The sequence below is a fragment of the Neovison vison genome, chromosome 9 (assembly GCF_020171115.1).
Source record: "Neovison vison isolate M4711 chromosome 9, ASM_NN_V1, whole genome shotgun sequence".
In the NCBI taxonomy this organism is placed as follows: domain Eukaryota; kingdom Metazoa; phylum Chordata; class Mammalia; order Carnivora; family Mustelidae; genus Neogale; species Neogale vison.
This window is the reverse complement of record NC_058099.1, coordinates 35,348,832-35,478,212: the sequence shown is the minus strand read 5'-3', so window position 1 is coordinate 35,478,212 and position 129,381 is coordinate 35,348,832. Positions and strand designations below refer to the sequence as shown.

General features: G+C 43.4%; 3 protein-coding genes across 3 annotated transcripts; all 3 read left to right on the top strand.

The window, feature by feature from the left end:
- Positions 1 to 1,895: 1,895 nt before the first annotated feature.
- On the top strand, positions 1,896 to 2,840 carry LOC122916895 (olfactory receptor 13C7-like). Its single transcript, XM_044264281.1, has one exon. The coding sequence runs from the start codon at positions 1,896 to 1,898 to the stop codon at positions 2,838 to 2,840; it is 945 nt and encodes a 314-aa protein (XP_044120216.1).
- Positions 2,841 to 18,792: 15,952 nt separating this feature from the next.
- Positions 18,793 to 94,736, top strand: RECK (reversion inducing cysteine rich protein with kazal motifs). The gene is made up of 21 exons (XM_044265369.1): positions 18,793 to 18,924; positions 31,438 to 31,496; positions 35,478 to 35,552; positions 36,508 to 36,544; positions 38,013 to 38,098; positions 39,516 to 39,563; positions 53,477 to 53,510; positions 55,559 to 55,756; positions 58,150 to 58,417; positions 60,567 to 60,746; positions 64,439 to 64,651; positions 66,281 to 66,417; positions 68,451 to 68,591; positions 69,684 to 69,872; positions 71,715 to 71,837; positions 73,763 to 73,934; positions 87,294 to 87,486; positions 88,633 to 88,843; positions 91,269 to 91,342; positions 92,194 to 92,349; positions 93,182 to 94,736. The coding sequence occupies exons 1-21, from the start codon at positions 18,825 to 18,827 to the stop codon at positions 93,401 to 93,403; spliced, it is 2,916 nt and encodes a 971-aa protein (XP_044121304.1). The 5' UTR covers positions 18,793 to 18,824; the 3' UTR covers positions 93,404 to 94,736.
- Positions 94,737 to 109,281: 14,545 nt separating this feature from the next.
- Positions 109,282 to 128,625, top strand: GLIPR2 (GLI pathogenesis related 2). The gene is made up of 5 exons (XM_044265368.1): positions 109,282 to 109,388; positions 116,739 to 116,847; positions 117,197 to 117,300; positions 119,263 to 119,340; positions 127,096 to 128,625. The coding sequence occupies exons 1-5, from the start codon at positions 109,376 to 109,378 to the stop codon at positions 127,254 to 127,256; spliced, it is 465 nt and encodes a 154-aa protein (XP_044121303.1). The 5' UTR covers positions 109,282 to 109,375; the 3' UTR covers positions 127,257 to 128,625.
- Positions 128,626 to 129,381: the final 756 nt, after the last annotated feature.

The window sequence follows — 129,381 nt, the reverse complement described above, 5'->3', positions numbered from 1 at the left end:
GTAGTCAATTCCTGAATGGTCTGTTTGCCTCAAAGAGATATATCAATTTTTTAAGATGCTGGGAGAAAAGGGGAGATGGACTCTTGTTTATCGTTATGCTGAAACCAAGAGATCTGTAGCTATTTGGAGGCCTGGCATTTGGAAGAGGGATTAAAGTTGCAAAGGAGCAAATTTCAGCTCAGTCCAGGGTGAAGCTGCTTCAGAGTGAAGTGCAGTGTCCCACGTCACTCCGGGACCCAAGTGCAAGCTGGAGGGCCAGGAGGAAGGAAGGAGGAGCTGTCTGCATTGGAAAGGGAGCACATTGCTAACTAAATCCTAAGGTCCATTGTCAGTAGCATTGACATGATTCTTGTGGTTGCTGTTGCCACGGATTCAATCACTTGTTGGCATGGCCATTTGCCTGACAATTTTCCCCACTAGATTTTGAGCTCTTCAAGGTCATGGGCTATGCCTTTCATTGCTGGGCTCCCACCACTGGGAGTGATGCCTGACCCAGAGCAGATGCTCCATCAGTGTCTGTCAACCTGAACTGACTTATGATGGCACATACTTGGTCACAGCTACAATGTGACCAGGTGTGTCTCTGAGCTCCCCAGACATAACCAAGGAAGCAGTTGGAGATCTGAGGGCACTTGGTGAGCTGGATGGAAAGTTTATGAATCTTTTAGAGACAGAGCAGGTAAATCTGAATGCCCAACACCCTCAGTGTGGCCTACAAGGTTTTGTTGTTTTGTTTTTTTTTAATTGATCCAGAATAAACCCCAGTTTGGGGAGCTCTTAGTCTGAGGAGACATTCAAGTTTTCTAGAAAGAAATACTGACAGAGTGAGTCTCAGGGCTTTGTGAACAGTCTCAGGGAAAAGCCAGGGCCTCTGATGCAGGGAGATGGAGAATGAAGAAAAGAAGGGAGATTTGGTCAGAATTCTCTGTGGTGTGGCCACAGTGCGCAGGAGGCCCCTTTGCTGCTCCAAACGTACCAAAGGATCAACAGATGTTAAGACCTTGGCACCATGGCCTGAGCTGATTCTCTCAACAGGTGACACCGGGGCAGGGGATCTATTGGCTCCCATCTGTCCCAAGAAAAGTGATGCTTGATTTTCTGATGGTTTTCATTTAGGCGGTCTTGTCTCCTGCATGCCTTACTCTTTTTTAAATGTGTGCCAGATGTTGTATTTGCAAAATTCTTTATGGAAGTGATTTGGAAGACTGGGACAATGCTGCTTTCCTTCAGCATAGATTTACATTTGCTTCTGATTTTGGAAGCACCACCACCAAGAATGAATCTCAGGGGTTGAGAAGAGCTGAAGCTGAGCTACGGCACCTGTAAACAAAGTTTCCTTCAGTTTCTCTCCTACTCTTGTGGTGCTGCCCTTTGCGATGCCCTACTAAAGGGAGGAAGTGTAGTTAGAGGCCCTTCATGGTGAGCCTCGCACCTCAAAACCTGTCTCCTACCCTCAGGATCCTGTTCCTCGCACTGCTTAGCCTCTCAGCAGCCACTCCCAGATTCTATAAATGCCTCAGTTAACTCACAGCCTCCAATGCTACATTTCTCTGAATTCCACGATTCCCAGAATCATGACCTTATGGTTCTTAAGGTTGTACAACCTCACCAATGCTTTATGCAGATGTTCATGTCATGGTCTAGTTTTTGTTTTTAATTGTCATATGCAGGAGAGTTTGTCCAATTTAACTCTTCATTCTTACTGGAAGCAGAAGTTAAATATTTTTCTCTACTACATTTTTCCTAGAGTCCTATAAGATGACCAAATTATCAGAGTTATTCCCCAACGGCTCCGCAGGGTGGGGATCTTTCCCCTGCTGCCCAGGCACTTTTGGAGTCAGAGAGTGCTGAAACTGACTGCAGAGAGCTTCCACAGGTGACAGAGCAGATGCGTCATGGACAGGTCCAATCAGACCTCCCCTGGGGCGGGGTTCATCCTCCTGGGCCTCTCAGCCCACCCAAGACTGGAGAAAATGTTCTTTGTGCTCATCCTGCTGATGTACCTGGTCATCCTACTGGGAAACGGGGTCCTCATCCTGGTGACCGTCCTTGACTCCCGCCTGCACACGCCCATGTACTTCTTCCTGGGGAACCTCTCCTTCCTGGACATCTGCTACACAACCTCCTCAGTCCCCCTTATTCTCGACAGCTTCTTGACCCCCAGAAAAACCATTCCCTTCTCAGCTTGTGCCGTGCAGATGTTTCTCTCCTTTGCCATGGGAGCCACAGAGTGTGTGCTTCTGGGCATGATGGCATTTGATCGCTATGTGGCCATCTGTAACCCCCTTAGGTATCCCGTGGTCATGAGCAAGGCTGCCTATGTGCCCATGGCTGTCAGCTCCTGGGCAGCTGGTATCACCAACTCTGTAGTTCAGACATCCCAGGCTATGAGACTGCCTTTCTGTGGGGACAATGTCATCAATCACTTCACTTGCGAGATCCTGGCTGTCCTGAAGTTAGCTTGTGCTGACATCTCCATCAATGTGATCAGCATGGTCGTGGCTAATGTGATTTTTCTGGGGGTCCCAGTTATGTTCATTTTTGTCTCCTATGTGTTCATCATTGCTACCATCCTGAGGATCCCCTCAGCTGAGGGGAGGAGAAAGGCCTTCTCTACCTGCTCTGCCCACCTCACTGTGGTGGTCGTCTTCTATGGGACCATCCTCTTCATGTACGGGAAACCCAAATCCAAGGACCCCTTGGGGGCAGACAAGCAGGACCTTTCAGACAAGCTTACCTCCCTCTTCTATGGGGTGGTGACCCCCATGCTCAACCCCATCATCTACAGCCTCAGGAACAAGGATGTAAAGACTGCTGTGAGGAACCTGGTACATCAATAACACCTAACTGAGTGACTCTCAGTGATTTCCAAGATACCAGAATGCAAGACCTCCAAACTCCTTATTGTTTTCATGGGGAAATGGTAACCCAAAGTAGAGAAGGGAGCTTCCTAAGGTCCCTGCTGTAGACCCTGTGACTAAGACTAAGTAAACTGGTTCTCTATCTATTATCTATTCACCCACTCATTGTTCCAAGTTAATGGAGCTTTTGTCTATGACCCTAGAAGGGAGGAGCCTTCACATTTCTAGAAATGTTGGCTAGTTGTTGGCTTTGTGCACAACCACAGTGACATCGTATCTTATCTATTTTATGCTAGTGAAGTCTTAGATTCTCTGCCACCAGAAGTTGGTGTGTGTCCGTGAAGCCTTATCTGTGTGTGCAAAATTAAGAAACAACCACAGAATCTGGTTTTAGTAGAACTGGGCTCTTGGAATGTACTATGAGGCCCTGTGTAGAATTGTTAATCACTATACAAGCTTTGGTATTATCCTAGAGGCCTGTGTTCAGTAAGAATAACAAAAGGTATCATCTATATCATCATAGCATATTGGCTGATAGCACCATGGCAAGAATTTACCTTATGTCTTAGCACCAGGAAAAGAGGGCTCTTACCTGGATTGTGTAGCTGTCTGAGGAAGCTCAGAGAGATGTTTGGCCTCTCCTCCCCATGTCCCAGCTCCAATCATGCACTGATACAGTACTGCATAGCTGGGAGAGAGCAGCTGTCCAACTCTTTTCCCCACACAAATTACATGTGTGTTTGTATCATAGCAACAAACAGTCCCATGCAGGTGCCCAGACAATAAGGAAGTCCAAAACATGTTTTGGGGAAAGCAAAGGGTTACAATAATCCTCAGTTGCAGAGCTATCATCAGCCATTAGTAAGAGTTGGTTATGGCACGGGTGTGATGTGTGATGGGCTGGGGGGCTGTAGGTTTGGACTTTTGGGTAGCAGCCATAACAGCTTGGAGGATGGAGGTCATACTGGGTGAGAGACCTTCGACTGCACAGAAGAGAGAATTCTACTCAGCCTGGTTTCAGAATAATGTGGATTTTTCTAAAAGTAGGATCAACCTCAGACAAAGTTAATCAGGCTCTAGTTCCTTTGCTCTGAGATTCTCTTGACTCCTTACTCTTCTAAGTGTCAGGTTTGTTTTCAGGCTGACTTGTCTCATCGTCACAAGATGGCTGCCATTGCTCTGGACCCACAATTTTCCCATTCACTTATGGAATAGGAACCACTGGTTCCTACAACCAGAGAACAAATATCCTGAGGTTTGCTCTGACTGTACCCATCAGTGCAAACTGCAAACAAATCACAGTGGCAGGTGAGATCAGATTATGCAGATTGACTTAAAGTAGCGGGACCCTACTATAAAACAGAAGGTGGGGTCAGTCTAACCTAAGTCTACAGCTGCTATATCCAGAGGAACATCTGGTGTTATGAGTAAGAAAGTGATAGAAGGTCAATGGACCCTGGAAGACCAGCAAACAAATGTCCACCATTTTCTGGGTGCCACGTGAGGCTTCCTGACTCTGGGAAATCCCTAAGAAGGGAGAGGGCTGCTTCTTTTTCTTCTTCTTCTCCTTCTTTCTTCTCCTTCTTCTCCTCCTTCTCCTCCTTCTCCTTCTCCTTCTCCTTATCTTGAAGAGTGAAAGAGTGCGTGAACCGGGGGAGGAGTAGAGGGAAAGAGAGAGGGGAAGCATACTCCCCGCTGAGCTCAGAGCCGAAGGAGAGGTTGGATCTCATGACCCCTGAGATCTCCTCCTGAGCTGAAACCAAGAGTTGGACGCTTCACCGACTAAGCCACCCACGTGCTCCCAGAATGTCCCTCATTGGATATGGAGGCAGCATATTCCCAGCCTGGTCAAATGGTGACTCAATGCCAGATTTAATCTGATTAAAGAAAACAAATACAAGAATATTCCTTGTACATCTGAGTTGTTCTAGATTCAAAACTGTTCCCGGTGTGCTTGTATCATGTCTCAACCCTGCACTGAGAAGTCCTCTTGACGGTTTGCCTTCCAAGGTGAATCTTACTCCTCCTTGGCTTTTTAATTTTATATTTTTTCTACTTTTAGTTTTCCTTTGCCCCATTTGCTCACCTGTCTATTTTTATTTTTTTTGGCCTTGGATGTAGTTTTGGTTTATCTCAGCCCTTTGGGGGATGATACCAGGCATATGTTATAAGACCAACCAGTGAACAAAGCCACAAGTAAGCAAGCAAATGAATAAACAAATAAAACCCAAGGGAACTAATGACAAAACACAGCAGTGGGGGAGGTAGTGGTGGGGCTGTTGGAGACACAGCTCACAGCTCCTTCTCTGGGCCTTGCTGTCTCTCTTCCCTGCTGTACCTTAGTTTGGGATTGGATGCCCTCGAGGTCCTTTCAAGGCTGACCTTCCAAGGTGATGACTCTAACCCCAGGCCATAGGCATGAGACTAGGGATGGTGAAATGAGACTGTAAAAGTCAGCTTCCAGTATCATGGTCCCTAGGGCATCCTTGTCCTGTGCCGCTCCCTCACCTCCCAGTCCCCTGGATTTATTGTGTGTGTTACATGACACAGGAGATGGTGATTATATTTCCACATATGTACTTATATTTACCTGAACACAAGGCTCTATGAACAGATACCAGGTCCTTTGTCATGGACACCCCCGAAGGTATATCAGTGCTATCTGGCAATTGTACTTGAAAGATTCTGCTCACTGCCACATTCTGGGTAGTGGTAGAGTTCCATTCATGTAGGATTGCATATAAAATACCAAAACTACCTTCAAAGATTAGGACTTCTTGTGGTCTTTCCAGCAGGAGAGAAAAAAGAATACACCAATCTCTACTGAACTTCTCTTTGGGCTTGAGGACAGTGAAAGGAGGTCAGTTAGAACCTCCCTCCTTGGAAATCTGTAAACTGAGGCTCTTACTCTTGTTGATTTGACCACAGTCTGACCCTCCTCACCACCAGGGGTGAGCCAGGCTACAGGCAATAAGAGGAAAGTGGGTTACCCCGGAGAAGGCAGGTGAGGGGACACAGGACAATCTGGGGCTCTCTGCTGCTGTCTCTGTATTTTCCTTTGTGTCATGATCTCTTCATCTGTCTTGCTGTGTTACCAGTGAGCTTAGAGCAAGTCTTACCAACAGTGAATAAGGGGAGGGGGAGGGAGATGAGCTTTATTACAGCCCTTTGCTCCCCTGCTCCGTTTGAAAATTTTCCGTAGACTCTGGGAACACCAATATTTGGGCTCCATCAGCCTCGGCTTTACTAAAACTTCTGCTCACAAATTTTAGGTGATTTCCCTAACCAACCCAAATGAATTCTCAGGGGAAAAAAAATAAAGAAATTTACTCAAGCCTACGCATTTAAGTCTTTGTTCTTCTAACTAAAAGAGCAAAACTAAACAGATTTAGATGAAAGTTCACTGAAGAGACAGTGGCTTGCATCTGGCACTGGCCACAGACTCAGGAACCATTAGGATTCCCAGGAGATCCTTTGAGGACCATGGCTGGTTCTATTTGCTCCCAATTAAGACTGATGGCATCGTTCCCCTGGGGGTTAAGTCCGGGAACCTGAGTATTGTAGAAAGTCCATTAGTATTCCAAATTGAATTATTACAACAGCTGCTTCTAGCACTCCTCAAGAAAACAAGAGAGCAGTTCAAAGAGCAGCTGGGTAGGGAGAATGGGAGGTGGGCATGCAGGTTGCCCTATCACCACAGACTGGGGCTGAGCCATTCTGCCACGTCTCTTCAGAGGTACTGTGAGTCCAGGGCCAGGGAGCCAGAGACCTGCCTTCTGATTCTGCTTCCAATGCTGTTTGCCACTGTAGATTCTTTCCCTCTCTGAGTCTCCATTTCTTTGTCTGTGAAATGTGAGTGTAGCCCCCTTCTTGCATCCCTCTCAATAAATAATGCATGGGAAAACACCTAGGGAGAACCTAGCGGGAAGGAATTCATGGCTCACACCCCACAACCTGTCACTCTTTGATTAGGGGTCCCCTCTGGATTCTCCCCTCCACAGTTCATGAGCTATGGCTCCAAATTGCTAAAGCCACTTGGGGCATGATTTGAAGGAGCCTTGGAGGGCCCGTTTGTGGCTCTGGTTACCTCTGCCTGCTGCACACCCGCCATCTGGTGGCTACTTCTGCAAGCCTCCGTGATCAGGGCTTCTCAAATCTCAATGTGCTCAAGAGTCCCCTGGGGATGTTGTGAAAATGCAGATTTGGATTCAGTGAGTCAGAGGTGGGACTCGGGGCCCGTGTCTCTGACAAGTTCCTAGGGGATGCCTATGCTGCTGCTCTGCGGGCCACACTTCCAGCAGCAAGCCCTAGAAGACTGGGGACTGAGGGATGGAAGGAAGAGGCAGGGAAGCAACTCCCGTGTGGAAGGCTCCTGCCACGTGCCAGGTCAGTTGATGTCAGCCATCTGCTCTGGTCTCTCTAGTTTCCAGGGCAACGGTTTGCCCTGTGACCTCACTTCTTTATGGACCTAAGGATTGTTGATTACTTAATTAAGGATTGTTGATTAAAAAAAAAAAAGGATTGTTGATTAATCAGTTTGTTCAGCTTCTTACTTGTTAGTGGATTGACTACCAAGCTTCTTACACTTTAGACCAGAAACTAGCCATTCCCATCTCAAATAGCTCTAGAGAGCAATCAAGTGCAAATACAAAATGTGGTGAGGGACACCCGGGAGGCTCCGTCAGTTAAGCCTCTGCCTTCAGTTCAGGTCATGATCCCAGGATCCTGGGATCGAGGCCCAAGTTGGGCTTCCATGCTCAGCAGGGAGTCTACTTCTCTCTCTGCTTCTCCTCCCTGCTCATGCTCTCTCTCTCTCTCTCTCTCTCTCTCAAATAAATAAGAAATCTTTTTTAAAAATAAAAGAAATTGTGGTCAGGTAAGAGTCATAAGTATATCAGAGAAGGAAATACATACCAAATTTTATAGAAAACACAATTATTATATTTCTGAAAATTAACCAGAAAGCTATTAGCAGTAGTATGAGTTCAGAAAAGTTAAGGAGATGGAAATAACTTCTCAAAAATCGATTGTATTCCTACATACCATCAGTATACAAAAGGAAAAAAAAAGCAGGAACAATACTCTATTTACAGTGGCAACAAGTATCCAATAACTGGAAACAAACATCATTCTAGGCATGACAGAGTTAAGGGGAAAAAAAATTGTGGAAGTGTTTTGGGAGTACAAGAGATGGCAGAGTGATTGACCAGGAATCACTCTTGGGAGAACCAGGGAGAAGAACAATAAAAATGACATTAATTTCTAGGCTGGAAGCTCTCCAATTGTATCAAACAGAAGACGTTCTGTAATATGGGCTCTACCTCCAAATATTTCCATTTCCCTATGTCAGAGGTAAGGCCAATAAGAAAGCTGGGCTCAGGGCTCAGAAACATAGTTATTTAGTGTTTTTAAATCCCTCCAAGACTCCACTGAGCTACATAAATTGCTAGTGAAGAACAATTGAACAATACAAAGATCTCTTCAAGGGAACAATGTTAGATTCTTCCTACAAGATTTGAACTTACTACAAGGTAGCAATTGCTGAACTACATCATTGCTCTTTTTTTTTTTAAGATTTTATTTATTCATTTGACACACAGAGAAAGATCACAAGTACGCAGAGAGGCAGCCAGAAAGGGTGGGGGGGAAGCAGGCTCCCTGCTGAGCAGAAAGCCCGATGCTGAGCTCAATCCCAAGACCCTGGGATCATGACCTGACCCGAAGGCAGAGGCTTTAACCCACTGAGCCACCCAGAAACATCAGCAGCATCAGAGGTACTGGAAAACTATAAGAGTTAAATATGTATATGTCAGGTCAAAATTCATAGTGTGAAGGAAAAAAATCACTTTTTAATAGTGGACAGCCACAGCTTTCAACTGAATAAAGGTTTCCCTCTGATCCACCCAAAACACCGAACGTTGCCACACTCTTCTGATGGATTAGAATTAAACATAAAATACCCTCGTGATGACAAAAAGCCAAAAAAGAACAGAATAACATATTTGTCCCAGCTGTAGAAGGAGATGTGATTCATTATTTTGAAAGCGAGAAGGTATCGGCACTACAATAGACAAGTTCAAACACACATTGGACAAAACTCCTGCATAATAAAGTTTGATCAAACAATTACCAAACCACTCCCAAATGGAAGTTTGTCAGACTCCACAAGTACTTCTTTAAATATACATATACCCCAAATAACTTTTAATAGGTAGTGAAACAATGGACATGCGCAAACTTGCAATGTTTTGATTTTTTTTTAACACACCAGGGGCCACTGTCACATTAGCACGTGTGCCATTGAGTTGACTTCCTTTTGCAGAGACCTCAGAACAAATCTCTTCCTGCCGTCTCTGTGCATTTATTTTATCTTCTTTAAATGTGTCCTTGATTAGAATAAGGTCTGCCATGATCTTTTCTTTAATCTAGGCTGATGCACATCCGCTCGTGTATATATAATTGTACCAGGGAGTACCATACGCCCTGTTCCCAATTAAGTGTCGGGCAGGGCTCAGAATCATCTGCTCAGCGCATGTTCTCATCATGGTGTCTTAGCCGATTGCACAATAACACAAGAACTTGTAACTGGTCACATCGTAATAATGTCGCATTATAAATAGTGATGGGATTAACCATAAGTTTGGGGTGCTACTTCTCTAACTACATTTATGATAAGGAATTGAGTGGTTATCCAACCTTACTAGTAAACCAGTTTTTTTCTGATTTTTAATGTCAAACTAGCACTTTTTAAATTAATAAACTTTGTCTTTTAGAGCAGTTTCAGGTTCACAGGGAAACACGGCAAAAGGCTCTGTGCTCTTCTTCTTCATCCCTCGCTCCCCACCAACCCCTAGGAAGTTCTCATCTCTTTACTTTTTCAGAATGTCATAGAGTTGGAATTATACAGTAAATAACCTTTTCGGGTTGGATTCTTTCACTTAGTAACATGCTTTTAAACTTCCTCATGTCTTTTGATAGCTTGATAGCTCATTTCTTTATTTTTTTTTAAAGATTTTATTTATTTGTTTGACAGAGAGAGAGAGAGAAAGGGAGGGAGCACAAGCAGGGGGAGAAGCAGAGGGAGAGGGAGAAGCAGGCTCCCCACCGAGGACTCAATCCCACGACCCCAGGATCATGACCTGAGCCAAAAGCAGAGGCTTAACCATCTGAGTCACCCAGGTGCCCCAAAGCTCATTTCTTTATAATGCTGAACAATATTCCACAGTCTGGATAGAGCATGGTTTATTTACCCACTTACCTACTGAAGGGAATCTTCATTGTTTCCAAATTTTGGCAATTATTAATAAAGCTGCTGTAAACATCCATGTGTAGATTTTGGTGTAGACATAAATGCTCACAAATCAATACTGAAACAATCATTTCTCAGTACTTCTTCTTCCAGGTACCATCTTAATTCAAATAAAAAGTAGTTTGAGATTGCAAGGTGATCTATTTCAAAAACAGTGACCCTTTGCAAACTACTCATCTGTATGAATGAAAATTTTCTCTACAGCAGGCAACCAAAATAAATTGAACTGAGGCTGAAACTGATGCAAAGGCAATTATAATCCATAATTCCAGATTTCAAGTTTTTGTGTTCATCAAAATCTTATCTTTGAATTCTCATTCATTATCATTGAACCAAGTAACTGTTATAAATTTAAACTTATAAAAGAAATAATAAACAACAATAAAACACAGCTTTTCCCCTCCTTTTTTACATAGCAGGACTCTACAAGATTTTATTGGAAAAAAGTTGCCACTGCTAAAAAAATAAAAATAATATTTTTTAAGTTTGAAAATTACTGAAATACACAGGCAAAGAGAGTAGAGAATGGGGCCAATTTCATTCTCACAGTCTCATGGTTTTTTTTTTTTAATTTTAAATTTAGTTAATGAGCATACAGCACAATATAGGTTTCAGGTATAGAATTTAGGGATTCAGGTAGAATTTAGTAATTTATCACTTACATGTAACACCCAGTGCTCATGGTAACAAGTGCCATCCTTAATACCCATTACCCACCTAGCCCATCCCCTACCCACCTCCCTCCATCAACCCTCAGTTTGTTCTCTATTGTTAAGAGTCTCTTATGGTTTGTTCCCCTCTCTTCTTTTTTTCTTTTTCCCCTTCCCCTATGTTCATCTGTTTTCTTAAAATCCACACGTGAATGAAATCACATGGTATTTGTCTTTCTCTGACTGACTTGTTCATTTAGCATGATAAACTCTAGCTCTGTCCATGTCATTGCAAATGGCAAGATTTCTTTGTTTTTTTGTTTTTGATGGCTGAGTAATATTCATTTATCCATTCCTCAGTCGATGGACATTTGGGCTCTCTCCACCGTTTGGCAGTCTTGTGTCTTTAGAGGACTCACCAGAGGTTGGCAGGCATCACAGATTGAGGGTCACAGTGCCAAATTGTATGTGTCGGTATTGGCTGCCTTGGGGCAGGGTTTCTCTTCCTCTTGTGAGATCTCAACCCAGGGGCCAATGGGGAGGTCAGATACACACAGATTCTGCTTTAGGGCACAGGAATCGCCTTTGTTCTACAAAGACATAACCTCGGTTATTAAATCAGCAGTGAACATGATAATAGGTAGAAAATGTTTTCTCTGGCTGGACCGATGCTTCTAAGCAACAACTTCTGGAAGGGCTGATGGACAGCTAGTTGTCTCTGCAAGTCCCTCTCCTGTTAAGTGACCAAAACCTAGTATCATTCAATTCAGTGGGATCTCAGCTTTGTCGAAGCCTCTCCTCAACCCTCCTCCCTAGCTTTCAGAGGCCTATGGAGAACCAAACCCACCAGCTGGGACTGGGAAAGAGGGCAGGACATCTGGTCCTCTATAGTCATCATCAGTTTCTATTGACACCTGCACTGTCGTGTGGTATTAGGTAGAGATCAGGCAAACAGCCATGGCCTCTACAGGCTCTCCAAGCTCTCTCAACGCCGGCTTGCCCCTCTCCAAGGGCACAGCAAATATTCAGCCACTCTTCGATGGCGCTCTAGGCAGAGACCAGGAAATAAGGCATATTTAGAGCCATTTCTCTTCTACACTCACATGGAGTGCGGGGGAATTTTAGGACAACTGTCACTTTCCCGAGCTCCAGCAGGACAGGACTGTGTCTCTCAGAGTATTCTTCCAAGTCTGTTGTTCATATAAATGTTTTATGCCCTCAGCCTTTGGGGCTAGATTCTGATATTTCAATAGCTTTTACTCTGATGACCGCTGCTTCTGCCTTGAATTTCAAAGGTTTGTTTTTAAAACCAAAAAGTTAGGAATTATTGTTTTTGTCTACTGTTCTCCTTTAGGAATCATCTCTGAAGAAATGAATGCCTTACCTTAATGTTTTAGTTCTAATGAAGGGAATATTGGAAATAAGAAATATACTCATATTTTAAAAATTGGCCCATTGTACATACATGAAGCCAGCTATCATCATCTTTTTTTTTAAAGATTTTCTTTATTTATTAGAGAGAGAGAGAGAGAGAGAGAGCACAAGCAGGCAGAGCAGCAGGCAGAGGGAGAAGCAGGCTCCCTGCTAAGCAAGGAGACCCATGTGGGACTCCATCCCAGGACCCCGGGAACATGACCTGAGCTGGAGGCAGACACTGAACCAAATGAGCCACCCAGGCCCCCCTAGTCTTTTTCTTTTTTTAAGATTTATTTATTTATTTTGGGGTGGAGGGATGAAGGGAGAGTGAGAATCTCAAGCAGACTCCTTACTGAGCGCAAAGCCTGACAAGGGGCTCGATCTCAAGACCCTGAGATCACAACCTGAACTGAAACCAAGAGTCAAATGCCCAACCAACTAAGCCACCCAAGTGCCCTCACAAGTCATAAAGTCTTAAAGAATCCAAAATGGACCTCTTCATTTTCAAGATCAAGCGATTCATGGTCATAAAATGTGTTTAGGCTAAACAAATCCAGAAAAGTTATTTTCCTTAAAGATTAACTTCAGAAATTTATTATGCATAAATTCCTGAAAGCAAAATATGGGATCCTAGCTAATTAAAATCAACAAAACCTGCCGTGTTCTTAATCAGGACATTTCTCTCCTCTAGACGGCAGAGAGAAATCTGGATCTATATCAATGAATGAAGAGGAGCCGAAATGCCTAACATGTGGATAAATATAAAAGACATTATTTCTTGCTTTACAATCCCTTGTTTAAATAATTGGCTACTTAGAGCAAAATAATAATAGTGTGTGGAAGCAAAGCATATGAAAACATTAGCACAAAAGATAAGAAGGGGGAAATGGAATCATTGTTGTCATGTTCTTACATTTTACATGAAGTGATAAATATTATTTGAAGGTAGGTTGTAATAAGTTAAAATGTACACTATAAACCCTAGAGCACCTACTGAAAAATAAAAGAAAGAGGTAGAGCTACTTAGCCAATAGAGAAGATAAAATGAAATCATAAAAACAACACTCCACTCTATTGTTCCAAAAGAACGTAAGAAAAGAGAAATAATGGGAAAATAGAAAAAGAACAAATGGAGTAAATAGAAAACAAATAGCAAGGTGGTCGATTTAAACAGCCATATCCATAATTACATTAAATTTAAATGACCCTCTAGAGAGTATAATGCTAAATGAAATAAGTCAGTCAGAGAAAGACAAATACCATATGATTTCACTCATATGTGGAATTCAAGAAACAAAATAGATGAACATAGGGGAAGGGAAGGAAAAATACGATAAGATGAAAATTGAAAGGGAGACAAACCATAAGAGTCTCTTAACAATAGGGAACAAACTGAGGGTGGCTGGAGGGATGGGGGTTGGGGAGATGGGGTTGATGGACATTAAAGAGGGCACTTTATGTAATGAGCACTGGGTGTTATATGCAACTGATGAATCACTAAACTCTACCCCTGAAACTAATAATACATTTTATGTTAACTAAATTGAATTTAAATTTAAAAAAATAAAATTACCTGAATCCTCCAATTAAAAGACAGATATTGTCAGATAAAATTAAAAAGAAAAAAGCAACCAACTATATGATTTCTACAACAAACCTACTTTAAAGAAACAGATAAATTAAACATGACATGATGGGGAAATTATACCACACAAACATGAATCAAAAGATTTTATGGGTTTTATTTATCTAAAATATAGAAAAATATTTTGAGTTTAGGACAAAATTATTTGTAACATTTTATTTATTTTATTTTAAAGATTTTGTTTATTTAACAGAGAGAGAGAACACAAGCAAGGGGAGTGAGCAACAGGCAGAGGGAGAGAGAGAAGCAGGCTCCCTGCTCTGCTGGACTTGATACCAGAACCCCAGGATCATGACCTGAGCCAAAGGCAGACGCTTAACCAACAAGCCACCAGGTGCCCTATTGGTAACATTTTAAAAGTGCCATACTGATCCCTAAGTGTTAACCTTTCCTTAGAATAAAAGACAATTATTCTATTCCGTGGAACAGAACTATGTAAGTCCCAAAGTGAATCCAACCACGTGTGTAATTTTAAGTTTTGTAACAGCCACGCTAAAAAGAGTAAAAAGAATAGTGGTGGGGATGTCTGAGTGGCTCAGTTGGTTGGGTGGCTGCCTTCAGCTCAGGTCATGATCCCAGGGTCCTGGGATTGAGTCCCACATCAGGCTCCTTGATTGGCAGGGAACCTGCTTCTCCCTCTGCCTGCTCTGCCTGCCACTCTCCCTGCCTGTGTGTGCTCGCTCGCTCTCTCTCTCTGACAAATAAATAAATAAAATCTTAAAAAATAATAATAACAATAATAGTGGTAGATATGTGTCTTCATACATTTGTCAAAACCCATAGGATGTATAACACCAAGAATCAACCTTCATGTAAACTCTGGACTTGGGGTGACAGTAATGAATCAGTGCATGTTCATTCATTGTAACAAATGTGCCGCTCAGAGCAGGATGTTGACGGTGGGAGAGCCAGTGCCTATGTTGGCGTCAGGGGTATATGAGAAGTCTCTTAGTTTCTGTTCAATTTTGCTGTGAACTGAAAACTGCTTTAAAAAAAAAAAGAAAAAAAAGTCGGGGCTGCCTGGGTGGCTCAGTGGGTTAGGCCTCTGCCTTCAGCTCAGGTCATGATCTCGGGGTCCTGGGATCGAGTCCCGCATCGGGTTCTCTGCTAGGCAGGGTGCCTGCTTCCTCCTCCCCCTCCCTCCCTCTCTCTCTCTCTCTCTCTCTACTTGTGATCTCTCTCTGTCAAATAAATAAAGTCTTTTTAAAAAAAGTCTATATAAAACAAAACAAAAACAAAAACAAAACCAACCCAAAACTCAAAATAAATTTAAAAAGACGGTGGAATTAATTTCAATAGTATTTTACATTCTTATTTTCATACCAAGTCTTTAAAATCTGGTGTCAGCACATTTCAGTTTGGACTTGCTATCTCTCCAGTACTCAAGAGCTACATGCGGCGAGTGGCTACCATGATAGATGGTACAACTCAAGATTTTTGACTCTCCTCTCCTGGGGAAGAACTGAGAAATAAGGTGGGAAGTAAATTCAGCGTCAGTTCTGTGACCCATGTTGAAGGTTGTTCATAGATCTCATATAGTTCTGGAGTGTTTAACATCATTCATGGTCTGTCAGGCACTGTATTAGACATTTTAAATATAATATCTTCCTTCCTGTTCTTAAGAAGTCCAAGATAATGTAAAGGGAAAAACCGAGACCCAGAGAAGTTAAATGATTTTGCCCACGGTCAGATAGCTAGTTAACAAAATGAACTACTAATGTGATTAACAGCTAGGGAGTGCAGTTGGGCTTAGGTGTATCTTAAGCCCATGCTCTTTACACTACATTACATTGCTGCTTTCTATTTCATGGGAAACCTAACTGCTTCTGGTGGTCTGATCAGAGGGAAACAGGATATAAGATATTGGCTTCATCAAAACACGGTAAGGTAATCCCACAATGGATGTGCTGTTTGTTCAAGTATACTGCCCGAGGCCAGGGTCAGATCACTTGCCTCAGTGGACAGTCATCAGTAGACTTTCTATATCCTATGTGCTTCATAGGGTGCCCCCCACCCCCACCCAGAAAGGTTAATGAGCCATATAGTTGGCCAGAAAGTGTTTGGTTAAGGGCCACAATTGTCCCTGTTTCTTGACTTCCCCCATGATATAGTGGCTGGTCAGCCATCTTTTGGTGTGAGAGGATCTCAGGCAGCTTCCATTTGATGGCTCATCATCACCACTGAGATTTCAGCTGTTCTTCTAACATGTCCATCTCAAATATAAATCTTGGTAGCAGAGAAGTTGTCACTACCATCAGGTGCCCTCAACTTCATTACTATGACTATATCGATTTACTTGTCCAGAGCAACTTTACTGCCATATCTCATATGAATTACCTGGAAATAAAGTCATTTTTTATTCTATAGCTAAGAGCTCTCCAAGTATTCAGGCATTCTCTTCGTGCCTGAGACTCCAGGTATCACCTCTGTGAGTCGATAGAGGTGCAGCCAACCACTCCTGTTATTAGGGACTTGGGATCTTTGAACCGCAACTGAGTCGTCCTTTATGCTCTTCCTCCTTCTTCAGCTGCTTCTGAGTCACTGATTTCTGTTGGGGTGGATGGATCCTCTTGGAACTGTTATGGGTTGAACTGTATGTCCCTGCCTCCCCAAAATTCATAAATTGAAGTCCTAATGCTCAGTACCTCAGAATGTGACCATATTTAGAAATAGGGATTATTGTAGACGTTATTTGTTAATATGCAGTCGTACTGGAGTAGGATGGGCCTCTAAGTCAATATGACTAGTGTCCTTATAAAAAGGATAAATTTGGACACACACACACACACACACGCATACACACGGAGAATTCCATGTGAAAATGAAGGCAGAGATCAGGTTGATGTGTCTACTAGCCCACAAGTGCCAAAGACTGCCAATAACACAGCAGAGGCTAGGAAAGAGGTATGAGTCAGATTCTCCCTCAGGGCTCGCAAAAGGAACCAACCCTGCCAACACTTTGATCTCAGACTTCTAGCTTCAAGAACTCCGAGACAATAAATTTCTGTTGCTTAAGCCACCCAGTTTTTAGTACTTTGTTATGTCAGCCTAGGAACCTAATACAGGGACCCAGTGGTCGAATGGCCCATCTGCATGGTTTATAATGATGGGTCTACCTATTGAATTATCTTGGAAGTGGTAGCTATTACCTGCATGACCCCATTTTTCCATATGGAAACCTCCTTACAGACCTCTCTTATGACATTTTCTAAGGTGCAGAGTTAAAGAGACCTGTTTTGCTTGGGACTAAGGAAGTGTCTGAGACATGAGACTTTCAGTTTTAAAATCAGGACAGTCCCAAGCAAAGCAAGATGTGTTGGTCACCTTATACACAGCCCACTTCCTGCCCAGGTCCTTCCAGGGCTCAGCTGAACCCAGAGCAACCATCTTAGTCTCCTCAGCTGAGGGGGTTACCACAGGAATTGGGGAATTCTGTGCAGAGGAGTTACATATTGTGGCAGAGGGGTGGAAGCTCTTCAGCGGTCCAGAACTAAAGGTAAGAGGCTCTGAAAGAATGGTGGCAGAGGTGCAGGGAGGGTGTGGAGATGAAGCTGGAAAATGTGATTGGGTCCAATGGCTAAGAACCTCTGACCCCACATTAATAATTGTACGTCACTCTGTCCTATAAGAAAGCAGGTGGCCTCTCAGACTTTGAAGCAAGAGAGTTGTCATCAGAGAAGATGTTTCAGAAATTATCTTAATTTATATTTTCCCTTTGTAAACTTAAAATAGAGAGAAGAGATATAAAGGGACCTAAAACACATATAAATTACAATATATGGACTTTGTTTGGAACTTGAAAAACGTAAAAGGAAATTATGAAATAATGTGGGAAATGTAAACACTGGATATTTAATAATATTAAGGAATTTTAAATTTGTAGCTGTGGTTATATTTTTTAAAGGGGGGGAGCCCCCCCCCCCCGGGACTCAGTGGTTAAGTGTCTGCCTTCTGCTCAGGTCATGATCTCAGGGTCCTGAGAGCACCCGCTCTTCAGGGAGTCTGCTTATCCCTCTGCCCCCTCCCCTTCTCCACCCCCACCCCCCACGGCTCCCTCTCTCTCAAATAAAATCTTAAAAAAAAAACAAAAAACGTGTTAATTTGGGAACGGAGAGAGGGAGAGAGGCACTTTAATAGCCAGTGGGCCCTCTCAAACATTCCCCACAATAGCTGTGGTGGTAAGGGGTGGAGGGGGACCTACCCCCAAATACTTCTTAAACAAAATCTAAATCTGACATTCAAGGCTCTCCATATCTAGATACACAACCATTCCAACACCCGGCTTTTCCTAACAGGAATAAGTACTTAACAATCCATCAAAGACACATACAGGCTACATGTGTCAATGAGCTTTGGTGGTGAAACTGTCCCTCGGTCCCATTAGGAGAGGGACACTTCAGCAGTGCCCCTCAGATTTTAGGGGAGGTCGAGTTGACCCGGGTGGATTCTTTGCCTGGGAGGCAGCATCTGGTGAGAAAGGATATTAAGAGGCTCACTGAGGGTAAAGAGAAGTGAAAGAAAGAGGTTTCTTTGGTTTAGCCTTGGACTATGCCCTAGCTCTCAGGCGAACTTAGAGTGTGATCCTGGCAGGTCAGTCTCCTCTGTGAGCCTCAGTGACCCCAGATACAAAGCTCAAGAGGTGGTAAAGGTGTTGTAAGGGTCCTTCCTGCTCTGACATCTTCTGACCCGGCACTTGGGGAAAGCTGTCTGCCGGACGCCTCAGCGAAAGCCGACGCACAGCTGGGCCTTAACAAAGAGACGGGGTCTCGGGAATGTTCCCGCCCCCAGCAGGTTTTGGAAACTCCCAGAGGCTGAGGGGCGGGGCTTGAGAGCGCCGCAGCCAATCAGTAAAGGTCCAGGCCGCCGGGGCGGGGTTTCCGCGAGCGGCCGCGGCTGCCAGGCTGGGTCCGAGCATCCCGTGGCTCGAGACCCCCGGCCCGGACATGGCGGCGGTCCCGGCTTCCCGGCGACGTACGCTGATGCTTCTTCTGGCCGTGGCGGGGGTCGCGGAGGTGGCAGGAGGCCTGGCCCCGGGCAGTGCGGGTGAGTAACTGCTGGAGCAGCGGTTCGGGGCGGTCCAGGGCGGCCGCCTCAGCGCTCCAAGATGGCGCGAGGCAGGGGGCGGGGGTGCGCGCGACCCCCAGACCTGGCCCAAGTCCGGTGACCCAGGGTCGGGAGGTGCCGGGAGGCAGGAGGGGGCCCTGAAACGCGACGAGCGAGGAGACCTCTCCACCCTCACTCTCTCTGCTCCGAACATCTGCTGCACGGGGAACAGTGACCCGCGTTCGAGGCCTTGCCCTGTCACCCACAGGACAGGGGCCCCCGTATCGACCCTCACCCCCACAGCGGACTCTGGTCTCTGCTAGAAGTGGTGAAATGCCTTTGCCCAGGACGGTCGCGAGGGTTGGATGGGATTTTCGAGGTGCAGCCGCCTTACCACCGCCTTGGCCAGTTACTGTAACTTGACCCACGGTTCAGAAAGGCACACCTCAGGCGGCGAGCAGTGATGGGCCCCACAGCCTACCAGGTTCAAGTATCTGAGAATGGGCCCGAGCCTGCTGAATCTAATTCTCCTGCGGTCCGCAGCGGGTGCACGGTGTTTCCAACGTAGCGCTGGGCTCTGGCGGGAGATTAAAATCAGTAAACCCTGCTTTCTGGGGGCTGTTGAGCTTAAGGAGAGTTGTGTTCTTGCTCTTGAGGAATTAAATCAAGAATGGATAAGAAATTGTTCAGTGTATCCCACTTTCTGGGCTTTAGGAGTTGATGCCAACCCTTGTTCCTCCGCCCCCCCCCAGCTCTGTAGGAGGTGGGGTACAGCAGGACACAAGCCACTGGGATTCAAGGAATAAGTGTCCAGAGGAGATGGAAGACTGTGGGGAGGGAGGGAGAGAGATGACATCCAAGAGGGTGGGGGGAAAATTGATCCCCCAGTTGCATAAACATTGTAAGATGCCAGGGATTTATACAAGCGAAGTGGTGAAGTGCATTGCCTACAGGGAGAGACACCTAGAACAAGCAAAATCAAACCCAACAAGATTTTAAGATAGCTTACAGTGTTAAAGGTTTTGTTTGTTTGTTAAGACAATAATGTATTTAAAGAAGAGAGAGAATTGTGTTGGGAACCTGGGATTAGATAGTTCATTGTAACTGAGTTCTAAAATTTGGCTGTCAGACATCAAAGGAGAGAAAGAGTGAGAATATGCTGTGTATTCTTGGCTAAATCAGCTGACCTTTCTGGGCCCCATTTTTCTCATTAAGCTGATCTAAAGCACTTCCAAAGTTATGGCCCATGGAATACTAGTTGTCCATTCTCATCCCACAACCCCTTGATTCTGTGGAGTAATTAAGAATATTTGAGCAAGTTACTTAGCCTTAGTCTTTTTGTGCATTAATATCCACATTTATTATATATAGTACCTTATGGATTTTATTGTGAGAATTAATTGAAGTAATACTTGTATAGAATTTAGAATAGTGTATAATGAACACTGAAATGTTAACTATTAAATAAGTTTGGGAAACACTGCACATTGTACCCTTCTCTTATAAATTCACAAAACATGTTAGATTCACAAGAAAGGGTCCAAGGATTCCTGTAGTAAAGAACCTTATTTGCTGGGGAATGGAAAAAGACTTCTAGAGGTATGGAGTTTCTTTTTACGATAATGAAAATGTTCTTAAATTAAGTAGTTGTGAGGTTGCACAACTCTGAATATTTTATTTTAAAAGCAACTGAGTTGTACACTTTTAAGGGTAAAGTTAATAATACGTGATTGTTAATGTGTAAACTGAGGCATATTAAACATTTTAAGAGTTTATTTGAGCAAAAATTGATTTGAATCAGGTAGCACCAAACAGGAAGTGATAGGAGCTAGAGGAAAGATTTTAATAGAGAAGAGGTAGAAGCAAAGCAAGGAAATTATTTGATTGGCCGTAGCTTAGGGGGATGACTTATTGGGAAAGCCTAGGTGGCTGTTTGTGATTGGTTGTCCTTAGATTTCGATTTTTTAATCTTGAGGCATTATAGGCTTAGGTTTTGGTTTGCTTAAGAAGGCTACCAAGCCATTAAAACCACAGCAGTCTAATGGCCTCCTTGTTTAATTGATTTAACATGATTTATATCTCATTAAAAGTATTATAGGGGTGCGTGGGTGGCTTAGTGGATTAGGGCCTCTGCCTTCTGCTCAGGTCATGATCTCAGAGTCCTGGGATCAAGCCCCACATCGGGCTCTCTGCTCAGCGGGGAGCCTGCTTCCTCCTCTCTCTCTGCCTATTTCTCTGTCTACTTGTGATTTCGCTGTCAAATAAATAAAATCTTAAAAAAAAAAAAATATTACAGGGGCGCCTGGGTGGCTCAGCAGGTTAAAGCCTCTGCCTTCGGCTCAGGTCATGATCTCAAGGTCCTGGGATTGAGCCCCACATTGGGCTCTCTGCTCATCAGGGAGCCTGCTTCCCCCCCAACCCCCATCCTCTCTGCCTTCCTCTCTGCCTACTTGTGATCTCTCTCTGTCAAATAAATAAATAAAATCTTAAAAAAAAAAGTATTATAGAAAGAAGCTTGTTTGCTTATGAACTCTTTTTTGTTCATGATACCTAAAGGACACATTAGAAAATGCTGGGCTAGGGGCTTCTGGGTGGCTCAGTCCGTTAAGGGTCTGCCTTTGGCTCGGGTCATGATCTCAGCATCCTGGGATCAAGCCCAATATTGGGCTCCCTGCTCAGCAGAGAGTCTCCTTCTCCCTCTCCTGCTCGTTCTCTCTCTCTCTCAAATAAATAAATAAATAAAATTATTTATTTAAATAAAATTATTTTTTAAAAATGTTAGGCTAGATAATTTCTAAAGGCCCTTCCAGCTCTAAAAATCCATGACAACGTATAGTGTGCATTGTTTGAGAAAAAGAGAAATTCTGTTTGAACCAAAAATGAGATTTGTCCCTCTATTAAGTTCTAGGAAACATTTATTGCCTGGTCCTTACATAAAGAACATTGAGTATTACAGTGGACAAAAGCTTCCATTGTGAATTTGTAGAAAGTGTGGGAAAAGTTCTTCAATCCTCAATAAAAATTTAGAACAGAATATTAAATTGTATTTCAGTGAAGGCCTGGCTTTTATTCCTGATCAGTCTTCTTTTTCCTCTCAAAGTCTGGGTTTCCCTATATTCTTTGGTATAAGGCTTTATTTAGAAGTCTTAGCTGTTCTTGGCGATTTTTATTGCTTTTCCTGGGGGTGGAGATGAGGGAATGATATTACTAGCTCAGTGAAGAAGGACACACCTTCATTGGAGGAATGCTACTCTTACTATCCCAGTGTACTTTCCAATGCCAGCACTGCCCTCTCCCCCATTTCTGATATTCTCTTTGAAGGATGGGATGGGACCCTATGCTGTGGTTTCAGGATATGTGTGTCATGGCATCTGATAATAGGTCTGTTTCTATTTAAGGTGTTTTGTAATGGTACAAAAAAAGGGAAAGATGAAACATTAAGGGCTAAATTTCAATAAGTTGACATTTAAGGAATTATGTAATAGTCAGCCTAGAATCCTGAAAAAGAATGTAATGAATTTTAAGTTAGAAAAAGCAAACGCCTATCTGGAGGAAAGTAATAAAAAGCAGATTCTCTTCTCAAAGACTTATCTTGGCCCACATTGTGGAAAGAGCTAGGATTGGTGATAGACCAGATATGACAGTTTATTCTGGTATGCTGCTAAAAGTTCCTCTCTCATATCCATAGATTTAAGCAATCTCAGTAACCATACTTTTCACTGTACACCTTTTCTAGAAGAAATTGGAATGATGTCAAGGAGGTAGTTTTTATATACTTTAAGTGTGGTTTTTAAAAGAGAAAAACATCTCACAGAAGTTTGTTTATTCAAAAAACCTGTTTTTATTCAGTGCTTGCTAGCTGTCAGGCACTATTCTAAATACAGGATTGCTGCTCTCAAGGAGCTTACATTCTACCGGAGGAGAGATAGACAATAAACAAATAAATAAAATGTGTTTTGATAGTAATAAGTAGGCTGTGAAGGAAACCAGCTGATAAAAGGAGTGTGTGTGTGTGTGTGTGTGTGTGTGTGTGTGTGTGTGGTGGGGGGTGGTGGGGGGTGGTTCTTTACACAGTGGTAACAAGAGAGTCCTTTTTGGGAAGGAAAGTTCAGAAGCAAAATCTGAAGACTGAATGTCTAAGAAAAATAGGGTTAGGGACCAGAAAGTGCAGAGGCCCAAAGTCAAGAAGGAACTAGTATGGTTGCAACATGGTGAGCAGGAGGGTGGGCTAGGGCTAACAGTACTGAGCCTTGCAAAAAGCCACATAAGGATTATGGATTTTATTCCTTGTGCAGAAAGAAACCAATAGACTATTGTGTAAGAGATGTAAGCTTTGATTTGTATTTTAGATCACTCTGGCTGCTGAATGAAAAAAAATGATTGTAGTGTGGTAGGAGTAACAGCAGGTCGACTGGAAGAAGCCCTCTGAAGTACTTGAAGCAGGAGATAGTGGTCATTTACAGTGAAGTGGTGGTGGAAATAAAAGAGGAGAGATTCAGGATACCACCTGAATCTGATCCCACATGGATTGGATGTGGGAAGTGAGGGAAGGAAAAATTAAAGATTACTTGTAGGTTTTTACCTTGAGCAGTTTATTAAAAAATGATGCCATTTACTGAAGTCTGGAAGTTGGGGAGAGGAGCACAGATTGGGGGAAGGTTAGCAGGTGAGCCAAGAAGAGCATCAGAAGTTCCGTTTTTGTATGTGTTTAAGATGGATAATAGAAGTAACTGCTTAGGTCCATTTCATACCTGTCAGTAATCCATTCAGCAAATATTTGTTAAGCTGTTAATAGTGCCAGATACTGTGATAGGTGCCAGGTATAAAGGGATAAGCAAAAACAGACATGGTCTCTGCTTTCATGGGTTTATTGTTTAGTAGGAAATTCAGACATTAATTATCATATATATGTGTATATATATATCTACATTGCTAACATTATGTGGTTGTATTAGTACATACCCATTTACATTCTAAATGTGAAGAGTATATCTGAGGAAAAAGGTGGTTTAGTTAAGTATATAGCATGTAATATGATGGATGTTGTAAATCACACAGATAACATGAAGAAGATGTCAAGAAGACTGTAATATTAAGAGAAACTTTTTGGTCATGCCACTGGGTGCCAAGCCTTTTTACTTTTAGATTCCTTTTTTTATAGATGGAGTCCTGCAGCGTAGAATGGACAAAGGAATTATCTAAAATTACTGGCTATTAGCCTCTTTGGGGAGGACCTTAGAAGAGTCATTTGCTTTGGTTATTCCAGCATGATGAATGTCTAGGTTATGGCTCTTTTGACCCCTTAAAGGAACAGAAACCAAGGTGGCTCCGGATTGGATGGCTAGTGTATAGCACCTAACAGGGAAGCACATGGAAAACCAAAGGTAGGAAATTCAGCAAAGCAGACCTCAGAGACTGCTGTGGGAACTAGAAAGCTGCCAGGAGCTGAAACTACTGTTAAAGACAGTCTCTCTGTACCTTTCATAGCTTCTCTGTGCCTCTCTTACATTTCCCACTCCCCACCAATCAGCTTCCTCTTTTTTTTTTTTTTTTTACTCATCATTTCTGAGCTGCCATAAAACTTCAGCTTCCTTAGCTGCAGCCCTTCTTGACCTTATGGCTTCAGGGCCCACAACCACATGGCCATACACTTCTGTGCCTGAATATATGATTGGGTCCAATTTATCTTTCGACTTAGGCCAAAACCTTGTATGATGTTGCTAAATTACTGATTGGTCACTGTGTGAAGTGTGATACTGGAGTGTCCTGGTGGGAGAAATACAACTTTTTTTAGTTTTTTTTTCTGATAAATTCATTGTATAACTAAGAAATTTTTACTTATTAATCAATGAATATCATCTTTTGAGCTGAGCAGTATGCCAAGTGGATACAAGAAGTTTACAGTCAAGTTGGGGATACCATAAGTACACACATGAAGTAATTAGAGAAGATTTAAATGTTAAAGTTGCCAGTTCTGACTAGACTATCAGGACTTTCAATAACCAAAAAATCAACAGGGCTTAGAGTTATTGGAGAGTTGAGGTGGGATTTAAGCCTTGAAAGATGTTCTGGATTTAGGACAGCAGCTAAAGGGCACTAAACATTTCAGTCAGAAGGCTGTGTTCATGGCAACTGTAGGCTTTCCTTGTTAAAAAATAATAGAAGGTCAGGGAAGGTAAAGTTATAAGAAGACTTTGAAAGTTTAGAACTGGAATAGCAGGAGGCCATTGTGGGCCCTTTATTAGAAGAGTGACATCATGAAGGGTCTGTCTGGTAGTCATACCTGTAATAGAATCAGATGAATATAACTGGCTGTTTTGTCACTGCAGTACAAGGGAAGCAATGGAGAAGGGTATCTGTAATTTGCCAATGATTAAGAAAAAATATTTATCTCTCTAGATCGATAAATAAAGCATTATGATGAAATGTTAGCAATGTTGAATCCAGGTAATGGGTATATGGGTGGTCACTATTGTTTGGCTCTTCCTTAGCTGATGATACATTTTATATAGAAACACAAATACCACATATTTTTAAAGGAATAAATGTAACAATTGCAAGAATGTGCTTTTAAGTTGAAGATATAGTTGTCATTTAAATGTCTTAAAAGTGTCCATTTCCAGGCTGTTTTGAAAAAAAAATGATTAAAAATAAGATGAGTTTTTTTATTATTAACACATCTTTTTTTTAAAAAAATGACTTTTTCTAGTATCAGCTCAGATATAGTTATTTTCCCTCAACAGTGTGGGATATATATATATATTCTGTTTTAGTAATTAATTCTTTAGGAAGACCTTAATTAGGGGGAATCTTTGTTTTCCTTAAAAAAGAAAGCAGGAATGGCTTTTCATTAAATTGAATTATAGCTTTTAAGAGGTTTCTGTGGCAAAATTCCTTTTAACTTCAAAAATCCTATAATTCTATGAATATTTTAGTTTTAGATTAGAGTATTTGTTTTTTTAAGTGCTGGTTGGTCTTAGAAGTTGCATTTTTCCCTTGTGGCTGGAGCATGTGCTTCCTGCTAACTTGCCTATCTTTAGTACACATGTGGCCCAAACTGTTAGACCTTGATGTTTCTAATTATTGGATAATTCTGCTTGCATATTTCTAGGTTACACTAATGTCTTCTTAAAGCCAATATACATGGCTTTTAGCAATCTCTTTGGGTTTTATTAATTTTATAATTATAGACTCTTGGAATGAGGTGCAAAATATCCATATGTCTTTAATGAGGATAATACCTGGGCTTTTTATTTTCATCATGTCAATATCAAGTTTATTTTTAACAATTTACCTTTATCTGTTCAATTCCATTTCTTGAGAATAAGAGTTTTAAACTATTTTTCTTGAAGAACAAGAAATTAGATTGGAATCAAATCATAAAAACAAAACATTTCTAAAATTGTCTTATATAAAAACATTAGGCCTTGGAGAGTTTTTTTGCACTCTAATTGTTAAATGACCCAATTAATCCATTTTAATAGCTCTAAAAAAAGACAAAGGCCTTTAGTTGCCACATTAATTGCATTTGAATCCCCTCTCCCCATGTGAAGGGGTGGCATGTGAATTGATGTTTATTTGTAGACTTTTATTTCTTGAAAAATATGTACTGTTAAAGATTGTAAAAAGTTTTGTTGTTTCAAGGAAGAAAAATGTGCACCAATGTAATAATGGTTAAGGTTAAGGATAGGATATGGAAAATATGATGGAACATAGGTCCCCTAGCCTGTTCATGGAGTGTGGCAGTCCTCTCAAGGGAGGAAATGTACTATTAGTGAGGAATGCTCTGTTGGGAGGGGGAAGGGAGTTATTACCAGAAGACTTTGGGCTGCCCTCTGTGATCCCATATTGTCAGAATTATCAGAAGGCTTTTAGAGGGGCCCCTGCGTGGCTCAGTCATTGGGTGTCTGCCTTTGGCGTGGGTCGTGGTCCCGAGTCCCGAGTCAGGCTCCCTGCTTGGTGGGGAGCCTGCTTCTCCCACTCCTACTCCCCCTGCTTGTGTTCTCCCTCTCTCTCTCTGTCAAATAAATGAATAAAATCTTTAAAAAAAAAAAAAAAAGGAGGGGGAGCTTTTGAATGACTAGAAGGAAATATGTCAAAATGTCAGCATAGGTTCTGGCAAGACAGTGGGAGTATAGATCATTTTTCTTCCTATTTTCCAAACTTTGGGGTTTCTTAAAAAAAAAGAATTATTTAAAAAATTTAATTTTGGTTGTCACTACTTTGTATATTTGACCTTAACTATTAAACGGGGGGAAATGGGCTTTTATATTTTTAATAAAACTTTCCATTGTTATTGGACTTTTAATTTAATTATAACACATTTTGCTTCTGTTCTAAATAGACCTTTGCTCCAAGAAACTGTTTTACAAAAAGTCCCTAGGCCCAAATCAGACTCTTGTCTGCCTGGTTTACTTTTGCTAAGCTTGTGCTTATTGGGACCATATGTTATCCTGAGTTATCTTTCCTCATGATCAGCTGGATTTTTTTTTTGCCCTCAAATGACCTTTGTGTTAGAAGATGGTAGAAAGTGGCAACTTCTTCAGCACTTCAAAAGAGCACATCATTATCACACGAGAGAGCCTTTTTTTTGGTTTGGTTTGGTTTTTCTTTTTCCTATCTGCCTTTCTCATTGTAATGCATAATAAGACTGGGGACATAACAGGAATTTTAGAAGATGGGGGGAGCATGGTGTGGCATGATGGGAGAAGGGGTGTTTTTTTGTTTGTTTTTGAGAAGAGGTGTTTTGAGAAAGCCTCATGAGTGATTGCCCCCCCCCATGCACCCTGTTTTATGGAGAACAATTTCCAGTTTTGAATTTAGAAGCCTTGTTGGTGAGATCTAAAGAGCTCTTTGTTTATTCATCTATTCATTCATTTTCCCCCAATACAGATCCTACCTTCAATCAAAAAAGCTCTGCTTTCATCTAATTTGTGTACTGAAATTGTGTAGATTGCATTTGAAGAGATAATATTGCAAATTTATATATATATATATATATATTTTTTTTTTCCATGAAGGAGGTGCTGCTCCATTTATTTTAGGTCTTTTTTTTTTTCCAATTTATTTATTTTCAGAAAAACAGTATTCATTATTTTTTCACCACACCAATTTATATTTTAAACCATTGTATCAGATCCAGCTGCCTAAATGTAACATTTTCATCTTGTCTCCTTTGACAGCCCCTGATCAATCCAGCTGTATCTTTTTTCCAGTTAGGTACACTGTAGAATAATAACATCTCTCTGCTGTTTATTTCCGTAGCCCATTTATGCATTTCCTGGCCTGTAATGCTGCTTGGCAATGTTTTTCCTTTTCTCTGATTTGTTGTTTCTCAAACTGGCATTCTGAAATGTTAGTAAGTGCTGTGAAAAAAATGCTGTGCTCTGAGAAGTCTGTCTACTTAGATCTCTTTTGGGGAGATTAGTAATGTGTAAGCATATTAAAGGCTTTGCGAAGTCCTACAATAAGGAATTCTCTTTAACTTTTTAAAATTCTTCATTTCCCAGTTTGTTTGAACATGAAACGTTTTCTCCTGAGGGATAGATATTAACAACTCATGAGTAGAATACAAGTTTGAGAAACATGTTTATAGTTGCCTCCTTTCTCTGTTCTCCAAAGTGACTGCTCCACACTTGCACAGTTTCACCTCAAGCCCCCAACCCCATCTCAGCTGTTTTTGTTTTCAGACCTAATCTGTGTTTCACTGAGAAAATGGAGGCTATCAACTTCCCTCATAATTTATTAGTGTCCTTATATCCTTTTCTTGTCTAGACTTTGTTTTACCATCAGACTATATATAACCTGCATAAAGTCAGAGAATATAACATTTATTCACTATTGCACCCCTTGCCCCGAATTCAGTGCCTTTTCTTTTTCCTTTTCTTTTATTTCTCTTCTCTTCTCTTTCCTTCCTTCCTTCCTTTCCTTCTTTCTTAAGATTTTATTTATTTGAGAGAGAGAGAGAGCTCATGGAGAGGGAGAGGGAGAAGGAGAAGCAGACTCCCCACCGAGAAGGGAGCCTGATGCGGAGCTCAATGCCAGGACCCTAGAATCATGACTTGAGCCAAAGGCAGACACTTAACTGACTGAGCCACCCAGGCACCTCAGTGCCTTTTCTACTTTTTTTTTTTAATGGGATTCTTTTTTTTTTTTTTTTTTTTTTTTTTAAGATTTATTTATTTATTTATTTTATTTATCTCTGTCTCTACAGAGATCACAAGTACACAGAGAGGAAGGCGGGTGGGGGGGGGAGGCAGGCTCCCTGCTGAGCAGAGAGCCCGATGTGGGGCTTGATCCCAGGTCTTGGAGACCATGACCCGAGCCAAAGTCAGAGGCTTAACCCGCTGAGCCTCCCAGGTGCCCCCCTCAGTGCTTTTTCTTAAACCCGGATCTCTTTCCAGCAATCACCTCATTTCTCTAATACTCTGTTTCAGCCACAGCTGTATGTATGGAAGTTCAGTTCTGGCACTTACCACCCAGAATTAGAGCAGACTCCACAAGTTACAGGGCATGGTCCCCAACAAGACAGCACTTATCCCAGACACCAGCTACACTTAGGCAGTCTCTAGGCCACCCATACTTTTGAACAACTAGCTATATAAATTCAGGCTTCCCATGACCACCTCAAAATCAGTAATTCACTAGAATGATGCATAGAGCTCAGGGAAGCACTATAGTTATGATTGCAGTTTTATTATAAAGGATAAAATTAGGAGGACCAGCCGAGTGAAGAGCCACACAGGGTGAGGTCTGGGAGGAAATGCAGAGCTTCTGTGCCTGCTCCTCACAGGATCACCTTCCTGGCATATCAGTGTCTTCAGCAACTAGGAAAGATCAACTTAGCTGCAGTATCTAGTGTTCATTGGGATTTCATCACATAGACACGATTGATTGGATTGTTGGCCATAGGGTTGAACTCGATCTCCATGTCCAGTCTTGCTAGAGGTTGGGCTGCTGTCATGGGGCTCAAAGTCCCAATCTTCTAATCTTCTAATCAAATGGCTGGTCTTTTCTGACATACTGGCCCCTATCCTAAAGTTATCTAGGTGAGACAATTGGAAGTGGGGGGTGTACCTCATTGGCATAACAAAGATAAACCTCTTACTCTAGAAATTTCAAGTATTAGAGTCTTCATCCCAGGACTCAGGGAAAAAGGCCAACTACAAATGGGGAGGGAGGATTTTTTCTTCCCTCGATCCCGCATCCTCCTGTAACCACTACTCTATTTTTCCCTCCCATGTCTTGTCTCTTTTTTTAAAGTTTTATTTGTTTGAGATAAAAAGCGTGCACAAGCAGGGATGGACAGAGGGGGAGAGAAAGAGAGAACCCCAAGCAGACTACCCACTGAGCACAGAGCACTGCTCAGGGCCTGAATCCCTGAGATCAAGACCTGGGTGGAAACCAAGAGTTGGATGCTTAACTGATTGCATCACCCAGGTGCCCCTTCCCTCCTGTTTCTGCCAGACTTAATGAGAGCCATTGTTTGTTGTTTATACTTCCTCATCTCTGGTTTACAACTTAATATCATCCACTTGTAGCTCCACAGAAAGTACCTTGTGAAGATTACTAAGTGGCCTCCTAATTGATAACTCCGTTTCCTTTTTTTTTTTTTTTTTTGTTAGATTTTATTTATTTGACAGAGAGAGGTCACAAGTAGGCAGAGAGGCAGGCAGAGAGAGAGGAGGAAGCAGGCTCCCTGCTGAGCAGAGAGCCCGATGCGGGACTCGATCCCAGGACCCTGAGATCATGACCCGAGCCGAAGGCAGCGGCTCAACCCACCGAGCCACCCAGGCGCCCCCCCCCCGTTTCCTTTTTTTGAGTCTTCAATCTAACCTGTATGTTTTGGTACATGACACTGTTCCCTCTTCTGTAATGCTACTCTCTTGAGGCTGACCAGCCTGTCTGACTGTTCCATCTCAGTGTTTTTTCTTATTTCTTCCCATGCCACAGACTTTGTGTTCTTTAGATTTGGTGCTATGATTTCTCACTATTAACTCTCCCTAGGTAATGTCTTTCATTTCCATATGTCTCCTTTATGTGGATGACTTTCAACTTGGGTCTTTCAGCTTGGCTTTACCTGCAATCCAGGTTTAGATTTCTGACTTCACTGCTATTCCATCTGGATGTCCTATAGGCCTTAAATTTAACATATCCCAAACAAAATTTACTACCTTTTTTTTAATCACTTAGTCATACATTGTAGATATAAGAATAGAATATAGCCTATAGGGTAATTATAAGGATTGAATGAGATCATGCTTAAAGCAAACTTAGTAAAATTCTGGTGCATAGAAAGTACACATGACAGTCTCTATTATTAGCCTGCAAGCTTCTTGAGGGCAGGGACCATGTGCTCAGACAGCACTGTCCTTGGTTTGTAAATGTTTGTTAAGTTAAAATAATAATAATAATAATCTGTTGAATAAATATTTTTTTGTAGCCATTGGATTTAGTTTAATAGTCTTGTTTATTTAACAGTGGGCAACATCTGGTGTTTATTTTTTCTCTTAGGTGCACTGTGTTGTAATCATTCAAAGGATAATCAGATGTGCCATGATGTATGTGAACAGGTAAGCTTACATAATAATTATTGAGGTTATGTGACTGTTTATTAAGTATAGTTTTGGAGAAATCTGCTGGATAGCACCTTAACCAAGTCATCATAGTTCACATCACCAATAATGGAACAAATTAATATGTGTCTGCTGACATAATGCACTGAAATGAAGCACAGCATCTTAAGTAGCATTCCTGTCAAAAGTACATAACCCAGAGGCGCCTGGGTGGCTCAGTGGGTTAAAGTCACTGTCTTCGGCTCAGGTCATGATCCCCAGGGTCCTGAGATTGAGCCCTGCATTGGGTTCTCTGCTCAGCAGGGAGACTGACTCCCCCTCTCTCTCCGCCTGCCTCTGTGCCTACTGGTGACCTCTGTCTGTCAGATAAATAAATAAAATCTTAAAAAAAAATTCATAACCTGAATCGTGAGGAAACAATAGGGCAAATCAAGATTGAGGTTTATTCCTCAAAACAATAGCCAGTTTTCTTCAAAGTTGTCAGGGTTAAGAAACTTGCAGATTAAAGGGAACTACAGCTATATGACAACTAAATGCAATATCCAGTCTTGGATTGGATCCTGGAATTTTAAAAAATAAATTGCTGTAAAGGACATTATTGGCTAAATTGGTGAAATTTGAATATGAGCTGTAATAATAATGAATCAGTGCTGTGATCCTAAATTTGGTGATTGTATTACAGTGACATAGGATAGTGTCCTTTTTCTTGGGAGATACATGCTGGGAATTGGAATGAATGACCATATCTGTAATGAATCCTAAAATGTTTCATCAAAATAGCAATAATATCTGTGTATGTAGAGAGAGTTAAAGCAAGTGTTGCAAAATGTTAATAATGAGTAACTAGATGAAGACTATGTGAGTGTCCTATACTATTCTTGAAACTTTTCTGTAGGTTTGAATTTTTCTGATTGAGCCTCTTAATTTCCACTGAAACAATACCTGTGCATAAAGTCTACTTTCTTTCATCACCTTGGTTGTGCAGTTCTGGTGTTGGTACTTGAGAAGAAATGGCCTCCAGTATCTTTTTATTTTTCTTTTTAAAGATTTTTATTTATTTATTTGATAGAGAGAGATCACAAGTAGGCAGAGAGGCAAGCAGAGAGAGAGGGAAGCAGGCTCCCTGCTGAGCAAAGAGCCCAATTTGGGGCTCAATCCCAGGATCCTGAGATCATAACCTGAGCTGAAGGTAGAGGCTTAACCCACTGAGCCACCCAGGCACCCTGACCTTGAGTATCTTTTGAAGAGTTTTCAATAATGTATATTTTGTTACTTCCTAGAATTTAGAGAGCTACCTAACTGGAATTAAAACTTCTCTCAAACAATGTTAGGAGTTTATTTATTTATTTATAAAAATTTTATTTATTTACTTGAGAGAGAGAGAGAGAGCTCATGCATGCATGAGCAGGGGAGGTGGGCAAGAGAGGCAGAGGGGGAGGGAGGGGCAGAGCAGACTCCTTGCTGAGTGTGGGGTATGATGGGGGGTTAGGGGCTGGATCCCACAACCTGAGCTAAAACCAAGACTTAGCTGCTCAGCCAACTGAACCACCCAGGTACCCCCTCAAACAGTATTTTGAATTTAGAAAGATTTTGCAAAATACTCTTTAATTATAAAACAAGATAGTGACTCAGCTCATGTAAGTACATAATTCATGTCAAAACACTATAGCAGATTAAGTTTTCTGCAAATGTATTGTCAGAACAATAGCTTTTTTTTTTTTTAAGTAAATTCCATGCTTTTTTATGTACGGTTTTGATTATGTAACTAACACCATAATGCACCAATTTTATCAACTCCTCCCAAATTCTCCTGTGCCACAGTGTAAACAATCCCCTCCTCTCCCCCAACCCCTCCCCTGGAAACCACTGATTTATTTTCTGTCCCTTTTTCAAAATGTCATATAAATGTGGCCTTTTGAATACAGCTCTGTCAGCATAATGTGTTTCAAATTCGTACATGTTATATGTGAATCCATAGTTCATTCCTATGTATGGCTGAGTTGTAGTCCAAGTGGCTGGTATGCTACAGCCATTCCCAGGGGAATGCATTCTATACACCATCCATTTATCCATCTAGCAGGGCATTAGAACATACAGTCATTCTGAGATTGAGGCTGGTAGGGTTGTAGGATCCAGCTTTTAAAAGCAAAAATGACTCTTAGATGGTATCATCATAAGGGAGCTAAAGCACTGCTTTCCTGACTTTGCTTATTTGGTGAATAAATCTGGCCGTTTATCCTGTAGAGTTTCTCACAATCTGAATTATGCTATTTGCAACTCCATGGTATCTTTTATTTTGTTCCCCTGTCCTCTATATTGCTTAGTAATTGGTAGGTAGATTTAGAGCAGAGTTATCCAATAGAGCTTTCTGCAGTGATGAAAATATTCTGTATCTGTGTGATCCACTATGGTAGCCACTAGCTACATGTGTCAAGTGAACATTTGAAATGTGTTTAAAGACAGATGAATGGATAAAGAAGATGCGGTATATACACACATACACATACATACACAGTGGAATACTATGCAGCCATCAAAAACCCCAAATCTTGACATTTGCAATGACGTGGTTGGAACTAGAGGGTATTAAACTGAGTGAAATAAATCAGAGAAAAAGAATTATCATATGATCTCTCTGAGGAATTTGAGAGGCAGGGTGCGGGTCGTAGGGGAAAGGGAGGGAAAAATGAAACGTGATGGGACCAGGGAGGGAGACAAACCATTAGAGACTCTTAATCTCAGGAAACAAACTGAGGGTTGCTGGAGAGTAGCAGGGTAAGAGGGATAGGGTGGCTGGATGATGGACATTGGGGAAGGTGTGTGCTATGGTGAGCACTATGAATTGTGTAAGACTGATGATTCACAGACTGTACTCCTGAAACAAATAATACATTATATGTTAATTTTTTTAAAAATTAAAAGTTAAAAAAAAAAGAATGTGTTGAAAGAGGTCGAGGAGAAAGAGAAAAAGTTTGGGAAACTGAATTTTAAATTTTTTTTTAATCATAATTGATTTAAGGTTAAATTTAAATAGCCACACATGGCTAATAGTAACCTAACGAGACAGGTCCAGAGGCTTGATCAGATTCAGGTTAGGTTTTGCTTTATTTTGGTTTTGTTTGTTAGTTCAGCAGGTCTTACTCATAATGTTACTGTGTCTGATTGCTTCTTTTTGAAATTAACATTATAGTCATTATTGATAATTGCCTAAATGCATAATTCACTAATGGTTGCAAAATGGTGATATTCTAGCTCTTGTCACATATTAACTATATTTGGTAGTTTGGGAGAAAAATGGCTCCTGAAACTAACTGGAGATAAATCCTTTTTCATTGCCCTTAGCATTCATGGATTTCACAGTCTTAACTATTTGCAGGTAACCATGAAGTTCTATCCCATATATAATGGCTTATAATTTACTGAGACATCAAGTTGTAATTGTAGTAATTAAAATTCTGTTTGGAAGAGAGCCACCAGTTAGCCTGGTGAATGAACTGGTCACCTCCTCAGCATCTTTATTAAAAATGGCTTTGTCTCTATTTAATGGTATTTTATGGAAGTTTATGCCGTAATGCTATTCAGACTTGTTGTTCACTAACAAGGGTATGACATAATCTGTTTTACATTGTTGTCAGTTGACTAACAGCGGTTTGTAGAACGGTTTAGAATAAACTTATCTTTTTTTCTTTTCTGTTTTCTTCTTTTTCTCCTTTGTCCTCTAACAGATTTGGTAGCATGGTTTTTTCCATTTTTGGTCATTAGAAAAGGTCTAGACTTGCGTATATGGACTTTCTTGATTATTTGCCAAACTAACCGACTTTTAAGAGATGTTACCTCAGCTTAATTTAGATCTTTCTAAAGGTTTCCCATTTAAAAAAGGAAGTTGGAAAATAGACAACTGATAAGTATAGAGGACAAATTTTACATCTTCTTATTTCTTGCAGAAAAATGCCACAAAAACTTTTTTTTTTTAAATAGATATTCTCCTCAAAAAGTGAATCCCGACTAAAGCATCTGTTACAGCGAGCCCCAGATTATTGCCCTGAAACAATGGTAGGTTTTGTTTAACTTAAAGCTTTTGTCTAAATGAAGCCATCTAATGAGTTAACTTCTAGATTCAGGAAACTTTTCAAAATGATTTGGGTTTGTGACCAGATTAAAATGTTAGATTTAACTAGGTATTTTAAAAAGATCATCACACAAATTGCTAGGTAGAATATTGTTTTTCATCTTTTATTGTTTATCCTATGATGTAGGTATAAAAATAATACTAAATATAAATGTATTATAGTCTTTAAATTTCATAATAACCTTTTATCTGGAATTTGGAATTTTACTTATTTTGATAATGTTCTTAGATATTGTTATTAGATAATGTTATTAGATAACATTATTTTGATAATATTATGAAAACCATAATAACTATATCTTACATTTATTTTGAATTTGAAAAGTTAAATTTGGGATAAGGGGAAATGTGTGACTTCTCATTATTCCTATCTTCCCAATTTTTGGTGTATTGTAGATATATTGCTTGTATGTCTGAATCATGTCACTTAAAATCTTTCCAGTGCTTGGTCCATCCTCAGTGTTCAGGATACTGGTGGGCCAGACTACGGAATATGAACTTACATGAGACAGACTTTTTAGATGTGGTGACTTGCATTATATGAGGGGTGAAAATTTGATCAAAAAATTCTGACAGTTACATTTACCTCTACTTGCTCTATAGACACTTTTGTCTTTATGATTAGAAACAGTGATTCCAATAAGCATCCTGAGTACCCAGACTCATTGTTAGTGCTCTTAGATGGGAAGATAGCGAGCAATATTTTTGCATCTCAGTTTTATTTTTTTCTTCCTTCAGTAGCTGCTTGATACTCATATAGTCTTAGAACACTGACTACATAGAGACAAACATAATCAAATTAGCTGTACATAATTTCTGTATAAATTGTCATATTTAGGAACTGGTTATATAAAAGCTTTTTGGTGATTACAATTTTAGGTTGAAATTTGGAGTTGTATGAATTCATCTTTGCCAGGTAAGCAAAGAAGTGTAACATTTATTTAGCACTTTATCTTTAAAAACTTATTTTGTGATTGTAAAATCTGTGTCATAGTCCTGTATCGTAATGTATCCCCTTGAATTCCTATCTTCTCTTTCTTGTAGTCACCCAAATTTTCAAATGTATAGTTTATTCTCATTCACTCAATCATTGACTATATTCTTGTCTCTACTTCTTCCATTCTAGTGAAACTGGTCTTTGAAAGAGCACTAGGATCTCACGATACTTAAAATCATACGGACTTTTCTCAGTACTTACTCCCTTTGACTGCCCTGCAGCACCTGGTACTGTGACTGCTACATCCTTATGACTCCACCTTGGCCTCATGCATGACCTTATCCTCTCCTGCCTTCCCTCTCCACTACCCTCTCCCCATTAAAGACCTTGGTTTTTCATGTGTGTGGTCCTCTTCTCTTCTCTCTCCACACTTACCTGGTAATTGCTTTCCTTCCCAGAACTGTTAACTAGTCAGCCTCGGGAAAACAGCCTTCAAATCTAAGTTGTCACTCGCAACTTCTAGACACAGCACCAGGATGGATCTCTGCATCCTGGTAACATCTGAAGTATAAATTTAAAACCAAATTCAGAGGGGTGCCTGGGTGTCTCAGTGGTTAAGCCTCCGCCTTTAGCTCAGGTCATGATCTCCGGGTCCTGGGATCGAGCCCCACATCGGGCTCTCTGCTCGGCCGTCTGCCTGCCTTTTTACCTACTTGTGATCTCTCTGTTTGTCAAATAAATAAATAAATCTTAAAAAAAAAAAAAAAAAACTCATAAATGCCTGTCTTGTGAATGACACTGGACTGGAATCTCTCAAGTTATCTTTGATTGCTTTTTCTTTTTAGCTCCATTGACTCTGTCCAGGGACAGAGTCACAGGTAGGCAGAGAGGCAGGCAGAGAGAGAGGCGGGGAAGCAGATCCCTGCTGAGTGGAGAACCTGATGTGGGGCTCGATCCCAGGACCCTGGGATTTTGACCAGAGCCAAAAGCAGAGGCTTTAACCCACTGAGCCACCCAGGCACCCCACTATTTTGAATGTAATAATCCTTATGCCCTTTTTTGTTTGCATGTTAAGTTAAATTGGAAGCTTAGCCTCAGATTCACAGTTGTAAAGTGAGGAAGCCTCTTCTTGCTTTCCTTAACCTATGTGTCCTTTAGAGACACTGTCTACCCAAAAGTGAGAATGATCTAAAGAGAGTTTAGGATGGGCAGAGAGAAAAGAAAAAACAAAGCACCTGATAATTATGTTGTGGGGCTCTGAGAAGACTGACAGCATTGGAAGTAATGGTGCGAGGAGGGCCTTAATAATTTTGAGGCCCTGCTATCTCAGCTAATTTTCCTACGGACACCTGCTTTGACTTTTAGTAAGATCCACGAACCAGTTTGGCATGCCATTTATGGTTGTTACTGCTTATGACCAAAACATTTGAATGTTTTGTTTTTTAAGGTGTCTTTAAGAAGTCTGATGGCTGGGTTGGCTTAGGCTGCTGTGAACTGGCTATTACCTTGGAGTGTCGACAGGCATGCAAGCAGGTAATACTGGGCAGTCCGACTCATAAACTGCGTGGCATACAGTGTGAGTATTAGCTTTGTGTATGTCTTGGACTTTGCCCACTTCATACCTTTGGAGAGGTGACCCATAAAAGTTGCCCATTTAGTATTTCTTACGTAGACCACTTCCTTTTAGACTTGCTGCTTTCTCAGTTATGGCTGCTGCATGTAAGACCTTCAGCCGTTTCTTATTCTTTCTTCTCTTAGCCATGCAAGAGAGAAGAAAGAATATTATTGGAACTGAAGCCTTTTGTACTCTGCCTGTGGTGATACTTAGTCCACGCTGAGTGACTACAAATGGTTGTATAAATTTAGAGTATGCTTGGATGAGAGCAGACAACTCAGTTGGCTTATTTAGCTTTCATCTTTCCTTCTCTCTTTTATCATGTTCAGGGTTTATCCTGATCATGTTTTTATATCCCTTCTCTGCTCCTAAGGTGAGCACAACTCCAGCAGTGAACTATGACTTCTCTTTGATTGGATAGATCTCTGGTCCAATTCAAGTTAGGCCCCTGAGCTCTTCCTCACTGTATGTGGTTTCTCAGAGTGCTGTGGGAAAACTGGTCTCCTAGCTGCTCATACTCCCAAATGGTGAGAGTAGATGTAACTGGGAAATTTAGGTGGACTGGAAACCACAGCTCGAAAGCCTTCTCTTATTTTCTTCTTTTAATGACTGGTCTCTGGACCAGAGTCCATGAGACATGGTGGCACCTTTACTTTCATTCAGACCACTGTACTATTTAGCCTGAGCAAAACTCACTGAGCAGCACACAGCCTAGCAATCTGCTACTCTGCTCCAGCAGATGAAGCTGAAGTTGCAGTTGAGATGAAGCTGATTTGCAGAGGATTTGAACTGTAATGGGTCTAGGGGGACATAAAGAGAATTACATAAAAATAACTTTTTTTACTTGCCTGGCATAACCTTTCCCTCTTCAGTTGCCCTGTCCATTACATGTGGATCTTTTCTGTGGAGATTGACTCATAAATCAGTATGAGAATTTAGAATATAAAGGGTTAAAGAAGAAGCAGAATATAAATGCCCTGGCAGAGCTTCACAAGAAAATTTGCCACAGAGTGAAATTCAACTAAGAAAAAAGTTCTCTGATTTACATTTCCTTCAGAGTCATCTAGTTTCTGAAACAACAAAAGAACCCTGTTATTATGTGAGATTAAAGCCATAAAAAAGTGAAGTTTTAGCATATCGGGTAGGTTCTGGGGCTGATATTTGTTTTAAAGAACGTGCCTGAAATTTGTTTGTTGTATTTTGTGAACTTTTAAGTATTGGAGCGTAAGATTTTCCTCATATCATACCAGCAAGTAACATATTAATGTATATTCTTTTTGTTCTGTATTGACTAGCATGTGTAATAAATTAATGGAGAAATTTTTTATCTTTTAGGCATCTTCAAAAAATGATATTTCCAAAGTTTGCAGAAAAGAATATGAGGTATGCATTTTATTTAACAAATTTGGATAGATAATTCAAATATTATCAGAATCAATAAAACCATTAAAATTTAAAAATGAATTCATTCTTGCATTAAACTGCCTTTTACTTTACCTTGTGTAGAAATGTCATGACATTAATTGATTTGTTGAAATTGAACAAAATGCCCTATTAGCTATACATGAGTTAAGAAAATAAAATCTTAAAGTTAAAAAAAAATTTTTTTAAGAAATACCTACATCACATAGAGGCTTTAACCTATAATGTATTCATAATAGCAGCTGATTGTATCCAAGTTTGTGCAGTAGTTTTTCTTAGGTTCCATGTCCTTTTTTGCCTCTTTTCCTATACATTGACCCATCCAGGTATCCATCTTTATAAACTATCTCTAATTGAAAGAAACAAAATCACACTGCTAGTGTGAATAGCTTCAAACTTTGCTAGCTCTTGCATTTGGTGGGAAAAGTACTAAATTACAAAGTCTGAATTAAATCTGAAGGACTCTTGTCTCTAGATGGGTGGTTCCTAGGGCAGGCATAGAGGAAGTATTTCACATCATGCAAATTCTTACAGATGCTTGTCCCTGATGTGAAAAAGCTCCTCACTGGACTACTTTCTTCAGTTTTTAGAACTCCATTGTTAAATGTGACATAATTGTTCTTCATAGCGTTAAGACTGTGCAGTTAAGGGTACTTACATTCATCATTTTTACCTATAAACATTGGGATTCCTTTGCTTTTAATAGTCTGTATTCTCTTGGAAAAAAAGAACAGTTCTCTTAATACCTTCTAGATTATAGTTCTACCTTTTTTTTTCTTTTCTCAATGCCTATAATTATATCTCTTGATTAATGTTTTTAAATTGGAAAAATCTTATTTATCTTTTGTCCCTTTGTACTATTTGCTAAGTTATATCTGTTTCTCTGAACACATTTCCAGAATAACAACAACTCTTCTCTGTTCTTATTAAAAGGAGCCTTGCTGCAAAGAAATAAAAGATCTTTCTTTTTTTTTCCTTATCTTTCTACCTTTGAAATAACTAGTTTTAGTTTCTCTTGAACAAAGTGGCTAACTGTGATAATTCCTTCTTTTCTCCCACATGATGTCTGACACTGTCCATCTCCTGTAGCCTGTCCTCCATTATTTTAGTGTGCTTCCTTCTCTTGTCTGGATTTCTGCATTGCCCTAGGAAGTCTGCCAGTATGTGTTGATGAAGGACGGGACAGGAAAGGTAAGAGAGATAAACACTGTCCTATGAGAGAAATACTAAGGATAGTTTACTTTTCCCAGTCTGTCCTCCCTTATTGGCCTAGAATTAAGCAACTATTTTCCAAAAATCTACATGCCAAGGGGGTTCTTTTACATATATATATGTAAAATACATATACGTAGTATGATATATATGAAAAATTTACATATGTGATGTACATGTGTAATATACATCTGTATTACATATGTAATATACATTATATTACAAATTTACATATGTAATATAAATCTGTTAAAAACTGACTCTATAAATTATTCAAGATAATTCAAGGCTCAATTTGATTTCTTATGTATTACTTAGAAATAAAAGACAGACAAGAGCACTTGAATGCCGAAGGAGGGTTCTGCATTATAAACCCCAAATAACATTCACTCTCATGATTGTTGAAGTCTAGTCCAAAGACTAGACTATTTGTTATGAAGTGAATAGGGTAAATACGGTGTAATGCAACCTATTTTAATTGGACTGGTTGTTTATCTACAAAGTATAATTTATAAAACTAGGCTTTCAGTATCTTTTCCTTAACACTGAGAGTGATCCCTGGAGTGAACTTCCAGATATGTAAGCTGTTACTTTAGGCTTACAGTTACAGGGGTTAGCATTTACCCTGCAGGATGGTTTTATGAAGCTTGATTAGATATTCAGAGAGTGAGTAATTTTATTTGGAGGAGCTAATGCTTGTCTTTACTGGAAAGCTGCTGCAGAAGCCCTTTTGAGGGCATTTCCTGAGAAATGTACTTAAATGAATAAAGTTTAAAAATGTTAATGCCATTTAAAATTCTGTTTTGTTCCAACCAATCTAAGATAAAGCAGTTAATTCTAAAGCATTGTTATGTCTGATTTTATAGCATCTGGTTCCTTTTCTTATACAAATCAATTATTTATTGAATGTAAGAGGCAGTTTTATATAATAGAAAGCATAAACTTTGGAGTTTTACCTAATTTAAATTCTAGCTCAGCTACTTATAATTTAACTTCAAATACTAAAGAATTATATCTGAGTATAGAACTGAAATATATACAACACACATGAGGAAATCAGGGAAATCAGAATCAGGGAAATCAGGAGGCAGAGTGAGCACCTTGGGGTTTATCAGGGGAAACTTTGCAAAGGAGAAAGGCCTCAAAAGATTGGCATACTTTGGTAAAAAGACTGTGAATTAAAAACATGGCTTGTGCAGACATATATACATATCTATGTTGTGAAGCATATATGTTGTAAAGGGAGTTTAAAGAAATGGAGAGATACTGAGTATTGGTGTTTTTAAATATAATAACCTGTATCTCAGAGGTATTTAGAAAACAGGACCAAAGAGGAGAAGAGAGATCATGCCCAAGTCAACTGTGAATAACCCTTAGACCTTGAGAGTTAAAGAAAACTTGATGAAAGATAAAGTGTTGAAAAAAGAGGAGAGCTGGATTTTGAAATTGCTTTTTTAGGGACCTAGAAGAGATACAGATACCAATTAGGTTGAATGAGACTGTTGGAATGAGATGTTCCAAGAAAAGAGAACTAACTTCCTTTTGGTGGAAATGGTCAAGCAGAGGTTTACTGGATTCACATATTGTGGGAGGGATTTTTGCAATGGATGGGAGATTTGGCTGATGATCTCCCAACTCTGCAGTTCTTTTTCTGACCCGTACCAAAGTAAGAGTACTTCCTTCGGTACTGATGAGTATTTTTTCAGAATCACACTTTTTATTAGAGCTACCTTTATTAACCAGTAGCTTGATAACTCTGACACAAGGACATGCTCAGGTGTTGTAGACACGCTCAATTCTGGATTCTCCATGCATTTTCACAGGTATGGTCCTTGGCCCACCTAGAAATATTGGTGAGGCCACATGGATTTGTAGATGTGTGATACTAGAGTCAGGAATGATAGTGAAAATATTCAACAGCTAGAAGGCACCAGCTGAAAAGCTGCTGGCTGTAAATCATCACCAAGCCATACTAGCACACACCACCTGTTAGAGCACCATCAGCAAACTATATGAGTCTGCACGCACTGCCTCATTAGAGCCAAGGTACAAACTAAGTTGTGTTTTCTGTGAGTTGTGAGACATCTAGTATAAGTTTTTTTACATAGTTTTTGTCTGCAATTGGCTGAAAATATTTTCTTGGTGATTTTAATGGTGATTAAATATTTTAATGGTGATTAAAAAAAGAATTTTATTGTTCATAGTTTTTTTTCTTGAATGTCAGGATAAGCGTTAAGTGAGGCTGATTAATTTCCAGAGACTTGGCAATGGCTGTAGAGTGGTGACACAAATTTTAGTTTTGGGTTCATGAATTCTACCTTTATGTCAGGCTGCCATTCTTATAACATAGTGGTCATAAATATAAATACCTTTTTCATTTGCTGAGTGAGCCACTGAAATACAGTGCTACAGACTTTTATCAGACTTCTACATTTTTGTTTCTTCCTTTCACAGATCCTTTTCTATGTTTCTCTTTATATTCTTTTCAGAAGTGTCATTTTCAATTCTCTTTTCTTTCCTGCCTTTTTTTCACTCCAGTTATTTGATGTTACTTCATTAAGAAAAGTGAGAAACTATAAAGGAAGCAGTAGGAGGTATTTTTGTGAGAGCTCACTTTTTTTTTTTTTTTTTAATTTGACAGACAGAGATCACAAGTAGGCAGAGAGGCAGGTAGAGAGAGAGAGGGAAGCAGGCTCCCTGCCAAGCAGAGAGCCTGATGCGGGGCTCAATCCCAGGACCCTGGGATCATGACCTGAGCCAAAGGCAGAGGCTTTAACCCACTGAGCCACCCAGACGCCCCATCTTTTTTTTTTTTAATCTTAAGGCATTTAAGTTTAAACTAAACAGTTGCTAAACAAAACTAAAATAATGTTCTGTTCTGAGGTTCTGGTTCTGTGAGAATGCTAAGATAAAATTAAGACTCGGAGGATATGGGCACCTGGGTGGCTCAGTGAGTTAAGTCACTGCCTTCAGCTCAGGCCATGATCTCAGGGTCCTGGGATCGAGTCCCGCATCGGGCTCTCTGCTCAGCAGGGAGCCTGCTTCCATCTCTCTCTCTCTCTCTCTCTCTCTCTCTGCCTGCCTCTCCATCTACTTGTGATCTCTATCAAATAAATAAATAAAATCTTTAAAAAAAAAAAAGACTCGGAGGATATTAAAAAGAGGCTCTAAGAACCACAAAAACAAAGGCCTTATGAGTTTTAGACTCAGATCTGTTAGTACCATCCTGTCAACACATAGCTCAGTGCACAAGAGAAATGTTCAGGTTAATTTTTATTTTTTGAATAATTGTTCAAAATTCAAAACGGTATACAATTAAGTCTTTTTTCAACCTCCTGTACCATAGCCACCTAGTTCCTAAAGTCATTTATGCATATAAAAGTAAGTAATAGGGGCGCCGGGGTGGCTCTGTGGGTTAAGCCTCTGCCTTCAGCTCAGGTCATGATCTCAGGGTCCTGGGATCGAACCCCACATCTCTGCTCAGCAGGGAGCCTGCTTCCCCCTCTCTTTGCCTGCCTACTTGTGATCTCTCTCTCTCGCTCCCTGTGTGTCAAATAAATAAATAAAATCTTTTAAAAAAAAGTAAATAATATATATATATATGTGGTTCTCCTCCACCCTCTGTAACACAAGTGGTCATATATCCCTGGATGCCAGTGTTTGGTACATATTTACATATGCCTACATGGGCTGTACAGTGTATTCTCAGTAAATATCACATTAATATGTTCCGCTTTAAAGATTTCTATGTATTAATTTTATTTTGTTCCTTTTTCTCTCAAGTTAACCTTGATTCTAGATTTACTACCAGAAGCATAAAGGAAAGGGATGAAGAAATAGCCCTTAAAATTTGGAGATAAGAAGGTTCGGATGTCAGGGCCAGGAGGATTATATGGACAGATAGAGGCCTCTGATGACTCATGTGATTGGATCTGTTCTGCAATGTTCTAAGACTAGAGTAGACCATCTTGTATGACAAGTGATAGTCTAGGCTGTAGTCAGTCAGCTTTGGGGAGTTTAGCAAGAATAATAATATAGTACTTTGCCCGAGCAAAGCCTTCAGGACCTAAATGTAAAGCTTCTTTGAGTTAGTGCTAAGGAAATTCCAAGAATTGGCAGAATATGGTAAATAGAAGACTGTGAGTGGGAGGCTTGTAGATGAAAAAATGCTGTATCAAGACCCTGTACCAGAGTGGATATGAGCCGTTACCTGCAGCTGATGAGCTCCAAAAAGAGCGAAACCTATTAGGTCCTGCAGTACTGGCTTAAGATGGAAAACCTTGATTATATTCCATGGGCATTTGGTTTTGTTTTGTCATATTTTGTATTGGAAGGGAATAACTCCTATTCAGTCTCCTTGTGCTAGTGTATTTCCTCTTCTAGTCCTTTTTCTCAGGAGTCACCTGAATGAGATCATTCCAAAGGGAAGTTGGATCTAGTTTGATTAGATTGTGACCTGGTCTAATCTAAATGGCCAGGCTCTCCCCCCTAGGCAATCTCATCTACTCCCATAATTTTAATTGTCCCATTATGATGATGGCAACTCCAAAATCTTCTTTGGCTAACCTTTTTCTCTGAGTTCCTGAGTCACTACTGAAATATGTGTACTTTTGTGTTCAATGGGCATTTCAAATCCATCAAACTGATTGTTACCTTCCCTACTTCCCCTTCCCTCCAAGCCACTGCTACACAGTTTGTGTGTGTGTGTGTGTTTGAGTGCATGTGCGCACGCACACATATCCAAGACAAATTTTCATTCATTTCTTGTTTGGTTATTCCAGTGCAGTCCTCCCAGACACATAAACTAAAAGCCTAAGAGGTATTGTCTACTCCTTCCTCTTTATCACCACCTCCCACAAATAAGAGACTATCAAGCCCTAAAGATTTGCCTCCAAAATCTATCTTAAGTCAGTCTCCCTTCCAGATCCTCAGTTACTGCCTTCCTTCAGGACCCTATACCACTTTTCTGGACTACAGTAGCTGCCCGCTAGCCTTCCTATCTAATTTCTCCCCTTACTGACTCTATCCAGTTCTGACAGGGTGATCTCTTTAAAGACTAGATGTGGTCGTGTCACTCCCTTTATTAAAACTCTTGAGTGGCTCACCTGTAGGATATAGTCCATGTTCCTCGGTTGATAAACGAAGCTTTTCTCCATCTAGTCAGTGACTGTCCTCTCCTTTGCTCTTCAGCAGCATGCAACTTGTAATTTCCCAGACTGACCATGTGTTTTGTTTTTGTTTTTGTTTTTGTTTTTGTTTTTGTGTTCTACCTAGAATTCCCTCTCCTGGAATCCATCCTATTACCCCATCCAGTGGTATGCTGGAGCCAGCTCCTCCTAGCTAGGGAGAACTGTTAAATATTCAGGAATTTTGCCAGCCAGTTTTTAACCCAAAAACAGCCATGATGGGGGTATTTTCACCACAAACATCAGCAAATATTATAAATCAGGACTTTCCCTCCATCCTCACCCCTACAAAAGTTGGTCCTAGCACACCAGTACTCCTGTCCAACTGCCAACAACCTTTGCCTCAAATTCTGGCTTAGGTAGTTCTTTGAAACCTTTCCTGCCCAGCCCTCTTTCCTCTATACAAATAAAATTGCTACTTCTAAACACTTTACAGCTTGATTATAGCATTTTTTGACGTATAGTATAACTCTGTGTTTACATGTCCCTTTTTAATATTAAACTCTTAGGTTCCTGGGACAGAGTATACCTCTCAGTTGTCTTTGCATCTGTCATCATTCATTCACTTAACATTCACTGAACTGATAACACACCAAACTGATACATTTAATGTGTCTCAGGCACTGTTCTCAGGATATAAAGGTGAGGGGATTTAGCCACTGTGTAAGAAGCTCATAGTTAGTCCATAGTAAGAGAGAAAATCAAATAGCTCATTATAATACAGTGAGACAAGTCCATTGCTAGAAAGCTGTACAAGACACATTGGAGCCTAAAACAAAACAACCCTGCACAGTATAATGGGAAAGTCTTCACAGAGCAGGTAAGGCTTAAAGGATGAACAAAAATTTGTTGCCTTTTAATAGGTGCTACAGTTAGTATTTTTATAGATAGAACTTTTTAGTAGAAACTTTTTCCATTGTGGAAAGCTGAATTATACACAGTTCTTTGTTTCAGAGTAAATAGCAGTTTTATGTGGAAACCTTGTATAAATGTCTATGTATTAGGCATTCTCAGAATGAGTACAGAAAGCACTGAATGCTGTATCTGTTATCACAGTAATGTTTTGTAGCAGACTATTCCCAAACTCCATCATTGCCTGATACTATAACAGTTTATCATTTCTTACGAATGTAACGGCCAGGTAGGCAGTGCTGGTCTGGCCAACCTTAGCTGACTGGGCTGGGTTTACTCATGGTTCTGTAGTCAGCCTGAAGGTCAGCCCGAGTCTAGCTTCTTTGGGATGCTGTTGGCTAAGTCAGCTCAGCTCTCCTCCATGCGTCTCTTCTAGCCTGCTAACTCAATGTTCTGGTGGTGGTGATAAGAGCACAAGAGAGGAGGTGGAAAGATGAAAGTCCCTGTGCAGGCCTCTGCTTGCCTCAAGCTTGCTACTGTCCACTTGACCAAAGCAAACCATGTGGCTAAGTCCAGTTAGTGTAGGAGAAATGGGTAGAGGAAAATGTGAAGAACTGGGACCATGACTGTAGTCAATCTACCAAAACACTGTGCTGAGCTCTGTCCTAGACCTTGGGTTACTCTACAGATGTTCCTTGCTCTTGAATTTGCTTACAGTTGGTTGGGTGCTCTGGTGATAATGAGTAAACTTTGAGCAGTCTAGGCCTATTATTCTTATTTCAGTTTTGAGTGTTTGTTTTTATCCAGCTCTTGAAATGGTATTAATTATTTGGGAGGCAGAAACTGAAGAAACCCTCATTTAGCAGTATCTAATCAAGATATTAAATCCTTGACATATTCTAGTCCCTTAAACTTTTTGACTAAAAAGCCATGGTGTCCACAATAAGGAAAAAACTACTTGTAGAAGTTTAAAAACATGTTTGTTTTTAAAGGTCAATTATGTATGGGCGCCTGGCTGGCTCAGTTGGTAGAGCATGTAACTCTTGATCTTGGGGTTGTCAGTTCAAGCTCTGCATTGGACCTAGAGCTTACTTAAAATAAAATTAAATAAAATAAAGTAAAATAGAGATCAATTATTTAATCTCTCCAACTTAGCATCTGATGAGCTAGATTCCTCATATAAAATGCAAAACTTCAATGTGGGAGAAATTTCAGTCCATTTATGAAAAAGAAACTATTTATTGAGGCCTTAAGAACAGAGCAGCTCCTTTACTTTTAACTAGTAGCCTTGGGAATAGGGAACATTAAATAACGGTTCATAAAATGTGCTCTTTTGGGTCTTTATCCAGAAGTAACTGAAGCATCCAAAATGACCCCCTTTTTTAATGAAGTTCATGTAGTCCGTGTTTGTTTAGTTTTCATCATCCTCATCATTGAGACAAATGGGCAAATGGAGAGATGTTAAGTAGGAATGAAAGAGTCCCAGAAATGGAAAAGGATGTGTGGCCGGGACAGAAAATAAATCCACAGAGCCAACTTCTGAGCAAGTGATTGGATCAGGAGAGTCTACCTCCCAGTTGTGCTCCAGTGGCTTTTCCCCCAAAGGAGGGTCAGTATGGCTTGCAGGATCACTGTGGTTCCCTTGACCTTTATTTTACTTTGTATTTTAGTTTTCCTGTCAGGCTTGCTCCCTGCTCCCAGCACTAGGTGGAAGGACTTGTTGCAGTTCTCTAAAGCCACTGCGAGTAGGGCAGGGAACTAGAAGTAGCTACCTGAGGAAAGAATCATGATCAAAAAAAATTTTTAAAGATTTTATTTATTTATTAGAGAGAGAGAGCATGAGGAGGGGGGGAGGGTCAGAGGGAGAATCAGACTCCCCACCAAGCAGGGAGCCCGATGAGGGACTCAATCCTGGACTCTAAGACCGCGACCCAAGCCTAAGGCAGTTGCTCAACCAACTGAGACACCCAGGCATCCCATGTTCAAATATTTTTAAGAGAAATAATATGAACCTCAAGAAATGATTGTTGTCCCTACAATTTAATGTGCTGATTCTAAAACTAGGAGACTTAAAAAGAGATTACAGGGGCGACTGGGTGGCTCAGTCGTTAAGCGTCTGCCTTTGGCTCAAGTCATGATCCTAGGGTCCTGGGTTCGAGCCCCATGTCAAGCAGGGAGCCCACTTCTCGCTCTCCCACTTGTGTTCCCTCTCTCACTGTGTCTCTCTCTCTCTGTCAAATACATACATACATACATAATAAAAAAAAAAAGATTACAATGTGGACGTAAATTCAACCTTGAATTGGCTGCATTCGGAAAAATAATCCAGTCTTCTTACAGCATAGTGGCATGAGAGAAAGTGTGGTGCCCTGGCTCTGCCCTTTGTGCTTACTGAGTACAGTGTCTGTCCAGCTGGATAGTGGAGGCTTTTAGATTTGAAGATCTTTGGGGATCCTGTCAAGCTCCAGCACACTGCTGTGTTTTTTGGCTTTCTGAGGTTGTGGCAGATCCTCATCTTGGTAACACTAATTTTTATCTATTCTAGAAGAAGATGAGCAGAGGAGGGAGTTGTTATATGGAGGCAAAGTGAGTACAGTAATAGCCAAAGGTCAATCTTTAGATAAGCTCTCTAGCTGATCTCCTGCTAGCTGAGGTAGTCTCAGCCTGCTACTTCTCCGCCATCTTCGCAAGTTTTCAGTAATAGCCAAAGGTCAGAAGAGACTCCATCATGTTAGTATAAAGCCTCAGTTACCTCTTTTGCCACCAGATGGCGACCAGACACTTGCAAGACAAGAATTAGCTTTAGCTAAGACTTTTTTTTTTAAAAGATTTTATTTATTTGACAGAGATCACAAGTAGGCAGAGAGGCAGGCAGAGAGAGGGAAAAGCAGGCTCCCTGCTGAGCAGAGAGCCCGATGCAGGGCTCGATCCCAGGACCCTGGGATCATGACCTGAGCTAAGAGTAGAGGCCTTAACCCACTGAGCCACCCAGGTGCCCCAGCTTTAGCTAAGACTTAACAAATGTCTTAAGAAATGAAGAAATTATAAGTTAATGGTGTAACTGATTATATCTATGTCTAAAACCCTGTCAAACTATCAGCAATAGTTTCAGCAGTGAAAGGCCGTTACCTATGATTCATACATTAGATAGTTACCCAAGGTATAGTTTATGCCTACCTATAGTTACTTAATGTTAAGAATCCTTTATCAAAGAGGATGATGTGATCAGAGTTTGAAATCATAATGCGTATAAAGTAAGCAAGAGAGAATTGATTAATTCATCAAATGCTGGTATACTTGGAATGAAGGACCATTCTTTAAAACCTTAAAATTAATAAAGATAAAAATAGAGATATAAAAATTGTCTTTGTTAATACTAGAAGTACTGCTATATATAGTTCAATAAAGTAAACTTATCCATAAAAGGTCTATCAGTGAACATTAAGAGAAAATCCGAAGTGCTTAAGGAACATTTCTGAACTGTGGATGTGACATCGAGGGCTCTTTTTTTTTTTTTTTTTTTTAAAGATTTTATTTATTTATTTGACAGACAGAGATCACAAGTAGGCAGAGAGGCAGGCAGAGAGAGAGAGGGAAGCAGGCTCCCTGCTGAGCAGAGAGCCCGATGCGGGACTCGATCCCAGGACTCCGAGATCATGACCTGAGCCGAAGGCAGCGGCTTAACCACTGAGCCACCCAGGCGCCCGGGTTGACAGACTTTCTGTAAACGGTCAGATAACAAATATTTTAGGCTTGCAGTTTATATGGCCTCTGTCTACTCAATGCTACCATTGTAGTATGAAGTAGCTGTATACAATATGTAAACAAATGAGTGCGACTATTCCAGTAAAACTTTATTTACAAAAAGAGGCAGCAGGCAAGATTTGGCCATGTGCCATAGTTTGCTAACCCACATGAGGGTGAAGGCTAGAGTTATAAAGATTTCTCCTTTTTAGGCCTCTATCTCTGGCTTTGGTCAAATAATGGGTTGAATTAGATGATCTCCAACATTTTTCAGGTTTTGTGTCCTTCAGTATCTCTCCCTGAAGCTAAGATCCACCAGGCCAAGTCAGAATGATATTTCTTTTATTTATAAGGTCAAATTTCTAAAAATCCAGCTTGAAAAAATTTGAAAGTCTCCAGAACAGGGTTTCTGAAACTTGGCACTATTAATGTTTTGGTCTGTTGTTTGTTGTGGAGGAGCTGCCGTGTGCCCTAGAGGGGGTTTAGCACCCCTGGCCTCCTCTGCCCATTAGATGCCAGCAGCGCACATGCTCCCCCTCCACACCCAATGCCCCCTGGGGAGCACATCACCCCCAGCAGAGAACCACTGCTCTGGAGACTTGTATGAGTAACTGGAAGAATATCAAAACTTGAGATCAGGCCATTTGACTCAGGATGGCCACCAAGATAATAAAAGCATTCCTTCAGGTACAAGGTTGAAAAAGCCAAGCCCAAAAGAACAACCAGTTTATTAGAAAGAGAAAGGTGATGAGAATCAAAGGGGACTGGAAACTTGGTAGTAGATTGCTTTTTATTTTTATTTTATTTTATTTATTTGTGTATTTATTTTTGAGTGAAAGGGAGTGAGCGGGTGGGCGAGTAGAGGAGCAAAGAGAGAGGGAGAGAGAGAATCCTAAGCAGTTTCTACACTTGGTGTGGAGCCCAACTCGGGGATCAATCTTCTGACCCTGAGATCATGACCTGAACCGAAATCCAGAGATGGACACTAAACTGAGCCACGCGTGTGCCCTGGTAGATTGCATTTTAATACTGATTTAAATCATTTTATGGAAAGTGATCTTAGAACCACTGAACCAAAATAGATGGCTCTATATAACAGGTAGGTAAAAAGTCAAACAAAAAAACATGTCTGAAGAGAGATCTAGAAGAGATCATTAACGTCAAAAATGTTTACTTTTCACTCCGTATCACTTGAGATCTCTAGCAGAAAGAACTCAGACTGGATGATTCATTAGCCCTTATCTATCAAGTCTGGGTTTTTTGTTTTGTTTTGCTTTAAATGGATAAATCAAGTACAGTTTATTTCTACAGTAGAATATTACTTAGTGGAGAAAATGAATGCAGTATAGCTTCACACAGCTGCGTAGGTGGATCCTTAAAAGTAGATTTTAGGGCGCCTGGGTGGCTCAGTGGGTTAAGCTGCTGCCTTCGGCTCAGGTCATGATGTCAGGGTCCTGGGATCGAGTCCCGCATCGGGCTCTCTGCTCAGCAGGGGGCCTGCTTCCCTTCCCCTCTCTCTGCCTGCCTCTCTGCCTACTGTGATCTCTCTCTGTCAAATAAATAAATATTTAAAAAAAAGTAGATTTTAAATGTCAGTAAAGCTGCTCCTTTAAAAGTCTAGACCACATAGCTGGCTTATGATTTAGCTACAATTAAAAGCTAAAGTCATCTATATTGAACTATAAGAGCACTTGATTTCCATCTTCCTTTTGTTTATGCCCATATTATTTCTTTTAGGAATTCATTCTCTTTCAGTTGTAATTACAGAATATTAATCATAGCCAATAAGCCCTGAAAATCCATATGGCTTTGAACAAGAAATTTTTGGGTTTTGTCTTATTTTGCCTCTTGTTTTCCTTATAGTGACTTTAACACGGTGTGATGTTTTCTGAACAGTGATCTGAGAACTCAAAATACTGATTCTAATCTCAGGTTCTGTTTTTGACTTGTCATATCACCTGGGGCAGTCTCCCCACTGCTGAGGGAAACAGTTTGTTCATCTTTAAAATGGTAGAGATTCCCCAGCTTCCCAAGGTGGTTACATAAGAATCATCATTTTGTTTTTATTTTAATTCCAGTATAGTTAACATACAGTGTCATATTAGTTTCAGGAATACAATATGGTGATTCAACAGTTACATAAGAATTATCTTCAAAGGCTTATTTAATAGGTAGATTTCTATGGTTTATTCCCAGCTCTTGATTCTTTAGTGTAGGGTAAGGCTTAGGAAGCCCACATGATTCTGGTGCATCACCATGTTTGAGAAGGATTAAAGATGATCTCTAAGGACCTTTCAACTCTAAAATGCAGTGTTACATGAGATCTCTATTTCCCTAAATGCCTTTTATTATATTTTTTAAAGATTTTATTTATTTATTTGACAGACAGAGATCACAAGTAGGCAGAGAGGCAGGCAGAGAGAGAGAGAGGAGGAAGCAGGCTCCCTGCTGAGCAGAGAGCCCGATGTGGGACTCGATCCCAGGACCCTGAGATCATGACCCGAGCCGAAGGCAGCGGCTTAACCCACTGAGCCACCCAGGCGCCCTGCCTTTTATTATATTACCTTCTGGGAGCTCTTTTATATACTGCAAGAAATATTTGAGATCAATACATCGTAGGTTACCCCACATATACACAGCTTTGGTTTGCTATATTGTGATCATCTTATGGCTCAGGATGAGAATCTTGACCCCCAATGATTGTGTTAGAAGATGATTTCCCTTTTCACCAGGGTCCCATCTCAGCTTTCTTTGTCTTCTTCGTTGGATTTAGAGAAGAATTAAATAACTTGATATTCTGATTTCCCTGTAACCATAAAGTGGAATAAAATTAGAAATTCTGTATCGTGGTTAACTTGTTTGTTTTTCTTTAATTTACAGAATGCTCTTTTCAGTTGCATTAGCAGAAATGAAAGTAAGTATATTGTCAATGGTTATATGAGCAGTCCAAAGAGCAAAATACAGTTTAGAGAATACAATTTAGCTGTTACAAGTATTGCCATTATGGCATTATGACGTGGGCTGTTAGTAAGCTGCCTGAAGGATTTTGGTAGGCTCTTTCCTCAGTGGTATTCAGGGTATTCGTGAATTATGACAGTTGCTATGTCTTAACAGTAGCTTTACAAAGCAGATACGACTGTTAGATGGGAAGATCATGCCCTACTTGAATTAATAGGATTACTTGCAGAAATTAAGCATTCCCAGGAGATACAATGTTGTGCTTGCCAAGGACTGGTTCCCAGTTCATTCAGCAGACATTTACTGCCTACTTGCTCTGAGGAGACAGACACAGGATTGATATAGTGTCCCGATAAAAGTGCTGTGGGAGTTCAGAGGAAGGAAGGATCACATCCAGCAGGGGTGTTTAGAGTTGACTTTGTGGAGTTGGCAGCTGAGCTGGGCCTTGAAGGATGGACAATATATCAACAGTGGAGATGGGAGGAAGGGCATCCCAGGTGAAGGGAGTAGTGAGAGCAGTTGCAGCTAGGAGGACACAGCTGAGAACAGACAAGTTGTTTGGATTAGTTTGGCAGTTCAGTGTATCAGAGTATGATAAGAAACATCAGCTGGCTAGACTTTATCTTCTAACCCTCTCTAATTAGGGCTTAATTCACAATTTCCAAGACATTCTCATAGTAATCTCTGTCCTCCCACACTGGCGAGGAAGCCAGGCTAATGGAGGAATCAGAAGATGGGCATCTTTGGCTTTTTTTCGCTTGTCTCTTCTGTCTTCAGTATTCTCCACCCCACCCCTCAGTTTATCTTAAGGTTAATGGTGATACATGTAGCCATTAATTACTCTTTTTGTTGAAATTGAACAGTTCAGCAATGAGGACACTAAGTAGTAACTGTAAGTTACAAACAGGTGGCACAATAAGTATTAAACAGTTTCCTGATGCAGGAAACAGACCTACCCTATATCAGTGCAGTCCTAGTTTAATTTGTGTATAATTTTATCCTTGTCATTATTTCTGGAAGTTGCCTGATTCCTTGCTGATTCCCTGGTCGGTGGAATTCACCAGAAACCTGATTCTGGTTCTTCCATAACCTGTAATAATTGTAAGAGATTTCCTACCTGCCTTTCTCTTACCCATTTCCTGCCATACCTGGGTCCCCTTCAGCTTCGCACAGACCCTCTAACCTCTCCTATGTGGGTCTCTTGCACTTCCCCAATATAAAACCCACATCTGCACCCCCAACCACTCATCTAGGCCCCCCCAGAGACCTGAGATGGTCCCCCTTGATTTCTAAAAATGCACAAATCAAAAAAAGTATTTCAAATGTGGGTTTTACTTTTCAGTATTAAAGCAGATAATATCAGTTGTGAGGTAAAGACCACTTCAAATTAGACATGTTCTTAGAGATGTTCAAATGCAATAGAACTTTTGAGAATTTTTTTCAAGATACACAGTTATATAACTGTCAAATATATTAAATTAGCCTGGTATCCCAGTTTTTACTGGTCCTATTTTATAAATGGGGAGCATATTGGGTTTGGTTTTATTTGCCTTGCTTTGTTTGTTATTAATCTCCACAAATCTAACATGAAAAGAAGCTGTTCCAGTGGTTCTTGGCATGGGCAGTATTGGCATTTGGGGAGACTGCTTTGGTTCTGTGAGATGGCCCTGTACGTTGCACAGCAGTGAACAAACCCAACCCCATGCACTAAATGCCAGCAGTGGTCCCCAAGTCATTGTGAAAACCAGAAACATGCAGGGGGTGATAGCACTATTCCTGAGAACCTGTGCTGGATAGACTATATACTCACAAATACTGACTCTCAACACCAGCAAGCACCTGAATGTCCTCATGGCTATGCCTATAGTAGTGATGATTTAATCTGTGCCATGGCTTTATTTCTCAAATACAAAAAGGTACATAATGTTCTATTAATATTCTGATGACTTATTGTTAGCAAATGGCTATTTCCATTTCAACATCATCTCCTTTTCTTCCCCCTAGTGGGCTCCGTTTGTTGCAGTTATGCAGGCCATCACACAAACTGCCGAGAATACTGTCAAGCCATCTTTCGAACAGACTCTTCTCCTGGTCCATCTCAGATCAAAGCAGTGGAAAATTATTGTGCCGCTATCAGCCCGCAATTAATACACTGTGTGAACAATTATACCCAATCTTATCCAATGAGGAACCCAACAGATAGTAAGTCAAATGAACATACTCCTCTCATTTCAGTCATTGGTAAAATCATTTGTAAAAAGGAAGTAAATTCTTGGGAGATCTGCATGGGTCAGTTGTTTAAGCGTCTGACTCTTGATCTCAGCTCAGGTCTTGATCTCAGGATCGCGAGTTCAAGCACCCCATTGGGCTCCATGCTGGCTGGGTGTGGCGCGTACTTAAAAAAAGCAAGTAAATTCTTGTAGATATCTGCAGTCTCAGTCATTTGGAAAACACCAGACTTCCTTTGGAGTTTTAATTTGGCAGATTGCATATTATTAAGCTGAAAGGTACCAAGAAAGGTAGAGCTGTCCAGGGTATGAGGAAGCAGGCACTCTTTGTTCTGGGGATGAGAGAATTCATTGGTATGGATATTTTGAAAGGAAGTTGGGTTATGACCATGAGAATTTCAAATGATCAGACCTTTTAATCTAGCAATTCCATTTCTCAGAATTTATCCTTCATGAAGATTCATAAATTAGCAAAACTATACACACACATGTAAAGGATGTTTGCTACCACACTGATGGTAATGGAGAAAAATTAGAAATAACCCAAGTACCCATCAATAAGGTATTGATTAAAGTTGATGAAATAAATTATAAATCTGTATAATAACAATACTTCATAACCAACATAAAGAAAAAAGCATGTTAATGGAAAAAGAAGTCCAAGATATAGTAAGGAAGATAGTCAAGTTGCAGAACTAACTGTATAATATAATACATTTTTAGTTATATATTATTTCATGTTTTTATAATGTTTGAATTTTTATAATGAACAGTTATTACTTTTACAATAAAAGAATCATAAAAATGAGAAGAGATCCTGATACTTTGGAAAATCAGGACCTCCTAATGAACCTGTACCTTATGGGGTCTTCAAAGTCTCAGCTTTATATGTTCTATAATCCATTTTCTTCATTTAAAAGTGACCAAACTTTAAGCAATTGACTAATTAACCAAACTGACAAAACACTTAGAAGATTTATAAACCAAATGCCAAAATTTTGTTTGAAATTTTTTGAAAGACTTGTTTTTGTAAACTCGGAGGCAGTGATATGTGTCCAGCAGCTGAAGCAGAACTCTAATGCTTATAATATTTTGTGGTGTGGCTATATGATGAAATCAGAGGATGAAGCATTTGCCACAGATAACCTTTATTCATTTTTTTTTATTTTAAAGATTTTATTTATTTATTTGTTGGAGAGAGAAAGCAAGAGTGTGAGTGAGCACAAGCAGGGGGAGCAGCAGCCAGAAGGAGAAACAGGCTCCTCACTGGGCAGTGAGCCTGATGTGCAACTTGATCCCATATCCCCAGGATCATGACCTGAGCTGAAAGCAGATACTTAATCACTGAGCCACCCAGGCATCCCTAATTCATTTTTTTTAAAGATTTATTTATTTTATAGAGAGGGTGCGTGTGCATGGGGGGGAAGGGCTAGAGGGAGATGGAAAGAGAATCTTAAGCAGACTCCCTACTGAGTGCAGTGCAGACTCAATCTCCAAACCCTGAGATCCCTACCTAGGCCAAAACGAAGAGTCTGATGCTTAACTGACGGCACCACCCAGGCACCCTAAACTTCATTCATTTTAAAGGCAGAAGCAACCGGATGTCTTGTCAGAATTTGCTGTTGTATTATTTAAATACAGCTTAGGGGGGCCTGGGTGGCTCAGTAGGTTAAAGCTTCTCCTTAGGCTCAGGTCATGATCCCAGGCACCTAGGATTGAGTCCCACAGTGGGCACCCTGCTCATCAGGGAGCCTGCTTCTCCCTTTCCCTCTGACCCTCCCCTCTACTTGTTCTGTTGCTCGAGTCCTCTTTCTTTCTCTCTAAAATGAATAAATTAAAAAATCTTAAAAAAATAAATTACAACTTAGTTAACTTGCACAGATATATGAAAGCTCTATATCCCAGAATGTGATAGAATATGGTTTTTGTGCATTTTGCTATTGAAATTAGTCATCTCTGTCATTCTGTCAAGAACACAGTCCCTTTTAGGGAGTTGTTTCTAGCATGAAATAATTCCAGTTTTATCTGTAATGATTATGTTCCTTTTCCAGGAACATAAGATACTTTGCATGTCAGGACTTCCTAGGTGTAGGATGAGATGACCTTTCATTTGTGTAGTATTGGTGCTAAAGATCCCATGTTGGAGACAATGGTAAATTCTGGTAATAGATACCTTAACTACCTTTAGCTCTTCAGTTATTTGTTAGACTGCAAATAATGGAGAGAGAATTTGGTAGACCCTGTGTACTGCGGATACTGACATATGACTGAGTAGTAGTGTTTCCGGGATACCACCATGTTCTTCTGTTCTGAGCAGTGCATGACATAAAAGCAGCTAATTAAGACACATATATTCTGAAAATGTAGGTTTATATTGCTGTGACAGAGCTGAGGACCATGCTTGCCAAAACGCCTGTAAGAGAATTTTGATGTCTAAGAAAACAGAGATGGAGATTGTTGATGGCCTCATTGAGGGTTGTAAGACGCAGCCTTTGCCTCAGGATCCTCTTTGGCAGTGTTTTCTTGAAAGCTCACAGTCTGTTCACCCTGGAGTCACTCTACACCCTCCTCCCTCTACGGGCCTCGATGGAGCTAAATTGCATTGTTGTTCTAAAGCAAACACTTCAACATGTAGGTCAGTATCTCATTTTCCTTTATTAAAACTAGTAGAAAATAGCATTTTACTTAGTGATTTTAAGTCTAGCAAATGTACATTATGTTTTTGCGTTGTGTAGACTTAAGAGTTTAGAAGATGTAAAATCTTGCTTTCATCCAGCAAATATTTATTGAGTGTCATGTGTATATAAGACATTGTTTTTGAACATTGCTAAAAAGAACTGTATTTTGGGGTATAGAGGATTAACATTGGCAGGACAATGAATATTTAAAAATGATGCAACATGGATTCTACCCTCAAGGCTGTCATTAGGTAAGCTTACAGTTTAGAAAATGTTTTGATGTGACCTCTAAGGGACATTCTCTTTGTTAAGTTATGAAACTTTGAACGGTAACTGACCTTTTGTATATATTGGTGAATGATCTGGGTTGGCACTTAAACCCAAAGTTAGATAGCATTCATTTGGATGATACACTTAGGGAAAAATTACACAAATATAAGACAGAAGAAACAATCTAGAAACAAGAATAAATGGCAGTAACTAAGGTTATCGTAAAACACAGGTGAACTAGAAGTTTACTTTATTAGGGATATTTTAGATGAAAATGGACCACGTATTACTAGAAATCCTGAAATATCACCTACCATGAGTGAAACAGTTTTTCCTGAAACTGAATGGACCTTTAGCAAAAAGTTTGCCTAGAATAACTCCTCAAATACCAAAGATATTTAAAAAGCTGGAAGATATCCGAAGAAAATTAACAGAAGAGCTTAAAGAGAATTTAAGTTGGTCCGGTAATTAAGGGATTTTGATTGCTGATGGGAATTAAATGTATTTATGGGAGGGATGCTGAGTAATTCTTTGAATGTCCTTAAAAGTATTTATGCCCTAAAGTCACTGGAGATTGGAATTGCTGTGTCGTCTAGAAGAACTTCACTAAAAAACACTTTGCCCTACCTTACCTTGATGTAGGGGTTTTGATTTATTTCCACCTTATGATCGGTGTTGGTTTGTATAATTCCTGCATACATATAGAAAACTAATTCTCAGATGTTACTGAACAGTCTGTTGAAGGTCATAGAGAAAGTTAAGGACTAGAGAAAGGACTGGTTTCCAGCTCAAGGTACAGAATTTAACTCAGTTGCACCTTCCTCATCTCAAAGATGGATAAGCTCCATGGAGAGCAAGGACTTTATCTTCCCTATTTACTGTGATATATCCAGTGCCTTGAACAGGGTCTAACACAAAATAGGCACTCAGTATACATTAGCAGAGTGAATGAGCAAAATTATAAAAGTAAAAACATCCTCCTGATAGGATTAGTTATGAAAGTCAAATAAAATGTGGCAGGAATGGAGAATTTTTATGTGTGACTTTGCATATTTTGGGAGTATTATATTTTATATTACATTTTTTAACATTTTTATTACTTTTATAAATTTTAAAAATTAAAAATTTTTAATTTTTAAATTAAAATTAAAATTAAACTAATGTGAAATTAGTTTGGAAATGGTACTGATACTATTTTAGTCATATGCAAGTTGCTTTGTAATCATTGAGTACTGCAAATAAGATTGTCATATATGAACTACAGTAGTATATGGAAGCCTTGGAATTCATAAGCTTTTACATGTAAACTACCTTGGCCTATCTTTAAGGATGTAAGTGGCTTTGGGATAACTTTTCAGGGAGAAACTAATGAACCCTAAGTCTGTAATCCTTCTTAAATCTGAGGACCATGTCACAGTTTTACCTCCTGTGATTGAAATATAAATATAGGGAAATCTATCTTTGTGGAGGCAAAACCATATGCCTTACCTTACTTTATGTAAAGGTAAGACAGAGATCAGAAATATAGAAGAAATAACTGTGCCAAGAATAAGGATGTACAAATACTGTAATTAAACATTACCTTTAGCACTGAGCTTTGTAGCAATCACAGGAAATTGGAAAGAAATAGATGACAAAACAAGGCGAAGATTTTCATGGAAAAGTTCACTGTTTATGGCTCTAAATTCTAGGAGATAAATTTGAGTCTTTTGGTTTTAGTAAGTTTTTTTAATTTATATTCTGCAGTATATAGTTCATAGATTTTGAGTTTTATGCAAATCAAATTATTTATTCATTTGGCTCATCTGTGTTTCTGCATTTGTGCCTTTGTTTCAGAGAACTGTGCACCAAACTTTATAGCATGAGCTGGGGCAATACACAGAGTTGGCAAGAATTTGATCGTTTTTGTGAATATAATCCGGTGGAAGTGTCCATGTTGACCTGTTTAGCAGATGTTCGGGAACCTTGCCAGCTGGGCTGTAGAAATCTTACTTACTGTACAAATTTTAACAACAGGTAGGAGTAAACTATTGTACATGGAATGGAAGTATTTTATCATTATCTTTTTCTTAAATAAGTGAAAAGACCACTTTACTCTGATTTTTACTCTGATGCTAAGTTAAAAGGAAGTAGTATTTTTTTTTTTCTGATTTCATCTTTAAATGCTATAATCTATCCAGTACATCACCTCTGGGAAAGGAAGTACCATAACAAAGTTCCTTCTAGGCTAGTGATACTTAAAGCATCTAGAATTCAAAGAACCTTTTCTGCCTCAGTCTACCATTCTTCCCCTCTTCCTTCTATTACACAACCAGTGGAAACAATACATTGCAGAATAAATCACTGTAAACAATTTGGCCATCAAATGCCCTCTTTTGAACTGGTTTACTTCAACCAGTCTGGAAGTCCCACTCAGTTCCCTATTTCATACAAAAATATTGTCTTCTTTGTATTTTCTTGAGGTATCAGTATGGTCAGAAAAACTACGGCCCAAAACTGAATGCCTGAACAAACAGTGAAGAAAACAAAAAGGCATCCAGAGGCATAGAAACACTATGTCAGAGAAGGCAGAGACACAGTTTCTAAGCAAGAGGGGGCTGGTTTTGTGAGCTACAGTCCGGAGATCAAGGGAGCAAAGAGGGAAAGAATCATTCATTTGGGCCAGACAGAAGTTCAAAAGGACATAAATCCTATTCTTTTAAAAGTACTCAGAATATTTCTTTAAAAAGGTATTCAGGGGGCGCCTGGGTGGCTCAGTGGTTTAAGCCTCTGCCTTCAGCTGGGGTCATGATCTCAGGGTCCTGGGATCGAGCCCCACATCGGGCTATCTGCTCAGCAGGGAGCCTGCTTCCCCCTCTCTCTCTCTGCCTGCCTCTCTGCCTACTTGTGGTCTCTCTCTGTCTATCAAATAAATAAATAAATATCTTTTTAAAAAAAAAAAAGGTATTCAGAATATTATTTCGAGTAAGAAAACTGAGATATCTTTACGGCTGGTGATAGAGTATTAGCCAGTAAGGACCTGGTTTAGAGATTGAGTAAATTTGAAACCTATGAAATGTTTGAAGTTAAGCTTGGACTTAAAATTTGGCTTCGGGGGTGCCTGGGTGGCTCAGTGGGTTAAAGCCTCTGCCTTCAGCTCAGGTCATGATCCCAGAGTCCTGGGATCGAGCCCCACATCAGGCTTTCTGCTCTAGCAGGGAGCCTGCTTCCTCCTCTCTCTCTGTCTGCCTCTTTGCCTATTTGTGATCTCTGTCTGTCAAATAAATAAATAAAATCTTTAAAAAAAAAAAATTTGGCTTCGGGGGATAGTGGAGTAGTTTGTATCAAACTAATACTTCTGCAAGTACCAATTATGAACTCTGTACAAAATATGAAAAAAGTATTGTTTTGGAGGTGGTAGAGAGTGACCAAAAGCAGGAGGAGCTGTATCTCATGAAACATAGAAACCATGCTGCATGGTTTCACAGGGCCACATTTATCCAGTTTTTCCTTCATGAGCACCCTTAACCCCCTCACATGGCCTAAAAAATTCAAGCAAAAAGCAGCAGTCTTGGGCTGAGAAGCTAGAGATCAGAGTTTAGGGCTGCCAGGGTGGCTAGATGTAGGAGTAGAAAACCCCAGAAAGGTGGGAACCACAAAAGGAGTTGCGCCCAAATCTGCAAACAAACTCCCTGTAAATCCTTAAATTTAACAAAGTGACAGTATACAAGGTTAACGTAGAAAAGCCAACTGTAATTCTGTATGCTAGCAAACAATAGGAAAATGAAATTTATTTTAAAAATACAAATTTACAAAGTTACATCAAAAAACACGAGATACTTAGGGTAAATTTAACAAAAGAGGTGCAAAATCTGCATATTGAGAACCAGAAAACTTAGCAGAGAAAAATTAAAGACTGTGAATAAACAGAGAGAGGTACCCTGTTAATGGATTAGAAGACTCAATATTGTTAAGATGTTAATTCTCCTGAAACTAATCTCTAGATTGAATACAATCCCAATCAAAATCCCAATGGGTTTTTTTTTCCCCCCCCAATGGGCTTTTTAAGATTGAAATTGCCAGACTAATTCTGAAATTCAAATGAAAATAAAAAGGACCTAGGAAAGCTAAAATAATTTTTTTTTAAGATTTTATTTATTTATTTATTTGACAGATCACAAGTAGGCAGGCAGAGAGAGGGGGGTAAGCAGGCTCCCTGCTAAGCAGAGAGCCTGATGCAGGGCTTGATCCCAGGACCCTGAGACCATGACCTGAGCTAAAGGCAGAGGCCTAACCCAGTGAACCACCCAGGCGCCCCAGCTAAAATAATTTTTAAAAAAATAAAAATGGAGAACTTAGAGTATCTGCTTTTTTTTTTTTTTTTAAAGATTTTACTTATTTATTTGATAGAAGTCACAAGCAGGCAGAGAGAGAGGGAGAAGCAGACTCACTGCTGAGAAGAGATCCTCATGTGAGGCTCGATCCCAGGTCTGGGATCATGACCTGAGCCAAAGGTAGAGGCTTTAACCCACTGAGCCACCCAGGCGCCTCAGAGTACCTGATTTTAAGACTCTTTATAAAGCAACACAAATTAGAGGAACCTAGGGTGTCTCAGTGGGCTAAGCATCATGATGCCAGGGTACTGGGATGGAACTCCATGGCATGCTCATCACGGAGTCTGTTTGTTATTCTCTCTCTCTCAATAAATAAGTCAAAAAAATTAATTAATTAATTAATTAATTCTTAATTAATTTAAGATGGGTCATAGAACAAGACAAAACAAAAGCTGAAAATATAAAGCTTCTAGAAGAAAATATAGGAGAATATCTGGATAAACTTGGTATAGATAAAGATTTTGTAGACAGGAGACAAAATGTGCTAATTATAAAAGAAAGCAATAATGAGTTAGGGTTCAACAGTAAACACTTATTCACTAAAAGACACCATTTAAGATTTCTCAAATCTTGAGAGAAAATATTCAGTGTATCACATATGCACACTTACAGTCACACACACATTTGACAAAGGGCTTGTAACCAAAATATATAAATAACTCCTATAACCTCATAATAAAAAAAAAATCAAATAACCCTTGGGGCGCTTGGGTGGCTTAGCTGGTTAAGCATCTGCCTTTGGCTCAGGTCATGATCCCAGAGTCCTGGGATCAAGCCCCACAGCGGGCCCTTTGCTTAGCAGGGAGCTTGCTTCTCCCTCTCCCTCTGCCTGCTATTACCCCTGCTTGTGCTCTCTCTTTCTCTGTCAAATAAATGAATAAAATATTTTTTAAGGATTTTATTTATTTATTTGAGAGAGAGAAACAGAAATGAGAGAGAGTGCAAGCAGAGAGAGGTCAGCAGGAGAAGCAGACTCCCTGCTGGGCAGGGAGCCCGATGCGGGACTCAATCCTGGGACTCCAGGATCATGACCTGAGCCGAAGGTAGTCACTCAACCAACTGAGGCACCCAATAAATAAAATCTTTAAAAAAAAAAAAAAAGGTCAACCCAATTTTTTTAAAATGGGCAAAAAAACTTTCAAGGGTCTTTCACCAACGATGACATCAAAATAGCCCCCATACATTCAAAGCTGATATCCTTTGATGCGTTATATGTATTTTCTTTAAGAAAATCAGATTTTCCTACTGCGTTATGTATGTATGTCAGGATCTTAACTATTACTTCTCTCTAGAAAATAATTTCCTCTTGATTCTTTCTGGATGTTTTCTTTTCAGGCCAACAGAACTTTTCAGGAGTTGTAATGCTCAGTCAGATCAAGGAGCCATGAATGACATGAAGCTGTGGGAGAAAGGAAGCATAAAGATGCCATTTATCAACATACCTGTTCTTGACATTAAGAAGTGCCAGCCAGAAATGTGGAAAGCAGTCGCTTGTTCACTGCAGATTAAACCTTGTCATAGTAAATCCCGGGGAAGTATTATTTGCAAGTAAGTTTCTTCCCTCTTAATGACTCTCCAGTCTTGTTTCAGATGATGGTCTGAACCGCAGCCTATCTTTAGAGTTTTCTCTCCCACCACTTCCCTTTGCCCATCCTCCCCACACGTCAAATGCTCTTTCACTTTTTCCTTCTCTGCTTGAAACACTCTTCCATCTCCATTTGCCCACTCTTGTCTTTCTTAGCCTCTCTCAAATGCCAGTCATTCCCATGGGATCTTCCCAGCTCTCTCCAGCTAATAGTAATTTATCCTTCCTACAAACTTCTGTAGACCTTCACCTGAACTTCTCTTATGGAATTTAGTTTCAGAAATATTTGTCAAGTCCCTTCAATAATTCTATTTTTGTATTTTAATTTGTGTACTTATATTCTGTTAGACTTTGCTCTCCTTGAGTTTATACTTTATGACTTCTTTTTCTTGTCTCCTCTTTTCTCTTTTTCTCCTCATCAGGGATTAGCAGAATTCCGACACACAGTAGGAGTTCCATAGTGTTTAATGAGTGAGGGAGTTAGTGAATATAGTCATTAGGGCCTATTTCTAGTGAGCATTTTGTGAATGGTTTGCTTAGGAGATCTAGGATAAAATAAAGATGAAAGCTGCTATCCTGGGTGAAACCAGCAGCATTACCCAGGTAGTAATCTATGCCAGCTGATCTTCAACATCTATTTTTCCAAAAAGCTTTTCTAAAAACGAAGTTACTATCCAGCCCCTAAGCTGTTGGTGTGTCTTGGTGCCGCTGGGCACTTGATGACTGATTGCAGATCATTTCAACCTTAAATAGGGTCCAGATACATTCTGTGGCATGACTTGGTAATGACTTGAATAAGGGGAAAGATGGGGGGTAACTTGGGTGACAAGAGGCAACTAGTGGGAAATTTATTGACTCAGCATAAGAACTTATAGAAAAGGAGTCAAATCCCTTTTAAGACTAAGAAATTTTAAAGTAGTATACTTTCTAGGTGTTATGGGTCAATCCCCTTAACATTGATAACAAAAAGATATTTAAAGGGGGCCTGGGTGGCTCAGTCGTTAAGTGTCTGCCTTCGGCTCAGGTTGTGATCCCGGGGTCCTGGGATCGAGCCCTGCATCGAGCTCCCTGCTCAGAGGGAAGCCTGCTTCTCCCTCTCTCACTCCCCCTGCTTGTGTTCCCTCTCTCGCTGTGTCTTTCTTTGTCAAATAAATAAAATCTTTAAGAAAAAAAAGATATTTAAAAAGAGAAGGGGAGGGAGGGAGTAAGAAGCAAGTAAGTATAAGATGCTGAAAGAAAAGATGTATGATTTTGCAAAGAGCAGATTAGACTAGTCTAGTTTAATTTCCTTTCAAAGACCTGGACAAGCCACACTGATGGTAGTAACGGTATGAGCATAAAATTTGAGCAAGGCCTTTGATCTCAGGTAAGAGAAAGGGATGCTTTGCTATTGTAATTCATTACTTACTACTCTGCAACCTGGGGTAGTCTTGACTCCTGGGTTTTTTTGCCATTACTCTGACAATTGTAAAATTGTAAAATATTTTATGAAAACTCACCTTCTGGAAGCCTTCAGAAACAAGATTGATACTGACTAGACAACATGAGGAGGTTCCGTGAACCCTAAATTTGTGTGTATTTTTCTTCTTAAGATCAGACTGTGTGGAGATTCTGAAGAAATGTGGGGACCAGAACAAATTCCCTGAAGACCACACAGCTGAAAGTATTTGTGAGCTTCTGTCACCTACAGATGACCTAGAGAATTGTATACCTTTAGAAACATACCTCAGTAAGTACTTTGTTTTTTAAGATTTCAAGTATTTCTGCCTTCCATCTCTGCCCTTCATGTTTGCTTTGGATGAACATCTATCTGTTGCGAATGTGTGGTTTAATAATTCTATCTCAATTGCAGACTCTTATCTTATTTGCTTGGCCTTTTTGGCTGGAAAGAATTGTCATCTTAAAACATATAAGCCCAAGTGACTCTCTTATCAGTCTGAGGAAATGATGAACTATTGTCAATCAGGAATTGTAAGCAGTGAATCTGGGGCAAGCATCATAGATAATAGCTCCATATCATTGCTGTCCCCTTGTCATGATTTGACCAGGAAGTGGAATTTCCCCCCAGGGCATTTTCAGCTTTTTGTAATTAGAACATTAGTGGGCCTGAGCCAGGCATTGGTTTAGACACATCTACCAAATAGGGAGTAAGGAATTGGCGGTCTGAGTTAGTATATGAAAATGGAACTTTTGTCTCTGCCAAAATACTCCTGCGAAGAGCTAGGCAAAGAGCTAGAAGAATAAGTTGGTATCTCCTTAAGGGATCCTGGAGCTGAGTTTCTCAGCAGGAGGTGACCTTGCGTTGAGGAAACCAGAGGGATAATGAGAAGAACTCACACACACCATGTATTGTAGTAGCGGTAGTGCAAGTGTCTAGGATGCCGCCAGAGGGCGTTAGTGTCCCCAGGCTGGCTGGAAAGGCAGACCTTGAATTCAGCTCCAGCTTGCTTTGTTCTCCTGTGTTGCATATGACTTAAGTTCCACTGCAAATGAACAGAACAATAGGTAAACGTAAAGGGAAGCCCAGAAATAAATAGTCCAGACATGTCAGAGTGGTTCACCGTCCAGAGTCCAGCCTCTTTTTGCTTTCTGCATTCTCCTTAGTGTTTCGCTTCCATCATCAAGGTTACTTCAGGTACTTTATTCTCATGACATGGCTCCTAGAAGTCTAGCCACCATATCTTAGTGTAAGGGGAAACGACCCTAGCTGTAAGGGAAACTGAGAAAGATGATCATTTTAGCTATGGACCCATTGTCACACCATTATTAGTAAGCGGAAAGAGAAGAGTGGATGCTAGATGTGCAGCTAGTAATCTCAGCCACATTTTCTTAAGGCCAACAAACTATGTCCCTCAGCCTTTAGGATCAGTGTAACCAAAAAAAAAAAAAAAAGAAGAAGAAAAAGAAAAAAAAAACATTAGACTAGAGTATAGACCTCTGTGACTTTGGACAGATCACCTCTTTCTGCCTCAGAAAGGCTAGACGAGATGAACTCTAAGAACTCTTATACCATTCTTAACCCTACAGTGTGAGTCTGGCCTAAAATCAAGTAAGCAAAGCTAATGTATTCACAAGCCTAGACTCTATTAAAGCAGTGAAATATATGTGTAGAAGGAAAAAAGTTAAAAAAATGTTTTTGTTTGAATTTTAGTACTCTCTTTAAATATCATAGATGCTTAATATAAAGTGAGACTCTTCCATGGTCATTATTTTATAAGGTGACAAATATAATCATGGTACGGGATCCATCTTACCATAGTGAATTACTGTCGTTTATAGTAAAATGTGCCAAGTTATTCCTCTTAGGCATAAGCACCTCTTTGACCACTCTACCCAATGTATACTTTCCATTCCTTTATACTACTTATTACTTATCATTAGGTGACTTTTTTATTTTTTCACACAGAGACACACACATTATACTCTACATATCCCCAGTCTGTTTATTGTCTCTTTCCCAAATAGAATATTAATTCTATATTAGGGATTTGTCAGTTTTGTTCACTACTGTATCTCCAGTGCTCAGAACTTTTCCCAGCGTATCATAAGTACCCAGTAAATAAACAGGTGAATAAATGTATATATGTTTATACTAAATTCACAAATTATCAGAGAATCTGTGTGTTTTAATGGTTTCCTGGAATCGGGCCTTGGTTTCTGCTCATGAGCTCTCATTTATTCTAGCCATAATTAATTTGGAAAATTTAAAGACCTCTGTTACCTTTTTGGGTTGGTTAAACTGATCTGTGTTTGATTTTTCAGGGCCAAGTACTTTGGGTAACATTGTAGAAGAGGTCACTCATCCCTGTAACCCAAATCCTTGCCCTGCTAATGAGCTCTGTGAGGTTAACCGGAAGGGGTGTCCATCTGGAGATCCCTGTCTTCCATACTCTTGTGTTCAAGGTAAGAGGTAAATGGGTGTGGTTGTGGAGTGGGTATGGATTTGTGCTGCTGGTGTTTCTGTATAGGGATACTCTTTGGAGTAAGCTCTAAATAAATAAATAAATAAAAATAAAATCTTTTTTAAAAAAAGATATGTGTAATTTTACAACTAATTTTTAAATTTTATTTTATTTCTAAAAATATTTTATTTTTTAAATATTTTATTTATTTACTTGACAGAGAGAGAAATCATAAGTAGGCAGAGGCAGGCAGAGAGTGGGGGGGAAGCAGACTCCCCACGGAGCAGAGAACCCAATGTGGGGCTCAATTCCAGGACTCTGAGATCATGACCTGAGCTGAAGGCAGAGGCTTAACCCACTGAGCCACCCAGGCACCCCACTAATTTTTTTTCAATTCAGGAATCCTCTTGAATAAGAAATGCTTATCCCATTGAATTTTGATAGTCTTTCTTTCTGCATCCCTTTAGGGTACAGTGGGCAACATTTTGCTTCCCAATTGAAAATGTTTCTTTGTCCTGTTAAAATCACCATTTTAAAATATCTTAAAGTAATAAGGAATAGAAGATTAAATAAGCATGATGTCTCAAAGGATCATCTATAATATTTGTATAATACCAGAATATATCAGTCAAGATAAATTTTGTTAAAATTGGAAATGAATGGATTTTCTTTAAGCCCAATCAAGTATTCAGCTTTTCTTGAATTTATGATATCCTTATATTCTATCCCTAAAAGTTTTCCTGACCAAGAAGTTTCCATAGTTCATTTTTAAAATATCTGTGATTTTTTAAAATATCCTTGATAAGCCCAAAGCAATAAAAAAATACATATCTTATAGCATTTTTATACTGAACTATACCTAACTCTGGGGTATAGGTCCATAATCACCACCATCTTACGGAACATGGAATTTTCCATTTGAGAGGATATGTTTCAGTCAGTGAACCAGACCAATTCTTTGACTTAGTGAAAGTTCTATTACATAAACTTTAGTAGCCACACAATACCTATGAGACCAATATAAAATATATCTAATGTCATAACAATGTCATGGCACAATACCATCTCTCTCAGCTTATTTTTGTTTGTACAGGTTGCAAATTAGGAGAAGCCTCTGATTTCATCGTCCGTCAAGGAACACTAATCCAGGTGCCATCATCTGCGGGAGAAGTTGGTTGTTACAAAATTTGCTCATGTGGACAAAGTGGACTCTTGGAAAATTGTATAGAGATGCACTGTATAGATCTTCAGAAGTCATGTATTGTTGGAGGAAAAAGAAAAAGTGAGTCTTGAGCTGTACTTATTTGCTTTTTGTTTTTAGTATGAGATTAGTTATCTTTTTTTTTTTAGATTTTATTTATTTATTGGACAGACAGAGATCACAAGTAGGCAGAGAGGCAGGCAGAGAGAGAGGAGAAAGCAGGCTCCCCGCTGAGTAGAGAGCCCAATGCGGGGCTCAATCCCAGGATCCTGGGATCATGACCTGGGCCGAAGGCAGAAGCTTTAACCCACTGAGCCACCCAGGCACCCCTGAGATTAGTAATCTTAATTTTGTAGGAAGAACATTGGATAGATTCCCACCAAAGAGTAAGGTCTACAAATCAGATCCTCCAGGCCAGTATTTTCCAAACTGTACTCTACAGAACACCAGGACTGGGGCGCCTGGGTGGCTCAATGGGTTAAAGCCTCTGTCTTCAGCTCAGGTCATGATCCCAGGGTCCTGCGATCGAGCCCCGCATCAGGCTCTCTGCTCGGCAGGGAGCCTGCTTCCTTCTCTCTCTCTGCCTGCCTCTCTGCCTACTTGTGATCTCTGTCTGTCAAACAAATACGTAAAATCTTTAAAAAAAAAAAAAAGAACACCAGGACTTCTAAGGCACCCTCTTAGGAGCCTCCTCAGAAAGGGACCAATAGCTAATAACAACTAATATTACTAAACTTTTGGGGTGCCTGGGTGGCTCAGTGGGTTAAAGCCTCTACCTTCAGCTCAGGTCATGATCCCAGGGTCCTGGGATCGAGCCCCACATAGGGTTCTCTGCTCAGCAGGGAGCCTGCTTCCCTTCCTCTCTCTCTGCCCACCTCTCTGCCTACTTGTGATCTCTGCCTGTCAAATAAATAAATAAAATCTTAAAAAAAAAAAATACTACTGAACCTTTAATTGTGTGCCAAGCACTATGCTAAGTCTTGGCCTGTGTTATCTCATGTGACCCTTCCAGTTGTTCTTTGATTTCTGTGTTGTTGTGAGGAAGATGATGCTCAGACAGGTCACCCAGCTAGTAAGAGACTAAAGATGAACTCAGTCCTGGGTCTATCTGACTCCAAAGCCCTTGACCTCCACAGGCAAAGACAGAGGTGTGTTCCTTCCCATTCCTTCCTCAACTACATCTCTTTATGAGAAGTAAAAGTCAGAGTTTGACGTTGTAGAAAGCAAACTATTGACTAGGCATTGGGAGACAGCACATGAACAAGTGCCACCCTTTGATGCCCTTTCTAAAAGTCTGAGGGTCTTGCTTTCTTATTGCTTCCTTAACCATGTTTTGCTTATAGCCCTAACAACCATTCTGTCAATATACAACCTCTGAGGATAAACAGATTCATTCCTTCCATAGACTTCCAATGATTAAATGCCTGCTCTTTACAGAAGAACATACTAGCACCTTGTGGGGCTGAAACTGGGATGAGGGATTCAGGTCATGTTGTACATGATCAGATGGGGGAGCATTAGAGCCACAAAAGGAGCAGACCCAGTGCTCTTCAAGGACCTAGTCATTCCCGCCAGGGCATCAGGAGAGTCTTCAATTCAAAGATGGCATCAGGGCTGATTGTGGAGAGATGACTAAAGCTCCAGAAGGAAGAGAGGAGCATGTCAGGCAAGAGGGGCAGCCAGAAACATTCTCAGAGAACAGGGAGCAGTCTGGTAAGACTAGCACTTCGGGGTTTTGGAGAGAAATGGTGGGAGATAAGCATGAAAATATAAATATTACAGATTTACCTTCTCAGTTTGTATATTCAGAAGTCATCTTTCAAGAATTTCTATTTTAAAACTTTTCAAACTATTAAATTGTTAATATATGATTTATTTATAAATGCATGAAATGGAGCAACATGTTATTTCTCCTTTCCTTAGGTCATGGGACCTCCTTTAACATTGACTGCAATATCTGTTCTTGTTTTGCTGGCAATTTGGTGTGTTCTACCCGCCTGTGCCTCAGTGAGCACAGTTCAGAAGATGACCGGCGGACCTTCACAGGTAACCACGGCCACCCAAAAGCAGCCCTTAGCGGCCGTCATCCCTTTGTACCTGTTTCCCTTCAAGGTAGCTTCACCACTCTTGCCATAACTGCAGATGTACATGGTAAAATCAATACATAATCTGAGAACAAGGTACTTTCCCTCTCGGGATCTGTTTCTTCCTCTGTGAATTGAAGGCATTAAACAAATGATTTCCTAGGACCCTTCTAGCACTAATACTCTGAAATTCCATGGGTTAAAAAGAACAGGGCCAGTGACTGGGATGGTTTTAGTAAAATGAAACTTTGTACCTACTAAAATCCCTACCATTATATTAGAAAATATATTTTCTAAGTTAGTCTGTGTTGTAATGTTTTTCTCATCACCTTTTCCCTGTCCTGCCTTAGCTTACTAGTTCATTCCATGGAGACCCCTATAATAAAGCTATAAGTAGGAAAAGTAAAGAATGCTCCTTTCAATCTAGTGTATAAAATCTAGAAATTAGAGGTTTAAAGTCTGGCTTGGGGGATTTCTGGACTGTCAAAGGGTAATACCAAAACCAAAATAAAGACAAAGGTTGTAAACTCATCATGTTCCACTCTTCATCTCCTTAGAGAAGGGGAAGAATAAGAACTTGGGAAATTATTGTAATTTTGAGACTTAGGCATTTTTATGAACATCTCTGGGTTGTGTTTGGACTGAGACAATATCTGAGTCCCAAAAAATGAGATACACTTTGTGGCCAATAAAATCTCTTTAGAGTCTGTTAGCTAAACAGTCATTACCTTAATTTATCCCAGGACATGAGGGGCTACACACCACAGGGAAAAAGAGTCCTGCTAGTTGTAAAGTTCATCTTCCAAATACATTTGGATATAAGTAAGTTAATAAGTAAATTAAATAAATAAGTAGTTTTCCATAAAAAATCTTTAATTAATTCTTCATCCCCAGTGGTTTTATGGTTTCTCTAAGCAGAATGAATTGCCCTCATCAAAACAAGCAAATAAAGGATAATAATAAGGATAACAACAAGAAGAATGACAATAAAACATCAAGATTGGTATTCAGGATAGGTAGAGGGTGGGGTGGGGTTAGTCCTGCCTTTACTTCCCCAGCAGCCTGCTGTGTACTTCTTATTTCTGATATCCTTTTTATTTTAATGGGCTGGAGGTAGACCAGGATATCCCTAATCAGTTCTCTTCCCATCCCTATCCATGTGCCATACCAACTCCCGAGAAAGAAGAATCAACTTGCTGCTGCAGCTGCATGAAATGGGGTAAATTTAGGGGGCTACCTGGCTCGTCTTGACCCAGAACCAAGCGTATTTCAGATCTGGAGCAAAACAGATCCCAGTAGATAGCAAGAGACCCTGCTGTTGCTATCAATAGCTGTAGCTGCTTCTCAAGAAAAGAGCATCACATCTCACTGGCCTATTTGCTTACTGGAGCATAACCCAGCAGAATAAAGCATAACAGTGTCAAGAAAGCAGTGTTCTTAACTGATGCTCATAAACACTTCTAAGTCTCAAAATAACAGTAATTTCCCAAGTTACTTTCTTCTTGTTTTGGTATTTTAACATTGCATAGATCTCCCAAGCCAGACTTCAGACATCTAAATTCTAGATTATTCACTAGATTGGGAGGAGTTTTCTTTACTTTTCCTACCTATAGCTTTGTTTACATGGGTCTCTACCTCTGGGGTCAAGGTCTGGAAGCCCTCAGTTAGCTGGCAATAAATGGAACAAAGGAAAGCCAGTTTGCAGACAAACGCCTTTTCAGAGCCTTGCTGCCATCTTTAAAAGCACTCTCAGAGACTGGAGGGATGCCTTTTCCTGAACTGAATTCACAATGCTTTTTTAACTCGAGAGTTCTGTGTTAATTAGGAAATATGACAGGCAGGAGAACGTGTAAGTAGCCAGCATTGAATCTGTGTCCTCTTCCACAGGTCTGCCCTGTAACTGTGCAGATCAGTTCGTCCCTGTGTGTGGGCAGAATGGCCGCACTTACCCCAGTGCGTGCATCGCTCGCTGTGTGGGCCTCCAAGACCATCAGTTTGAGTTTGGATCATGCATATCGAAGGATCCATGTACTCCAAATCCCTGCCCAAAAAACCAAAGGTAAATTAAATGACTCCTTATCTTTTTTCTTTTTTTTTTTTTTAAGTTTTTATTTTAATCACCTGGTGCTGATCACCTGTTTCACCAGTCTCCCCACATACCTTTCCGCTGGTAACTATCACTTTCTTCTCTATAGTTGAGAGTCTGCTTGTTGTTTTGTCTTGTTCTGTTTTTTGCCCCATGTGTATTTTGTTTCTTAAATTCCACATCTGAATGAAATATATTTGTCTTTCTCTGACTTCTTTCACTTAGAATTACACTCTCTAGCTCCACCTATGTCATTGGAAATGGAAAGATTTTATTCTTTTGTATGGCTGAATAATACTCCATTGTGTATATATGTATGCCACATCCTGGAGAGTGGCTCAGGGGTCCCCAATATGGAGGACTTGGGGGCCAGGGCTCTGGGGACAGAAGCCCAAAGACACAACCTGGGTTTATTGTTAGGGCCTCAAGGGCATAGCAGGCCTGATCTGCCAGCACAGAAGTGGGCTCCCAGGGAGCCGAGTAGAGGGCAGGGTTGGCAGGTGTTCAAGGATATTCCAGCCATGCGGTCACGTGGTATTTAGCAAGCTTTCTCGCAGGGTTCAGGCACGACCACTCAGGACCACAGGCCAGTCCAGGCGGCTCCCCTGAAGCGAATTCGCCAGGGGATTCTGGCCAATTCTCAGGAGCTTTCTGCCCAAATTGACTTCGATTTGGGCAGAAGACTTGTGAGAGTGGGCCAGCGTTGGGCAGCGATCCGTGCTGCTCACGCGCCTAGTGTCTGCAGGACTTTCTAGCTAGGTGCGTGTTGTGACCATCGGGGACCGCGGGCCAGGCACAGGAGGCTCCCCAGCGGGCCCCCACTGAGGCGAGCATCCTGGGGGCAGAGTTGAGGGAGGGGGTCAGGCTGAGGGTCAGGCTTCCGGTTTGTGGCCCTGTTTGGGGGGGCACCAAAGTTGGGGGTGGCCTCAGGGGGGCATGCGGGTTTCTCCCGCTCTGAGGGTTTTGCATGGCTCCAAATGGCGCGGTATCCTCTGGGAGAGGGGGGGCAGAAGTCCTGGGGTATGGCTTGGAGCCCCCACCATGGAGGGCTTGGGGGCCAGGCAACCCAACCTAGGGATAGGGTTCAGACCTAGGGGCATGGCAGGCCAGATCTGCTGGCGCTGCAGTGGGCTCCCAGGGGTCTGAGTAGAGGGCGAGGCTGGCAGGCGTTCAGGGTGATTCGGACCACACATACACCTGGCGTGTAGCACGCTTTCTCGCAGGGTTTGGGCTGCAACCACTCGGGACCATCGGCCAGGTCCAGGTGGCTCCCCTGAAGGCCCACCCTGCTGGAAGCAAGTTTGGTGGGGGTTTCCGGCCAATACTCAGGAGCTTTCTGCCCAAATCGAAATCGATTTGGGCAGAAAGCTCCTGAGAATTGGTCCGCATTGGGCGGCGATTCAGGCAGCTCACCAGCCAGGTGTCTGGAGTGCTTTCTTGCTAGGTAGGTGTTGCAACTGTCAGGGACCACAGGCCGGACCCATGCAGCTCTCCTGCCGGCCCTTGCTGAGGCAAACTACCTGTGGCCAGAGTTGAGGGAGGGGGTCAGGCTGAGCGTCAGGTTGTGGGTTTGTGGCCCTGGGGGGTGGGGCGCTGAAGGTGAGGGTGGCCTCAGGGAGGCATGCGGGTTTCTCCCACTCCGAAGGTTTTGTGAAGCTCCAAATGGCATGGTTTCCTCCTAGAGGACAGGTGGTGTTCTGGCGTGTGGCTCAGGGTCCGCAGTCTGGAGGGCCTCTTGGGACTGAAGCCTGTAAACCCAACCTAAAGTTAGTGTTAGGGCCTTGGGGCATGGCAGGCCTGATCTGCTGGAGCTGAGGTGGGACCCCTGGGGGTCTGAGTTGAGGAGAGGGGTCACGCAGTGGGTCAGGCTCCAGGTTGGTGGCCAGGGGGTTGCCAGATTTGGGGATGGCCTCAGGGAGTCATGCAGGTGTCTCCCAGTCAGAGGGTTTGAAGCAGGACCAAATGGCACAGCTTCCATCTGGGTGGCAGGCAGACTCCTGGGGTGTGGCTCCGGTGTCCCCAATCTGGAGGGCTTGGGGGACAGGCCATGGGGGACAGAAGCCTAAAAACTGACCTAGAGATCGGGTTAGGGCCTCGGGGCATGGCAGGCCCCATCAGCTGGTGCTGCGCTGCGGCAGGGCTCCCCAGGGGCCAAGTACAGGGTGAGGTTGGCAGGTGTTCTGAGGCAATTCTGGCCACACGTGCACTTGGCGTTTAGCGTGCTTTCTCACAGGGTTTGGGCGGTGACCACTTGGGACCATGGGCCCTTCCAGGAAGCTCCCCTGAAGGCCCATGCCACCAGAAGCGAGTTCGCTGGGGCATTCCGGCCAATTCTCAATGAGCTTTCTGCCCAAATTGACATTGATTTGGGCAGAAAGCTCACTGAGAATTGGCCAGCGTTGGGCGGCAATCCAGGCCGCTCATGCTCCTGGTTTCTGGAGCGCTTTCTCTCTAGGTGTGTTTGGCGACCATCAGGAACTGAGGACTGGGCCCATGAGGCTCCCCAGTGAGCACCCACTGAGGCGAGCTCCCTAGGGGCAGAGTTGAGGGTGGGAGTTGAGGGCAGCCCATGAGCCCTCCAGGTTTGTGGCCACTGGGGGAGAGGGGAGGTGGGCGCCGAAGGTGGGGGTGGCCTCAGGGGCACATGCAATTTTTTCCCACAGGAGGGTTCTACGTGGCTCCAAACAGCACTGTTTCTTCCTAGAGGTCAGGCAGAGTCCTGGGGTGTGCCTCAGGGATCCTCCATCCGGAGGGCTTGGGGGCCAGGCCCTGGAAGCTGGAAGCCTGACAGCCTAACCTAGGGTTAGGGTTAGGGCCTAGGGGCATGGCAGGCCTGATTTGCTGGCACTGAGGCGGGACCCTGGGGAGGCTGAGTTTAGGGCAGAGGTCCGGCAGCAGGTCAGCCTCCGGGTTTGTGGAGAGGGTGGAGGGTGGGGGGGTAGTGCCAAAGATAGGGGTGGCTTCAGGAGGGCATGCACCTTTCTCCTGCTCTGAGGGTTCTGCAGAGCTCCAAATGGCAGGGTTTCCTCCTAGGGGGCCAGTGGTGTCCTGGGGTATGGCTCAGGGGTCCCCAATGGAGGGCTTGGGGATGAGGCCTTTTGGGACAGAACCCTGAAAACCCAAACTGGGGTCAGAGTTAGGGCCTAGGGACATGGCAGTCCCTATCTCCCAGTGCTGAGGCAGGCTCCTTGCATGGCTGAGTTGAGGGCGGTGTCTGGCGCTATGACAGGCTCCGTGTTTGTGTCCAGGGTCCAGTTGAAGTTGGAAGTGGCCTCAGCGGGGCATGCAGGTTTTTCACACTCTGATGGTTCTTTGCATCTCCAAACGAAATGTTTTCCTTATGGGTGGCAGGTACATCCTGGGGTCTGGTCCATTGGTCCCCAGTCTGGAAGGTTTATGGGCTAGGCCTCTGGGGACAGAAGCCTAGAAACCCAACCTAGGGTTAGGGTTAGGGCCTAGGGGCAGGGCAGGCTGATCTGCTGGCACTGAGGTGGGCTCCCCACATGTGTAAGTTGAGGACCCAGTTTAGGTGGCGAGTCAGCCTCTTCTTTTCTGGGCACTTTCCATAGTTTGGCTATTTAGGACTTTGCTGCTATAAACACTGGGGTGCAGGTATCCCTTCGGATCACTACATTTAAATCTTTAGGGTGAATACCCAGTTGTGTGATTGCTAGATTGTAGGATTGTTCTATTTTTAACTTTCTGAGGAATTTCCATGCTGTTTTCCACAGTGGCTGCACCAATTTCCATTCCCACCAACAGTCCAAGAGTGTTCCTTTTTCTCCACATCCTCACCAACAACCAGTTGTTGATTTTAGCCATTCTGGCTGGTGTGAGATGATATCTCATTTTAATTTGGATTTGCATTTCCTGGTGATAAGTGATGAGCATCTTTTCATGTGTGTATTGACCATCCATATGGAAAACATTTCATTTGTCTTCTTTGGAGAAATGTCTGTTCATTTCTTCTATTTTTTTTTAACTGGATTCTTTTTTGGGTGTTGGGTTTTTAAGTTCTTTATGTGTTTTGGATACTAACCCTTTATCAGATATGTCATTTCCAAATATGTTCTCCCATTCTGTAGATTGCCTTTTAGTTTTGTTGATTATTTCCTTGGCTGTGCAAATCCTTTTTATTTTTATATAGTCCAAATAATTTGTTTTTGCTTTTATTTCCTTTGCTTCAGAGGACCCATCTAGAAAAAAATTCCTACAGCCAATGTCAGAAAAATTACTGCCTCTGTTCTCTCTAGGATTTTTATGGTTTCAGGTCTAACATTTAGGTCTTTAGTCCATTTTTAATTTGTTTTTGTGTATGCTTTAAAAAACTGGCCCAGTTTCTTTCTATTGCATGTTGCTGTCCAATTTTCTCAACACCATTTGTTGAAGGGACTGTCTTTTTCCGATTGGATATTCTTTCCTTTGTTGTCAAAGATTAATTGACCATATAACTGTGGGTTTACTTCTAGATTTTCTATTCATTGATCTCTGTGTCTGTTTTTGTGCCAGTACTGTATTGTTTTGATTATACATCTTTGTAATATAACTTGAAGTCTAGAATTAGGATGCCTCCAGCTCTGCTTTGCTTTTTCCAGATTGTCTTGGCTATTCAGGGTCTTTTGTGTTTCCATAAGCATTTTGGGATTATCTAGTTCTGTGAAAAATGCTGTTGGTATTTTGATAGGGATTACATTAAATGTGTAGATTGCTTTAGTATTTGTTCTTTCAGTCCATGAGTGGGGAATGTCTTTCCATTTCTTTGTGTCATCTTCCATTTCTTTCTTTTATAGTTTTCAGAGTATAGGTCTTTTACCTCTTTGGTTTGGTTTATTCCTAGACATCTTGTGATTTTTGGTGTAATTATAAATGGGATTATTTTCTTAATTTCTCTTTCTGCTACTTCATTATTGGTGTGTAGAAGTGCAACAGATTTCTGTAAATTGATTTTGTATACTGGGACTTTATTGATTTTGTGTATCAGTTCTAGCAGTTTGTTGGCAGAGTCTTTCTGGCCTTTTTTTTTTTTCTCATCTTTTATGTATAGCATAGAAGCATGTCATCTGCAAATAGTGAAAGTTTTCTTCTTCCTTACTGATTTGGATGCCTTTTATTTTCTTCTATTGTCTGATTGTTGTGTCTAGGACTCCCAGTACTATGTTGAATAAAAGTGGTGAGAATGGTCATCCTTCTCTTGTTCCTGACCTTAGGGGGAAAGCTCTCAGTTTTCCCCTTTTGAAGATGATGTTAGCTATGGGTTTTTCATATATGGCCATTACTATGTTGAGGTATGTTCCCTCTAAACATTTGTCGAGGGTTTTTCTCATGAATGGATGTTATACTTTGTCAAATGCTGTTTCTGCATCTATTGAAATGAACATATGGTTCTTATCATTTCTCTTAGTGATGATGTATCATGTTGATTGATGTATGAATATTGAACCACCCTTGCAACCCAGGAGTAAATCCCACTTAATCGTGGTGTGTGATTTTTTAAATATATTGTTGGATTTGATTACTAGTATTTTGTTGAGGATTTTTGCATCTATGTTCATCACAGACATTGGCCTGTAGTTCTGTTTTTGTGATATCTTTATCTGGTTTTGGTATCTGGGTAGTGCTGGCCTCATAGATGAATTTGGAAGTTTTCCTTCCTTCTCTATTTTTTGGTATAGTTTGTGAAGAGTAAGTATTAACTCCTTTTTAAATGTTTGATAGAAATTGCCTATGAAGCCACCTGGTCCTGGACTGTTGTTTTTTGGGAGTTTTTAAGTTACTGATTCAGTTTCTTTGCCAGTAATCAGTTCAAATTTTCTATTTCTTCCTATTTCAGTTTCAGTAGATATTTGTTTCTAGGAGTTTATCCATTTCTTCTGGGTTGTCCAGTTTGTTGACATCATTTTTCATAATATTCTCATAATGGTTTGTATTACTGTGATGTTTATTATTACTTCTTCTCTCTCTCTAGCTCCTGGTTTCATTGATCGGTTGTATTGGTTTCTGGTTTTTTGTTTATTTTAGTTTCTATATAACTTATTTCTGCTCTAATTCATATTATTTCCTTCCTTCTGTTGGTTTGAGGTTTTAATTGTTCTTTTTCTTGCTCCTTTAGGTATAAGGCTATTTATTTGAAATTTCTCCTGCTTCTTAAGGTAGGCTTGTATCGCTATAAATTTTCCTCTTAGAACCACTTCTACTGTGTCCCAAAGGTTTTGGACCACTGTGTTTTCATTTTCATTTGTTTCCATGTACTTTTTAAATTTCTTCTTTTATTTCCTGATTGACCCATTCATTTTTAGTAGCATATAACTTAACCTCCATGTATTTGTGGTCTTTCCGGATTTTTTCTTGTCATTAACTTCTAGTATCATAGCACTGGGTGAGAAAAGACATATGGTATGAGTTCAGTCTTTTTAAATTTTTGAAGCTTGTTTTGTGGCCTGATATGTGATCTATTCTGGAGAGTGTTCCATCTGCCCTTGAAAAGAATGTATTGTGATGTTTTATGATGGAATGTTCTCAATATATTTGTTAAATTCATCTGGTCCAGTGTGTCATCAAAGCTATTGTTTCTTTGTTGATCTTCTGTTTAGAGGATCTGTTGATGTCAGTGGAGTGTTAAAATCCCTTACTTTGTGTTATCAATTAGTTCCTTTATGTTTGTTACTATTATATGTATTTGGGTGCTCCCAGGTTGGGAGCATAAATATTTACAATTGTTTTATCTTCTTGTTGGATTGAACCCTTTATTATTAAATAGTGTCCTTCTTAGTCTCTTGTTACAGTCTTTATTTTAAAGTCTGTTTTATCCAATATAAGTATTGGCCTTTCTTTTGTCTTTCTGTCTTTCTTTTGGATCCATTTGTGTGATAAATATTTCTCCATACCCTCACTTTCAATCTGCAGGTGTCTTTAGATCTAAAACAAGTCTCTCACAGGCAGTATACAGATGAGTTGTTTTCTTATCAATTCTGTCAGCCTATTCTTTGATTGGAGCATTTAGCTCATTTATATGCAAAGTAATTATTGATTGCTGTGTACTTATTGCCATTGTATTACTTGTTTTGTGGTGCTTTCTGAAGATTTCCCTGATCCTTTCTTGTCTTTCTCTCTTCAATGGTTAGCTGGTTTTCTTTAATGATGTATTTGGATTTCTTTGTCTTTATTCTTTGCATATTTATTAGTAGATTTTGAATTGTGGTTACTATTAGGTTTGTATATAACATCATCTCCATATAACAGTCTATATTAAGTTGTCAGTCATTTAAGCTTGAACTCATTCTCCTTCCCACATTTTAGGTATATGGTGTCATATACCTTTTATTTTGTGAGTTCTTTGATTTTTTTACAGAAATACTCATTTTTTATATTATGTATTTCCTACCTTCAAAAATACTACAATTTTTGGTCTTTACACTCAAAAAATACTCTTTAATATTTCTTATAGGGCTGGTTTAGTGGTCATGAACTCTTTTAGTTCTTGTTTGTCTGGGAAGCTCTGTCTCTCCTTCTGTTCTGAATGGTAGCCTTGCTGGATAGAGTATTCTCGACTGCAGGTTTTTCCCATTCAGCACTTTGAACATATCATGCCACTCCTTTCTGGCTTGGAAAGTTTCTGGTGAAAAATCCACTGATAACCTTATGAGGTTTCTTTTGTCTGTAACTCTCTTCTTTTGTCTTGCACCTTTTAATATTTTTTTTTCTTTATCACTGTGTTTTGCCATTTTAATTACAGTGTGTCTTGGTGTGGATCTGCCTTTATTGATTTTGTTGGGGGTTCTCTGTGCCTCCTGGATCTGGTTATCTGTTTCCCCCCAGACTGAAGAAATTTTCAGCTGTTATTTCCTCAAATAGATTCCCTGACCCCTTTTTCTCTCTTCTTCTAGGACTCCCATAACATGAATATTATTATGTTTGATGGAGTCACTGAGTTCCCTAAGTCTTCTCTCATTTTGCCTAATTCTCTTTTCTCTTTTTTGTTCAGGATTATTACTTTCCATTATTCTGTCTTCTAGGTCATTAATTCATTCCTCTGCTTCTTTCAGCCTGTTGTTTTTTCCTTCAAGTGGGTTTTTCATTTCGTTTATTGAGCCCTTTATCTCTGTGTTATTCCTTACTCTGTGTTAAGTGTCTCACTGATGTCCTCCACTCTTTTGTCAAGTCCAGTGAGTATCCATATGATCATCGCTTTAAATTCTCCATCAGCATGTTACAACATCAGTTGTTGTATCTATTTTGCTTAGATCTCTTAGGCATGGCCTTGTCTATTCTTTCATTTGGGACATATTTCTCTGTCTTCTCATTTTGTCTAAGTCTCTATGTGTTAAGAAAGTCAACCACATCCCCTGTTCTTGAGGGTAATGGCTTTATGAAGAAGTTCTGTAGTGCCCTGTAGTGTCTCCTGTTCCTCAGGGCCTGGTGCTTCTGGGAGTGTCTCCAGTGTGTGCTGTGTGTACTCTCCTGTTGTGTCCTGGCCGCTTTATCCTTCAGGCCAGTCATCAGCAGAGGATCTCTGCTTGTTGTGGACAGTGCTTGGTCCTGGCCTGAATGTGGTGATTTTTACCTAGATGTACTCTGGTCTGTTAGTGAAATGAGACCTAGCACCACTGCTACTAGAACCTAGGCTCTCCAAAATCCCACATGAGGAGATGCAGTGTTACTGGGGTTTGGGCTAGTCTTCTGGAGGAGGGTGCCTGCCACACTGGGACTCAAGCAGCTGTGCCCAGAAGGGGCATTTCTATCAGAACATGATGGTGTGGGGCTTGGTTTAAGCAAGTCAAGTAGTGAGTGTTGGTGCTGCACTGTTTCCCAAAGGTGGCCCTGTGGTTTTGCTGAGAAGCAGGGGAGGGAAATGACACATTCCAGTTCCTTTTTTCCCTGGAGGGGTCTCTCAGTGAATGCCATCTCTCTGGGACACATTCTGAGATGAATGAATAACCGCCCTACTATGTGCCCCGGGTACTCTTCAGATTGCCATTTCCACACTGTATGTCTGCAAACTGTTTGCCCTGCCTTCTTTTCAAAACCAGCCCCAATGTCCTCTGAGCTCTCACAGAGCCAAGCACACTGACCTTTAAAACTCCAGACTTTAAGCCCCACTGGTTCCAAGAACTCGTGAAAATCAGGCCCTCTCACTTTCCAAGCCAATTGCTATGGGGATTTGTTTTCCCCATGCACTCCCCTGTATACAAGTTTGTCTCTCACCTTCCTTTGCAACTGTGGCTGCCTCCCCACCACAGGGGCTACAATCCATTTCTCTCCCAAGCCATGTCTCTGCACTTCCTGCCTTCTTCTCTACTTTTAGTTTTAGAGTTTGTTCTGCTAGTCTTCAGATCAATTTCCAGAGTATTTAGAATGGTCTAATAGTTATCTAGTGTGTGGGGGGGTTGAGGTGAGCCTAGGGTCCTCCTACTCTATCACCATCTTCCCCAATGGCTCCTCATCTTTTTCAACTCAAGACCAGCACTTACCAAGCATCTATTGTATACCAGACACTGAAATACCAAAATGAATTAAGAAGACCTCTGTCCCGAAGAGTACAGTCTACAGGTAAAAAGCCATGTAAAGCTCCTTGATGACACACTGTGATTAGGGGCCCAGATATGTAGCTGATGCAGCCTGGAGGAAGCCTGGGAAAGCCTCTAGAAGATGTGATACTCAGCTAAGAAGATGAGAAGGAGATTGCCAGCAAGGTTGACAGTAGAGGGTGGTGTTGGTGAAGGCAGGGAGAACAATAGGAGCAAAGATCTTGGCCACTAGAAATGAGAAAATAGTGTGATGTCTCTTGAGAGCCACAGCAATTCTATAAGACTTAAAGAGAAAGTGCAAGGCACAGAATGGTAGCAGACAAGATGAGAGAAATGGATGTATTCTCTTTATTAGCTATTTATGCCTGATAGTAATAGAAATTTTCTTCTACTTATCTACCTCCATATTAGGGATTGGACATGAGAAATCTCTGGAAATGCAACTTCAGTTTTGTGCGAAGTTTTTTGTTTAGGGGCTTTTTCCTCTGCAGTTTGTTCATGAGCTCAGAGTACAATGGACCTAGACTTAATCATGGGTTTCTGTATATGGTGGCCAGAGGGCAGGAGTCCTGCTGACTGTCTTGGGTTTAGGCTTCTAGAACAGTTTTCCCTAGCTGCCTTAGAGACCTGAATAGGACATATCCTTTCCTAGTGAAGAATATTGTGGAGAATAAGCAGTTGCATCTCCATCCTTAAAACCTGTTGCAGTAGGGAGTGAGGGCAAGATTCTCACACATACTAAGAGAAATGACAAAGAAAATTGGTCATCCATCTGGCAAAGTATATACATGAAAACTTAGCCCAAAAAGCTCCTATAGAAGGAAGTCAAGATGCTGGCATAAGAAATAAACTGATAAGATGATATAGTTGTGTTGGGAGGTGACTTGAAGGTTGTTTTGTTATTTGTTCATTTGTTTTCTCTGTTAGCTAACCCTTCTGAATAAGGTTGTTTTTCTCTTACAATAAAGCAATAAAATCCCAAAGTGGGAAGGTCATGCTGGGTATAGTACAAAACCAATATAAAAAGAAAAGATCAGGGCGCCTGGGTGGCTCAGTGGGTTAAGCCTCTGCCTTTGGCTCAGGTCATGATCTCAGGGTCCTGGGATCAAGCCCCGCATCGGGCTCTCTGCTCCACAGGGAGCCTGCTTTCCTTTCTTTCTGCCTACTTGTGACCTCTCTCTCTGTCAAATAAATAAATGAAATCTTTGTTAAAAAAAAAAAAAAAATATATATATATATATATATATATGTGTGTGTGTGTGTATTATATACATATATATATACTATATGTATAAAAAGAAAAGATTGAGGGTGCCTGGGTGGCTCAGTTGGTTAAGCGACTGCCTTTGGCTCAGGTCATGATCCCAGGGTTCCAGGATCGAGTCCTACATTGGGCTCCCAGCTCTATGGGGAGTCTGCTTCTCCCTCTGACCTTCCCCTCTCACACAAATTTTCTGTGTTGTAACAAATGATATACTGGAAAAACATCACAGAGAAAGGGCTGATATCCTTAGAGTATAAAGAGTCCCTACAAATCAACAAGAAAAAATCAACAATCTAATATCCTCTGGCCAAACAGAGAAGGTACAGGGAGCTATGAGTCTGCAGGAACTGGGAGTCACTAGATGGAGGGATCTTAGGTTTCTGAGTCATTTTGTGGAAATCCACTTGCTGAACACACAAATGGATTGTATTTGAACTTCTGTTATATTAAAGTACTGATACTTTGGAGGTTTTAGTCACTAGAGAGAATTACTCTATAAAAGCCTTATTTCAAATGTTTAATTAACTATTTGTTTTTCTATGTTTACATCTTTCATTTTTCTATTAGTTTGGTGTTTTTTTTTTTTTTTTTTTTTGCCCATTTTTGTATTAGGTTGTCAATGAAGGTTGCTCTTGAGAAGCTTTCATAGGCCAGGTTTAAAAGTGACATTTACCTCTACTTCTAACCACACTCTCCTGTTAGAACTCAATCATTTGGCCACAGCTTTTGCCAGGGAGTCTGGAATATATAATCTAGATGTGTGCCCAGGAAGAAAAACTAAACGAACTTGATGAACATCCAGCCAAATGTACCACCATGCTTCACCTTTCTCATTTTAAGAGAAATGCAAATGAAATTAAAACTACAGCTATACACCATTTTCCATCTATCAGATTGGCAAAGGTAAAAAGTTTGTAACGTAATGTAAGGAAACAGACACTCTCCTACAAGAAGGGGGTTGAAGGAAGGGTTGGTACATCCCCTATGGAGGGCAATTTGTGCAAGCCTATCAAAATTTTAAATGCACATACTCTTGACTCAGCATATATACATATTTATACTTACATAAAAGATCTTGGGACGACTAAACAAAAAATTGACAATAGCAGCTGTTTCTGGGAAGTTAGTGGGGGCAGCTGGGATGGAAGAGTAAGAGGCAGACTTATTTTGCACCATATATAATTTCCTATCTTTCCGATTTCACCATGGGCTTGTGTTATCTGTTCAAAAAATAATTGGTTAAAAAATAAAAGTTGTGTTCATTCATCAAATATCTACTTATTACCAGCCATCTTTCTAAAGGACACAACGATAAGCAAGACAGAGTCCCTGCCCTGATCATGTTTAATTTACTCCCTGAATTCTCAAATTTCCAATTGATCTTATTTCTCTATACTCAACTTCATAAAGTTTTTCCTTCCACAATTACCAAATGCCTCCTGATATTCTTGGATGTTCCATGTTAATAGATAATGAAGTTCTAAATATTCTTCTCCATTATTTTTTTTCAAATGTCTTACATTTCCAAAAAACCATAACTACATGCATTCTAATTTTAAATCCCATCAGGAAAGGCGGCCATATGTTAGTAGTGATGGAGCTGGTGGTCATTTCAGAGCAGGAGACGTATCCTTAAAGAGAGTAGAGGTCATTTCCTTTGAAATCAAAATAATGCTAGCTGCTATATTCTTCTCCTTTTATTGTACAGACTACCATTTGTGTTTCCTGTTATTTCAAGGCCCAGTGAAACCTCAACATTTTAATAGGTCTCCTTATAGAAAGTTATAAATGCCAATGTAGAAATGAAAGAGCAGAAAAGTCTAAAGAAGAGCTATCATCCCCAGCCCCTCCAAGGAAGTTCAGGAATTAAGAATGAGGCAAGGTCCTGACATTACTAGGAAGACCCAGCTTTGTGGGGTGGCATTGTCTCTGTGATTCACAACCAGCCAGTGGCAGGTCCTCAGCCTATAAGCACAGAAGCCTTGAGTTTTTCAGCTCATACTGTGAAGCCTTCTCTTAAGACAGACTCAGTAATACCCAAGCTGGAAATTAAACCCCAGAAAATGCTTCTTTTATTATTGACTAAAAGGCCTCTAGCGTCAGGCCCCAACCCACCTGATGAGCCCTCATATCCTGGCACTTCTGTCCCTGTGAACTTGGCTCCTGCCCTCAGGGTCACCTCCCCTTTCCCCCAGCACCTTAGTCACACCACACCTTTGCTCTTGCAGCTTCCTCAGCCAGGCAGGCCAGTGCGGCCCTCCTTATCCCCCAGGTGACAACCAGGACACCACCTGTTCCGGTTGCTTTCTCCAGGCTCCTGAATCAGAATGACTCATTCCCACGGGCATTTTGTGTAGAACCTACTTGCTCACTTCATATGCATGCTTGACTCTCCTACTCTACATAAGCTCTCGGGGATAGGGACTCTTTCAGACTTCCCTCTTGCTTTTTCTCAACCTCTTGCCCCTTGTCAGTGCCTTAGCGGCCCCATCACCCACCCCCACCTGCAGCACTGGCTGATGGTGCCACATTTGTGTTTTTCAGATGCATACCCAGACCACAAGTCTGCCTGACAACTTTTGATAAATTTGGATGTAGCCAGTATGAGTGTTTGCCAAGACAGCTCACTTGTGACCAGGTTCGCGATCCTGTTTGTGACACAAACCACGTGGAACATGGCAATCTCTGCACTTTGTACCAGAGGGGGCAAAGCCTCTTATACAAAGGCCCTTGCCAGGTAGAGTTGATTGGCTGACAAACCCAAGCATAAAATCAGTTGATGGTCTTTTTCACAGATGAAGCAACAGTTAAGACCACTTGGGGGTCTTCTATGAATCCTATCAAATCTAGAGAATTAAAATGAGCCATCCCAGGCCTGGCTTTTTCTTCCTAACTCTGGATGGCTGTCCTACTCCTTTTGGTACCTTTGGGCATCTAGTGGACAAGCAAGAGCAGAGTGGCCTCATGCCAACCACCATTAGGGAAATAATGTAAAGTTACACACCCTGGGGTGCGTCAGTACCTTCTGTGGCCCTCATTGGCAAATGGTCCAGGAAGAATGCAAGTTAAAACCACCAAGAAAAGAGTGCTTTCCCACTCTTTCCACTGAAGTCCCACTCATAGAAGAGTGAATGAAAATTTCTTGAAGACTTGGTGTCTTTTTACATCAGTTTATCTTGAAGCCTTTTGCATTTCGTGTCCAGAAAATACCCCCAAGGACAACCACACACACACACACACACCCCTGCAGGGCCCCCACTCACGGCCAACTAACACCTGACATAATTGCTTCTCATTTCCTGGTCTTCACTGGCAGGAGAATGCCTTCAGCATGTCTCCCTAAGTCTGTTTTCCCTCAGAGCTTGTGTTCCAAGTGCATTGATACCATCTACTCTGAATTCCCAGTCTTCCCTTCCTATCTGTTCCCTCCTACTGGCTGCAAGTTTTATCTTACTTAGCCTAACCTATCTGATGGGTCCAGAGTCTCCACCCCTCTGAGCTCTCCACTCTTCCCTCTCCCTGTCCCTACCCAGCATGAAATGATAAGGCTTCTGAATTTGCATGGAGATTGATCTTATTTTCATCAAACAGGTAGGTACTTTGGGAATGATAGAAGTCTGGGATGGGGGAAGCAGTATCTCATATCAGTTCACATGGAATGAGCACCCAAGTCCCAGAGAGGATCAGCAAAGTAATCATTTCAGTTCATCTTGGGACAGCCCTATTGACCTCACCCCAAACCCAAAGTTTAGCTGACCTTAGGAGCTTAATTAAGAGGGTCCAGGAATTTATACCTGTATCTTTTTTCCTTTGTTTTGTGCTCTTGGTTAGGAAAAGTGTACTACAGAGGTTTATAGGCTAAATGTGCTTTGTTTGTCATCAGCCCTTCTGCAGAGCCGCGGAGCCCATCTGCGGGCACAATGGGGAGACCTATAGTAGCGTGTGTGCTGCTTACTCAGATCGCGTAGCTGTTGATTACTATGGGCCCTGCCAGGCGGTTGGGGTCCTCTCAGAGTACAGTTCTGTCGCTGAGTGTGCTGCGGTCAAGTGTCCTTCCCTCTCTGCAACTGAGTGCAAACCCATCATCCCACCAGGTAGGCTGGCAGTATTTGGGGTGGGATTGGACAAACAGACTTACCCACCTCCAGGGAGTAAGTCACTCAGAAAGAGAGTTGACTCATTTACTTGAATTTTTCAAAAAGTCTTGACTTGGAGCTCCTGGGTGGCTCCATCAGGTAAGCATCCAAGTCTTGATTATGGCCCAGGTCATGATCTTGGGGTTGTGAGATCAAACCCTGCCTCAGGCTCCAGTGCTTGGTGCCGAGTCTACTTGAGATGCTCTTTCTCCTTCTCCGTCTGCCCTTCCCCTGCTCATGATCTCTCTTTCTCTCTTTCTAAATAAATAAAATCTTAAGAAAAAAAAGTTTTGGCTTTACCTGATGCTGATTAGATGCATTACTCTGGGTCCCCCTTAAAAAGCTCTAGATTACTTTAGACATCATCTTGTCCATGGGATTTAAAACAATATAGCAGGGGCGCCGAGCTCAGTCAAAAAGGCATGCAACTGTTGGTCTCAGATTTGTGAGTCTGAGCCCCACATTGGGTGTAGAGATGACTTAAAAATAAATCAGCTTAAATAAAGAAATAAATAAAACAATATGGCAACTGTTTTCAGGCAAAATCACACCAAACACCAATATATAAATAGATAAAGCGATGGGGCGCCTGGGTGGCTCAGTGGGTTAAAGCCTCTGCCTTCGGCTTAGGTCATGATCCCAGGGTCCTGGGATCGAGCCCCGCATCGGGCTCTCTGCTCAGCAGGGAGCCTGCTTCCCCCTCTCTTTCTCTGCCTGCCTCTCTGCCTGCTTGTGATCTCTGTCAAATAAATAAAATCTTTAAAAAAAATTTTTAATAAATAAATAGATAAAGTGACATTTCATTACTAAAATTATGGTTAGTAGCTCAAATGTATAAAGTTTACTCATCATAAAGGTAATAAAGAACTAGTAGTTAATGAATAAAGAGTAAGTAATTAATGAATGAATAATTGAAGTACTTTTGAGGAACACAAACATTTGCAATTCAGAGAAATGTAAGATATTGGTCTTAGACTGGCCTTAGCATCTAGTTGCTTATAATCAAGAAAGTCTTGTTTCAGGGTGCCTGGGTGGCTCAGTGGGTTAAGCCGCTGCCTTCGGCTCAGGTCATGATCTCAGGTCCTGGGATCGAGTCCCGCATCGGGCTCTCTGCTCAGCAGGGATCCTGCTTCCCTCTCTCTCTCTCTGCCTGCCTCTCCATCTACTTGTGATTTCTCTCTGTCAAATAAATACATAAAATCTTTAAAAAAAAAAAAAAAGAAAGTCTTGTTTCATAGAGTGTTATAAGAATAATGTTTTTTTTTTTTAAGAAGATTTTACTTATTTATTTGACAGAGAGAGAGTACAAACAGGGGGAGTGGCAGGGAGAGGGAGAAGCAGACTCCCACTGAGCAGGGAGCCCAACGTAGGGCTTGATCCCAGGACTCTGGGATCATGACCTGAGCCGAAGGCAGACAGTTAACCACCTGAGCCACCGAGGTGCCCCAGTAGTAAGTTTTCTTAAACTACTTACCATAGAGTGCTGTACTTTTCTGTTAAGCAGAGATAACAGACAAGACTTTATCCAGTGTCTGCACGGAACAGGTTAATCTGGAGTCTCACAAGTTCATTCATTCATCCCTGGATTCATCAAGTGTTTCTTGAGCTTCTCCTGTTTGCCAGAGACTCTTCTAGACACTGGGGCATAGCAGTGAGCAAAAAAAACAAAGCCTCTTTCTTGCTGAAGACCATGTTCTCATATTTTGTCATCATTTTTAACAGCTTAAATATAATTTTTAAGATTAAATTTGAACCAAACACTCATGGAATCCCTAAAACATCTGCTCCCTTGTTTTGCAGACAGGAAATCAAAAGGCACAGGAAAGCACTTCCCTGGGATCACAGTGAATTCTGAGGCAGGGCAGGGTCCAGGCCCCACACCTCGTGAAAGGCGAGCTCTCTCTCCTGCCTCATACCATCACGGGTTGCCTTGAGAAGTGGTAAAGGATGAAGGCAAGGGTGGTGGAAGGATTTGGGTAAATATATAGATGATAAGATCCCAGTTGGTGAGGGAATATATCTAAAAGTACATCAGGGAGGGGACGCCTGGGTGGCGCAGTTGGTTGGATGACTGCCTTCGGCTCAGGGCGTGATCCTGGAGTCCCGGGATCGAGTCCCGCATCAGGCTCCCAGCTCCATGGGGAGTCTGCTTCGCTCTCTGACCTTCTCCTCGCTCATGCTCTCTCTCACTGTCTCTCTCTCTCAAATAAATAAATAAAATCTTTAAAAAAAATAAAAAATAAAAAAAAATAAAAAATAAAATACATCAGGGAGGATAGCTACAACTCTCCTAGCACAAAATGAAGGGTTGGTTATTTCATTGGCTATTTTGAATTCTAATTTTCTAATTCTGAACACGCATAAAATGGTTTCTGTTATACAGGTGCTTGTTGCCCATTATGTGCTGGAATGTTAAGAGTTTTATTTGACAAAGAAAAACTGGATACTATTGCGAAGGTAAATCACTTTATGTGCCACATCCTGTTGAAACCTTATTGATAACTTCTCAGTAATCCACAGAATAGAATGTGTTGTCCCATTTATAGAGGAAGAAAGTAATTCACAGAAAAGCAGATTGCCCGACACTGTATAGCTCATTACTAGTAGAACTCAGGGTGTCTGGCCCCCAATCCCGTGCTCCTTTCCCCTGCACTCTGGCTGTTTGGGAACCTTGCTCTGCACAGCACAGCCTGACCTGCCTTAGAAGAGGCCCCTGGCTTGCATAGTATGTCGAGTTAGGACTGGAGGCAGAACCAGGCAGCCAGAGACTGGTAGATGCCTGTATGGTTTCAAGGCTGCCTGCCCTCATAGTCCCCATTCCTCCCCCCTCCACCCCCCAGGCGGGGGGTGGGGGGGAGGCGCTTCCAGAGCCCGCCACCTTCCCGCCACCTCTCCGTGTCTGCTTTGCCCCTTTCCCTTCAATGTACCATCACTTCTGCTCCACTTCTGAGGACACAGGGTTCCAGAAATGTAGCAGCCAACTCTACCACTACCGAAAATTATCCCGTTTGGATTCAAACAACGTATTTTTATAGGAAGACTTTAATCATTTTCCTATGGCTCCCAACTCAGAACAGTGCCTTAAAAGGGAGTGGGGGCTTTGGGTGAAAGTGTTTATCTTGAGCTACAAAGCTCTGGAGTCAGACAAAAGCCCTCTGGAATGGACTCTGTAGATTTCGAATTTAGCCAGCAGGGGCTTTTGGGGCCCCATACTTGGGAGTTCCAATAGGCAAGATAGCAAGGCAGCCTCAGCAGTAATAAGGAATTCCTCTTTTATGCAGGTAATGGAATTTTTTTTCTCTTCCCAGGTAACAAACAAAAAGCCAATAACAGTTCTGGAAATACTTCAGAAAATCCGCATGCACGTGTCTGTTCCGCAGTGCGACGTATTTGGATACTTGAGCATTGAATCCGAAATAGTGATCCTGATCATTCCTGTCGATCATTATCCAAAAGCTTTGCAGGTGGGGTTCAGCGCGCCTTGTGCAGCCTTCTTGTTTAGAGGATTTAGGAGGGGGAGGAAGTAGAGGCATTTGGAAAGTTAGGTAGGGCAGGAGCGGGAAAAACAAGGGCAGTCTGGGAAGGTGTCCCAGGTGACTGCAGCCGGGCTCATCTCTGACAGTAGAATGTGAAGGAGTGGGAGAGCCGAAATGCTGAGGGGCCACTCAGAGTGTGCACACACAGAGGGCTTCAATTTTTGTATGGATAAGGCAGCTGAAGCCCAGGGAGGGAAGTGGCTGGTGCAGGTCGTGCAGTGACACAGCCGTAGACAAGGACACCGGCCGCATGGGGGCTGTGCTCCCGCTTGGGAGGAGAAGCCCACCGGGCCTGGTCTTATGGACTCCATTTTTCTTCCTCATACTCTAGAGGTGATCCTCAGTGCTGTGGGCCCAAGTGTCAGCATCAGAACAGTGGGGGCTCCAGTGAGGGGAGTGAATACAAGTGGTTTGTAAACGGCCAGTCAGGAAGCTGAGTAAAGCCCCATTGCTGTCCTCTGGGATGGGTAAGGAAGCACTGAAAGTCCATTGCCTGGGACTGTATCTAACTGTGGGAAGGCAATGTCTGAACGTGACTGAGTGGTAAGGGCAGTGGCATTGTGCATCATTTCTTTTCTGATTTAATTTCCCTCGGTGCTATTACTATTGGTATAATTAAGACTAAATTAAAATTTTACTTTGGCTCAGAAAAGGAAAGAGAAGGTATATTCTCTGCTGGGATATATGCGGACTGTGTCTGACTTGACCCTTTCACAGGTTCTGTGGTTGTAGATTTTAAAATCTGATTCTCCTTTCCCAGATTGAGGCCTGCAATAAAGAAGCAGAGAAGATTGAATCCCTCATCAACTCCGACAGCCCCACTCTGGCATCCCACGTCCCTCTGTCTGCCCTCATCATTTCCCAGGTACAGGTCTCAAGCAGTGTGCCATCAGCTGGTATCAAGGCCAGAGCCTCCTGGCCCTCCTGCCTCGTCCTCCTCAGTCTGAGCCCTGCTTTGCACATGGTCTGGACACGTATCTGACTACCCATGAAAAGTGCAAAATGTTCCTCCATCAAGTTTTTCTACATTGTGAGAGACATGCAGGACTCCTGGTTTGTAGTTGAATAGTGGCCAAGGAAAAGCACTTGTCACCTCTGTTCACCACACAGTATTTTTTTTTAATCTGCCAATATTAGGGGTTTTGTTTTATTACAAATGTCAAAATATGTTCTTCCAAATACTAATGAAAAGAGAATGTCTTCTTTTGGTGGATCACTGCCTTACACTTTATACTTTGCTCATTAGATGGGTCATCCCACACTGTAAAACAAATTAGGAACCATTGGTTAAGTGAGGTGATCACTTTTTAGAAAGATAACTCACTTTACTATAAGCTTCACACCCAGAAACTTCATTTTGGAGTTCCTTTAAATACTAAGGTGTCCCTAGTGTGTGTGTGTTTACAGATAATTACCTACTCTATCTAGAAGCTAGGGGTCACTGTGAAGAGCCATTTTAGAGTGTGAAATAAAGATAATGCATCTTTGGAATTATCATATAAATCATCAGGCAAATTTAATTTGCAGAAATTTAATTCAGGAGCCCATCTATTATGTTAAGCAAAGCCTGCTAAGGAAGTGGCATTTATGAGATACATTATACAATAGGCTGAGTGATTACTAATGTGTGTATGACTTTGTGAAAGGGAGAAATTATACCACATCAAAGCATATTGCATTATGCCTTTTTATATTAACCAATATATATTGTTCGGTATTCATCCGAGTTAAACTTAAGAGTTTTTAAATATCAATCTTTAAACCAATTGCTGCTACTTATATACTTGCCAAAAAGTGAAATAATTAGTAGTGTAAATAATACATGATATTTCTATTTTATTATGAAGAAGGTAAATAGCCATATTTGTAAAATGACAATCATGTGTGTTAACCCAGTACTTTCCGTTCATGAAGACACATTGCTTTTTGTGATATGCACAGTGTGGGTAAGTGTTCTGTCTGACTTTCTTTTTTGATATAGGATTATAAAGACTTGTGGTTTATATATTTAAAAATGTCAATCTAAGTATTAAAGTGTTTGCATGTTGTCTAAGCAGTTGAATACTTTGAATGTGTTTCACAGTTTGAAATAAGCTATTCAATGTAATGCCTCCTGTTGGTATGCACCTAAACTTAGATGTTACATGAAGTATTTTTTTCAGTATTATACGTACCCTTTGAAATATGTAGGGATATGTTCATTATACCAAAATATGCTTAAAAGTGGGCACTTAAAGCTTTCAGGATATTTCAGTGCTGATGTAGCATGTTTGTTGCAATTGCTTTTTCTATATAAATGTCTTCAATGCAATATACTGGAAAGCTTTTCTATTTTAATAAAAATAATTTTATATGATTATGTGTACTTCCAAGCAGTGTGGACATTTAAAATGAAACCACTGACCACTCTTGGGTAAGCTATGTCCTTTGCTCTGGAAAAAGAAATCGTGGGCGTTTTATTATTCCAAGCCAAGGGCCCCAGGAAAGCGGGGCAGCTGGAATGGAGCTGGTCAGACCAGATGGAGGCTTGAGCAGAGGGCATATGGTGGCCGGAAGTCAAGTACAAAGACCCCAGCTTTAGGCTCTCCAAGACCCCAGAACAGACAAGACAGTCCTACTCCCCACTGCCTTGGGCCCAGTGTTGCAGTTCCAGGGCACACCCTGAGGCAGAGAGGACTCTGGGCTGTGGAAACAGAGGGCCTGTTGATTAGAGCCTGAGAGGATCTGTCAGTCAGCTGAGGCTAAGGCCCCAAACCTCCATGGCTGACAACAAAAGAGGCTCACACTTTACTCCCATCCCATGTTTACTGTGTGTCAGCTACACTCCTGCTTTATACCGTCTTCACAAAAGGACCCCTTCCAGTGTCCTCACAGAGTGGGAGGAAAGAGGCTGGAGCTCTGAGGAGCTACTCAGAACTTGCTCTTGGGCTGCTGGTCCTCACAGGGTCGACGGCGCAGGTGCTGTTAAGGCCCAGACTGAGGACGGATGCCTGCCCAGTTCCTGGAGGGGCCGCTGGGGTCATCACTTCTGCCACCACAGATTCATATCCAGCTATGACAGATTCCTGTGCAGGAACTAGGAGACCCATTGGTGTTTTACCTGGAGGCATGGCTGACTGGCTTGATCTCCAGCCCAGACCACGCCATAATTCTGAAAATGGAGTGGCTGAGCCAGGTCCTGCCAACAGTGGACGTACTTTACTCTGGAGACTGAGCTGGAATCACCATCTTTGGTCAACCCTGTGTACAAAATTAGGTGGAAAGCATACTCCTGAGCCCGGCATGGGGGCACCAGGAACATGGTGCCCGAGATACGTGTGTACACAGAGGAAAGATCACGTGAGGACAAAGGAAGATGGGAGCCGTCTGCAAGCTAAGGAAAAAGGCCTCAGAAGAAACCAACCCTGCTGACATCTTGATCTTGGACTTCTAGCCTTCAGATCTTTAAGAAATATCTGTTGTTAAAACCAAAAAACAAAACAATAACAAGAAAAGGAGGAGGGGAAGAGACAGAACGAGAGCTGTTCCTTAGGCCTCTGCTTAAAAGTGGCTCTGTTATTTCTGCTTACGTCTTACCGGCCCAAGCAAGCCATGTGGTCACTCCTGAGCTCAAAAGGTAGGGAGGTATAGCCTTCGGGGGTGGGTGTTGCATGTTGCGGGGAGGCAACAAGGATGGAGCGAGGGGAGGGACCGCGAGTATCTGGAACAATAATAAAGGCCACTGTGGAAGTCGTTTGTCTTCAGGGTAGCCAGGACTGACTAAAATGTTTTATTAGAAAATAAGTAGAAATTTCACGTTCTGAGAAGGAATAAGAGAAATGAGAGAGGTGCTTGGGTTTGGGGGAAGGAGAATTTTAAGAAAGAGAAAGATCTATAAGTTGCTCCTGCTCTAGACACAATCATGAGAACCCTGAAGACGGGGCAAAATAAGGCCAAGTCAGGTCCATTTGGGGAGATAATGCTCCTTACTCACACGCTGCTGTGGCGAACACGCCCTGCTGGCCATGAGGGTGATGGTCGGTGGCTCTCCAGCACCAATGCAGGAGGGAGGCCCTGCCACTTTGCTCCCCAGCATGCTGCCTAAGGCCCAGTGTGTCGGGCTGGTAGAGGCCTTGAATCGGGATTATGTGGGAAATAGCTGGGGCTGTTGGGGGAGAGAGAGGAGGTTCCTGAACCCCAATAATTTTAGCAGGGAGGAACTGGAAGTTCAGGAAGAAGTGATTCTGCAGGAAGACAATTTAGGTGAGATAACCACATGAAAAGTAATTTCCAGAGAGATCCAGAGGCTCCTCTGGCCATAGGTAATGAAACCAAGATACTAGAAAAACAAATGAAATCATTCCCCGTCCAGTCTATGGTAAGTTATTGGACAGGAATGGACCCTGAGAGAGTCATTGGTCCAGCCCGGGTCACATGCCCACCTCCGTGGCAGAGAAGGAAAGGCAGGGAGCTCTGGTCCCACCTCAACCTGATGGAGTGGATTTCTCTCAGGGAATAACCCCTTTCCTAGAAGAGGCCTTCTGCCAGATGTATCCTCTGGGGAGTGTGCATTTTTCTAATAGGCCATTAGCCCCCAAACCAGTTCAGCCTGGGAGCACACAGCAATGCCTCGCCCTCAGGCTGAGCACACACCTGGGGGTTTTACACCTGTCAGCCCCAGGAGACCACTAACGAGCATAGGGCTGCTCTGAAGGCTGGCCTACTGAGAAAGGGAATTATCCAAAGTGACTAATAATCATATATTTGTTATGCCAAGAGCAAAACTGGGAACAAAAAGGACAATCTGTGATGAGTGCAGGAGATTTAAATCCATTAGTGCAAAAAGGAACAGGCCAACTCAAGGAAGATTCTCCTCACTTCCTGGAAGCCTCGCTTCAGAAACAGCTTTATCAGGGGGCTTCCCGGGGCTCCAGGACGGAGAACCCAGGCTTAAGGCCTGTCACTGGATGAAACTGAACGGTTGAGCCCTCCAAAGTCACCATTTTCCTATAGCACAGGGACAGCACAGGTATGTCCCTCATGCCTCCACCTCCTCATTTTGTGTCCGTGGCAGAGATCACAGCTCTGTTGTGGTTTCCTGGTGGTTGTCTCAGCTCCAAACTGAGCTTCGAGCAGTGTTCTGAGCAGGAAGAAAGATAAGAGTCACAAGGGCCTTCTCCTTTTGCTGCCAGTGCCTCTTCTGAGTATGAAAACTATTTCTCAGAATAGTGCCTCCTGGGCCCAGATCAGATGGTACTCCGGGCGCAAGACGACTGGCCGGGGAAAGCGGCATGGCTCCAGTCGGCTAGCCGGGGGCTGTACCCCGCTGCCCAAGCTGAGCCAAAGTCCAGGAAGGCAAGCAGGAAGGCAAAGACCACCAACAGCCTTTGCCTCAAGATAAAACCAGTCTTTTGGCAGGCTCAGCTTGTTAGGGCATAAACATGAAAACACTTCTACTTTTCTAGGAACTGCCCTCAGCTGTTCTAGGTGAACCCCTGTCTGCAGCTGGGTAGCAGAGCCCCATACTGACATTCTCAGCCTCCATATCGTGAGTATTACCTCCAGCTACCCAAACAGCCTCATTTCATTTCTCAGGCCTCTGACCAGGTTAATTTAAAGCTTCAATCCCACATGCAACACCTCCTCCAGCCTCAGCTCACTTCTCAGTGAGTTGGTGAGCTTGGCATGGTGTCCCTATCAGCATCGGTGACAGTCCTAGGACGTCTTCAGTACAAGCTTTGGGACATTTGTTTCTGATAAGGTTTGTCCACTAAGATCTCCTGAGTGGCACGGCCGTTAGTTACGGCTTGCCGGTACAGGACAGGAGCAGGAGATCTAGCTGCGGTCTGTACAGTATAGTTTGTATACTGTCCAGTGTGCCTTGGGAGGAGTTGGGAAGAGGAGAGACAGGGGAAGTCAGAAGGCTTCTTAGAGAGGGTTTGATCTGAGCAGGGCCCAAGAGAAACAGGAAGGCTTTGCCAGAGGCCTTCAGGAGATGTATTCTCGGTAGAAGGTGCAGTTGGAGCAAAGGCTCCAGAAGCAGGGGAGCCTGCGTGGGTCCCAGCAACAGATGAGCAGAGCTGGCAAGTTAGGAAGGGGAGATGTTGGGCAGATCAGATGTGCTGGCCTCAAATGTCAGGCCAGAATGGCATCCAGAGCCTCTGGCCCTGGCCCTCTTGGTTCTTCTGACTGACCTGGTGTGCATCAGACTTCAGTGTCATAAGAGATCTTTGATTTGAGATCGTCTCCTGATCTCATTCTCAGGCTGCACTTCCTCTCCTCTGTCCTACGAGCATCCTGGACTCCACTGAGCAGATGATAACTGAGCCAGTCCAGGTGCCAGGCTTTGCCTGGGGCTGGCCTCCGTTCTCCGGGTTTACCCTCAGCCTGTTTCAGCTAGAGTGCAGGAAGAAAGTTAAGCCTGCCAGCAATGCTGGTGGCCTTGACACAAAATGCATAGAAGACATTTTATTTTCCTTCATTTGGTTTAATGGTTTTCCCTCAGCCCTAGGCTGCTGGGAGTCAGACCCCCACACCCCACAGACGCTGCTCTATTTTTCAAAGGGACAGGAAGCCCTGCTCCAGGATACTCCTCTCCCCTTGCCTCCTAGCTGTGGAAGAGGCCTGAGATGTGAGCCCTGCCAGCTGAGAGGAGGGGATAGCAGAGGCCTCATTCCTAAGGAAATTCCTTTCCCCAATCCAGCAAGCTTGGAGCTAGAGGGTAGATTTCCACTATGTACATAGAGGGAAACGGGCCCAGAGAACAGAAGTACTATCCCAGAGTCGCACAGCAAGTCAGAGCAAAGACAAGGCCCGGGGCCAGGTCTGGGCTTTCCCTGGCACAAGGGAATGGGCTGGATTTCTGCTTCTGGGAGATGGAGCCAGCCATGTGGGAGAGTTCCACGAGGGTGGACACCAGGGGGTGGCTAGAGTGAACTAGGTTCAATGTCAGGTCAGATTGACAGGGCAGGAACACTAGGCAGGGTCTGATAGACAAGTCCAAGGAGAAACAGGAATCATGAGAGTAACTGATACAGTTCTCTAGCATTTTTATTGACGGTTTACACAGTGTGTTTCATCTTGTTCTCTCACTGGCCCACAACAAAATGATGCACAGAGACAGTACATGCAAAGTCTAAGGCTGAGTTAGATTCTCAGGAACTTAGGCTCCTGGGAGGCAAGGGTAAGGGAGGAAGCATTCATATGGGGAAGCATGCTAATACCCCTGCTCCCAACTCCAAACACTTTAATTTTTCCAAAATGAAGTCCACTGTACTGTTTTCTCATTATAAAAAATAACACATGCATTTCCCCCAAATACTTGCAAATATAAACAAAGGGAAAAGTTACCCACAATGCACTTTCCTCTCCCTTCTTCTACCAGTGAGTGCAAAATCCTTCTAGAGCCTTCTCTGTGGGAAGCTCTCTGATTGGGACAGGGTCCCTCCTCCATCCACCTGGGGGCAGAGGTGGTTACCTCCCAGGCCTGCAAGGGAAACTTCAGGAACCTGGTTTCAGATTTGGGATGTCTCTACTGTTCCCACTGGCTTGGCATATTCCTGCAGATGGAAACTCCAGCTTGGCCAGAACCAGGTGACATGCTACCCTCTTCCTGAGTACCACCTCACCTGTCTTCCCCCTACCGATCCAGCACTGAACTCCGCTGGAGATGTGAGTAGTTGCTTTCCTGTTGGTCCCCGTGGGGCAGGAAAACAGGTGGCCCTCCCAGTTGGGATCTTCTGAGGAAGGCTTGATAAGGGAACTATCCACAAAGGTGTGAGCAGAGTGTAAGAAACTGCAGGGGGTTGTGGGTGACAGCTGTAACAGGTCGCTCCTAGGGCCTCTAAGCCCACAGCGGGGAGGTGGTCCCCAGGACACAGAAGGGCCCCCCGGGCCCGTCCTTTGCTCCCATCACTGAACCCAGTCACAAGACCGAGGATAAGGGAGCCCGCTGCTGTGACAATGCAGGTCAGCCTCCTGAAGGGAGAGAGGAACCAGGTCAGTTTAGGGAAGGAAGTGGAGCAAAAAGAAGTCAGAGGAGGGGCACATTTGGTCTGCCCAACCATTCCAGCGCGGCACCCAAGATGGCGAAGGTCTCTTGGCTTCACCCTCTGGAGGCGACTCCCGCCCAGTGCGCTCCTTCCTGCCTGACCCCTCTCCCCTCCTGGGTCCTCTCCTGGCCCTTCACAAAACCATTTCAAGCGTCTGTCCTCACCCTTCCTGATGGAGACCACTTTCCCGCCCTCTGCATCCTCTTCACTGGCACACCCTGAGGCAGTGGCCCTTGAGGCAGCTGCTCTGGGGCCCCCTCACCTGCCCAGCAGCAGGCACCCCTCAGAAGAGTGAGTCTGTGTTTTGTTGCTAAAACAGCCAGGGCTGTTCTGGTGAGGAAGGGAGGTAGTCCCCCAAATAAAGTGCATGTGGTCCTGTGTGTACAGACAGAAGCCTGTACCTGAGTGCTTTTAGAATGCGGTGCGCTGGGTGCTCTCCCAGCGTGCCCCCTGGTGGAGCCTAACTGGTTACTGATGCTTTGTAATAAAGCTTTGACTATTTATTTATTTGCTTGTTTATTTATTTTATTTATTTATTTGAGAGAGAGTGAAAGAGCACCTGCAGGGGTAGAGACAGAGAGAGAGAGAGAGAAAGAGAACCTCCAGCAGACCAGCATGGGCTTGATCTCACCACCCTGAGATCATGACCTCAGCCAAAATCAAGAGTCAGATGCTGAACCAAATGAGCCACCCAGGTGCCCCCTCCACTGATTTTTTAAAAAATATTTCTTGGAAAAAAAAATATTTCTTGGACCTGGCTATCATTTTTAAAATTTTATATTAATGTAATGGATTTCCTTAGGTTTTTCCAGAGGGAAGCTTACAGCTTCTTCTCTGATATTTATACTTCTTACATCTTTCTGTTGCCCTAGTATTAGCTAGAACTCCCAGAACAAAGTGGAGTAACAGTGGCCATAGCTGGAAACCTTGTTATGTTCTTGAATTTTAATGGTAATGTCCAACCTTTCACTGTTAAGCATGGGGGCTTCCCTTTATACTGCTGAGGGAAAATTTAAGAGTTTTTTTTTCTTTTTAACTCAGTAATGGATATTTAATTGTAGCAAAGGTATATTTAGCATCTGTTTATGTTTTTCTTTGCCTTATGAATATAAATCATGAATATATTTCTTAATATGAAACCATCCTTATACCCTTGAAATAAGTGTTATTTGGTCATAATGTATTATTCAAGTAGTACAGTACTAGATTCAATTTGCTGGCTCTAGCATGTATATTTATAAATGATGTACTATGGTTTTTTTGTATTTGCTATACTTTTCATTGTTTATGCACCACACCCAGTGCTTCATGCAATACACGCCCTCCACAATACCCACCACCTGGTTCCCCCAACCTCCCATCCCTGTCCCCTCCCAAACCCTCAGTTAGTTCCTCAGAGTCCACAGTCTCTCTTGGTTTGTCTCCCCCTCCAATTTCCCCCAACTCCCTTCTCCTCTCCATTTTCCCATGTCCTCCATGTTATTCCTTATGCTTCACAAATAAGTGAAACCATATGATAATTTACTCTCTCTGCTTGACTTATTTCACTCAGCATAATCTCTTCTAGTCCCATCCATGTTGATCCAAAAGTTGGGTATTCATCCTTTCTGATGAAGGCATAATACTCCATAGTGTATATGGACCACATCTTCTTTATCCATTTGTCCATTGAAGAGCATCTTGGTTCTCTCCACAGTCTGGCAACTGTGGTCATTGCTGTTATGAATTGGGGTACAGATGGCCCTTCTTTTCACTACATCTGTATCTTTGGGGTAAATACCCAGTAGTGCAGTTGCAGGATCATAGGGAAGCTCTATATTTAATTTCTTAAGGAATCTCCACACTGTTTTCCAAAGTGGCTGCACCAACTTGCATTCCCACCAACAGTGTAAGAGGGTTCCCCTTTCTCCACATCCTCTCCAACACAAAGCGTTTACTGTCTTGTTAATTTTGGCCATTTTAACTGGTATAAGGTGGTATCTCAATGTGTTTTTTTTTAAAGATTTTATTTATTTATTTATTTATTTGACAGACACAGATCACAAGTAGGCAGAGAGGCAGGCAGAGAGAGAGGGGGAAGTAGGCTACCTGTTGAGCAGAGAGCCCGTTATGGGCCTCAATCCCAGGACTCTGGGATCATGACCTGAGCTGAAGGCAGAGGGTTTAACCCACTGAGCCACCCAGGCACCTCCCAATGTGGTTTTGATTTGAATCTCCCTGATGGCTGTTGACCAGGGAGCCAGATGCTGGACTCAACCCAGGACTATGGGATCATGATCTGAACTGAAGACAGACACTTAACTGACTGAGCCACCCAAACTATAATACTATTAAGTTTGGTTGATGCAACCAAGCCTTGAGATTAAAGAATTTCTCCAAGGTCACATGGCTGGTAAGTAGCAGAGCAGGGACATTTTGAACCCAGGCCTAACTTAAAGCTTATGCTCATATTCATTTTACTGTGTATTTTCCTTTAAGAACAGCTTTGGCCACATCCCATATATTTTCTAACAACAGTAATAAACAGAATATAAAAGGATAAAATAAGGAGATTTTCTGCCAAGGTTGTTTTTTTTTTTTTAAATATTTTATTTATTTATTTTACAGAGAGAACGAGCACAGGCAGATAGAGTGGCAGGCAGAGGGAGAAGCAGGCTCCCTGCTGAGCAAGAAGCCCAATGTGGGACTTGATCCCAGGAGGCTGGGATCATGAACTGAGCTGAAGGCAGCGGCTTAACCCACTGAGCCACCCAGGCGTCCCTCTGCCAAGGTTTTTAACTTCTAGTTGCCATGGCTTTCTACCCATTGAGCTACTACAGTGAATTTTTTGTTCTAAAAACCTCTGCAGAACAAGTGTCAAAGCCTGAAGCTCTTAAAGCATGTTTGTATCTTAAACTATGAGGAAGATTTTATAAGTATGTTAGAGCTTAGACTGAGAAGGGCTGAGTCATGGGATGCAGCACATCCTGGGGAAACAGATTTTAGGACAAAAACAAAATGCCTTTTTTTTTAAAAAAAAAAATTATTTATTTATTTGACAGGGAGAGAGACAGCAAGAGAGGGAACACAAGCAGGGGAACACAGCGAGAGGGAGAAGCAGGCTTCCTGCTGAGCAGGGAGCCTGATGTGGGGCTCCATCCCAGGACCATGGGATCACAACCTGAGCCAACAGCAGACGCTTAATGACTAAGCCACCCAGGTGCCCTATCCTTGTCCCGGAAAAGGGAGATCTGGTTGACGTTTGCTGGGTTTACGCTGCTCAGCTTGTGGTGAAGATAAGTGTAAAAGATCTTGTACCTAACTATGGAGGCTGCAAGGGGGTAGACATTCATTTCTCTATTTTCTTTCTGAAAGCATGGGTGAAGGCATGGGACCCTGGCTCCACAGATGCTCCTGCCCAGGAATCTGAGTCCAGAGAAGGTGACCCAGAAATATAAAGAAAGTCAGGAAAGATTCTGGATTGTCTGAGTATTAATCCCCAAGAGACGACCATAGATGTGACTGAGTTTCCTTCAGTGTTCAAGTTTACATTTTCTGCCATCAGTTGAACTTGGACTCGATCTAGACAAAGAATTCCCTTTTTATGCATCAAATTGTGATTGGGAAATGTTGAGTGCACAGTGTAAACAGTGACATTTAAAGAGTGCTAAGTATCATCTCATTTAATTGGGAAAAAACCCTCTAAGTGTTACTATCTTTTTATGAATACCTGGATCAGAATCACAGTCAGGGGAACAGAGCCAGAACTTGGACGACGGCATGTGACTTCACGTCCATGCTCCACACTCTCAAACATCATAGTTATTCCGTATTCTAATTCTCATTCATCTCTGAACATCTGCTTTGATTTTCCCTTTCAGTGTGCTAGGAGGTATTTTTTAAAATGTGTAACTAGTTCCAAATTTTTCAGTTAACCTTTTGTTGCTAAGTTTTAGTTTTATTACGTCATGCTCAGAAAATTTAACCAAACTGTTCTACTTTCAGGAATCTATCATGGTTTACTTTAAGGGCTACTATTGGGGTCAAGTTTTGTATTTGTACCCTAGAAATTTGAAAATAAAGTTACCCAGTTTAAATGGTCTTAAGACAAATTAAAAGGCAGATATTGTCAGACTAGATAAAAATAAAGATCCAGGGGTGCCTGGCTGGCTCAGTGGGTTAAGCCTCTGCCTTCGGCTCAGGTCATGATCTCAGGGTCCTGGGATTGAGCCCCGCATCGGGGCTCATTAAAAAGCTTTAATGACTACATTAATATCAGACAAAGTAGATTTCACGGGAAGGAATACTACCAGAGATAGAGCCCTTTCATTATGAATTTTCACGGTTTATCCTCCAGATAAAAAAAGTTTTAATGCACATGAAGCACCCATACAATCTACACATTCAATCCAATCCCTGTCAGAGTACCATCAGCATTTTCCATAGAGCTGGAACAAATAATCCTAAGATTTGTATGGAACCACAAAAGACCCCGAAGAGCCAAAGGAAAGTTGAAAAAGAAAACCAAAGCTGGTGGCATGACAATTCCAGACTTCAAGCTCTATTACAAAGCTGTCATCATCCACACAGTATGGCACTGGCACAGAAACAGACACATAGATCAAAGGAACAGAATAGAGAACCTAGAAATGGACCCTCAACTCTATGGTCAACTAATCTTCGACAAAGGAAGAAAGAATGTCCAATGGGAAAAAAAGACAATCTCTTCAGTAAATGGTGTTGGGAAAATTAGACTTTAACTTCCCCCTTAAGAAACTGGAAAAATAAGGGCACCTGGGTGGCTCAGTCTATTAAGCAGCTGCCTTCGGCTCAGGTCATGGTCCACATCAGGGTCCTCTTGCTGTGTGGGAAGCCTGCTTCTCCCTCTCCCTCTGCCTGCCACTCCCCCTACTTGTGCTCATGCCCTCTCTCTCTGGCAAGTAAATAAATAAAATCTTTTAAAAACCTGGAAAAAAAAGCCTGGGTGGCTCAGTGGATTAAGCCGCTGCCTTCGGCTCAGGTCATGATCTCAGGGTCCTGGGATCGAGTCCCGCATCGGGCCCTCTGCTCAGCAGGGAGCCTGCTTCCCCCTCTGTCTCTGCCTGCCTCTCTGCCTACTTGTGATCTCTCTCTGTCAAATAAAATAAATAAAATCTTTAAATAAAAAACCTGGAAAAACAAGAGCAACTTAAACCCCATATAAACAGAAAAAAAGTAAGAAATATAAAAATCAATGAAATAGTAAAAGGGAAAAGAATAGAGACAATCAATGAAACAAAAAGCTGGTGTTTAAAGATCAATAGTACAATTGAGTCTCATGATTTGCAGCAGTTATGTTCTATAAAATTGCGGGGGACGTTGCATTAGAGAATACGGACCCACTGCTGCTAGGGTTACAAAACAATCTTAGCAAGTAGATGAATTTATAAATACAGAATCCACAAATAAGGAGGATCAACTGTGTTGATAAACCGTTAGAAGGCACAATATCAGAATTGATAATGGGTTACCGTTAGACATCATTCAGTTAAAGGATGACAATATTAGCAACCTCATGCATATAAACTCCATCATTTAGGTGAATGAAATAGACAAATTTATTAAAAGAGTCAAGTTTCCAGAGCTCACTGAAGAAGAAAAGGACAATCTGAAGAGTTCCATATCTATCTGTACAGCTGAATTTGTAACTGAAAACCTTCCCAACCTCCAAAAAGAAGAATAAAAACACCTCCGTGACTAGATGGCTTCTCTGATGATTTGTAGCAAATATTTAAGAAAGAAATAATACTAATTCCATACAGACTCTTCCAGAAAATAGTAGAGAACCCTTTCCAACTTTTATAAGGTCAGTGTTGATCCCCAAATCTGAAAAAGACATTATAAGAAGGAAAAACTAAATACAGAGCAAGCAGCCCACAAAAAACAGATTAAAGAAGATATAAATAAAGAAAATGATACACCATGGTGATGGACCAGCAACTCGTTATCATTAAGAGGTCAGTTCCCGGGCGCCTGGGTGGCTCAGTGGGTTAAGCCGCTGCCTTCGGCTCAGGTCATGATCTCAGGGTCCTGGGATCGAGTCCCGCATCGGGCTCTCTGCTCAGCAGGGAGCCTGCTTCCTCCTCTCTCTCTCTGCCTGCCTCTCTGCCTACTTGTGATCTCTCTCTGTCAAATAAATAAATAAAATCTTTAAAAAAAAAAAAAAAGAGGTCAGTTCCCTCCAAGTTTATGTACGTATTCATGACAATCCCAATCAAAATCCCAGCCGGTTGTTTGTTTCACAGTAATTGATGAGCTGATTCTATGGAAACGCAAAGGACTTAAAATGCACAAAGCAAAAGAAAAAAGTGAACATAGCAACTTTGAAAAGAAAAAGAAGAGGATTTACACTACTTGATATCAAGGTATATTATTGGGCACCTGAGTGGCTCAGTCAGTTAAGCGTCCAATTCTTGATGTTGGCTCAGGTCTCCATCCCATGCTTGTGAGTTCAAGCTGCATATCAGGTTCCACAAAGGGAATGGAGCCTACTTAAAAAAAAAAAAAAAAAAAAGATTTATTATAAAGCTGTAACAATCGAGGCAGGGTGGTATTAGTGTAAAAATATGTGTATCAATACATGTATAGATCAGTGGGACAGAATAGGGAGCTCACATATAGATAGTCAACTCCAGAAATGATACTGGAGCAATTGGGCATTCATATGCCAGATAATGAGAGAGAGAGAGACAAAGTTCTAATCCTGACTTCATACTACGAAGGACTTCATAATCAGAATGAATGTAAGAGCTAAAACTAAATGTGAGAGCTAAAACTTTAAAAACTTCTAGAAGAGGGGCACCTGAGTGCTGCAGTCAGTTCAACATCTGACTCTTGGTTTTGGCCCAGGTCATGATCTCAGGGTGATGAGATTGAACCCCACTTCTGGCTCCATCTCAGGGTGGAGTCTGCTTGAGATTCTCTCTCTCTCCTTCTGTCCCCCTCCCAGTTTGCAATCAATCAATCAATCAATCAACCAATAAAATCTTTAATAAAAGTTCTAGAAAACATGGAAATATTTCATAATCTTGGAGTAGGTAAGGAGTTCTTAATATAGGAGGTGAAATGAAAAAAAGTGGTAACTTGGGTCACCCGCTCCCTGTGTCTGACCTTTGTTACTATTTCTCTTCTCTCATCTCTGTCTGCTCCCTGGGCACTGGCTGGGACAAGCTGGGCAATGGTGCCCACCCCCCACAAGCCCACAGCCCTTGGAAGGGAGCAACTTTGGCTCTGCCCTTTAGCACACTGTCCCTTCCACAAGCCTGCTGCTAAGGCCACCTCTATAGCCCCCAGCATCCCAGCCCACACAGACTCCAAAGATGCCACTAAAGTTTGGATTTTGTCTTCTCGCCCCTCCAAGCCCACCCTCATCTCAGTATGGGGGTGAAACGGGAGTGAAACTCAGTGGTCCCTCTCAGCAGGCAGTGAGCGGCTCCATTGTGCTCAGCTGTCTCCACTCATGGCCTTGAAGTTTTCCTTACAATGGAGACAGCCTTCTGGGGATTCTAGAGGTGATATGGAACAGGGTGTATTTGTGGACATTTCAATGGGGATTTTTGGCAAAATGGGAGAGGGCACTGAACAACACAATGGGTTGGATCATCACCTAACACCAAAAATCTCTTTGATTCAGGGTGGGCCACTCTTTCTAACACTCTACCACAGTTTGAAAGTCTGACATAGGAGTAGGAAGTAGAAAGTACCATTGCCTTACTGGACTTTCGAAGCCCGAGCTACTGCAAATTCTCCCCTTCTAATCAGCAAGCCAGTTCACTTCAGTGCCCATTTATTGAAAGGGCTACCTAAATTTAGATTCCTTTACCTCAGAGTTACTCTGGGGAGTGACGCAGGTGTCCCAGGCTGTGTCTTCACGCACATGCTGTTCTCACACACGGGTAGGGCATCACTGAGACTAAGTCTCCCCAATGCCAGGTGTGTACTGACCACTGCCCCCAAAGTCAAGAAGGGTTGGGGTCTCTGGAAGTTAAAGACACCCAAAGGCCCTGAGGGATAGTTAGGACTCCAGTGGGCAGAGATGAGCCAGCACCCAGACTGCGGAAACAGCCCCAGCAAAGGTGAGGCGGGAAGAAGTTTCCCAGCATGTTTGGGGAATATGGAGAAGTCTAGTTTGGAGCATGGGATGAAGTTAGGGAGTTGAAGCGACAGGTCTGGAGCCAGACTTCAAAGGGTGGGGGATTTAGCTTGGTTTGATACCCAGTGAGGGACAGGCCCACGGGTCAGAGCAGGGCTGCCGTACCCTCCCTGGCAGGACCCACGCAGGGTTGGGAGGTTAGGGGGGTGAGTGCCGGACTCCAACCCTGATTCCCACCAGAGGGTATGGCAAGTGAAGAAGACAGAGATGCCCTTGGAGCCCTGTGTCACTGGGGAGCAGAAGGTGGGGCACTCGGAGACAGGTGTTCAGGAGGGTCAGGGCGAAGTGGAGGGAGCCCTGGCCCCTGGCGATGCGGGCTGGAACTGTCTCCCTCGTGCTGCGACAATAAGCACTATGGTCCTCGCAGCGCCTTAGCGGCTTCCCTATGCACCCCCATTCCGCGTCCAGAGAGGGACCGTTCGGGGCTGAGATCCGGGAGGTCCCCGACTCCCAGTCCACACCTGGAGAGCTCTGGACAGTCGAGGCGATGCCCTCGCGAGGCGAGTTCTCCCTAGCGGGACCGGGAGGCGCGCAGAGCGCGGGAGGCGTGGCGCCTCTTCCGGGAAGCCCGCGGGGTGGCTCCCGGCGCCTCCGCCTGCGGCTACTACTGCCTTATAAGGCGGGGGCCGGGCCGCTCCGGGGGAGGGGCTGCGTGCGCCCGGCCGCCTCCTCTGCTGTCCAGCTGCGCCGGGCCGGCAAGAGAGCTCAGCGCAGCGCAGCGGCGGCGGGAGCCAGGGAGCGCGCCGAGCGGACCATGGGCAAGTCAGGTGAGCCCGCGGGCTGGCGGGGCGGGTGCGGGCAGGGCTCACGAGTCTGGGCGCCGGGGCCGCCCTCCCCCCCGTCTTCACACTGCCCCGCGGCGGGCAGGTGCCCCCGGGAGCGGGGCGGCCGCCGCCAAGCGGGGTCAGAAAGCCGGCTGCGCTGCGGGATCCGGGGTGCGGGATGGGGAGGCGTGCGGGACCAAGCGCCGGGAGGCTTCGCGCCGGCAGTTTCCGGGGCAGCCAGGAAGCCGGGGTGGCCATTGGGCCACCAGGAGAGAGGGAGGGAAGGAGAGACCGAGGGAGGGTCCCCCTGTCTGCGAGCCAGAGATTGCGTCAGGGAGGGTTTCCAGGCGCTGATGGGATTAGCGCTCGGCGTCCGGCCAAGGCGTGGCTTTTGCTTTGTTTCTGGAGCAGAGTTAGACTTGGAAAAAGCCTCCCAACTCGGACAGCATCTCTTGCTGCAACACAGCTCGCCCCAGCCAGCTCTCTTACGGACAGCTCTGAGCATCCTTTCCTTCTGTCCTCGTCCCTCCTCCCCCGAGCGCCCCTTCTGTGCCAAGCTATGTGCCAGGCTCAGTCTGGCTCCACCCGGGTACAGACTCGCACTTCCCCTTTATGTCTGACCTGTCGCTGCCCATCCTCACCACTGTGGCTGTCCGGGTGAACTTTCTAAAATGCAGATCTGTCCTGTCACTTTCTAACACCTTCCATCCCATCATCTTTGGGAGAAAGAGTACCACTCTTCCGCTGGGCCTGGGGCCCTGTGGGAGTTTATCGGTACCCTTACCTGCCCCTCTGCACGCTGCTATTAGGAGACTGGCCCGCTGGTCCCTGCCCCTGGGTTCCCTCTCCCAGCGCACACCACTAACTTTCTATCTTCCCACTTTGCTGAGGTTGCAAATCCTCCCCATACCTCTAGGCTCAACTGGGGCCTGGGACGGTCCCACTCTGTATCTTCTTTGTTGCAGCCCTCCCGGCAGTCAGCTTGGGTCACTGCCTCAGCCATGGACCTGTTTCCCACAGACTCCTCACTGCTCACTCCTCACTGCTGGGGCCCTGGGGCCGAGTCTAGCCCAGCATAGTTTCTGCCTCGCAGGAGGCTCTCAGTGAACAGCTGTTCAACAGGGTTCAGAAGTCCTGCTTCATGGGAAGTTGGGGCTGTGAACCTCAGGTGGGTGAGGCCGGGTCCCTCCTTGAATCTCTTCTCAAGATCCAGACTCATGAGGTGCTGGTGTTGGGGATAAGTGGCTTTCCCTGGCCTTCATCCTGACCTGCTGTGACAGGTCTGGCTTTCAGCCCTGGCTCTGCTGATCACTTGCTGTGTGATCTTGAACAAGGCTTTTTACTTCTCTGTGCCTCAGAGAAGTAAAAATATGCTCTCCAGTACGGAAAGGTGGCATGAGTTGTCGTGTAGTTCAAGAACAGGGTGGTAGGCGGCGATAGGACACGAAGATAGCAGATGTGAAAAGGCATTTTGAGAAATCAACTTTTTTTCTGTACCCTTGGAGAAAATCCACAAATTCTCTAAAGTCACATTTGTATCGGTTGTTTCTGCCTTCTTCCCTAAGAAACAGTTTTCCAGAACTTCTAATACTCAGCTATATGCCCATTTTTCTATCTGTTCATCCATCTATCCCTCCCTTCCTCTTTCCTACCCTCCATCCTTCCCTCCCCTCTTCCTTCCTTTTCTCTTTCCTTCTGTCCCACCACCTGTTAGCTGTGTGCCAAGCTGCAGACCCACTGCTGTCGAGGCATGGCCTCGGTCCTCCGCAGAATTCCTTTGGATCATGGATATGCTCCGGAAAGAGGTGGGAAGTGATTCAAGCCACAGGCGGGTGCGGGTGAAGAGTGGCAGGAGATCGGGGGAGAGAGAGATCTCTGCAGAGGGGACTGTCAAACCTCCTGGGGCATCTTGGGGATTTGGACTTTACCCATGGGATCTCAGGTGCCACTGAAAGGCATTGATCTGAAAGCCTGAGTTGTGCCAGGATGGAGGGTAGCTAAGACGGGGAGACTACTGTGGCTGCTCAGGAGAGGCATGTAAGGACCACAGAGGATGAGGAAGATGGTAGCCAGAAGCAGACTTGGTGACTGACTGACTGTGAACATGAGGGAAGGGCCAGCAGTGCGCATCTGGGTGCAGGCTGGTGGTGACACTTGGAGGACCAGAGATGCACAGTCAGGTGGCTCTCAGAGGTGGAAGGCAATGGCAGAGGCCGGGAAGAGCTGGTTCAGGCAGACGTCACCCCATCCCCACCCACACCACACATACCCGGGGACCTTCCAGAATGCCCGTCCAGGCCCATCTTCCCCATAGCCACATGCATTTTATTTGGCTCTCCCAGAGACTATGAACCCCCGGGAAAGTATCTGGCTCTCCTAAGGGTCCCCAAGAGAAAGGGACTTTTCTAGGTCACCTAGGACCCATGGCCCTTCAACACAGGCCCAGCCTTGTGGTTCCAGACCACCAGCCTGAGCTTATCCGTGCCAGCAGGGCCCCTAGCACTCACAGATCTTTATCTACACTGGGGCTTTAATGTGGTTCCAGACAGACCAGGTAGAGGAGCCAGCCCCTGCCTCTGCGGGGCCTCAGTTTCCTCATTACCGCATAGGGGCCAATCTCTTTTTAATTTTTAACCTCAGATGTACGTTAGAGCTATCTGGGGTTGTGGGCATCGCTGAAAAAGTATCACACAACTGACACAGCTTAAATTCCAGAAGACACTCGGGCTGGTGCTTCGAGATTCCCAAGACCTGCTCCTAGCCCGGTCTCCCTGTTGGGCTTCAGTTTGCAGCAAGTGTGATGGGGGCAGAGAAGAAAGGCAGTGGCTTCCAGAATGTAGAAGCCTCTGGTTCCTAATAATGGTGATTACCATTTATTAAGCCCCTACTGCATACCAGACTTGGAGCTAGGTATTTTATTTTACTTTTTGTTGTTGTTGTTGTTGAAGATTTTATTTATTTATTTGACAGAGAGAGAGAGAGACCGAGCCAGAGAGGGAACAGAAGGGGAGGGAGTGGGAACAGGAGAAGCAGGCTTCCCACAGACCTGATCGAGCCTGATGCCGGGCTCCATTCCAGGACCCCTGGATCGTGACCTAAGCCAAAGGCAGACGCTTAACGACTAAGCCACCCAGGTGCCCGGAGCTGGGTATTTTATACACTTTACCAACATTTGTTAACCGCCTACAGGGCAGGTCAGTCCATAAAGGGCTTGGCATAGAGGAGGCTTCTGAGGAAGTTCTTTTCTGCTCTTCCTGCCCCTCCTCAGAGATTGGCAGGCCCAACCCCACTGGACTTGATCCTCCTCCTAGATCTGGTGACCCCACTGTCTCTTCAGTGTGTTTCCTCTGTCTCCTGGGCCTCAGGGGTGGTATAGAGTTAAGGACAGGGTTTCCCTCTTCGTGGTTCTACTACCCCTGGACCATTTGTGGGAACTTGGGTAGGTAACTTCCCTTCTGGAGCCTCAGTTTCCTTATCAAATAAAAGGTACAGTTTTGGGGGCTCCCACAAAAGGTGGCAATAAGCAAATAAAATCGTGCACAGGCCTGGCACCTGGAAATGGTTGGTCAGCAAAAGAAAGGACCTCTTCCATTCTGGGCTAGCACCCTGAGCCTGTAGGAGTTCTCTGAGCCTTGGTTTACCCTCCTACAACATAAGGACATTATTCCTACCCTCCCCGATTGGGGGGTTGGCTGTAAGAGCTCTCTCTGTCTAATGTGGGGATGGGTGGGTTTTCTTTGACTTTTTAATATTTACATTTATCTATGTTCTAGGGTTTTTGTACAGAATAAGGTGTGCCTTTCGCTGGGTGTGTTCACAAGTGATATCTTGCCTCTGGAGGCTAAGGCCCTGCTCTAAGGAGTGGCCTGGGCAGGGACTGGCCTCTGAAGTATGGTTGGGGATAGGGAGAGAAGGCTCCCCTACCAAAAAGTCTTCCTGACCCCTTTCTAGAAAACCTGACCCAGGACACTGGCCTTGCTAGCGACAGTGATCAGCGTTGGCTCCTGGGCACCAAGCTTAAATTGGGCTCAGGAACTTTCACTTTTGTTTCTTTTTACTTCCCACATTCTGGGAGTACAGTGACCTAGTTTTTAGCAGCCTTGTGTATCCCTCTCTGCCGAAAACACTGCAGGACCTACAGCACTGCTGGGTCCAGTGCGACCTGAGCCCGGCCCTCAGAGCTGGCTTTAACCTGGCTTCACCTCCGCTAACCCACCCACTCCCCATATCTCCCCCTCCTCCCCATAACCCTGGAGCTACCAGCTCCCTTGTCCTGCCTGGCTCTTTCTGTGTCTGCTTTGCCTCCTTACTGCCTCCTCCGGGGAGGCTTCCCTGGTACATCGGTGGTCCTCATAGCCCACGCTACTCAGTCCCATGCACCTCCTGTGGTGTCCCACTGTGGCCTGCGGGGGACATGGGAGCTGGCAGGGACATTAGTGTGGGCCTCACCAAGCCCGTCCCTCAGATGGGGTCTCTGCCCCTTGACTGTGTGCACCCACACCTGCCCCTGCACAGACACATACACTTGTGATCACTGCATCTCCTTAGAGAAGCTCCGAACTCGCTGCAAGTGTGAGGTCAGCCATTACTTGTCTCCTCTCACCCCACCCTGATGGGACCTTACGGGATCTTCGGATTGGAGGGACTTGAGGGTCATCCAGTTGGCCTCCAGTGCCTGAACCCTTTGGAGAAGAGTCACTTGTTTGTACTCCCCCAGTGCTGGAGAGCTCATTACCTTGTAAGGTCACTCTTTCAGTTTTTGTGGAAAGTTTTGATTGAAAGAGCTTTCTTGGGCTGAGCTAAAATCTCTCATCCTGGCCTTTTCACCCATTGGCCCTGATTTTGCCCTCTGGAGCCCCAGAATTACCACAGGTGTCCACTGTGTCTTCCAAAGGCTGATCTCCAGGATGAACAGACCCAGTTCTTGCCATCTTCCTTATTAAGACCTCTGTTTCCAGCCCCTTCTCCACCTGGCCACCACTTGTGGACACACTTCCGATAGTTGCTCATCAAAACAACTATACTTATTGCCCCCAATGATACTTGCCTCTCAGACAAGGCCAGGGCCAGGCTGGGTGAGGAAGTCCAGCTGAACGCTGGCTCCTGCAGGACTGGCAATGCCTTCCTTGCCCAGGGGCTGGTGGGACCTCTGGCTGCCAGGCCGCCCTACTGACTCCTTTGCATCTCATCGACTAGAACCCCTCTGGCTCCCACCAGTCGTTATGGCCTCCATCTGACATATTCTCTAAGAACCTCTGTGACTCCATTATCACAAATACCACATTAACATACTGAACCCCAATTGTTGTTTTTATTGCTGTGGTAGAAAACATGGGACACAAAATTCACCATCCTCACCATTTCAGAGCTACGGTTCAGTAGCATTACGTACATTCGCATGTTGTACAACAGATCTCCAGAACTTTTCCATCCTGAAAATCTGAAACTCCACCCAGTAAACAGTACCTTCCCTTGTCCCCCTCCCTCCCATAAACCTGACATCTTTACCTTTCATACCAACAAGGGTTTGTCCCCTCTCTTGACCACAAAGACCTGAAGAGTTCAGGTCACAGCTCCTCCCCTGTCTCGGTGGCAAGATGGTAGCAAGCAGCTACCATCACCCCTTCCTTCGCGGTGTCCCCCATGTCTGCCTGTCAGCCACAACCTCCCAAATCCTGCCGTTCAGACCCCTGCCCCTGCCAACATTGCTGTGACCAGACCTCACTGAACTGGCCCGCTGGGCCCCACAGGCCTAACTCTTCAGGTGATTAGAACCCCCTTGGGCCGGCTCAACTGCCACCCACCGCGGGCGTGACCCACAGTCACCTCGCCTGGCCCCGGCTCACATGTAGCCCAGAGCTCCCTGAGGGCAGGCCCCGGCCTGGGTCTTCCTTCTCCTGCATCGCCTCAGAGACCCAGTGGGATTTGATTCAAAGCCCCGGAAGACCTGGGGAATCTGGCTGAGGCAGGGGAAGAAGACTCCCTGTTGGGTCATCTCGGCGGTCTCTGGGGTGAGCAGAGGAGAGGAGAGGAGAGGAGGCCGGCGAATGACCTGGGGCGGGGGGAGGAGCGGCGCTTCTTCACCCTCCACGTGCGCCCTTACCGCCCACGGCCGAGCCTCAGGGACAGGCCCCTGCCAGGAGAGACAAACTCTGTGTAACGACCCTGTGGCTCTTACTCATAACCCACACGACTGGCTCCCAGATTCCCACTGCTGGTGCTCAGTGCCTTCCAACCAGCCTCACTAGCTCCTGTCTGAGCCACTTTGGGGCCTCCAATCAGGGGCCACCTTCCTGATCCCCAAGCACATGGTAGGTTACTTTTCTCCAAGTTCCTCTTGACGACCTACACTCACCTGCACCTTGGCTATCACTCTGCCGGTGCCTGTTGACAAGGCTGCCTCCCTTTGCGTGTGAGCTCCCTGAGGGCTGGACAAGGTGGATGTGTCTCTGGAGCTCTCGTACAATCCAGGAGGCCGGAGTGGAGGAGGCACTCAGAGACCAGATGAACCGATGGGTGGGGGATGGGTGGCTGGCTGTGGTTGAACAGATGATGAGCCACGAGATGGACGGAGGAGTGGTGGGGAGACGGATGGAGGGGGTTCCATTCCAGAGCCAGACTGAGGTGACTTCTGTCCACTGTTGACCTTGCCTCCACCCACTTATTCTCTCTAACTGCAGCCTCCTTGAGCTTGTCCTTTCTGAGGTCATGACCCAGTTGCGTCCCTGGGCCCAGCTGACCCCCAACCCCCCACCACATTCCTTTCCACCCTGTCCCCTCAATCCACTTCCCCAGTGCTGTCCTCCCCAGGCGCTTCTTTATTTGTCCCAGTCTTTTTGGTTTCCCCGGCACAGTACGGGCACCCTTGCCATAGCCACGCCTGTTCTCCCACCTCCAGCCCTTCCCAGCCCCCACCATACCCTGTAGGTCCGGTCTGAGCTCTGCGGTCTCCATACATTTTGTCCCAGTGGTCCCATTGCTCTCTATCCCCCCCACCCCGCAGCCCTGTGCACCTGCGGCCCAGCCTCCACTCAGCGGCCAGCGGGGTCTCCCAGGAACACACGTGTCCTCCTCTCAGCCCCTTGTGCCCATTCAGCCCCTTCCCACTCTTCGCGGTGTCCCCCATGGGCCCTACCTGATCCAGGAGGCGCCTCTGTGCAGAGATGGGGAGGTTGGCTCAGGGGTGTGGAGCAGGGTGTCCCTGTTGTCCAGCTGGTGGGGGTGCTGAAGGGGAGTGCAGCCTCACCCTGTGGCCTGGGGCTGGGGCTGGGCAGCATTCTGAAGCCGCCATGGCACTTTTTTGGTGGGTCTCTACTCTGCACTGAGACCTTCTCCATTCTGAAATCATTGCAGCTTCCAAGCAGTTTAATAATGAGGTCCTGAAGGCCCACAACGAGTACCGGCGGCAGCACGGCGTCCCCCCACTGAAGCTCTGCAAGAAGCTCAACCGGGAGGCTCAGCAGTGAGTCCCCAGAGAGCGGGGGTGATGCGGGCCCTTTGCGGCGCTATCACGGGGGTGGGGTGGGGGGGGTGTCAGCCCAGAGGACGTGGGTTTGAGGGGCAGGTACAGCCAGGCTTGAGTAAATAACCCTTGCGCCACTGACCTCGGCAGGTCCATTTCCTCTGAGCCTCGGTTTGCTCCTCTGTAAAATGGGGCTGTTGTGGGGCTCAGAAGGGTGGCTGGCGTGATGCTCCCGATCTCCATGGCCAGTCTGGGGCGGGAAAGGAAGCTTGGCCGCAGCAGCTTTGGGCTCACATCCCGGGGCTTCCCTGAGCCAGCCCGTCCTGAGGGGGCCCGTGGACTCTGGCAGGTATTCAGAGGCCCTGGCCAGCACGAGGATCCTCAAGCACAGCCCGGAGTCCAGTCGTGGCCAGTGCGGAGAGAACCTGGCATGGGCCTCCTACGATCAGACAGGTACGTCGCTTTCTTGGCTGCCCTCCCCCTCCTCCCCTCTGGCTGAGCTGGGCCCAGGACATCCCATGTTCAGGCCCCAGCACCCCGCTCCGTGTAGCCTTGGAGCCACGGGCCCAGAGAGGGAAAGGGGCCCCAGAGCTCTCTGTGTGTGCTCCCGGGGGCTGCCTGCAGCTCTCCGCAGTCTCAGATGGCCAGCTAGGGGCTGGGCCTGTGCCGGGTGCCAGGGACACAGGGATGAGTCAGACTGCCCGGCCCTCCCCCTCGGAAGAGCTCCCAGCTGGGGCGTGGGGGCGGGGGAGAAAGTCTTTTCTCTGCCCTTTCTGTGCAGTTTCAGCCTGACCCTGTGGGCTCCCAAGTATCCCCAGCTGCAGTTTTGCTTTCTTCCCATTTTGCTTTCATTTTTAAAATGTTGGTGTATTCACTTTTATCATCAGAAAAATGCAATTGAGCTTCTTCCATGTTAGGAAAAAAAAATGAGAAAGACAATCCCTCCATCTGAGGTCACAGCCTGGAATGGTGATCCCGCCACACTGACCAAACATTCTTGAGCTTCCTGGCTCTGGCTGTCGTGGCTTTTTAGGAAAAATGCTGGAGAGAGACACTTTGCCCTCTGAAGTCTTCTCCAGACCCCAGTGGGAGGATGGCTACCCCCCTCCTTCCTGGGCCTAACATTCCTGGGAGTTCCCCTGGGGAGGCCTGCTGTCCTCCTCCCGGTGTCCCTTCCCTGAGCTGCGGGCCTGCAGAGGGGGAGAGGTGCGAGCACCCTGGAGCCTGCAGCCTCCTTTCCAGGCCAGGGCCATGGGCCCTAATGGGGAGGAGGCTCCCTGAAGGGTCAGGAACCGCAGGCAATGGAGGTGATTGGTCCCAGCCTTGCGTTGGTCCCCTATGGAGCCCTGAGCAAGTCGCTACCCTCTGTAGCCCCAGTTCCCCCATCCCTCTCCATAGACTGTCTTTATCCCCACCCTGGGGACACGTTGGGATCTTTTGCCGCACTTTTAGAAAAGACCCATGCCTGGGTCTCTCCTCCAGAGACACTGACACAGTCCGTGGCAGGGCCCAGGCATCGGCCTGGTTTCAGTGCTCCCCGGGTGAGGCCCGAGTGTGGAGGCCTGGCTGCTCAAAGTGTGGTCCTTGGGGAAGCAGTGGCATCTCAGATGCAAACTCAGAGGCTGCAGCTTTGACCTAGGCAGTCAGAATCCAAATTTTAACAAGTGCCCCAGGTGATCCATGTACATGTGAAAGTTAAGGGTAAGACTTACTGCCGTGGGGGGCACCTGGGTGGCTCAGTGGGCTGGGCTGCTGCCTTCAGCTCAGGTCATGATCTCAGGGTCCTGGGATCGAGTCCTGCATCGGGCTCTCTGCTCAGCAGGGAGCCTGCTTCCTCCTCTCTCTCTGCCTGCCTCTCTTCCTACTTGTGATCTCTCTCTGTCAAATAAATAAATAAAATCTTTAAAAAAAAAAAAAAAAAAGCCTTCCTGCCGTGGAATGGAGGCTCCCACAGTGGCCTGGACATCAACAGCTCCCAGGGAAATGCTGTAGGTTTTCTCCTGCCTAGAGTGGAGACCCTGACCCACCAGCCCAAGTGCCTTTCCTCTTGTGGATATTTCAGGAGACACACTTAGGGTGGGGTGAGGGCAGAGTGTCCCCAAAACTCAGAGCATCATTAGAAGCCCTTGGAGTACGTTGCATACAACCCTTGTACAGAGGCCCAGAGAGGGGAAGGCCTTGCGCGGGATTACACAGTAAGTTAGTGGCAGGGCTGGTCCCCCAAAGCCAGGCCAAGGGTCTTCCTAAGCAAGGCCCTCTCTGCAGAGGGGGATGGGCAGGAGTCCCTGTTTCAGCTCACTGGTGCTTTGTCAAACGTCTATGGGGTGTGTGGTTTGGGGTTAGTGGGAGAAGGTGGGAGGAGTAGCGAGTGGGTTAATTTTGCTGCCGGGTTTGAAACAGTGTCTTTCCATACAGGAAAGGAGGTGGCTGATCGATGGTACAGTGAAATCAAGAACTACAACTTCCAGCAGCCTGGCTTCACCTCTGGGACTGGTGAGTGAGGGGGTCACCCCTGTGGCCTGGGCCTGGGCAGGGTAGCAGTTTGGGCATCTGACTTTGGAAAGGCACTAACCCTCTGAAAATCGATCGTGTCTCTCCTCTTTTACCTCTTCTGTATTTCTCTGGTTCGACTTCACCCAAAGGGCAGGACTCTCCCCGTCACTTCCTCCAACACTCACGCAGCCCGCTGTGTCTGAGTACACCCGATCCAGGAGTTCCTGTCCCACCAGCTCCGATTCTCTACATGACTAGAGTGTGCTGTAAGGAGGCTGTCGATTTTAAAAATTCCCGAGTGCCTCCTCCCAGAAGTGGTGGTATAACCGGTCGTCCTCCTGCCAGTTTTGGTCCCCTCCAATCCAGCCTGCTCCAGCATCCAGAATATTCTTTCTAAAGCCCTCTCATCAGGAAAAGGGCCACACTGTTCACTCTCTCCTTCTAGTCTTAACTCCCTCCCCCTCATACCCTGCATCCTTCCAAGGTGCTCCCCACACCTCCAGCCTCCCAGGCGTCTCCCCTGCCCCCCAACCCCCACCCCTTCACCTGTTCTCTCCAGTTTGCGTTCAGATGAGCTTGGAGCGCAGACAGCCTAGATCTGCGCTCAGCTCCAGCACTAGTCCTGTGAACTTGTGTTGCCTCTCTGTCCTTCCCTGTCCCAGAGGGCGAGGGGCAAGGCGGTAGCCTCTAGGGGACATTCTGAGAGCCCGTGTGTAGATGCGGGGCAGTGCCACAGGCCATAGCGGCCATGGGACCTTCCCGCTTTCCTGTGAGGCCTCCAGGGTGAGCAGGAAACATTTAGCTGACTGAAGCCCAGGCAGCCACTCTGTGTTCTGGGCCCCCACCTGCCCTTCAGCCGACTCCCCTCACCTGGTGCCTGTCTTTCCTCAGAACTGACTTAGATCTACTTGCGGCCCAGGAGGGGTTGGACGGGACTGAGAGTTTCTCTGACCAGAAGGAGCCAGGGAAACTGAAAAGGGGATTCCCTGCCCACCCCTACCCTACCCTACCTCATCCCCACCCATGGGTGGAGCTCCTGTGGCCTCTCACCCTCTGGAAGATTCTTCCACAGCAGGAAGTGACATGCTCTCAGAGCCAGTCACTGTTTCCTGTGGTTTGCTGCTCACCCCTTTGGGGCAGAGGTTCTTGCAACAGTGTGGGCAGGACTGCGGGGCAGAGGTGCAGATCTACTGAGGCGTTTCTCCTCTCAGTGTCCAGCCAGGGGTAAGGAAGCTGCTCTCAGTGATGGTTCTGTGGCAGTTAAATTCGAGAAGTGAGGGAGGGAACAGCAACAACCTTCTCCCAGTGATCAAGGTTCTTTGAAGACCCAGAACCTATCTTTTCATAAAGTTCAATGTCCAGAAGACATTGTATTTCGCACCCTCTGGATTTGCTTTTCCCAGAAGCAAGGCCCCCGAGCAACTGGACATGTGTCAGAACAAGTTACTACCGTTGCTTCTCTGTGCCTGCCACTTGACAATTACAAAGTGACTCTGCATTCCTGGCCACGTGAGCCTCACAGCACCAGTTGTGCATGGGGCTTTATTCTACCCATTTTGCAGAGGAGGAAACTGAGGCCCAGAAAGAGGAAGAGACTTATTATAAATCTCCTATCCTCAATCCGATGTTTTTTCCATGGCTCCTGCTCCAAGGTGAGAGTCTCGCAAGTGTCAGAGCAGGGAATGGGGCTTGCCATGATCACTGACCACCTGTCCAACCTGTTGCCCCACATCTCCCACCCCTAAAGAGGAAAACCGCAGAGCAACTAGCTCCTAGGCTGTCCCAGGTGCCAGTGGGCAATGCCTGGGGACAGGAGCACAGCTTTGGGTGGTGGTAGAATGAGAGTTTGCAAGACCCTTAAAAATCCTTAGGCCCATTCCCCATGCCTCATTCCCTGACCTGAGTCCATGTTGTAGGGAAAGAGACTTTGAAATACCCTGTAATCTATCCCCACCCACCTTGAGTCAGCAGCATCTAGTGATGAGGGGCACAGTTCTGTGCTACAAGCTGAGTGAAGAAAAACTGTTTCTTGCAACTCCTTTGTTACTCTTTTTTTTAAATGTTATTTATTTATTTATTTGAGAGAGAGAGAGAGAGAGAGCATGAGATGGGGGAGGATCAGAGGGAGATGCAGACTCCCTAGCCCATGTAGGACTCGATCCTGGGACTCCAGGATCATGACCTGAGCCGAAGGCAGTCACTTAACCAACTGAGCCACGCAGACGCCCCCTTTATTACATTCTATTTTAATACGTAGATTGGTTTGTTTATGTACTTTGAATAAATAATACTTCTACATGACATGAAATCTGCAAACTGTATAAAGTAAAAAGTCATCCTTCCATTCCTGGTCTCTAGCACTTTCCCTTCAATTTCTTGTGTATTATCCTAGAGTTGGTCTGATCTTATACCAGCATGAAGTAAATATGTTCTCTTTTCCCCTTTTTTCTACCCTGGTCTATGATCTGTTTTGCATTTGCTTTCTTCACCCAGCAGATTGTAAGAGATTGTTCCATGTTAATACAAAAAGAGCTTTGTCGTTCTTTCTTTCTGTTGCCCATTATCATTATTCTCTTGCAGAAACATACTGTGACTTATTTAATGTGTCTTTCAAATGTATATTCTAGGGCTTTTAGGTCAGTTGCAGGAAAGAGGATGTGATCCCTTTTAAAAAAAAAAAAAAGAAAAGGTTTTGTGTCTGGTTTTGTGTCAGTTAGTGATTTAGTTAGAAACCACTGTGTGTCTGATGGTTGCTAAGGAAGCTGTGTCCTTTAACTCGTCTCTAAATACCCACACTTAATTATCTCTGGACAGAAACCTCCCTGGCCAGAGGGAAAATCACTTAGTCTCATCTGTTTGGAAAAGGCCTCCACGGGCCCACATGCTGCTTGTGTCTGTGATCATTTTCTTGGCAACCCGTGGATAAATGGCAGTTCTTCCTCGCCCGGGCAACAGAGGAAGTGGGTGGTCAGTAGCCAGAGTCCAGTTCTCTTGAGAGAAAAGGCTCACACGTGGCAAAGAGCTTGAGCCTTAATGAAAAAGCAGCTTGTGGGAACGGTGACACCTCACCAAGCTGCTGGACATCCTGGAGCTGTGACTCAGAGAGTAGGGGGACCCAGGGGGAAGAGGCAAGAAGCATTTCTCTTTGATTTTGAGGTGAAAATCAGAGTTTAGCGGGCACTGGTTAATACAACTTATCCTTAGATAAGTGAAAAAGATGCGTTGGGGCGCCTGGGTAGCTCAGTTGGTTAAGCGGCTGCCTTCGGCTCAGGTCATGATTCCAGGGTTCCAGGAATGGAGCCCCGCAATCAGGCGCCCTGCTTAGCAGAGAGCCTGCTTCTCTCTTTCCCTCTGCCTGCTGCTCTGCCTACTTGCGCTCTCTCTCTCTCTGTCAAATAAATAAATAAAATCTTAAAAAAAAAAAAAAGATGCGTAGTTGTGCCTGGGGTTTGTTTTCCTTGAGTTCTTGCTTTGATTTTATCACAGCAAGCTCTGCTGATTACTATTTATGGTTTGTTATTCTTGTAAACAATCTGGTAACCTCAGATCTTCTATGGACATAGACAATTAAATAAAGTATTACCTACATTTAGAAATTATAAAAATGGAGTTCATCTGTAGGACAAAATACACACAATCTCTTTTTTTAAATATTTTATTTATTTATTTGACAGAGAGAGAGAGAGATCACAAGTAGGCAGAGGCAGGCAGAGAGAGAGGGGAAAGCAGGCTCCCTGCTGAGCAGAGAGTCCGATGCGGCGCTCTATCGCAGGACCCTGGGATCATGACCCGAGCCGAAGGCAGAGGCTCTAACCCACTGAGCCACCCAGGCGCCCGACACAATCTTTTTTTTAAAGATTTTTTTTATTCGTGAGTGAGAGTGAGTGAGAGAGAGAGAGAGCACATGCAGGGGGAGGGGCAGAGGGAGAAGCAGACTCCCTGCTGAGCAGAGAGCTAGGTGGGGTGCGGGGCTCCATCCCAGGATTCTGGGATCATGACCCAAGCCGAAGGCAGACACTTAACCGACTGAGCCACCCAGGTTCCCCCTTTCTTTCTTTTTCTCTCTTTCTTTCTTCTTTATCTTCTGGTAAAACATATTTATCATAAAAATAACCATTTTGGGGTGTCTGGGTGGCTCAGTTGGTAAAGCCTCTGCCTTTGGCCCAGGTCATGATCTCAGGGTTCTGGGATTGAGCCCCGCATTGGCCCCTCTGCTCAGCGGGGAGCCTGCTTCTCCCTCTCTCTCTGCCTGCCTCTCTACCTACCTGTAATCTCTCTCTTTCTGTCAAATAATTAAAAATCTTAAAAAAAAAAATAACCATTTTTTAGGGGCAAATCTCACAGGGAGGCTGCTTCTCCCTCTGCCTCTCTCTCTGTCTCTCGTGAATACATAAATAAAATCTTCAAAAAAATTAATCATTTTAAGAGCACCGTTCAGTGAGATTAAGTACATTCACATTGTTGTACAACCATTGTACAACCCTATCCATCTCCAGAACTTTTCAGTCATCTCAAACTGAACCCATTAAACAATAACTCCCATCCCTCCCTCTCTCCCTCCCCACCCGTAAGCTCTGGTGACCACTATTCTACTTTCTGTCACTGTGAGTTTGGTGATTCTCGTATCATATAAGTGGAGTCATATAATATTTGTCTTTCAGTGTCTGGTTTATTTCACTTATCATAAAGTCCTCAAGGTTCATCCTCAAGGTAGAATATATCAGAATTTCATTCCTTTTTAAGGCTGAATAATATTTTATTGTATGTGTATATATAACATTTTGTTTCTCCATTCATCTATTGGTGGACATTTGGGGTTTTTTCCCCTTTTGGCTACCGTAAGTGGTGCAGCTATAAACACAAGTGTACCAGTATCTGAGTCCCTCCTTTCAGTTCCCTGGGGTTCATTCCTGGAAGTGGAATTACTGGTTCAGATGGTAATTCTATATTTCATTTTTTAAGGAACCCCCGTACTGTCTGCCACAGTGGCTGCACTGTTTCATATTCCCCCCAGCAGTGCACAAGGGTTCCAAGTGCTGCACATCCTCACCGACACTTGTTATTTTCTTCTTCTTTTTCTTTTTTTAAAGAATTTATTTATTTATTTGCCAGGGAGAGAGCAAGAGTGAGAGAGAGAGAGAGAGAGCACAAGCAGGGGGAGCAGCAGGCAGAGGGCGAAGCAGGCTCCCCGCTGAGCAGGGAGCCCGATGCAGGACTCAATCCCAGGACCCCGAGATCATGACCCAAGCCGAAGGCAGACGCTCAACCGACTGAGCCACCCAGGCATCCTGTTATTTTCTTCTTTAAAAAAAAAAAATTCACCCAAAGAGATGTAAAATGGCTACCTCTTTCTTTCTTACCCTGTGGGATACTTTGCCACTCTGATTCAATTTTCCTCCTTCCCTCTGTCTCTTTCACATTTATATCAGATATTGGGAGAGCATCTCCTTTGTGCCAAGCTCAGTGTTAAACACTGGGGATATTGTGACCAGTAAGTCAGGCATGGGGGTGCCTGGGGGGCTCAGCCGGTTAAGTGCCTGCCTTCAGCTCCGTTCCTGATCTCCTGGTCCTGGTATCGAGCCCTGCAGTCAGGCTGTCTGTGCAGTGGGGTGTCTGCTTTTCTCTCTGTGCTGTCTCTCTTACTCTCGCTTTCTCTTCTATAAATTAACAAAATCTTAAAAAAATAAAATAAAATAATACAGGTGTGGTCCCTACCCTCAAGGAGGAAACATAATCTCTTCAGTGTTGTGTGAGCAAATGAATGTCATTCTGTACTATGGAAGTCAATATTGACCTGTCAAAGGATCTCTGAGTCCTTAACAGTGAAGGTGCAAAGGGAAAGCTCCCACCCTCTACTCCTTGGAGATGGAAGAATTTATAGCAACTCTTTTACTCCCCAAGTGGAAGGGGAGTGGGAAGCTGAGCTATATGAAAAGTTGGAAGGAAGCAGTGAGTGAGGGGCAGGCAGCCTCAACAGTGGGACACTGAGGCTGAGAAGCTTAACAAACCACAGAAGTGTCTAGAAGGTCAGGCAGTAGCTTGAGAAGGAATCGGGCTGCTTGGCTTAGAGCAGAGGGAATTAAGGAGGCTCCAACTTGTCCAGGTTTCAAAGAGTGCAAAATGTAGAAGGTCTGCACTTGCAGTGAGTGTAGAAGCCAAGTCCAAGATGGTTTCCCATCTACCTTTTTATTCATCCCACGTATTCATGCAACAAAGGTTTATTTTACACTCTTCATGTGCCAGGCTGGGCCAGGGTACTGAGTATACTTTGCTGAATAAAACAGTTTCGTTCTTGCCCCTGTGAGTCTGAGAGCCCTAGCGATGGAGCCAAGCAAATGAACAAGAAATCAAACACACGTAGCATTGCAAATGGAAGAATGCTATGAGGGGAAAGAACAGGGTATGATAGGATGATCTTGGGAGGGAGGTGTTGAGGAAATAAGTGATTGTGAAAGGCTTCTCTGCACAAGGGACATTCAGGCTGAGGCCTAAGGGACAAGATGTTGGTCATCAGGAGAGTGTTCCACACAGTGGCCAATGTGTGCAGGGGTTCCATGGTGGGGACTAACCTGATCAAGGAATGGAAAGGAAGCCCTTGGGCCAAAGCATCCCCTTTCATTCTAGATGCAACTGGAAGCAGTTGAGGGATTTTTAAGTGGGGAAGTAAACAGATATGACTTGTGTCTAAAAATGATTACTCTGGCTCCTTTAGAGAAAGTGAATTGGAGGAGGCAAAGGTGGGTGCTGGGGAACGGGTCGAAGGCTATTAACAGTGGTCCACGTGAGAAAGTTTGTGATCAGAACCCAAGTTTGGGGAGTGGATAGACTTAAGATCTGTTTTGGAGTTAGAGTCTCCAGAATTGAATGATGGGTTGTAGAGGGAGAAATGAGGGAGAGGGAGGAATACAGATCAGTCCCTAGGGCTGTGTGCATGGAGGGAGCATTAATGGAAAAGGAAGGTAGGAAGAACAGTGACTCTGGGGGGAACCAAAATCAGTAGTGAGGTTTGGACAGGTGACATTCAAGATGCCTGTGAGCCATCCAAGTGGAAATGTCAAGTAAGTAGCTGTATCTGGAACACAGAGGAGAGATCTGGGCTAGGGAAATAAATTTGGGAGCCAGAGAAAGATGAAATTGCCTAAAGAACGCAGCAGGTAAAGAAAAGCGAGCCTAGGACTGAGCCGTGGGAAGGGCGGGCGGGCCCCTCCAGCATTTATCAGTGAAATGGAAGAGGCGGAAGGGGCAGTAAGAGGGGAATGACCAAAGAGGGCAGCATCATGGAAACCAAAAGAGAGGGTACTTCAAAAAGGGGAGGAGTCGACTATTAAATGTTCCTGAGATGTCAAGTAAGAGAGGGACAAAAAGTGATCTTAGGGGAGAAACATGGAGATCATGCATGACCTTGAAGAATAGAGTCTGGGGGGGGCGCGGAGGGGTGGAGGCAGGTGCCAGTGGCGTGGCATCCTAACTGTTAGGCTCACTCAGCTTTGTTGTGATCTCCAGGACACCACGACACCTTTGGGCTTCGGGAAGCGGTGAGGTGAGGAGGGTCTGTGTGGCTGATTGAGAGACTCAGTGCCTCAGAAAGTCAGGCAGGGGAGTGTTCTCTGTCTCCTGCCTCTGACTGGTGTGCTGGAAGCTCAAGCTTCCCAAGCCTGACGAGATGGTGCAGGAGTTCGAGAACCCCTGGAAACATCCTTCACCAGATTCTGCCCACTAACCTGTTTCCCTCTCCCCCTGCCTCTGCCCCTCCAGGACACTTCACAGCCATGGTGTGGAAGAATACGAAGAAGATGGGAGTGGGAAAGGCATCCGCAAGCGACGGGTCTTCCTTCGTGGTGGCCCGATACTTCCCTGCAGGGAATGTCGTCAACCAGGGCTTCTTTGAAGAAAATGTCCTGCCTCCGAGGAAGTGATTCATTAAATGTAGTGGGAACGTGGCAGACTTAACACGGATACGAAGTGCCTAGAACAACAAAAACTCAGCTGCGTGTCTGTCCCTGTGGGTGTATGTGCTTTGTGTGGGGGATGCTTTTGAGTGTCTCTTGCACACACACTTGGATATACAGTTCTGTATGAACTTATTCTTATGGAAAGGAATGAGCCTATTGAAAGCCTTTAACCCTGATGGTTACCTAGACCACAATTATTTGGACTTAGGGGGAAAACGAAAAATCAATTTTAAAACTTTTTTTTTTCTAAGCAAACTTCTTTTGTACATTTCTTATAATATCCATCCCTGGTCTTTTTCTAATTCCAAATGTTTGTGATGTTTCAAGGTGAAGTTCATTTTATGTGATCTTCATGCATTGTAATCTACTTCTGGTAGATATTTAAGATTATTAAACCCTCTTCTAAATGTAACATAAAACCGCTTTAAACACATAAATATAAAGCAGCTTCCATTGGAAACATGGGACAGGCAGGAACTGCCTTTCACAGAATGATCGAGATTTCTCAGTTTTAAGACATGATGTCATCTGCATGCCTCCAGGAATTCTCTGATGGGAATGCCAAAGAACAAATGGAGAGAAAAGTTTCACTTCCTTGCATTTTCTCCCTTTAAATAGCAAAGTACCACTACTCATCACCGCCCTTGTCCCCCTCCCACCTTTTCTCTTAAAATCCTCTGGCATCTCAGAGCTCCATCTGTGCCTCCCGGTTCCTGGGGCCTCGGGTCTAGCCGGAAAGCCGCCCCTCCCCCACCTCAGCGAGGTGGCCCAGGGCCTGTTCTGGGAGAGAAAGCCCCTCACACTGCCTGGGCTCCCAGCCAAGCGACCAAAGGATGAAGTCAGTGAGTGTGGGGGTGAGTGTGAGCTCACCAGGGCCCCCAGAGGAAGCCCTCCGGCCTCTGCCCTCCCCGGGGCTCACAGGGCAGGAGCCACCGCCTGTTTCTGGCAGCTGCAGGGGCAGCTGTGCGGCTGCTCCCTCCAGGAATGCGGGACAGGCCCAAATGTTCCAGGGAGACATCCCATGGAGTGAGGGGGGGAGGGGAGCTTAGAGTTGCCAGTTTGGTTCTGTGTTTGGCCTCACACCAAACAAAGTTCCCCTGCATAGCGATTTCACGTGGTCTGTGTGGGAGGACCCGATCCAGATGCCACGCTGGGTGTCGCAGAAGCAGGACCTCTCTAAGCAGAGAGACCTTAGAGACCCACTCGGAGCAGGCCAGTCAGGGAACTCGCTTCCCGAAGGTTGGGCTGCACGGTGAACGCAGCCTCGTGCTGTGCCCTTCCTTTCACCCAGGGATATTGACTAAGACAACAATAAAATCTCTTTTGTGTAATATCTTCCATGTCATTCATGCCTGATTCTTAATTGGTGACTAAGGTCATCGTAACTCTTAGTTCCTGCCTTAGGTAACTCAGGCTTTCCAGTCCCTCAAACTCTCCTGGGAACCTTGCACCCTGCTGGCCTCTATGCTTTCATCTGGGGGACCTACCCTCACATGGCTGATTGAACCAAAGCGGATATGTGATCCAAGGGCAGCCAAAGGAACAGAGAAATAAGAAAGAATTAGCCAGGGGCGCCTGGGTGGCTCAGTGGGTTAAGCCGCTGCCTTCGGCTCAGGTCATGATCTCAGGGTCCTGGGATCGAGTCCCGCATCGGGCTCTCTGCTCAGCAGGGAGCCTGCTTCCCTCTCTCTCTCTCTCTCTGCATGCCTCTCGATCTACTTGTGATTCCTCTCTGTCAAATAAATAAATAAAATCTTTAAAAAAAAAAAAGAAAGAAAGAAAGAATTAGCCAGTGGAACTAAAATGAGGATGCCATGAGCTTGAATTAGGGCCATGGCCAGCCAAAACTATATGCAAGCCAAGTGGCCAGTTGAAAATAAACGGAAGTGAGAAAGCCAGCATTAGAGGTACACAAATGAGGGAGTTCCTGAGCTTTCTAGCTGAGGCCAGTCTGTGTATCATTAAAACATACCCCTCATCTTCAGGGCTTCCCAGCAAAATGATGTGTCAAGTGATGTTCCCCAGAAGGTTAGAATATTAGGGTCACCTCCCTTAGGGAGTGTTCTTAAGCCAAAAATGCTGAGCTGGG

Bases quoted from the DNA above. Each gene is read 5' to 3' on its own strand.
- GLIPR2 (XM_044265368.1), top strand. The intron at 117,301-119,262 runs GTACGTCGCTTT...CTTTCCATACAG, and splicing joins GGCCTCCTACGATCAGACAG to GAAAGGAGGTGGCTGATCGA. The intron at 119,341-127,095 runs GTGAGTGAGGGG...CTGCCCCTCCAG, and splicing joins TGGCTTCACCTCTGGGACTG to GACACTTCACAGCCATGGTG.
- LOC122916895 (XM_044264281.1), top strand. From the start codon at position 1,896: ATGGACAGGTCCAATCAGACCTCCCCTGGGGCGGGGTTCATCCTCCTG.
- RECK (XM_044265369.1), top strand. From the start codon at position 18,825: ATGGCGGCGGTCCCGGCTTCCCGGCGACGTACGCTGATGCTTCTTCTG. The intron at 68,592-69,683 runs GTAAGAGGTAAA...TTGTTTGTACAG, and splicing joins TCCATACTCTTGTGTTCAAG to GTTGCAAATTAGGAGAAGCC. The intron at 91,343-92,193 runs GTAAATCACTTT...TTCTCTTCCCAG, and splicing joins AACTGGATACTATTGCGAAG to GTAACAAACAAAAAGCCAAT.